The sequence below is a fragment of the Macrobrachium nipponense genome, chromosome 15 (genome assembly GCF_015104395.2).
Source record: "Macrobrachium nipponense isolate FS-2020 chromosome 15, ASM1510439v2, whole genome shotgun sequence".
NCBI lineage: Eukaryota > Metazoa > Arthropoda > Malacostraca > Decapoda > Palaemonidae > Macrobrachium > Macrobrachium nipponense.
Window position 1 is genome coordinate 71,370,280 of NC_087208.1, and position 144,179 is coordinate 71,514,458.

The 144,179-nt window shown below is 40.3% G+C and overlaps 2 protein-coding genes across 11 annotated transcripts in view; both read right to left on the bottom strand.

Moving 5' to 3' along the window:
- Positions 1-3,779: 3,779 nt before the first annotated feature.
- On the bottom strand, positions 3,780-107,664 carry LOC135195045 (delta(14)-sterol reductase TM7SF2-like). Of its 6 annotated transcripts, none has more exons than XM_064221372.1 (11): positions 105,024-105,048; positions 69,840-70,000; positions 60,763-61,056; positions 60,410-60,655; positions 59,958-60,129; positions 52,189-52,484; positions 50,868-50,957; positions 41,915-42,066; positions 16,116-16,243; positions 15,726-15,848; positions 3,780-4,924 (listed from the first exon to the last, which is right to left on the bottom strand). In XM_064221372.1, exons 1-11 carry the CDS (start codon positions 105,031-105,033, stop codon positions 4,764-4,766), a joined length of 1,833 nt encoding a protein of 610 aa, XP_064077442.1. In that variant the 5' UTR covers positions 105,034-105,048; the 3' UTR covers positions 3,780-4,763. The 6 variants fall into 6 exon arrangements, with proteins under 6 accessions (XP_064077442.1, XP_064077441.1, XP_064077447.1 ...); XM_064221371.1 differs by lacking the exon at positions 105,024-105,048 and adding an exon at positions 91,694-91,826; XM_064221374.1 differs by lacking the exon at positions 105,024-105,048 and adding an exon at positions 107,543-107,664 and having other exon boundaries at positions 3,781-4,924.
- Positions 107,665-126,370: 18,706 nt separating this feature from the next.
- The window catches only part of LOC135195047 (uncharacterized), a 190,636-nt gene continuing 172,827 nt past the window's right edge, over positions 126,371-144,179 (bottom strand). For 2 of the 5 annotated variants that reach the window (XR_010310054.1, XM_064221380.1), the window contains 2 exons: positions 131,811-131,836; positions 129,387-129,417 (listed from right to left, as the gene is read on the bottom strand). Coding sequence is in view for 3 of the 5 variants with exons in the window: in XM_064221380.1 (XP_064077450.1) it covers positions 131,811-131,836 (26 nt within the window). In the remaining 2 variants the exon portion in view is untranslated. Of the gene's footprint in view, positions 129,418-131,810; positions 131,837-144,179 lie in introns of all 5 variants that reach the window. The other 3 variants (XM_064221378.1, XM_064221379.1, XR_010310053.1) reach the window with 2 other exon arrangements.

A 144,179-nucleotide genomic window follows, 5' to 3' on the forward strand; every position in this document is an offset into this window, starting at 1 on the left:
AGCATCCTGCTACGATGACTTCTTTTTCCTATTTCTTGGTGGAAAGGCGTACACATGTTCAGGCGACGTTTGCCTTCTTACTTCTTACTGCAACGCATGACGAGAGAGAGAGAGAGGACGTGAAGCGTCCTCTTCTATAAAGCTTCTGTTTAGAGGGCGCGAGTCCTTCCGAAAGCTCCAACCCCTGTGCGGGGAGGACGCTTCGGAGGACGAGAAGCAATCCTTCAGGATTCGTGCACGTGCACGATCTTTGGCAGCCTGGGAAGCGTCTTCAGGTCTGCCGAAGGGACGCCAGATCGGTGGGGGTTCCCGGTAACTCTCCTTCGGGTTTTGACATGCCCTCTCCCTGTGGTCCTGGGAGTCCGACAGAGGTCCAGGCCTAGAGGCATTATAGGGCCTATCTGACACCCCCTCCACAACACTTGGGGCACTACACTTCACAACAGTGATTGGAGAGCGAGCACTTTAGATTCCAAGATACGGAAGGAATCCACAATAACAGAAAGGGCATTACCTCTCGCAGACATAACCTAATGGCTCGTAGGCCATACTACAGGGTTAGGCAAAACAAAGTCTACAGGAAGGTTAGCAGGTTCACTACCCTGACTTCTGTTTACTGATGCAGTCTATGAGGAAGACCACCTGATTCAATCACGCTCTAATTTGCGTACATACGAACCGTACGTCTTCCTTACGGAATCAGACAAAGTCTCACACTCCTTACATGACATATCTCAACAAAGAAGCAAGACCCGTACCCCTCGTGCATACCAAGTGCGGATCTACCGAAGCTTTCGGTAGCCCCACCCTATCTTTGCAGACAACACCCTCTGAAACTAGCCTAACTAGATTCAGATATCTTATGCAAAAATGAATCAAATTCAAATCAATTTATCATAGCGTATGCCTAGCCACAAATCCAAGTAAATAAATCAAAAGACAATTAGGATACTTAGCGGCAATGAAGTTTCAAAATCCTAAGACGGAGGTATGTACTGAAAACAGTTGTTTACAGTACCGGCGACAGAAAAAATATGAATAGAAAATGGGAATGGTTCCTGATACCCGCCTCCCAGCGGTGGGAATGGGTACTAACCACCTGACTCCCACTACGTGTGTCATAAGTTTTTTAAAATTCTGTCGGACTTTGGAAAATACAGCTATATATATATATCTGACAGGTAAGTTTCATGAACAAATTATAATTTCATATCAAAATTTTGAATTTTCATCAGTTTTTTTTTTTATTGTAGAATAAATTTATATGAAAACGATTACTTGGTGAACGTGCCAGACAAAGAAACTGAGACAGGTGCTTGTAACCAAGTTTGTTAGGCCTAACAGGAGTGAAGACACTTATGATCCACCTGTCCCTGAAACCTCAAAGCCTTCCTTCAGCTGAAGAACTCTTCACGGAGGATGAGATAGAGGAGTTTGAAGGGTTTTTGCCGGAGGATAGGTAGAGGAAATTCCATCCAAAAGGGTTTTTTAAAGGAAATGGCTGTATCGTATAGTACACTTGCACCCAATGGTGGCATTGTTTACATGGAGTTTTCACCATCCTGTGTGTAATTTAAAACTTTTTCAAGTTATTAAAACCTTTTTAATGTGTTATTTATCCATAAGAACAATTTCATATTAGAAAAAATTACAGTATAGTACATTGAAAGTATTGAAAATGGGTAGTATAAAAGTTTGACTGGGTAAGTTGCCGTTTGCCTTGGCCCAAATGGAATTATTCCCATAAGGTAGGTGTCTTGAAATATATGAATTTCCAATTCTGCGAGGCCGTGGATCGACCAAATTCTCACATAATTAGGGACCATACTGTACTTGATTTATGGGTGCATTTTGATTACAAAAATTCTTGACTCGTTCTTCCTTTCAGTTGTAAATTAACTTCCATATTGTAAGCTCTAAGTATGAAATATTTATTGCTATTAGCATCTGGTATGAAATTTCTTGCTTGTATCATAGTCATCATTTTAAAGTGTACAGTCGCAACTAGCCCAATGATCTGTGTTTTGATCATTAAGCTTCATTGTTTTTTACTATGTTTATGTCACACTCTTGAAGTACAGTTTGATACTATTTATATTTAAATTGCGGTATCAAAATGGATTACAGTTGTAAATGAAAATTACAAGTGTATTTCAGATGAAACTACTAAAAAATAATGCATGCGTTTGTGCACGCGTGCGTAGATTGTACCAAGTGTTGTTCACATCCATCTCTTCAGGTCTCCCACATTCGTGAATATGATGGCTAGCACGAGCAAGACTAAACGGGCCCTGTGAAGACTATACGTATTCAATATGGATTTACTTTATTTTCTGATAGGGGCGTTGTGGAGAAGCAGTGTGTTCTGTCTGAATGTGCTCGAGAATGATTCCTTAGGGCATCAAAGGTGAAAAATCACCTTGAAACGATTCATCCAGAACATAAGACAAAAGATGTGAATTTGTGAATTTCTTCACACCATCTTGGACACCACCATAAAGATTGCAAATTATGTAAAGTCTATGCCTGTTAATTCATGACTTTTCAATGAACTCTGTAAAGACTTGGATTCAGAGCATCGGGTCCTACTATTCTACACTAAAGTTCAGTGGCTGTCAAAAGGAAATGTTCTCAGCTGAGTTTTTGAACTTAAAGAAGAGCTAAAGATATATTTAGACATGCAGGGCCAGGAATCTATTTTTCAGTGACCCCCTGTGGAAACCACGTTTGGCATATTTGATCAACTTAAACTTAATCTGGAACTTCAGGGTAAAGACAAAACTGTAATTCATTTTGTTGACTCATTGCGTGCCTTCATTGCTAAGATCCAGAACTGGGTTAGGAAAATTAAGTACCTGGTATCATATGTTTTATTATGAACATAATTAATATGCTAAATCTGAAGGGCAGTAGGGCATGAATATTTGGAAATGCCTAAAGTGGGCCATAGTCTTAAAAAGTTTGAAGACCACTGGCCTAAAATCTATAAATCAATCAATATTTCAGGGTCAGAGAAGAAGGGTGCAAGACTGTATTAAAGCTGGCTCTAATAGTATATGTTGCAAGGTGCTTTTAGCCCAATTAAGAAATTGCAGTACAGTTCCATTACTGAAGAGTCTAGAAGTGTAATGACTGCAACATCCCATATTTGCAAACAATCTACATGGTGTTGTAGGCTCATCCTTCCTCTACTCCTGAAGGGATTAGGAAGATATTAGTACATAGTCAGCAAACCTACTGGTCGGTTTAGAGAGGACAGAAGTTACTTTCCACCAATGGGAAGTGTCTTGTGTAAAGAATGGTTTGTATTTGTTTAACATAAAACTCAGGTTCTTTACAAAAATGGCCCATTTCAGTTGCCTCACTCAAAATCCATAGGGTTGGCAGGACTTTCTTACCCGTCGATAATAAGTTTGAATAGCCATTACCAGCTTGCACTTGACACAAGATCCATATGTAGTTTTAGGCATGTGTTAAGAAAAATAAAATAACTTAAAATTTTATATATAGTTGGTGTAAATTATCATTATATAAAAAAAAAGTGTATCCTTCAGTATTTTGAAATTACCATTGTCAATTCTTGTGTTAACCTTGGTACGTAATAGGTAACTTAATCCATTCTTTATTTATGCCAATTTTTTCACATGCTGAGAAAGTGCTGTGTTTAGCATATGCAATGTAGACGATGATCTGTCTGTTGCACTTAAGAAAGTACATAAACAAACTAGGGTAAAAAAAATTGTGGCAGATATTAGGGTGCTACTCAGATCATTTTGGTAGGATGAATGAACAAGTTCTTGTGGCATAGGTTTTAATACAAAAATCTCAAAACTTACTCTTGTCACTTGCATATTACTGTACAAGTCACTTAAAACTATACAGAATTAAGATCTAATATTAATTACTTATATATACAAAAGAAATTGATACAAATTTGACCTTTACAACACTTAAATATAGAATACTAAAAATTTACATTCAAATCCTACAGAATGCAAAATATATAAATGCTAAAATTTCAATATTGTAATCCAATAATTGGTGAGCATCTAAAACTTTGAATTGATCGTTGTCAGTAAATTTAAAATGTGTTAGCAAAAATTACTTTTTATGGAAATTAATCCAAATCTGAGATCACTGGAAACTTAAGTGTCATTTGTCAGAAGAGATAAAAAGATCATTGCACAGCCAGTTTATATAATAGAGAGAAACTAAATAGAAACTCCTTCCTCAGATAAACTGTTTGGAAACTGAAGTTTTAAGCATTATTGTTGAGGCTCTTGTGTTACACTTTAAAATCTTAAAATATAATATGTACATTTTGTACTTAGGGCTAAAATCATAAATGATTCCCATCTGGCATCATCTGATAAATCTTGGGATTAATCTCTGTACATTTAAGTCCACAATCTATTAATAAGGCTATTGCCTAGCATAATGGGGTAAGGTTGTGGTTGTCATGGTTGCTTACTATCTTAACTATATTGCCATTTGTTACAAAATCTAAAAATTTTATATATTTTAAAATTTGTGTACATATTATTTAAAACCATATCCCATTAAAACTACATACATTGCAACTTTTCATGATTTCAATATTTTGTCAGTGTTTCAACATTTGAATCAAATGACCATTTTAAAGACCTTGAAAATTAAATAAAACGCATGGGCAGCATAATTTTCAGTACATCAACTAAAAATTTCTGGACATTTGAGATTAGATATTTAGGTGGCTGTAACACCACATTCACGATGCTGGATCATTAAAATACTTTGGGTATGAGTCTGTTTTTGACTCTTTGTGTATAACTATCCCAGGCAGTTCCATACTTTCGTTTGCAATCCCTTTCCACTTCATAAATCCGCTGTATGTAAGCACTGCAGGTCAAAGCGAGGATAACCCAAGGGAGAGCAAAGTTGAACCCTGTAAAGAAGTTAATTGCAAATTATTTTGTGAAATATAAAATGGTAAGGACTGTAATGTTTGCTTGGCTATGAATATTGTAAGTAATAAAATTTACATAATGTATAAAAAAAAAAATTACTAGTAAAGTCAGTCCCCGGTTATTGGTGAGGGTTTCGTTCCTAAGGCTTGATATTAAGTGAAAATCACCGATAACCAAAAATAAGTTTTTTTCAGCACCAGACAAGTGCCATAAAACCAACTGTCAATAACCAGGAACTGCCTGTATTGGGAATGTACAGGCAGTCCCCTGCTAATGGCAGGGGTTCCGTTCTTGGCGGGATGCTTATACGCGAAAACTGCCATCAACCGAAACTCTGAGATTTATGTTGCTTATGGCGCCTCTGTTAGGTATGTTATGGCACCATAACTATTATTGGCACCATATGGCGCTGATGACCGAAACTTGACCCATCATGGTGTCACGAATCACCAATTTTATGGCGAAAACTGGATCGTCATTAACTGAGTCTGCTAATAACTGGAGCTGGGTTACGACGGGGTTCCGTTCTTGAGACGCGTTGTAAGCCAAAAATCGGTGCATTAAAAACTATGTAAACTTCATTCTTATTGAATTCTTCATCATAAAATCCTTCAAATATTGATTATTTTGCATTTTTGGAGTCATATTTCTTCTGCCAGATCAGTGTTGTAGGCGCCGTAACCCTGGAACATGCGTCATAAACCTGGAAATAATTTCTGATAAATACAATAGAAAAGCGTTGTAGCCTCGGAACATCGTAAACCAGGGACTGCCTGTACTAGCATAAAGAAAGAAGACCAGACTACCAAAATTTATCAGCCCCTCAAGTGCCCAGACAATCCACCTCAATATAACTAAAACCTTAATGTATTTAACCAGATACTATTAAAACCATATTCAATCAGAGTCCATTGGTCTCTTATAATTATCAGGAAGTTGCTTTATAACTGAATTTCCCTTGGTTACTTGAGAAACAGATTAATAAATCCCGTCTTTTAAAAAATATATCCTATATGACAGAAAAATGTTAGGAAAAATAAATTAAGATGCAGATGAATGAATTCCATAAAGAATACAGGATACAAAATGTAGTTGAATGCACTCGATAACTGAAAGCAAAAGGGGTTAGAATTGTCAAAACTGTCATATGTACACCTAGGGAAGATAATATTCAGTTTAACTTTAAAATTATTACCTTTCAGTTGTTTATTTCACTTTTAGGGACTTTCCCAAGAAAATATCAAGTAACTGTCACTTCGTAAAACTACCTTGTAAGACGCCCATTGGCCAGTTAATATACCTATAACTAGTGGTTGAGAGTCAATAGGTGTAGGTGCTTGTGTTACATGACTGCAACAAAATTCATTAGTCGAGTCTTATGTAATCAGATTCAACCCATCTAGGGTTGAAATGACTCGTAAAGTTAGAAGCTATATTATATATTTTCCCCATTTGGCCACTCAGTAACATAAAATTGAAATTTGAACAAGCACAAAAGAATCTCTCTCTCTCGCGCATTTCTCTCTTCATTTGTCTGCCGCTCACCGTCTTTACAGAGACAGTTGGCGTCGGATACCAAAAGCCAAGAATTAAGGCCAGAAAAACTGCCAGAGGGCAGAACGAAGCTAGTAAAGGAGGTCAGCAAGAGAGAGAGGAGTCTCTCTCTCTGCTTGCCCAACTCTCACCCAGTTTGGAACTCCGCGTACCTGCCCCCTGCCTTTGTGCCGCACGCTGCCAGCCTTGGACATTACCTGATGACCCTGGAGTGGATTTAATTTTCCCTTCCTTTGCCTGCACCTTTTCTGATATGGAGTCCAACGACAAAAGATGGTAAAGTGTGGGTGTAGTTAGCAGTCACTTTTGTATCTTTCCCCTGAATTTTTCCACCTTTATACTTGTGCGATTGTTCATAGCTAACACCCATGTTATCAACCCCCAAAGCCGTGCTTCCCTGTTCTATAAAGCTAATCTAATTGAAGTGCTGCGGTTCCTTTGTCTGTGACTAAATAGTGCTCATTGGTTGAATGAACTCCCAATATTAACAGTGTGAAAAAACCTTACTAAGGGCGATAACGTAATTCAGTGTCTGTTTCACACCCTCCCATTCGATACAATAAAGTTCTTTGAAATAATTTAGTAATTCTTTGCACTTCGGGGGAATTCTGAGAATGTAAGATTTATGTTAAGCAAGTCAGAACACTCTGGCAGCAACTGCACTTGATCAGATCTTTTGTGTGTCGTACACCTGTTTTTAGAGAAATACCTTGTTTGTTCATGAAACTTACCTGACAGATATATATATAGCTGTATTTTCTGAAGTCCGACAGAATTTAAAAATTCGCGGCACACGCAGTGGGCGGCCAGGTGGTAGTACCCATTCCCGCCGCTGGGAGGCGGATATCAGGAAACTATTCCCATTTTCTATTCATATTTTTTTCTGTCGCCGGTCGGTAAAACAACTGTTTACAGACCTCCGCCTAGGATTTTGAAACTTCATTAGCCACTTAAGTATCCTAATTATTCTTTCGATTATTAACTTGGATTTGTGGCTAGGCATACGCTATCGTAAATTTTTCATTGCATTTGATGTCTGAAGCTAGTTAGCCTAGTTTCAGACTTTGTTGTCTGCATGGTAAGGTGAGGCTACCGTAACTTTCGGTAGACACTCGCTTAGTATATATGACGTTTACATGTTTTCTTTGCATAGGTAATTAGTGTAATGTGTGACTGATTACGGAAGAAGGAGGATTCATTTACGCATTTTAGAGCGTGTTTAGAATCAGGAGTTTTCCTCCACAGTAAACAGAAGTTAGAAATAATGAACCTTCTAACCTCCTGTAGATTTTATTTTGCCTAACCCTGTGGTATGGCTTACGAGCCTAGAATAAGTGTCTGCTAAAGGATTACATCAAGTAATCTTAGACTAAAGTGCTCGCTCTCCAATCAGTGTTGTGAAGTGTAGTGCCCCTTGTGTTGTGGAGGGGGCGTCAGATCGGCCCCATAATGCCTCTAGGCCTGGACCTCTGTCGGACTCCAGGACTCAGGGAGAGGGCATGTCAAAAGCCGCAAGAGGGTTACGGGGGCTCCCCACCGATCTGGCGTCCCTTCGGCAGAACCTGTTGACTCTTCCCAGGCTGCTAAAGATCGTGCACGTGCACGAATCTTGAAGGATTGCTTCTCGTCCTCCGAGGCGTCCTCCCCACACAGGGTTGGAGTTCTCGGAAGGACTCGCGCCCCCTAAAGAAGCTTTAGAGAAGAGGACGCTTCACGTCCTCTCTCTCGTCACGAGAGGATGAAAGAGTAAAGAGACCACATTTTCCCTTTAGAAGAATGCACTGGCTCTTTTCCTAAGGGACATTTAAGGAGGCTCATTCATCTTGCCAGAAGAGTGATTTGAGCCTCCTGCGAGAACGCTCATGTATATATCATTTATACATTATTAAGGAGGCTCATTCATCTTGCCAGAAGAGTGATTTGAGCCTCCTGCGAGTGACCGCTCATGTATACATCATGTATACATTATTAAGGAGGCTCATTCATCTTGCCAGAAGAGTGATTTGAGCCTCCTGCGACCCTGTGAACGCTCATGTATATGAACGCTCATGTATATATCACTTATACATTATTAAGGAGGTTCATTCATCTTGCCAGAAGAGTGATTTGAGCCTCCTGCGAGTGAACGCTCATGAAGTTAGAGCTGTTTCAACCTCGCTAGCATTCCAAAAGAATTTGGTAATCAAGGACATTCTTGATTCCACCTTTTGGAGGAGCAACTCAGTATTCGTCTCCTCTCCTCATTGCGCTCCGTATACGTTATGTAACGTTCGCTTTACTTCGATAAAGCAAGCTGATAAGTTTGACGGCCGGCAAGCTGCTTTGCACAGTCAAACAACTTATGTCTCTGGTCGCATAAGAAGGGCAATTTAGACGTGAGGAAGCTTTTGGAGGTGCTCGACGTCCTATAAGTAGAGACATTCTCCAGGACGCTCGGCAAGCACCTTGCGGAAGACGAAAGCCATACGTCTTCCTTTAGTGTTCACACTCTTCAGGAGCAGCGTGCGGCTCTCCATGGAGACTCGCATGAGGACGTCCCTTAAAAATATTCAATGTCATACGCAAAACGCGGTTCGTCATAACATGAGATGTTGGCAAGGTCGCTCGCCAGGACGCCTCTTGGCGGGCCTTGCATGCATCAAGGCGCTCAACGAGTCCTCTCTGAAACGTCGTTAGAAGACTTGGGTGTTTCTGCTGCCAAGACACGCTTGTAGCTAAGGCTAAGCAGGACGCTCGGCAGGACGCTCAGCAGGACGCTCAGCAGGACGCTTTTGTGGACATTCGCCAGGACGCTTCGGTGGAAGCTCGGCAGGACGCTTTGCGAGAGAAAAGACTTGTTGAAGGCGTCTTATTTGCTGTTGAGGACATTTCTTTACAGAAATTTTTAAAAGGATTCGGAGTTAGCGGAGAGACATACCCGAATTTTTTCTTCGATCCCTCTTTCCTCTTCATCGATTTCTTTGAGAATCGGGAAGATTATATACTCGGATTCCTGGGTGACTTTCGGTCATGTTAAAGGGTTTTCCCCTATTAGCAAAGTGCTAATAGTTTTGTCAAGTCAGGACGTTTTCCCCATTGTCATTTAAGTGGGGGACCCCTCATAAATGGGGTAGTTCTCATTGACATAGATTTTAACGTTTTTATCGTTTAAGCGGATAAACTCATTAACAAATTTCGGAAGAGCTCTCATTCATTTTCAGAGGCTCATCCGGGGTTAAGAGAAAGACTTGTAGACTATCCAGGAAGTCTTTTGTCCAATATCATAAGAACATTGAACGGTCTTTTTCGATCCACGGTTCTCTCTTGATGATCTCTATTCGAATGTTACTCCCTTTTCTTGGAAAAGTCTTGGCAAAGAGTCAAGGAGTTCTTTTAAAAGTCTCGTTCATTAGAACGTGGACAGTCGTTTTCCTTTCTTTCTCTCTCCTCGTCCAGGAAAGAGATGTAGTAGAGAATTCGATGTTCAAATTACTACAAATACTTACGTAGTTTATCTTTGCGTCATTTTGCTAACGCATGGGTCGAGTCATATACGCATATCGTATTTACCTCTGCGGATAGAAGCCGAAAGAACTGTTGTTCTAATGTATTTATTTGACACTCCCTTCAACCTTCCAAGAGTTTTCGGAGTAAGAACAACTCTTCAGGTATTGTTACGACAACACCAACTCAGCTTCTGTATTTAGCGAATTCTGTTTCGTTTAAATAGGCCTGCTTGAGAGTTTCCTTTTGTTTCTCGATAATATCATACCTATTCCTTCGTAAAGGGAGTAGCTGGCAACTCAGGCAGATAGTATTCTGTTCACCATTGAAGCTTTCCTTCGAGGAAGACTTCTCCTTCACTCTTTTTGATAGAGATCGAAGGTGGTCGATCTCCAATCCTTATTTGTTTTCTTGAAGGAAAGAATTTAGGATGGAGATCGTTGTTCAGAATACTATAAATATACTACGTATATTAACCTCGCGACATGATTCTACTAAGCAGTTGAATTGTCCGAGGGGTAGGCGCATATCCTAGTTATTCTACGGATTGCGACTTAGACGAGAAGTATTCTAATTGAACTGCAACATCAACTCAGCTCCTGTATTTAGCGAATTTGTTTCTTTTAAAATATGCCTGCTTGAGAGTTTCCTTTGGCTCGATAATTTCATACCTATCCCTTCGTAAAAGGAGTAGCTGGCAACTCAGGCACATAGTGCGAGACGATGATCAAGGCTGCTGTTACTGTGATCTACGCAGTACCGGCTAGCTCGGTGTCATGCGCGGTTGGTTACGTCTCTCTCCCTTCCGGGAATGGCTGAATAAACGTCTCTCTCCTACAATCATGGATTTTAGCCTCGGGTTGAGGAAATTTCTAGTAATCTTGAATGATCATACCTGCCGTTTACTTAGAAAATTTCAACAAGATATCTCTTATACTTGTTAGGTGCGGGTTTACCGCACGGTAACATTCTGTACGAATCTACCGCGGCATAGCACTATAATAATGCTCTCCTGCTTATGCAAAACGCAGCCTTATTTAGGGAAGGAAGCAGCTGAGTGAGGGAATGGATGAGTTTGCTGGGGTCCATTTCCTCGCTGGAGAAGCTTGTTTTCCCTGAATAAACAGCAATTCAGACCTCTACAAATTTTCCTCACGAAGAAATTGGAATAACATCAAAGATCTTGTAATTCTAATTTTCTCTCAACGGCTCGAGGATCACCTCGGGTGATAGCGAGATGGTGCCAGACATCCGAACAGAGAACAGATGTTCTGGCACATTGTCTGAAAGAATTGGAAGCCAAATTGGTCGGCTCTCCAGTTCCTCGAAGGGTGAGTTTGGATCGAGTGGCCCAAATCATCTCGGATAATTTCTCAGCTCTCTCATAGCTCGAGAAGAGAGTATTGGTTATGGGCTTGGGCACGGAACGTAACGATCCTCAAGAGGTTCGTTAAACTAGTGCACGTCCGTGCGGGTCTTCTCGATCGAAGGCAACAACTACTGACGTCTGAGTAATCCTCACTTAGAAGTATGTCGAAAGTGAGGAGAGACTGAGGGCGTCCTTTCGTTAAGTTTTTCGTAATATTGAAGACGAAGGAGCTTCCTCTTAAGTTGTTCCCTTATTCATGATCCTAGAGGATTAGCTTTAGTCGCCACATGTTGGCCTCTAAGAGGTTGGATCACAGAGGTCAGGTAATTCAGAGAATTGTCCAAAGACCCTTCCCGAGAGAATCGGTGTAATCTAACATCGTCACTTAGTGAAGTATCTAATATCTCTCCTCTCTGACTCTGAAGGCGTTCAGACTATCGAGAAGCGATAAGAGCTTCAAGATTAATGGCAGTCTCTTGGCCAAGGCAAAGCAGTGCTGCCTATTTTCAGTTTTCAATCGGAGGGGGCCGTTTCTGGAGATAGTGAAGGGAAATGACTGTTCCTCCACCTCGACCTCTGTGAATTTCGTTATGGTTCTATCTTTCCGTATGAAGTATGAGATAAGATAGAAGTCCTAACTGTTGTAGAATATGCAAAAATGTTGTTGACGGCCTCTAGGCTCAGAGATTCGGTTCTGTCAAACAACAAAGCTTCACGATCTTTGAGGTCTGTGGAGATCTTGAAATTCTCTGGATCAAAGGTTCCGGCATGGAACTTAGACGTAGTCTGAGTTTCTGATGCCAAAAGCATTTCGAACCTATCCTTTCTGCGAACTTAATACACGTGACCAGAAAGGCTAATATTCTAACCGCTCTAGCCACGGCAAGGAGGGTTAGTGAGGTTTTAGCCATCATCAGAGGTTTTGGCTTTAAAGGACATAATGCGGTCTGTCCGCTAAGCCTTCCGTTCTTGATAAGAACGAAAACCTGTCTAACCATGACCCGAAGGCTTGGAGACCAAGGGTATGGCACAAATTATTGGGCAAGGGGCATTAGAGAGTCCTGTGCCCTGTAGGGTCTCTCAAGTTTTATCTTGATAAAACTATAGAAAGTCAAGGTCAACAGACAATCTGCGGTGTTCCGTAAAAAGACCAGACTAGTTCATGTCCAAGAACACCCTGGCATGATAGCCAAGGAGTTCTTTTAAGAGGTCTCATTCATTATGTTTGCATAAGATTTGAGATTTTTTCTTAATATCAATGCTCAAGAGGTGAGGGCGCGGCCTCGGAAGCATTTCAACAGAGCATGACACTCAGTAACATCCTGAGTGCCACGCTTTTGCGAAGCAACTCTGGGTTCGCTTCACACTCCCGACAATCGCGGTGTTCGTAAAAAGACCAGACTGGTTCATGTCCAAGAACACCCTGGCATTATAGCCAAGGAGTTCTTTTAAGAGGTCTCATTCATTATGTTTGCATAAAGATTTGAGATTTTTTCTTAATATGAATGCTCAAGAGGTGAGGGCGCGGCCTCGGAAGCATTTCAACAGAGCATGACACTCAGTAACATCCTGAGTGCCACGCTTTAGCGAAGCAACTCTGTGTTCGCTTCACACTCCCGACGGGATGTGAAGACGACATTTCAGATCCGTAAGTCGCTAGGACCATACATATCCGTAGATATATTATTGGGTGCAAGAAGCAACACGAATCCTATCCTATAGAAAAGGGATAGGTGTGCTTTTAACTTTGAAGGGTTGGTCGCTTGAGGCGCGTTCCTTTTCTTTAGCCTAGAAGTTATGGAACTAACTTTGATAGGTTAGGTCAGGTGGTGGTTTTAGCTTCGGTGCCCTCAGAAGTATGGTCATATGGTCTAGTCACATTGTGGTCACGCCCCCGTTGACAGATCATCTAGAGCGCACCAGCATTACAGGTCTCTACCTCGCTGGCAACTCTAGTAACGCAGAAGCAGACTTTGGTGACAGTAATCACGAAGTCGGCTATGCTAACAGGTCAGGAACCAAGATGTATATCATCTACTTAATTTAGTTTCCCAAAAATCCTATTCTGTCTCTTCCCACCATCCGAAGGTGGGATTCAGCTATATATATATCTGTCAGGTAAGTTTCATGAACAAAATGTTATTGTTATAATACAATTAAGTTTGTTCATACTTACCTGGCAGATATATATAATTAAAGTGCCCACCCACCTCCCCTCAGGAGACAGTGGCACTGATAAAATATGAATAGAAAATGGGAATAGTTCCTGATATCCGCCTCCCAGCGGCGGGAATGGGTACTACCACCTGGACCGCCCACTGCGTGTGCCGCGAATTTTTAAATTCTGTCGGACTTCAGAAAATACAGCTATATATATATCTGCCAGGTAAGTATGAACAAACTTAATTGTATTATAACAATAACATTTTCATGAATCCCATCGCCTTCATTCCTGTGAGAAGTGGCTCTTCTCTATCCTATGTAAGCTTGGGCATACCTCCATATTCGCGCTCAAAGTCCGGCACACGTTGGACCCAAACACGTGTTTCCAGTGCTACAGGCAACTGTTCTTTCAGTGATAAGTCGGACCTTGAGAGTCTTAAATGTCTAGTAATTACTTTGTAAATACTTCCCCTGTAATTTTGATCCTTGGAGTTTTTCTTACATTTTCCCTTGAAAACTAATCGTGGCCCTAAGCCAAACATTTCTGTTCGTAGACCTCATAAGGCTTTCTATTGATCACGTCAGATGCGTTTTAACTATACCTTCAGCCCGAGGTCCAGATTTATGAAAACAGTCAACTATGTACTAGAAACGTCATGGACATTCACTGCTGCATGGTCATTACCAGAAGACACTTTAACCCAGGATCTCTTGCCTGGGGCGTTGACATCCTTCCTCCGAACTTTAATGGACCAAATAGATGAAACAGATACTACTTCAGTATGGAACTTGAAGCCATCCCAACATTGTCCACAGCAGTAACATCATGATCCAGAGATAAAGAGGTCGTACTACATCCGTTGCCTTCTGAGGACGAACGAACGTGGACAAACCATGTCCGTGAGTAACTGACGACTTCAGAGCCACTGCCGATACCGGAACACATCTTTTGACTGGGATGTGACTGTCCCAGCTCGAAGACAAAGAAGAAATAGTCCTTCTTTTCTTGGCACTAAGATTAGACACGAAGTCCCTGATTCTCCAACACTTAACAGGACATACAGGGGAAATGGATGACTGCAATACTGACCATGACAAAGAGGAAGAAGACAACGACTGTGCAAAAGATACATCTGTTCTATTTATAAGCACAAATACACTTCTCTTCAATCACCAAATCCAGCCTTTCCAACACTTCCTTGACTGGGAAATCCACAGACAGGGTAGAAGACTTCGTAGTGGCAGGCTGACGTCACTAACGTAGGCAAAGCTGACGGTGATGTCACAGAGAGATCTGGTTGTGACGTCACAACAGAGGACGAATCATATGCAGAGGATGTTAGTACTACTGTCGGCAGAACAAGGGCCGACCCAAAATGATGCACTGTTTGTACCATGTGCCTCCTGCTAGACATCGCAGTGTGAGAACCCGTGTAGTGGAGACCCGGGGGAGAGGGAAAAGCCATGGTAGATAGTACTAGGTAACAGGAAGCCAAGTAGTGGGACAATAGGCCATCAGGGTTGGTACTCCTGAGAAGCCTAGCAATGCCCAAACACCCGCCATCTCCTGCATATCAGAGGCTGGAAAAAAAAGAGAGAAAGGATTAGTGATATTACATACATTTGCTCCGCACCAACTGCACGTTGAATGAGGATCTGTATTCATGGAGGCTAGGAAGCTTGAACAAAGAAAACCACCTACACAGAGGCATAACCTCTGAGGTTTCCTGGATTTAGTAGTAGAGCTAGCACAAGGGTTAAGGGAATCCATGATAACTCAAATCTTTGTCACAAGCACCCAAAACCCTCACACAAAACATGGAAAGAAATGCAGGCAAACAAAGAACCAGCTTTAGGGAGGAGAGAGAAAGATAACAATAAGTCCTCACTCAAAGTCGGTAAGAAGAAAGCTGAGATGTCACAAGGCCCAACTTGGGTCAGTGGCTGTTCCACCTAATTCATGACAGAAGACAGATGCCACCAGTTCCTTGCATATAATTGTATTGAATTTTTTACCAGTTTCCAGCTGGCACTAGAAGATTTATCCTAATGTTGAGACCCCATGTTTGTTCCGTATATGAACAATTATCCTTTTTTTTTTTTTTTTTTTTTTTTTTTTTTTTTTTTGCATTTTCCTAGGCAAGTGACCTACCAAGTAGCTGATCTAGGAAATGTTAATTTATGTGACCACAAAACATTCAATCACTTACCACACAAGAACGTCCAGGAAGTGAAAGATATAATGTTTCCAAGGTAGTTTGGATGCCTCACAACACCCCACCATCCAGACACCAACAACCTTCTTCCCGCAGATGTTGGAAGGCTTTCAAGATCTAAAGGGGGGAAATTATCTTGTTAAATACTATAATGTATGATTGTTTACTTACTCACTAGTTGAGGCACATAAACTTAGAGAGATGTAATTTACACACATGTTTAGTCTTTTACATATGAGTACTGTATTTGGGATTGTAGTGTAAACAAAAGTTTTTTTTAATAATTTCCAATGCTCAAAATTTTTTTATCATTAGTCACTATATATTACTTGAAAACCCTAGAAAATATAATCCTAACTTGAATAACTTTTTAGAGAAACTTACGAGCTACAGCAGGATCAGAAGGGTTTTTCCGGAAAGCATGAATCTGGGAATACGAGCCACGGGATAAGGTGTAGCCAATAAGGTTGACAGCAGCAATAAGTGATAGGAAATACCATTCCAGCTCAGTCCTGTAAAATTATCATCAGTAAAATATTCACATAACAAAACAACTGCACTCTAAAGATTGGGGGTGAGATATTAAGGGTACTGAGGAATGATAAAGAGAAGAAGGAAAACTAAAGATAAGGTCTACTAGGTTAATCAAGTGTTGTCAAAGATAAAAGGAAATATCTTGCATACAGGTGATAACATTAAACAACAATGGTTAGATCATTAAATGAATCCCTTATATGTAAAATGAAAGAGGGGCTGCGGGATGAAGAAGATAGAGACTACAGATATAAAGGTTTTAAGTACAGTCGACCCTCGTTAAAACGGACCCCATTAATCTGGCTATCGGATAAGACAGACACTAAAGAGAGTCTGCCGACTTAATTAAAATACAGGAAGTCTCCATTTATCTCTGGACTAGGTTAATGGCAATCTGGTTTTATGGTGCTTGAAAAATAGGCAATTGTTCCGATACGTAAGCTTCGAACAAGGGGAGAACGGTAGTTAACTGCTTGTCCGATCGTGCGCGCGCCCGGGCGGTGAAGAATCACTTTTGCTTTCGGCCGTGGTGTGACAGGACGTGTTCGTCATCGCTCTGCCCGCTATTTTCGTCGTGTGCTTTGGATGTTTACAATTTCTTCTGACTGGTTTGTTTGTGGTCTTGATTGAAATTGTAAGTACTCTTTTTTCATTTTTCATTGAAAGTGAATTTAATTATGGATCAAGAAGAGCTTTCGCCGCGCCCACCAGCTGCCCGTAGAGTGTGTCCCGGGCTGGAGGGGCGTAAATGCGGCGGATTTCGCTCTTATCCAGACATTGATCCACATGAATTGTGTTATCGGTGTCGGGGGCGAGAATGCTCCCGAGCCGAACCTTGTAATGTGTGTGTGAATTGGTCCGAGGCGCAGTGGGTGCTGTACGAGGGTAGGAAGAGGCGTAGACCGACCAAGGAGTCGTCGGAAAGCTCTCAGTGACTCCTTTGGTGAAGATACCTCGTCATCCTTCCTGCCTCCAGCTCAGCCCCCACGATTTGCGCCTTCCCCTGCGGGGGGGGTTTCGGAGTCCTTCTCCTCACTCGATCCGTCGAGTGTGGAGGAGGGCGCCCGATACCCGGATGTTCAATTGTACTCGGGGTCTTCCGTCCGCTCTGGGTGGGGTTCGTCCTCCCCCGGGCGCGAGGGTGCCCCTCTAACTGACCCGACTGTTTCCTCCCTCAGTGTGCCTTCTGTGAGTGACGACCTTGGACAGGTGTGGGGCGTTGGGTTGGGACTGCAAGGGCGCCCCTAGTATCCAGGGCTTGATTCAACGTTCTGGCGGGGTCGGCAGTTGTAACTCATGGTGTAGTCACAACAACGACAAACACAATGTCCACACCAGCGTACGCCGCCCACCCCTCCTCATGTAGTGTATACGCAAACACATTGCGTCGGTGACACCACGGCATCAATCCAGAAACCGATTGCTGCCGTACCTAAGAGGGGCGTGCCGCCGCCACCTGGATTTTATGTGCTGCCGACTCCCGACTTTCGCTGTCCCAAAAGTTCGCCCCTGGATCGGCCGCCCGTCCCAATGATGAGTTGTTCCGATACGTAATACAAACCCTCGGTCCTTTAACAATAGGAAGGTAACTAGCGGCAGCTGGGACGGTCGTAAGCTTCGAACAAGGGAGAACGGTAGTTAACTGCTTGTCCGATCGTGCGCGCGCCCGAGAGGTGAAGAATCACTTTTGCTTTCGGCCGCGGGTGTGAAGGACGTGTTCGTCATCGCTCTCTGCCCGCTTCATCGTCGTATGCTTTGTTTATATGTGTTTTCTACTAATGGTTGGTTTTGACTTGAAAATGAAAAACTGTAAGTACACTGTTTTCATTTTCATTACTTTAATTATGAATCAACATGGAGCTATCGCCGTAGAGACGGCGATTTCCGCTCTTTTCATGAATTGAACCCTTGAATTATGTCTCGGTGCCGAGGGCGGGCGCACTCGCGCCGAGTCATGTATTTTGGGCGAAAGTGTGTAATTGAAAGATGTAAGTACTCTTTTTCATTATATTTTTGCCCTGTGCGTTCGTTGCCGAGAGCTTGATTGCGCTCGGCAAGAGCCTCTTATTTTGTATGATAGAATGCAATGAAAGTGGATTCGCAATGCAGTTTTCTTTTCATTTTCATTTATTAATTGCATCAAATTTAATTTTGGATCAATTTCCGCTCTTACCCGGGAATTAATCCTTACGATTTATTGCTGTGAAAGTGAAAATAGCAAGTGCAGTATTGTTCATTTTCATATATATTTATGATAGCATCATATTATTATGGATCAAGTTTCCGCTCTTACCGGGAATTGATTTTTCCCTCTTTAAGTTCTATGAAGTGAATTGCAAGTGCAGTATTCTGTTTCATTTTCATATTACTTTTCACTGCTGTGCGGGGGTAGGGGAAGCGAAGGTCTGCCAGGAAGTCGTCGGAAAGCTCTCCCGCGACTCCCTTGGTATCCGATTCTTCGTCTTCTTTCCTGCCCCCCCGCTCAGCTTCCTCGTATTTTGTTTTTGGGGGTCTTCCTTCCGTTCGGGGTGGGGCATGTCTCCCCCCCCGTGCGTGAGGGAACCCCTCTTACTAATCTGTCTGTGCTACCGCATGTGTACAGCCGTGGGAGAGACCTTGGACAGGTATGGACCACTGCGGCTGCAGGGCGTGCCTAGCATCCACGATCTGCTGCAGAGTCTAGCGAGGTCTGGGGCGGTGACCTTGGAGTGGGTCTCCACTACAACCTTCACGGTCCGCTTATGCTGCTTCCCCCCGCTGGTCTACACTCCCCTGCGTGTCGGTGACGCCGTCTGCCGCTTCTAGGGCCGGTCGCCGCCGTACCGAGGAGGGGTATGCCGCCGCGCCTGTGTTTTCTTCGTGTTGCCTGCCCCAGACTTCCGCTGTTCCAGCAGCCTCGCCCCTGGACCGGCCGCCAGTACCACGCTGGCTGCGATGATTCTACGAGGCGATGGCTGGGCCTGCCGTACCTGTCGCTGATGTGGTTCCCGCTACTGGCTTGGCTGTCCCTTCTGTGTTTACCGCTACCGCTGTTCCTGCCGCTCCTGAGCTGGTTGCTGTTCCTGTCGCTCCTGGTTCCTGCGCCTGTCCATGCTGGTTACCTGCCCATGGTGTGTCTTCCCCAGTCCCAGGTCCTTCCGGACAGGTGCAGTCGGGCCGTGTTGCTTCGGCAATAGGCCCGACTCCGGCCTGGATGGAGGACCTGACGACTGTCCTGCGTGAGCTGACGAAGAAGAGGAAGGTGTCATCTTCGTCTGTTGCTGCCTCTTCCCCTTCGACTTCTAAGGCCCATAAGCCGAAGAAGAAGAAGGCTGCCTCCCCCCCCTAAGAAGTCTCCTTCGGGAACTTCTAAGGGCCCGTCCCACCTCGGTGGGACGGGGGGTCCTTCTGCTGGTCCTCCTGCTCCTTCGGGAGCGGGGCCCGTCTCCCCTTCCGTAAGGAAGAGATAGACGGGGACCAGAGGAGTATCGGTTAGCTCTGGTACTTCCTCGCCTGGTGCTAGCGGCGATGCCGCTACGCCAGGTTCCGGCTCGGTCTCTCGTTCGCGGGAGATCCCGAGTGTACGCTCTCCCTCGGGAGAGACCGTGCAGCCAAAGTTTCGGCGCCAAGACCACGGCACGGAGCAGAAGGCTGGCGAGAACCGCTCAGGTGACTCTGCCAGGCCAGCGGCCGCTCTCGCAGCGACCAGCTGGTAAACCGGGTTTTTGTTAGTTCCCCCTAAGAAGACTCCTTCGGGAACTTCGAAGGGCTCGTCACATTCCGGTGTGACGGGGGGGTTCTTCTGCTGGTCCTCCTGTTCCTTCGGGAACGGGGGCCCGTCTCCCCTTCTGAGAAGAAGAGAAGACGGGGACCAAGGGTGTGCTGGCTACCGCTGGTACACCCTCGCCTGGTCTTGGCAGCTCTGCTGCTAAGCCAGGTACCGGCTCGGTTTCTCGTCGCGAGAAGTTCCGAGTGTACGATCTCCTTCTGGGTGACCGTGCAGCCAAAGTTAAGACGCCTGAGTTCGCTCAGCGTCATGACCGAGGCACGGAGCAGAAGACTGTCGAGAGCCGCTCAGGTGACTCTCGCCAGGCCAGCGGCCGCTCTCGCAGCGACCAGCCGGTACCTCGGGTGGTGGACGTGACGGTCTCTGACCGGCCACGGTTTAAGGCTGGGAAGAGGTCCCCCAGGTCCCCTCGGACCGACGGTACCAGCCCTCGGCTGGTACCAGCGGTTTGACGTGCCGCAGAGGACGCTCACCCCGGTCTCACGGCGAAAGCGAGCTCTGCAGGTCACCTGACCGCCGCTCCCACAGGGACCGGGCGAATACGGTGACCAGCAGCAGCTCGTCTGACGCACGGGACCGGGGTCGACGTGCTCAGTCGAGCCGCTCGCCACAGGTGAGCGGCACGGCCAGGCCTGCAGATCGATCCCCACCCCGCGGTGGTTGATCGGCTGCAGCCCCCCCACGTACGTGGTCCTGCCAGCGAGCGGGGGGGGGAGTTCTTCAGGTCTGTCTCTCCACTACCTTCAACTTCCTCGGGCTACACCGGGAAGAGCGAGGTAGCTAGGAGAGTGATCGTGAGAGGTGCGCCGCTCACGATCCCGTCACGACGACGCACGTGCCACGTATGGTCTTAGGACCAAACCAGGAGTACGCGCTAGTGATTGGAGGCGACCGTCAGGGGGAGAGGGGGTAGCGTCAGTTCTGTCTCTCCGATACCTTCAACTTCCTCGGCATACGCCAGGAAGAGCGAGGTATATAGGAGTGATCGTGAGAGATGCGCCGCTCACGATCCCGTCACGACGCCGCACGTGCCAGGTTGGTCTTAGGACCAACCAGGACGTACGCGCAAGTGATTGGAGGCAACCGTCAGGGATCTGTTGCTGGTCCTTCTTCTGAAGGAGGAGGGTCCTGGGAGCTGCTCTTGTTGGAGGGACTGGACGGTCCTACTCCTCAAGACGCTGTTAACTTCCGAGATTCAGAGTAACTTTACCCAGGTTATTGGACTGATTCGTCAGCACAACGACCGGGGGGAAGGATCGCCGCTCCCACCAGCAGAGCCCATGTCTCTGCTCGAGTCGTTTTGGGGCCCGAGAGGGAACCCAAACCGACGGTGTGGGTTTTATGCCGCGATCGGAGCTTGCCGATTCTGTCTTGAACCAGAGTCTCTCGTCTCCGGACAAGAAGGCTCTCTCAGTTCTGGCGGTCGATCAAGCTACTTCCACCTCCTCTACTGCGACAGCGGCGTTTCTACGTGTCTTCGGACACCGTATTTAAATACTCCTTCGGTCCTCCTGAGAGGTTTCGACCTCGACGAGGACTGGAATGAGTCGGAGGACGGTATCGGCTCTCTCCTGTCAGGTGTCGATCAGCCCCACCCAGACGACGTTCACAGTGGCGGCAGACCCTTACCTACAGTGAGAGTTCGTAACCCTCCTCGGGGAAAACGTTTTCTCCTGACGATACGTTTTCCCAGACTCTTCTCCAACTGCTAGTTCCACTGGGAAGGCGAGCGAGTATCCAATTCCTCCCCCATTCCCTCTCTCCTTACGGCTACGAGGGAAAGGGGAAGGATCCTACAGAGATTTCTCTGTAGGATCCCACGTTGGGGACTGCGCTACCAGGGGGACCTTCGGTTCCTACCTGACGTAAGCCCCGGTCGTTGAGGAGGGATCCTGCCCCATTCTCGATTTCTACGGGAATCGAGACCGGACCACCAGCCGATATCGTTTGACGAATTATTCGGTGGGGTTTCGCAGACTGCTTAGAATCTACGGAAATTTCTAGCGCATTCAGAGTGTTAGAGTTTTCTTACGATCTCCAACACTTAGGCGAGACCACGGTCCAAAGTGAGCGAGACGAGAATCCCCGATATGTTACACGATAATCGGGAACCTCGCCTAGCTCGAATTCCTGGAATTTCTAGCATTAGGAAGAAGACTGCTGCTGAAAGAAGACTATCTCACAGTAGGCGACCAACCTGGAATAGAGAAGAACGGACGGGGAATATCCAGTTTGGCTGGAACTATTGTCTTAGTATTCTGTTCACCATTGAAGCTTTCCTTCGAGGAAGACTTCTCCTTCACTCTCTTTAATAGAGAACGAAGGTGGTCGATCTCCAATCCTTATTTTGTTTTCTTGAAGGAAAGAATTTAGGATGGAGATCGTTGTTCAGAATCCTACAAATATACTACGTATTATTAACCTCGCGACATGATTCTGCTAAGCAGTTGAATGGTCCGAGGGTAGGCGCATATCCTGGTTTATTCTACGGATTGCGACTTAGACGAAAAGTATTCTAATTGAACTGCAACCCGGGTTGCCTGCAACCTCCCAGGAGTTTCCAGTTTCAATTTTATATACTAGGTGTTGTCACAACAACACCATTTAAGCTTTTATATTTACCGAAATTCGTTTCGCTTAAATATAATTGCTCGAGCATATCTTTTTATGCTCGTTGGTTCTAGCCGAACGCATTCCTTCGTGGAAAGGATTACTTGGCAACTCAGGATGACGAGTCAGCGACAGCTACTGCGTATTGAATTGCCCGAGGCATTTCAGTATCAGCTGCCGCTTTGATATAACGGTTGTTTATGTCTTTCTCACCTGCTTTGATTGAATAACAACCGTATCTCTGCCCAACAATCACGGACTTAAGTCTCTGATTAACGGGGATTCTCGCATACATGAATGACCATCTACTGCTGAGAGACGCTAGATATCGTCTTCGGTATTGCGAGAATTTTAAACAGAGATATCTATTCGACTCTCATTTTCTGTTTACCGCACGGTAAAAGAATTCTGTAATAGTCTCTTGCTGCATCGATATCCCGATAATGCTAATGATTTTTGCGGAATCTGAGTTTGTCCTCAAAATATCTTGTTTCGGAGGTGTACAATTGTTCATTGTTCACCCCGGATTAGCAGATGATTGAAAAGACATCGCCTACTCCCACACCTGCCAGCTCTACTTCCAAACGTTCAGCCCATGAGAAGCAGTTCTTCAAGCGGCCTCCCCTGTGTTTCATTACTGAAGAACGCCCCGCTTTCATTGCACAACGGACAGCAATGAAATGGCGGTTAGCGTTTTCAGTCATTTGTAAGCACAGGTTTAGAATCTTGAGATTCCTTCTCTCGATTCAGTTGGAAGACGTAGGTTGCATTCATTGCCTACCTTCGTCTTCAACGTCACATAGTGTTGTTTCTCCTTAAGCTGAGATTCAACGTCTATGAGATTTTCTTGCCATCAGGGACCTCGGTCTTTTGAAGGCAATTGACTTTCGCCTTTTGAGTTTATGCATTAAGATCATCGCCGCGCCGTCCGGCATCGGTGACTAACAAATATTTTATTTGTTTGGTCTCTCAGCATAACTCTTAAAGGGCGAAGGTCACGTGACTTACCCGGATGCTTGGACAACTTGCCTCTACTGATTCCGAACCAGTCAGTCGGCAGCTGTCAGAGCGCCCGAGTCAGTTACGAACTATGCTGTGGACTTAGTTCGGTTGTTCCAGAGCAATCATTACTTCGTCTTAATAGCTTGTCAGTATGAGTACTGTACATAACCAAAGTCGAGAAGAGGGATAGGTCATACGACCTCTATTCCCTTCTTTTCGTCTTAGGTAAACTGCATGACTTCTCTTGAGAAGTCAAGCACAAAGGGATGGGATTTGTGACGCTCGATTTTCGTACCGATCTTCGTAGCGAAGACTCGGAACCCTTCGGTAACTGACGATTGGTTCGAGTCCTTCACAATACCCTCCCTAATGGACGTCACCGCCTCCGATACGAAGGCTATGCTGCTTTGTCCTGTGAAGGTGCGACGGAGCTGTCTGAAGAAAACTCGACACCCAGGATGAGTGCGGACGCCTCTTCATCATTCTCTCGCGTTCCGCAAGAACTTCTCCGTGGCGCAGGTAATGAAGGCAGGCGCCATGGTCCAACCGGACCGCATGACACCTCCTTCTACCTTCAGGATATTGCCCACAGTTCCTTGGATCTTTTTCCTTGGGAAAAACCGTGGTGGTTTGCTCAAACACGTTGTGTAGTTAACCCAGACCCTCGCAGGCTGAACAGCATCGAGTCCTGGTGTGACCGTAAGAATGGATGAGGAATGAGTGTGTGACTGGCTCCTCTTCCCATCTTTTCTTCCCTCTACCTTTGGGTAGAGGGACACGGTCGTCACCCTGCTGGGTAAGGACGAGATGCAGGTGAGCTACTCAATAGAGCACCATCCTATCCCTTTCAGTAGGGATAGGAGTAAATATCCACCACTTCCTCCAACAAGGGGGAGGAAGTGGATGCCAAATTGAGACAAACCCATCATTTTATGATTGTCTCTTGCAAACAGGAACAAGTTCTTGTGCTTGCTGGTACGAAGAGATACGCTTGCCTCTCTCTTAGTACTTGGCCCAGAGGTCGACCATTGATCCTGCGGTGCACACCCCGATCAATCGGACAGAGGTTTGGATCCCTCCCTTGCTCTTACGACCAGGGAGGCACTCCAGGTTGGACGAACACCAGTCTGTTCACCAAAAAGACTCAGATTCCTCCCACCAAGAATGAGTCTTCCTATTGTTAAAGGACCGAGGGTTTGTATTACGTATCGGAACAAATGACAATTTGTCGAAAATTGCATTTTTCCTAACTATACAAACCTGAGGTCCTTTACATATAGTCCCACCTCATGCCACCCCTCACTCTGCAACTTTTTGCATGGGCCTAAAGCAAAAGTGATTCTTACCTCTCGGGCGCGCGCACGATCGGACAAGCAGTTAACTACCGTTCTCCCCTTGTTCGAAGCTTACGACCGTCCCAGCTGCCGCTAGTTACCTTCCTATTGTTAAAGGACCTCAGGTTTGTATAGTTAGGAAAAATGCAATTTTCGACAAATTGTCATTTTGGCTGTATCGGAGATGCCTGTGACGCCGGACTATGCTGCCGTACCTGCAGCTAATGTTGCTGGCCCAGCCGCTTGCGCCGCTCCTACGAAGCGCGCAGTGCGGGACGCTCATGCCGATGTTGCTGCTGGAGCTGGTCCTGCTGGCTGTCTGGTGCTGCTGGTCCTGCTGCTGCTGGTCCTGCTGTGCTGGTCCTGCTGGTGCTGGTCCTGCTGGGTGCTGGTCCTGCTGGTGCTGGTCTGCTGTTGATGTCCCTGCCGCTCCTGCCGTGCCTGCCCCTGCCCACGTCGCTTCTCGTCATGGAGGTGCTGCCACCGGTCTCAGGTCCTTCCGGACAGGATCAGTCGGGCGTGTTGCTTCGGCAATTGGCCCGACTTTTCCGTGGATGGAAGACCTGACGTCCGTCCTGAGAGAGCTGACGAAGAAGAAGAAGAGGAAGGTGTCGTCGTCGTCTTCATCGTCTTCTTCGTCGTCTGTTGCCGCCTCTCCCCCTTCGACTTCTAAGGCTTCCAAGCCGAAGAAGAAGAAGGCTGCCTCCTCCCCCCCTAAGAAGGCTCCTGCGGGACCTTCGAAGGGCCCGTCTCGCTCTGGCGTGACGGGGGGTGCTTCTGCTGGTCCTCCTGTTCCCTCGGGAACGGGAGGGTCCGTCTCTTCTTCTGAGAAGAAGAAGAAGACGGGGACCAAGGATGTGCTGGCTACTGCTGGTACATCCGCGCCTGGTCTTGGTAGCACTGCTGCTAAGCCAGGTACCGGCTCGACTTTCTCGTTCGCGAGAAGGTCCGAGTGTACGGTCTCCTTCGGGCGACCGTGCAGCTAAGTCAAGACGCCTGAGCTCGCTCACCGTCATGACAGAGGCACGGAGCAGAAGACTGTCGAGAATCGCGCAAGTGACTCTCGCCAGGCCAGCGGCCGCTCTCCGTAGCGACCAGCCGTACCCCTCGGGGCTGACGTGACGGTCTCTGACCGGCCACGGGTTGAGGCTGGGAAGAGGTCCCCTCGACCAACGGCACCAGATCGGCTGGTACCAGCGGTTTGACGTGCCGTGAGGACGCTCACCGGTCTCACCGCGAAAGCGAACTCTGCAGATCACCTGACCGTCGCTCCCACAGGGACCGGACGGAGACGGTGGGCCAGCAGCAGCTCGTCTGACGCACGGGATCGGGGTCGACGTACTCAGTCGAGCCGCTCGCCAACTGGTGAGCGGCACGGCCAGGCCTGCAGATAGATCCCCACCGCGGGTTGGTGATCGGCTGCAGCCCCACGCACGCTGGTCCTAGCCACAGCGAGCGGGGGGGGGGAGCGTCAGGTCTGTCTCTCCTATACCTTCAACTTCCTCGGGCTACACCGGGAAGAGCGAGGTATCTAGGAGTGATCGTGAGAGGTGCGCCGCTCACGATCCCGTCACGATGCCGCACGCACCAGGCATGGTCTTAGGACCAGCCAGGTCATACGCGCAAGTGGCTGGAGGCGACCGTCAGGGGTCTGTTGCTGTTCCTCCTTCTGAAGGAGGAGGGTCTCGAGAGCTCGCTCCTGTTGGAGGGATGGACGGTCCTACTCCTCAGGACGCTTGTGACTCCCGAGATCCAGAGGAACTTTGCCCAGGTTATGCGCTGATTCGTCAGCACAACGACCTGGGGGAAGGATCGCCGCTACCACCATCTGAGCCCACGTCCCGGCTCGAGTCATTTTGGGGCCCGAAGAGGGAACCCAAAATGACGGTGGGACTGCCGCGATCAGAGCTTGCAGACTCAGTCCTTGACCAGGTGGAGAATTTCGTCTCAGGACGAGAGGATCACTTAAGTCAGGACGGTCTTCCAAGCTACTTCCTCCTCCTCTGCAGCGACAGCGGAAGTTCTACGTGCCATCAGTGGATCCAATACCGCCCAAACAGGTTAACCCGGAGCTAGCTAGGCTAACTCCAGGTGTGTCCCTGCAGCAGCTCCTGTCGGAGAACTTGTGGTTCTCGCAGACAGGAGGCACTGGGCCTGGAAGCTACCGCTATGGCGGCTTTCCAGGCAGTCTCTTGGTTGGATCTGTGGTCCCTACAGTATCCAAGGTCGCGGCCGACTCCGGGGGTGCTGCCCTCGAAGAAAGACCCCGACTTCAGGAGACTGTGCCAGTCTGGAGGTAGGGCCATCTCCTACCTCGCCCATCAGACGGCCAAACCTGTGGGCCAACTTGGTTCTCCGTCGTAGGGACGCTGTCCTTACACGAGTAGCCAAGGGGGCCGGGCGTGAGGCGGTAAATGGACTCCGTAACGGACCAATGAAGAGTTCCTCCGCTCTTTCCCGGAGAGATGGTGGACGCTGCGGTGGAAAGACGGCGCACTGATGACAGTGACCGTCTGGTTCACCAGGCAGTTACGAAGGTTTCTGGGCAACCTAGTACAACTGCGGCTAAGCCTAAGAGTTTAGCTAGCGCTTCCTCGGCTGCTAAGGACGGCCTGCTCCATCGAAGCCCCGAGGAAAGACTCTTCCTGCTTCAACTTCTGTAAAGGAGGCCGTAACCAGCCCTCCTCCCAGCCCTCCTTTCCCCGAGGAGGTGCTGCAAGAAGTCGAAGCAAGGTGGGAAACGCTAGGACGGCGTTTCCCCCTCACCAGCTGCCGGAAGTGGGGGGGTGCCTAGCGAGCCATTGGGCAACTTGGCAGCGCTACGGTGCCGAGACCTGGATAGTAGACGTCCTTCGGGAGGGATATCTACTACCCTTCGAATCTCGACACCCCTCACCTCCAACCCGGTCCATCTTCAGACTTATGTTGCTGGGATCCTCAAAGGACGACGCTCTTTGGCAGGAGATCAAGACCATGCTGACCAAACGAGCTTGTAGAAGTCGTACTAGATCGGTCACCGGCTTTACAGCCGCCTTTTCTTAGTGGAAAAGGCATCGGGGGGCTGGCGCCCGGTGATAGATCTCTCTCCCCTGAACCGATTTGTTCGCCAGACTCGGTTCAAGATGGAGAACGGCACGTTCCGTGCTGGACTCCATCAGGAGAACGACCTTCATGCTTTCGGTGGACCCTGAAGGATGCGTATTTTCAAATACCCATCCATCAGTCCTCCAGAAAGTACCTCCGCTTCATCTTCGACGGGACCGGTGTACCAATTCAGGGCACTTTGTTTCGGTCTCTCAACCGCCCCACAGGTGTTCACGAGAGTGTTCACGCTGGTGTCTGCTTGGGCCCATTCGCACGGGATACGTCTTCTGAGGTATCTCGACGATTGGCTGTCCTGGCGAGCTCCCGCTCGCAGTTGCTGCAGGACAGGGTCGACTTCTAAAGTTTTGTCGCGATCTGGGGATCGTGATAAACTACGAGAGTCCGATCTCGAACCCAAGCAGAAGATGAAGTACCTGGGTATGCTGATCGATACGGTAGCAGCTCAAGTCCGCCCCGCAGACTTGAGGATCAGCAAATTCAGGGAAGCAGCCGGCCGGTTCCTGTCTCGGCAGGAACAGGCAGCTCAGCAATGGCAAGTCGTGATCGGCCACCTGTCGTCACTCGAGAAGTTAGTTCCTCACGGACGTCTTCACCTGCGGTCTCTCCATGGAGACTAAGGGAGAGTTGGTCACAGGTAAAGGATCCACCTTACTTCCCCGTGTCCATCACGGAGAAGGTGAGGCAGGACCTAGCCTGGTGGCTCGACGACAGGAACCTCTTAAGAGGAGTGCCCCTACGCACTCCCCCCCCGGAGATGCTGCTGTTCTCAGACGCATCGACCGAGGGATGGGGCGCACACCTGGAGGAGTTGCTGGCTGCAGGTGTGTGGGACCATCACGACAAGCACCTTCACATCAATGTCCTGGAACTCAAGGCGGCGTTTTACGCTCTCCAAGAATTCCAAGACCGCTTGATGGGACACTCGGTGGTGTTGATGTGCGACAACACCACAGTAGTGGCATACGTCAACAAGCAGGGGGGCCTAGTGTCTCTCCCGCTACACCAGTTGACTGTGCAGGTGCACGAGTGGGCCCCCAACGGCTCACTCGATAGAGCTGTCAGCACGCTACATCTTCCAGGCAAGAGGAATGTAGTAGCGGACAAGCTCAGCCGATCGGGAATCAGGTAATAGGGACCGAGTGGTCCCTACACCCAGAAGTGGCGGAAAGGCTCTTCAAACCGTGTGGGGGCGTCCGGTCATAGACCTGTTCGCCACCCGGCACAACAAAAAACTTCAAGTTTTTGCTCAGCCGTGCCGGACCCATGGCAGCTGCAGAGGACGCTCTTCAACACCCCTGGGACAACCTCTTCGTCTACGCCTTTCCTCCCTTTTGTCTGATTCGGAAAGTGATCAGCCGAGCGCTGGTCACTCCCAATCTCAGGATGATCCTGGTGGCTCCCAAACGACCTCAAGCCGTTTGGTATCCGGACCTGCTGGCTCTTCTTGCAGAAGAACCGAGAGAGATGCCCCACTGGCACAAACCTTCTAGCCCAGCCACACGTAGAGCGGTACCACCGAGCAGTCCAGTCCCTACAACTTCACGGCTGGCTGTTATCCACCATCTCTTGCGAACGAGAGGCTTTTCTCGCAGCGCAGCAACAGAGATGGCTGGACACGTCAGACAGTCCTCTGCAGCTGTGTACCAGGGGAAGTGGGCCGTCTTCTGTGGTTGGTGTCGTAGACGGGGTCTATCTCCTCTCAGAGCCACTCTTCAGCAGGTAGCGGATTTTCCTCGTGTTTCTTCGCCGAGAGAAGCTCCTCTCAGTACCCACAGTTAAAGATATAGAGCTGCACTGGCACTCGTCCTAAAACTGAGGGGACTGGACATCCTCGAACTCAGTTCGAGATCTGTTTCTAATGAGGAGCTTCGAATGGTGGTTCCCACCCAGGGAGCTCAGGCCCCCTGAGTGGGATGTGACTTTCGTCCTTAGGAGTTTGACTCGAAGACCATTCGAGCCACTCCGAGAGTCGTCAGACAGGGATCTGACCCTCAAGACCCTCTTCTTGCTGGCCCTGGCATCGGCGAAGAGAGTAGGGGAACTTCATGGTCTGTCCTTCAATGTTAAACATTCCAGGGGGGCTGGGGATCTGTGACGCTCGATTTCGTCCCGAATTTCGTAGCTAAGACTCAGAAATCCGTCGATCCATGACGGATCAGGTTCCGAGTCTTTCACAATCCCCTCCCTAATGGATTTCACCGACAACGATACGGATGAGATGCTGCTTTGTCCTGTGAGGGCGCTACGGCGCTATCTTAAGAAGAAAACTCGACAACTCAGGCCTGAGTGTCGACGCCTCTTCGTTAGCACTGGGGTTACCAAGAAAGAAGTATCCAAGAACACTTTGCTTTCTTTATGGCTGCGTGAGGTGATCAGGAGAGCGTACGAGGCTGATGGATAGTGACGACATCCGTACGCTCCGACCGAGAGCCCACGAAGTCAGAGGTATTGGACCTCTTTGGCGTTCCGCAAGAACTTCTCCGTGGCGCAGGTCCTGAAGGCAGGTGTCTGGGCCAACCAGACTACCTTCACGTCCTTCTACCTTCGGGATATTGCCCACAAGTCCTTGGATACTTTTTCCTTTGGGACCTGTGGTGGCTGCTCAACACGTTGTGTAAGCTTACCCAGCACCCGAGCAGGCAGAACAGCATCGATTCCTGGTGTGACTGTAGGAATAATGAATGGTTGAATGAGAGTGCGACTGGCTTCTCTTCTCCATCTTTCTCTCTCTCTACCTGTGGGCAGAGGGTCCACGGTCGTCACCATGCTGGAAAGGAATCCGATGCAGGTAAGCTACTAACCGAGCCCCAAATCTATCCCTTTAGTTAGGGATAGAAGCAAATATCCTCCACTCCCTCCAACAAGGGGGGAAGGAAGTGGATGCCTACTTGAGACAAACCCATAACTTTATGTTGGCTCCTGTACAGGAAACAAGTTCTTGCAATGCTGGTACGAAGAGATATGCTTTGCCTCTCTCTTAGTACTTGGCTCAGAGGTCTGACCATTGATGCTGCGGTGCACACCCCGATCAATCGGACAGAGGTTTGGATCCCTCCCTTGCTCTTACGACCAGGGAGGCATTCCAAGGTTGGACGAACACCAGTCTGTTCACCAAAAAGACTCAGATTCCACCCACCAAGAAGTGAGTCTTCCTATTGTTAAAGGACGAGGGTTTGTATTACGTATCGGAACAAATGACAATTTGTCGAAAATTGCTTTTTTCCTAACTATACAAACCTGAGGTCCTTTACATATAGTCCCACCTCATACCACCCCTCACTCTGCAACTTTTTGCATGGGCCTAAAGCAAAATTGATTCTTCACCGCCCGGGCGCGCGGCGCGCGCACGATCGGACAAGCAGTTAACTACCGTTCTCCCCTTGTTCGAAGCTTACGACCGTCCCAGCTGCCGCTAGTTACCTTCCTATTGTTAAAGGACCTCAGGTTTGTATAGTTAGGAAAAATGCAATTTTCGACAAATTGTCATTTTATGGTACCCTAACTCTCCAAGGATGGTTATTGGCGCAGATTGTTCTGTTTGTTTGTTTGCACGGTTTTTACGTTGCATGGAACCAGTGGTTATTCAGCGACAAGACCAATGGCTTTACATGACTTCTGAACCATGTTGAGAGAGAACTTCTATCACCAGAAATATACACCTCTAACCTCTTGGTGGAATGCCCGAGAATCGAACTCGCAGCCACCAAGGTGGCAGGACAAGACCATACCGATCACACCACTGAGGCGCATGTTATTAGTGCCAATAGCTTGGTATCGGCGCCATAAATCTTCGAGTTTCGGTTAATGGCAGTTTTCACTTGTCAGCACCCTGCCGATAACTGGGGACTGCCTGTAATTATGTTCGTCCTCGATTAAGTTACAATAGGTCATCCCTTAGTTGCGGGATCAGTTAGCCACAGGTTTTTCCTTGGACCACTTCCCAGTTTATATCGATGGTATGAATCGCAGCATCGTGGGCTTGTCCTGTTATTACATGATGTTTAGCCATAAGCTAAGCCTCGGCCACGGTCCAATAACCACCAACATACATTATGATATTAACTGACAATATAAAGGTAATAAAACCATTCTCATCTTATATATTATTGGCATATCTTCATAATAGACAGCCTATTCATGGAATAATTCCACATCATTAACATCAACTTATACATACTTCGAGTGGCCAGCTCCAAAATGCAAACATAGTTACAATACATTGCGTTCACATCAACCTATATCATTTGTTAACCTTTTAGAAATATTAATAGTAGTAGTGTAATTATGGTAGTAATAACATTTAGCAAAACATTAATTTTTAATTTGAACTTCATTATTGTTTTGGTAGTATGTAATTAACTTCTCCGAACAATGCAGTCATACAAACAATAATGTCATAGATTATGGTGTTGTATGTGATCGGCGATGAAGCGTAAACGTAATAAAACCATATTTACTTTATATATTAATTGCATATTTTCATAATAAAATGCATATCTTTTATATCAATGGCATATCTTCATAATAAAAAGCCTATGTGATTACATTAATATTACAATATAGTATTGTAATCAGTACAGTGACTAATTTTTTATCATAAATGTATGTTCATTCATGAAATAGGAAAAAAAAAGTATGAAAATCACCGTGACATCAACAAACCTACAATCTCGTTGGTATGTGTACACTATTATACACAACTTAATAGTGGTTACACTGTTCTACAAACTACCCACATATTTTACATATGTATGCTCTAAACTCATCAGAAAACACTTCACTTGCTTTTTTTTGTGGAACTTATCTCCAAATAGTACTCGGAGAAAATTAAATCAAATTTTTTCATAGAGCAAGATTCACTAATTACAGTATTTTCATTTTTCATGGCTAAATATATTTTTATGATAAAAAATGATTTACTAATATGAATGTAAATAGTAATATATCAATAAAATGCTTAATTAAAATCCCAACTGCTTTCTCTCTCCCTCTCTCTCTAAGTATATATATCTCTTAATGAAATAAAACTGCAACATTTAAAAATAAACCTTATTTCACTTAAAGAATAAACTATAATAGATCTATTATTATCATAATATATATAAAAGCAGATTGTCCCTGACATTTACTGTAGGTACGTGTTGCCCTATTTTTCTTCTTTCACTGATCTACTGAACTGTCCTTCAATACAAGTGTAATTAGTTGACTCAATGATTATCACAAATTATAACAGTATACAAGAGAATATTTGATCACTATTGATGTTTCATCTCTCATCACCGTAAAAATATTTAAAAATGAAATATGAATTACTGTATCATAAACTTTTATGTAGTTTTAAGTTGCATTACGACATGTGTGTTATTACCAGCATAGGCTAGGCTGCATCAATCAATAATGAGTACCCATATGATAGTTTAAGGTATATTTGGTGCTTGAACTACATAGTATTAAAATTGGCAGTTAGCCTCTAAGAATTTTTATAGGTAGGACATCTTGGTATTTCAATTAGGGTATAGCCTGGGCATTTTTAAGGGGTGTGATAACGCAAATATTTGCTTAACACAGGTGGTTGTGATCCCCTTCCCCTGTGATTATCAGGGCCCCACTGTAGTTACTGTTCGTCTGCTCATCGCGTAATGTTTTCCTATTTATTTACCAAACGTAAACAAATTTTTCATTTATAATTTTTATATACAGTTCTGTATTTATACTGTACTAAACTAGAATGCTATTAACTTGTAACTGATTTAACTTGTGTGCTGTACGTACCGGTCATTACATCATGATAGTGTCTGAATGGGTATGAAGTACCATAGCCTACAGTTTTACCTATCTGCTGCTTGACTGGTAGCTACAGTGCAATGCTTGGTATATTTTCAGGAAAGAAAGATATGACAGGTAAACTTTACAAAGACAAAAGCTGTGTAACTGAACAATAATTATTTACATTGCAAATGACTTGAGAGAGAGAAACTGCCGGTTCCTCTACGCGGCTTAATTTTATCATCATTTTTATCATCTTTCATATTTCAACAATTTTGAAGGAAGGAATTAATTCTTATTTATTCTTCATAAAATCAGTAAAATACATACACTATTAAAAACTATGTATTGTATTCAAAACACATGCACTTACAGACAGAATACTACAGCTAAAACCTGATTGGCCAGCTGGTTGCCATAGTGATCTGTTAGCCAATGACAGACCTCTACCGGAAGTAAGGAAAGCCACTCAAGAAGTAGTAGGATGAGTCTTAGTAAGAAGTTAAGGAGGAGCTAAATTTGTGAGTTAGGTTCAGACTTCACTTCAGCTCCCAGAGATACTCAGTTAGGATCTAAGCCTTATACGGGAGGCTATGTCCATTTCTCCCTATGTTCCTGTGTAGTGTTGTGTAAAGTGAATTTGTAGACTAATACTCTAATTATAAGTAAGATTAATTAAGTGGTGTTTAACTTGCCATGAATCTACGGAAACTTATCCATGCAAAGTCCTCCTGAGAGACATGGAAAATGAAAGAATTAAATCTACAATGTTCCTAAGAGAAGGGAAACTCATCGCAAGTGATAATTGAAGGTTATCCCATATAACAGATAACCTTCCAAACATTACCAATAAGCTACGAAGAAGACTTATAAAGAGAAGAAAGAGAATAAAAGAAACCCGTAAGTGCTCAAACACAAAAAAGAAGAAAGTAAAACAGAGACGTAACAAAGTGGTGCTCAGCGATAGTGGATTCTAAGTGCAAAACACCGATAGAGAACACACACACACACACACACAGTGGAAAAATTAAACAGAGTGGAAAATATAAAGTACTGACCAACTGCTAGTAAAAGAGCACTAATCCTTAAACGCTAGAAACATAAAGAAAATCAACAAATAACAAAAATAAGAAATTTCCGAGTTCAATAACTCGAAGAACGAAGAAAAAGAAAAAGGTGACGAAGAACAACGAAACATAGCTCCGAAACTGGGTATCCGCTGACGATAACATAACACTTCAATTCAGCTGAGAAGGCGAACGAAACTAGAGCAATGAAATGCAGTGAATTTCTACGAAGAATACTGAACTAGGATCGCCGCATTACTAAGCCATATTAACTCGATAATGCGTTAAAGGGAAACGCATAAGAGCAGACAGAAGAAAATTAAATTCAGCGCAGCGAAACTACTTGGAAAGGCGATTGACGGCGGAATTCTTCAATCAAACTACGAGCGCTAAACTATCATAAATATTGAGATAGCGCCCATTTCTTCATACATCGCTACGATTTCCCCAAACGGACGACGCCGCCACCAGTGTTAAACAACGGCAGCGCACGGACGACAACGCAGAAGTGTTCGGCAACCAGAAGCAGAAGAAAGAGGAAAAGTTTGAAGTATCCTAATAAATTAATGTCTGACAATAAATCAAAATAGAAAATTCTTACACACTGCAATAAAGTAAAAATGCTTTTATAAAATAGTTCAAAACAAGCAGCTTTGAGATAAAAAATTTTTTGTTTGTTTGCCGTAAAAATTGTAAGATGAAATAATTTTCTTTCTTCCTTCATTGTTGCGATAAATCTAAACCATAAAGGTATTGTCATTCAGTTCATAAAGTGCAGTGGTGTGAATAAGGAATAACGGCATACACTAATGTTAATGTTTTTCCAGATTGAAGGAAGGAAACACTAGGAAATAAGAAAATTAGATAGGACAGATAGGGACCGCAAAAAGGAAGACAGACTCCAATCATGAAGATAATGTAAGTAGAACAATGCATCTATTTTTTTAAAAATTGTATCCAGTCTAAGCTGTTGGTATGCCATGAATAAGAATTTTAATGAAATTATTACCAGGTTACAAAGAAGCAGAACTCCCGACTCAAACCACTATAGCCTACGTCCAACCCCTGACAGACGCTCGAGACTAAATAATCAGACGAATTTTCCCCCACGACGATCGCATAGCGAAAGTCCACCCAGAATACTGCGCTCAACAGTAGCAAATAGACCCACAACTAGTGTGATTGTTGCTAACAATAACAACATTCCTAACCCATTGCAAGCACAAACTAGGTACTCTAGAATGGCACAGGCCGCTGTAATAACACAGGCGACACGCTTTTGCGGTAATGTAGAAAGGGGTCATCCTGACAAAATTAAGTTAGAAGCGTATACGGTAGCTCAGTGGATAACAGAGACCGAAAGTCGGATTTCAGCCAGTGGAATTACCGATGAATGCAAGAAAATAGATGAAGCGCTACTTTATGTTAGTTCAGAACGGGAGATGCGCATCGCACTCAAGTCATTTAAGTTTAAGGAGACCCAAACTTTTGCAGAATTCAAAAAGGTGTGTTTTGAGCTCTGGGAACCAATTAATCAACAGGATAAATGGTACAATCTAAGTAAGTTTTTACACCTGAAATATGATGGTGACAGTATCGCAAACCTACATACTGATGTAGAAAATGCTATCTGTAATTTAACTACAGATTTAAAAAGAACCGGAGTAGTTATTGGCGATGGTGATGCTTTTATTCGTGATATAAAGGATTTAGTCAGTATGAAAGAGATTTTGAACTACATAGTCCATGGTATAGTATATGACGCCATCGGGGAGGAAGAAAAACGAGTCTTTAAAAAACAGGATCCTGATCCTAAGCAGGATAGTTTAGCAGCTTTAAGATTTATGAAAAAGGAACTGTGCAAAAAGGGACTGCATCTTGGCCAAAAGATTTTACAGGTTTTTGTAATAATGGAAACCCTGGTAGAAATAGGAATAATTTCCAAGGAAAGACAGATAGTGTTCCAGACAGATCTAGAAATTTCAAGCATAGACAACAGGGGAAACAAGATCCTAGGAATAATCCAAGGAATAGTAATGGAAAATTTTTCCAAGCAAACAAAAATAGTAAATATAGACCTCAACAGCATAGAGGAAATCCAAACAATAATAATCCAATTTCGTTCAGCCCAACCCACAGCCAGAGTCCCAGAGACAACAAAACACAAAATAACAAACAGGAATAAAATTGTGCCAATTGTGGTTATTCCAACTCAGAATTGTAGGCGACCAAGGTATTGTTCTCATTGTAATAGGACAGGTCACCTAACACAAAATTGCTGGTTCAAAAATAACAATACCAACCATAATGCCCAAAGTAGTGCACCCCAAAATAATAATCAGACTCAGTGACAATTACAGAAAGGGGTAATACAAAAGAGAGCTTCCTTACCAGTAGAAAATGAGAATGAAATAGTTACGGTAGGTCAGGAAGATAATTTCAAGTTGCCTTTTGAAGTAAATAGAGATAGTATTCTCAATGAAGGATAAAGAAATATGCCAAGAAGATTTACCTATCATCCAAACAAGAATTAATAATAAACCATGCTCAATCCTTTTAGATACAGGCAGTACAGTAAATATTATAGATAAACAAACATTAACAAAACATTCAGGCTTTGCAGATACAGAAATACAAGTCTACCAGGAGAGGTAGAAAAGGGAGTAGATGTGTGGCAGTATCAGACTGCAAAAATAGCAGTTTCAAAAAAGATACAAAACACAGGCCGCAGTGTGCCAAAACAGTAAATTGCAAACTCCAGTGGAAAATCTGAACTTTGACACCTTCAGTGGGTGGTTACCGTAGATTAACAGAACCAATAAGACTAATCTAGGGGTGGCACCAGAAGTAAGGAAAGCCACTCAAGAAGTAGTAGGATGTGCCTTAGTAAGAAGTTAAGGAGGAGCTAAATTTGTGAGTTAGGTTCAGACTTCAATTCAGCTCCCAGAGAAACTCAGTTAGGATCTAAGCCTTATACGGGGAGGCTTTGTCCATTTCTCCCTCTGTTCCTGTGTAGTGTTGTGTAAAGTGAATTTGTAGACTAATATTCTAATTATAAGTAAGATTGATTAAGTGGTGTTTAAGCTACGAAGAAGACTTATAAAGAGAAGAGAGAAAGAGAATAAAAGAAACCCGTAAGTACTCAAACACAACAACGAAGTAAGTAAAACAGAGACGTCGGAACTAATAATAATATAACTGTCATTACAAAATTTGTATTCGGTTGTATTTTAGAGATAAAAATAACCTTTTCACTTCACTTACGTAAGGATAACTCTTCTCGTATTTGTTAGTATTTTAAAGAGATAGAAATAACCTTTTCATTTCACCTACGTAAGGATAACTCCTCTCTTAGTGAGATGAGATAAATTTTATAGTAGATGTATGTTTATTAGTATTTTCAAATAATAATATAATTAATTTCAAATGAAAATTCTTCCCTTCCTCTTTCTTTGTAGTATCCATTTCCCCACCTTCTCTCAACTCCAGAAAAGCTCAACTTGGGAAGCTGTCAAATATGTCAAGTATTGTGACGGGAGGGGAGCAGTGCCATATAATGGTCAACATTTTTAATGGTTTTTATGCAATTTCTCTCTCTCTCTCTTAATAATACTATAACTGTAATTACAACATTCATATGCTAGTATTTTAAATACAATAATCTTTCTATTTCACATTTTTAAATACTGTAAGGACAACTCTCTCTATCTCTCTCTCTCTCAGCAAAAGAACTGATAGACAGAAAAATAGATACTTGCTCAGCCCTCTCTTTCTCTCTTCTCTGGAAAAGATACGTATATGTATTTATGAGAGGAGAAGAAGTGTTGCCTATAGAAGTTCATTTATATCTTTTGATATCGTAAGGAGTTATTCTCTCTCTCTCTCTCTCTCTCTCTGTTTATATATTTCTAATGGTAAAATGTTTTAGATGACTTTGAAATGATATTATTAATACCAGTTCAATGGTATATTTGATGTAGGATGACACTAAGTGTGCATTTGGTATTTGAACTTTCAAAATAGGCAGATATAAGCATTTTTAGAGGGTAGTTCTAACTATTCGCGGGGGGGGGGGGGGGGGGGGGGGGGGGGGGGTGGGGGGGGGGGGGGGGGTGTGTCTGGTACCCATCCCCTGCGAATACGGGGAGGAACACAAAATATATACATATATATTATATATATATATAATATATATATATATATATATATATAATATATATATATACTATATAAAATCCCTTTAATGATTTGGTGTTTAAGGAAAATTAAAAGTCCCAGAAAAGTTGGTTAGGCTGGTCGAGATGATACATAGAAGAACAAGCACAAAAGTGATAACAGCAGTTAGGGAAACAGAAAACTTTGAAGTCAGTGTTGGATTACACCAGAGTTCAGCATTAAGCCCATTTTTATTTGTGCTGATCATGGATGTGTTGAGTGAAGAGATCAGGAATGAAGTGCTGTGGGAGTTGTTGTATGCTGGATGATCTGGTGATTACTGCTGAAAATGAGGATCTACAGAGAAGAATTGGAGAGTGGCAGGAGTCTTTAGAGAGGGGTGGCTTAAAGGTGAATGTGAATAAAACAGAGGTTTTGCTGAGCAGTACTACGGAAAGATAGAGACAGAATAGTAATACAAGAAAGAAGAGGCTTAATTATAATACTGGCATTAAAGTTTAATAAACCAAGAGGGAGGATGTGAGGCTGAAGTTGACAGTAGGATAAAAGCTGCATGGGGGAAGTGGAGAGAGGTAGCTGGAGTGGTATGTGATAAGAAAATGCCAATCAAGCTAAAAGTCAAGATATATAACACCGTGATAAGACCAGTGGTAATGTATGTTGCAGTAGCATGGACTCTAAGAAGAAAAGAGGAAGTAAAGCTTGAGAGAACAGAGATGAGAATGCTGAGGTGGATTATGGGAATATTGCACTTGAGAGATTGGAAAATGTTGAAATAAGAAGGGCAGGCTTAGTAAAGATTACAGAGGTGACAAGTGTCACAATTGAGATGGTATGGGCATGTGTTGAGGATGGATAACGAGGAGAGAGTGAAGAGGGCTGGGAGGAACCTGTTACAGGAGGAAGATCAAGAGAGAGACAAAGAATTAGATGGCAAGGTAAAGTGAAGGAAGAAATGGAGAGAAGAGGTTTGGTGGAGGAGGATGCCTTTGGGAGAAGGCACATCAGGCAACCAACCCTTAATGTAGGGATAACAGTGGGAAAGAAGATATCCTTTAACGAAAAAAAGCAAAATATCAGTGAAACATTATTTCACTTACAGAATCCATTTATACTGTGGTTAGACTTGATGTAAAAACTAGTTTTTTTTCTCTCTCTCTCTCTCTCTCAAACAGTATACATATCCTTTAATCCTTAAATGAAAAAACAACAGCAAAACATCAATGAAACATTATTTTTTACTTACAGAATCCATTTATACTGTGCTTAGACTTGGATGTAAAAGCCACAGTTCTCTCTCTCTCTCTCTCTCTCTCTCTCTCTCTCTCTCTCTCTCTCTCTCTCTCTCTCTCTCTCTCTCTCTCTCTCTCATTTTAAAAAATACAGTAATAAGTGCAGTGTTGCTCAAGGAAAAAAAGGATTAGTGATAATTTTAGAGATATTGGCCAAAGAAAAATCTGCAAATTAGTGAAAGTGATCAGGTGTGCCAAACCTCCAGTTGGTTCAGGATTCCCTTACCTCCCTCCAAGTATAAGTCTATCCAATTGTAAAGACCGAAGGTTTGTTCTGCACACGAACAAATGACAAATTTTTTTTTTTATCAATTTGTATTTTTCATAACTAACAAACCTGAGGTCTTAACTTTGACAACCCACCTCTAGCCACTCCTCTGATAATCCCGGGTTGGAAGAAAGACTAAATGCATCACGGTTCAAGCATGGTCGCTGACCACTCTTCACCTCATCTACGCTTTTATTATTTTTATCCAGTTTCCATCTGGCACCAGAAGATTTATCCTATTGTTAAGACCTCAGGTTTGTTAACTATGAAAAATACAAATTGATAAAAAATTTGTCATTTTGTAGAAGACAAATTGGCCTAGATTTAAAACAGGTAGAGAATTTAATATACGTACTTAGGCTCTACTTTAAACCAAGATGGAGTGTAAAGTTGCTTAAAGATGATAAGCTGTCTGACAAAAATGAAGGGGGTGGCATGGATAATGTGTGATACTGTATCCAACTCGTATGCAATACAGACCTACTACACTGAACAAGACCAGTGACAAAATATGGTTCAGAAACATGGGCAATACAAAGGAAGGAGGGACAGAAGCTGAAGTGAACAGAAATGGGAATGCTCAGGTTGGTTTTGCAATCTTGCTATGGAAGAGGCTGGAAAATGAAGAAATCAATAGAAGTGCCAGGGTGGTAATGTTTAAAGATATGACAACAGTCGAGGTTGAGATGGTATAGCCATGTGATAGGGATGAGTGAGGAGGAAGAATAAAGAGGGCTTCGATGGAACCTGTTAGGAATGGAAGGTCACAAAGTAGTTGAAGGATTAGATGAAATGATAAAGTGGAGGATGATTTGGAGAAGGGTTTAATGGAGGAAGATGCATGAAAGCAATCAACCACTTAGCTTACAGATGTTGGTGGGGATGCTCATGATTGTAAACTTACAGTTAAAAAAATTATTTTTTTTTTATCATTTCTCTACCTTATATTACTGTTAACAAAAACTGTCATTACTCCATTTTAAGGTTGATTCACATTTACAAATATAAATTTCAGCACTTTAAGATAAGTTTGCTTACCATGAACAAGTAGTGAAAGAATAATTTATGTACCGCATATGGATTTAATTCAATGTTGTATGTGGATAATATATGTAGAAAATAAGTTTTAAATATGGATAGATAACTTATATTAAGTCAAAAGCACAGAAATATTTGTCAAATTCAATTTTATCAAAATTACTCAGAATTCCTCATAATTTAACATAAAAACATTCAGGTAAACCTAGTAATAAAAGTACGTACCTGTGATTTAAAACAACTCTGGAGTATATCACTAGGTAAAAAGGAGCCATCAGATATGAAATTAAGGTGAATAGGCCACAACCAACACGGTTGTACTCGTACATTGTAGAAATTGATTCTTCAAACCATATAGTGTCAACAGCAACAAATATCTGAAACAAAACCATTAAATAAAGTAACCTCTCCCAGGTTATTTTATTATACAACATATTAATATTTATTATACAACATATTAATATGCCGCAGTTCTTTTTATTCAGTAAAAAAAAAAAAAAAAAAAAGTAAAATTTTCAAGATTCACATTACTGATTTCATTTATATATATCACAATTTTGAAGTAAATTTTATTTTTCCTAACTATACAAACCTGAGGTCCTTTACATAGGGATTTACTTACAGCGTCAGCTGGACCAGTCGTAAGCTTTCTAACAAGGTAGTTCGATAGTAACTGCTTGTCCGATGGTCGGGAGTCCTGCCCGACTGGAGGGTAAACATTCACTTTGCTTTAGGCCCAGGAACAGAGTGAGGGGTGGCATGAGGTGGGACTATGTGTAAAGGACCTCAGGTTTGTATAATTAGGAAAAATACAATTTACTTCAAAATTGTGATTTGTTCTGATGCGTAATACAAACCCTCGGTCCTTTACATAGGGAAGACTCACTTCTTGGTGGGTGGAATCTGAGTCTTTTGAACAGACAGGTGTTCGTCCGACCTTGGTTCCCTCCGTGGTCATAAGAGCAGAGGGAGGGATCCTAGCCTCTGTCCAACTGATCGGAGTGTGCACTGCGGGATCAGTGGTCAGACCTCTGGACCAAATTCATAAGAGGGAGGCAAGCGTGCCTCTTATGAATAACAAACAAGAACTAGTTCCTATGCAAGAGCCAATATAAACTCTTGGGTTTGTCTCGCTGGCGTCCACTCCCCCCCTTGTTAGGGAAGAGGTGGATAGACGCTTCCATCCCTAGTGAAAGGGATGGAATGGAGCTCGGTAACGTAGCTTACCTGCATCGATCATCCTGTCCAGCATGGCGACAACCGCTACCCTCTGCCTGCAGGGAGAGGGAAGAAAAGCCAGTCACACACTCATTCACTCTTCCATTCATGCAGTCTCACAAGGATGAGATGCTATCTTGTCCAGTCAGGGAGCTGGGTAAGCTACACTACTTGTTGAGCAGCCACCACGGGTCCCAAGAAAAAGGTGTCCAAGGACTTGTGGGCAATATCCCGAAGGTAGGTGGTGAAGGTGGTCTGGTTGGCCCAAACCCCTGCCTTCAGTACCTGTGCCACAGACTAATACCTCTCTGACTTCATGGGCTCTCGGACGAAGGGCACTGGTGTCAGCACTCCCATCTGAAGCGTACGCCTTCTGGATTAACTCGTGAATCCAGAAAGAAATAGTGTTCTTGGACACTTCTTTCTTGGTAACCCTGGTGCTAACGAAGAGGCATCGACATTCAGGCCTGAGGTGGCGAGTTCTCTTCAGATAGCGCCGTAGGGCCCTCACAGGACAAAGCAGCATCTCATCCACATCATTGTTGGTGAAGTCTTTCAGGGAGGGGATCGTGAAGGACTCAAATCTGTCGTCAGGGACCGAAGGGTTCTGAGTCTTCGCTATGAAGTCCGGGACGAAATAGAGCGTCACTGATCCCCATCCCCTCGAGTGCTTAACATCGAAGGAAAGACCGTGAAGTTCTCCCGCTCTCTTCACCAATGCCAGGGCCAACAAGAAGATGGTCTTGAGGGTCAGATCCCTGTCTGACGACTCTCGGAGGGGCTTGAAGGGTCTGCGAGTCAAACTCCTAAGTACGAGAGTCATATCCCACCCCGGGGGCCTGAGTTCCCTGGATGGGCAAAACCTCTCGAAGCTCTTCATTAGGAGCGAAATTTCCATTGAGGAAGGATCGACTCCTCGCAGTTTAAGGACTAGGGCCCGGGGGGCTCTGTAGCCTTTAACTGCGGAGACGGAGAGGAGCTTCTCTTGGCGAATAAGATGAGGAAATCCGCTACCTGCTGAAGAGTGGCTCTGAGTGGAGAGAGACCCCATCCACAAAACCAACCACAGAAGACGGACCACTTCCCCTGGTACATGGTACACTGCTGCAGAGGACTGTCTGAGGTACCTTGCCATCTCTGTTGCTGCTTGGCGAGAAAAGCCTCTCGCTCACAAGAGATGGTGGATAACCGCCACCTGTGAAGACACAGGGACTGAACTGCTCGGTGGTACCATTCCACGTGTGGTTGGCACAGGAGGTTGTGCCAGAGGGGGAATCTCTCGCGGTTCCTCGGAGAGAAGAGCCAACAGGTCCCGATATCAAATGGCGGTGCCACCAGAATCATCCGAAGATTGCTGGTGACCAGCACTCTGCTGATCACCTAGCGAATCAGACAGAACGGGGGAAAGGTGTAGACTAGGAGATTGTCCCACGGGTGCTGGAACGCGTCCTCTGCAGCTGCCAATGAGTCCGGCACGAAGAAAACCTCGTGTTTCCTGTTGTGCCGGGTGGCGAACAGATCCACAACTGGATGCCCCCACAGGTCAAAGAGCCTTTCCACCACATCTGGGTGAAGCGACCATTTGGTCCCAATCACCTGATTCTGGCGGCTGAGCTTGTCTGCCACTACATTCCTCTTGCCTTGAATGTATCTGGCCGACAGCTCTACCGACTCGTGCACCTGCATCGTCAACTGGTTCAACGGGAGGGACACTAAGCCCCCTGCTTGTTGACGTATGCCACTACCGTGGTGTTGTCGCTCATCAACACCACTGAGTGTCCCATCACCCATTCCCAGAAATTTTGGAGTGCGAGGAACGCAGCCTTGAGTTCCAGGACGTTAATGTGAAGGTGCTTGTCGTGATGGTTCCACACGCCTGCAACCAGCAACTCTTCCAGGTGTGCGCCCCAACCCTCGGTAGTTGCGTCTGAGAACAGCAACATCTCCGGAGGGGGAGTGCGCAGGGGCACTCCTGTTACGAGGTTTCTGTCGTCTAGCCACCAAGCCAAGTCCTCCCTCCCTTCCTCCGAGAAAGGAACAAGGAAGGACTGCAGATCTCGTGCCTGTGACCAACACTTCTTTAGTCTCCACTGGAGAGACCGCAGGTGAAGATGCCCATGAGGGACTAACTTCTCCAGTGACGACAGGTGACCAATCATGACTTGCCACTGCTGAGCTGGCTGTTCCTGTTGAGACAGATGCTGGTCCGCGAGCCTGCGGGGAAGACTCGTGCTGCTACAGTGTCAATCAGCATGCCCAGGTACTTCATCCTCTGCTTGGGCTCGAGATCTGACTTCTCGAACTTCACCAAGATCCCCAGATCGTGGCAGAAGTCGAGGAGTCGATCCCTGTCCTGCAGCAACTGCGAGCGAGAGCTCGCCAGGACTAGCCAATTGTCAAGATACCTCAAGAGATATATCCCGACCAAATGGGCCCAAGCCGACACCAGAGTGAACACTCGTCTGAACGCCTGTGGGGCGGTAGAGACCGAAAAAAGTGACCTGAATTGGTACACCATCTCGTCTAGGATGAAGCGGAAGTACTTCCTGGAGGACTGATGGATGGGTATTTGGAAATATGCATCCTTCAAGTCTACCGAAAGGATAAAGTCGTTCTCCCTGATGGAGTCGAGCACTGAGCATACCGTCTCCATCATGAACAGAGTCTGGCGAACGAATCGGTTCAAGGAAGAGAGATCTATCACCGGTCGCCAGTCCCCCGATGACTTCTCCACTAGGAAGAGTCGGCTGTAAAAGCCCGGCGACTGATCTCGTACAACCTCCACAGCTCCCTTGCTCAGCATGGACTTGACCTCTTCCCGAAGCGCTACGTCCCTGGCAGAACCGGGAACGTACGTCTGAAGGTGGACCGGGTTTGAAGTGAGGGGTGGCCGCGACTCGAAGGGTAGTAGATATCCCTCCCAAAGGACATCCACTTAGCGCTGCCAAGTTGCCCAATGACTCGCAAGACACCCCCCCCCCCCCCCCCCCCCCCCCCCCCCCCCCCACCAAACCTTCCGGCAGCAGGTGAGGGGGAACGCCGTCCCTAGCGTTTCCCCTTCTTCGACTTCCACTTGGCAGAACCCCCATGGGAGTGGGAGGTCTGGGAGGAGGGCTGACGCTCACTCCTCGAAGCAGAAGTCGAAGGCTGGGTCTTTCCTCTAGACCTCGACACAGATGATGTATTGGCAAAGGAAGAGCTAGCCAAGCTCCAAGGCTTGGCCGCAGTTGCTCGAGGCTGCCCAGAAGCCTTCGAGACTGCCTGGTGAACCAAGTGGTCACTGTCCTCAGTGTGCCGCTGTTCCACCACAGCATCCACCATCCCTCCAGGGAAGAGGCGGAACGCAGCAACGGTCCGTTCCGCAGACCCATCGTTACCTCACGACCGGCCACCCTGGTCACCTGAGCGAGGAATGCATCCCAACGTCTCAGGACCAGGTTGGCCGTCTGGTGGGCGAGATAGGAAATGGCCCTACCTCCAGACTGACACAGTCTCCCGAACACCGAGTCTCCATCGGGAGAGATGGGTCCCGAGGAGGCTGCGACTCTGGACACCATGAGGGACCACAGGTCCAGCCAGGAGACTGTTTGGAAGGGTGCCATGGCAGTCGCTTCCAGGGCCGATGCCTTTTGCTGTGAGAACCAGAGGTTCTCAGCCAGCAGGTGATGGAGAGGCACCCCCGGAGTTAGTCTAGCTATCTCCGGGTTAACCTGCTTGGTCGGCAATGGGTCCTCCGAAGGCACGTAGAAGTGCCGCTGACAAGGTAGAGGAGGGGGGAAGCAGCTTGTCCGACCTGCTGGCCCTAAGCGAGCCCTCCTGTCCGGAGACGAGAGTGTTCACCTGGCCCAGCACACCATCAGCCAAGGAAGATTGGGGCAAACCTACCGTGATCCTGGGTTGCTTCTTAGGACCCAAGAATGACTCTTACCTCGAAGGAGATTCGGAGGGCGGAAGCACCGATCCTTCCCCGAGGTCGTTGTGCTGACGAATATGCGCAATGACCTCTGCAAACGACCTCTGGATCGCGGGAGTGATTGCGTCCTGAGGCAAGGGACTGTCAAATCTATCCAAGCCAGACCGCTCCCGAGACCCTCCTTCGACAAGAGGAAACCCGTCAGACTCCTTGTGGCCTCCTCCAACCACTTGAGCGTACGATCTGCTTGATCCCAAGACCATGCCAGGCTCGTAGGCTCTGGTGGTGGGACTGTGTGGAGCGCGCTCCTCACGGTCACTCCTAATCGCCTCGCTACTCCCGGTGTAGCCCGAGGAGGTTGAAGGGATAGGAGAGGAAGACCTGACGCTCCCGGCCCCCCTACCAGCAGAGCCGGTGGGCTGGGAGGACTGCCGGCGATCACCAACCCGCGGTGGCAACCGAGCTGCAGGTCTAGTCGCGCGGTCTCCTTAGGGAGACCCTCTGGACCGAGAACGGTAGCAACAGTCCCAAGCGTCAGGAGAGCTGCTACCAGTCAAGTGAGCCGTCCGGTCCCGGTGGGAGCAATGGTCGGGAGACCGGTAGAGTCCACTGGCGTGGTGGGAGCGTGCACCGTCCTCTCGACGCGTCACAGTACCTGACCCAGCGGAGACTGGATCTGGTGACCGGGGGGGCCTCTTCCTGGCCTATGCAAGTGATCGGTCTGGTGGGACCATCACGTCAGCCCTGGGAACCGGGGGATCACTGTGAGAGTGATCGCTGGCCTGGCGAGAGTCACCTGAGCAACTCCCACCAGTCCTGGGTCCTGGCGGCAAGCAGGCTCAGCTGTCTTGACCCTGGCTGCACAGTCACCAGCAGGTGACCATACACTCGGTGACGCCCACGAGCAAGCGGCCGAGACGGTTCCTGGTGCAGAGGTAGAACCTCTGGAACCAAGAGACAAGGTACCAGCAGTAGCTGGTGCCCCTGCGGTCCCCGTCTTCTTCTTCCCTGGGGAAGGAGAGACAGGCCCCATTCCCAAAGGAACAAGAGGACCAGCGGAAGATCCGGTGGGACAGACCCTTAGAAATCTCTGTGCGAAACTTCTGGTGGGGGGGGGGGGGGTGGGTTAGGCCACCTTCTTCTTCCTCGGCTGTGGGGCCTTGGAAGTCAAAGGGGAAGAGGCGGCAGCAGAAGACGACGACACCTTCCTCTTCTTGGACCTCTTCTTCGTCAGCTTCCTCAGGACCACCATCAGATCCTCCATCCAGGACAGAGCTGGGGCAGTTGCAGTAGCAACACGGCCCAGCTGCACCTGTCCAGAAGGACCTGCAGCAGGAGCAGCAACACCACGGGCAGGAACAGAGACGGCAGGATCTGGTACTGGGACAGCGACGGCAGGAACTGGTGGCTGGTCGAGCGGTGAGCTCTTCGGGCACTCAAAGTCAGGGTTTGGGGCTAGGACAGCAAACCCAGGTGGTGGTGGGGCCAAATCCTCTCGCAGCACTAACGACAGCGTGGCCTGCACAGCGGCTGATGGTGTCACCGTCATCATGTGCTGCGTGTACACCAGGTGTGGAGATGGTCGTCATTGTACACTTCACCGGGCCATGGGTTACAGGAGCTGCCAGGTGGTGGTACAGCAGCCCCTGAATGCTAGGAGTGCCAGACCTGCTCGAGGTCTCCACCCGTGGCGGCAGTCACACCTAAGGAGGCAAGAGTCAGGTTAGTGGGGGGGGCGGTTTCCCCGCTCGCCCAGGGGGGTAAAGTTCCCACCCCAAGCGGACAGAAGACCCTGAGTACAACTCCAAGTCGGGGTGCCGCGGCCCTTCCTCTGCGCTCGACAGGTCGAACGACAAGGCGGATCACGACACGTCCCCCGTAGGGAAAGAGCCATACGAGGGAGCTGACTAGGAGGGAGGAATGAAGAAGACATGTCCGTAACCAGAGGTGTTGCTGGAGAGCTTTCAGACGACCCCTTGGCCGGCTTGTGCCTTCTTCCTCCTCTCGTAGTGCTCCCACTGCTCTTCCGACCACGACATACACACATTACAAGGCTCGGCCCGAGAGCACTCACGCCCTCGGCACCAAGTGCACAATAAATGAGGGTCCACATGTTCGGTGGACCTAAAGGCCCCCACAATGACGGCCCTTCACACCAGGGCATACTCTCTGGTTGATAGGGGGGCTTCTCGGTCTCGGGGGCTTACATGTTGTCTGACACAATGCAAACCCAAGTTAATCAAGAAAAAACAAAAAGAATTATTAAGTACTTACGTATGATTCACACTACAAGTACTACCAGTTAGAGAAAAAGTGATAAAAGGTTCAATCCTTTGTAAAGAAGTATTGAAAAGCTCATGACGATGGCGAGCAGAGAGGTGAACACATGTCCTCATCCGACAGCGGGCGAAAGCAAAGTGAATGTTTACCCTCCAGTCGGGTGGGACTCCCAACCATCAGACAAGCAGTTACTATCGAACTACCTTGTTAAAAAGCTTACGACCGGTCTAGCTGGCGCTGTAAGTAAATCCCTATGTAAAGGACCGAGGGTTTGTATTACGTGTCAGAACAATCTGAAATTCCATGCTTCACATAACAACGATAAAAACACTGTCTGAAGATGTGGACTTGACACAAATGCTGTAGCTGTCTAAGTCATGTAATTTAGAAAAGTTAAATGAGAACACCACCCTAGCCTTCTTGACCTTATTATCTTAGACTTAAACCCTGAATATCACACTTCCATTAATTAACAAAAACCTTCTCTGAATTAATTTCCACCCCCATCAGCAGGATCACATCCACGTCACGTGATGCTAAGGGCCTATGTAAAATTCCACAGCTACATTTCCATAGCTGTATCTTCCACAAATCTCCCTATCCTAGCTGACACTATCACATATTATGCAAATGACATTTTGAAGCCACCTCCCTCTCCCTTTTATCAATCTCATATCTACAGGGTATCCTTTTTAGTTACTATCTAGACTTCCGACTCATATTCTTGAAACTTTAATGTCAAATCATCAAAATCTTTTAAGGTATTGCTTCACTCTCATACCACATGATTCATGTCCCTATAGCATAATTTCTTCATTAATACATGCTCATTGAAGGTCTGCAACTCTTAATATATACTTGTAAGCAAACACAGTAAGAGAAAATTTCAAAAAGCAGACAAGAGTTCAAAGCATTATACTTTCTATGTCTCGAGAGTGGTGGAGGAAGCAACTTGGAAGAACCCCTTGGCCGAAGAGACCTGTCCCAATCTGACACAGAACCGTTAAGTTTTGCTCACAGCACGATTTGTATACAATTATGTATGACATTTTTTTTTGCGTTGTCATATATTCCAATATTTATATATGATAATGATATTTGTTTTCATTTCTGATGGTTGCATACTAAACTTCAGGCAATGACAAAAAAGAAACCAAAAATGAAGTCTTAATCTTGAAAACTAAGCATGCTGTGATTTTTTTTAAAAAACTTTTTCTCCGCTTCGGCACTCACTCCCAAGCCCCGCCGGCATACAGGAGACGATTTCTGAAATACCGCTTAGGCATTTAAGGGTTAACACAAGCACACCCAGACAATCAAAATAGCAAAAATGGGCAAACAACTGGGTAAAAGGCTGAGAGAGGGCAACGGCGACTGTCACCCAGGTGGTTAAGAAAAAGACTAAATGCGGTAGCATAGGTGCGTGGTCTTTGACCAGTTTTCACCTGATATATGCACGCATTGCCAGATCTCACAAGATTCCTTGCTTTTTTATCTTCCATTTTTAACCGGATCCAGCTAGGCGCTAGAAGATTATCATATTGTTAAGACCGAAGGTTTGTTCGCGTATGAACAACAATTTTTTACCTTCAAACTTTCTTCCATTTATAACTAAACTACAATATAAATAATTTATTACACTAGATCCAGTTTACCAGACTCATCCACATTCCCTTCCTATGCATCTGTTAGGTAAGCAAATTACACTTGATAAAATCATATACTACAGGTAGGTAATAATAAGGTATTAATGCAAACTATACTAACCTGAAAAGTACAGGCCACCAGAAGTGTGGGACTATACTGGCCTTTGTTAGCATCAAGGTCCTTTATCACTACTATCACATTGAACAGCAGCTGAAAGATTTAAAATAGTTTTAAATAGAATTAATAACTTACCATAGTACATATATTAATGTATCGTGCTGCCTTTAAGAAAAATTTCTAATAAACTTTAATTTGGATTTTCAAGTATAATGTTCCTCACCCTAAAATGAAAAATCCTATGAACATATCAACAGCTCCTGAATAATTACCTTGGAGTATTAATGCCATGTTCTTTTTACAAATTCTATGATACTACTGTAGGTTTCATATCATTTTATCCAATTATATCATAACATTTCAATCCCCGTGATACATTACAACACTGCCATTTCAATTAGAATTTCTTTCTATTTTCAAATGATAATGGCAGCAGCTTTTATCTTTAATGGTTTATTTACTATCTACTTTTATCTTTAATGGTTTATTTACTATCTATATAAGCAAAACTAGCTCAATATCTATATCGACAATCTTACTACAGATAAAATTAACTTTGTTATGTTCAATCACATTTTAAGGGTAATCTACACATGCAATTTTAGAACTTACACAGCTTTATCACTGGAGATGTATCTTGGCTATCTCAATTAGTAGATTGGCAACACTATGGATTTCAAACTTATGCAAAAAACTTATACAATCAAACCATTTTTTTAAAAGCAGAATTTGAGAAGCCAGTAAGTTGTTAGAAATAGCCCAAAGTGCCATGTAAACAGAGCTAAAACTTATCATCAAAAGTAGTTACAGGAGACAGAAATTTACAATTGACAGCTAAAGTATGTAGTGGGATTATATTACAAACTAAGAAAATGCAGAAAATGATTTTAACAGCTGGAAAGTACATAGAAAGAACTTAAAAAAAAAAAAACAATTTGGAAACATACGGGATTGGTTACTATTTGTCAAAATATTAGATATGCATACTATAGACTGCTGAAAACAGTAGAAAGGTCCATAAATCATGAAAAAAGGGCAGAGTAAAAGCTGTTTAAGAGGGACTGCAGATAAAGCATAAAAATGATTTAAAAAAATGGAGAGTACTTATTTCTCACCTACCCTAAGAAAGGGAAAATATGATGCAGAAACTAATTAAGAGGAGAATATCTTTACAACACAATAACATGAGCGTAAAGGTAATCCATGCATTATTTCAGGTTTCATAGAGATTATGTTGTCAATCTACCAAGAAGTTGCAAGCTACTGTGAAACACTAATCAATTAAAACTTGAAAAAGCTTGAACAAGAAAATATGGTTACTTACTAACATTAGAGCCATAGCTCTAAAAATTAAGAACTTGACATCCAAACCCAGAATAACTGGGCTAAGTTCTCGTCCAGTAGATAAATCTGGCAAGAATAGTCCTGTGTTTCCCAAGGGATTCTTGGCATCCTTGGGTATATTACGGGCTTTAATATAAAGCAACAGTGCCAATACAACACTTAAAACTGTAACTGTGGCCAATAGATGCTGATACAGTTTGTATACTACTAAGACATCCACTCCAAAGTACATCAGAGCTGGAACTAAGGCAAGAGCTACAAGCATTGGTATGTAACCTGCAAAGAAAGAAAAAAATATATTTTTTTTTCAGTGCATAAGGCAGCAATTTGCACAAAGCCAAGTCTGGAATCCCAAAGACATCATGTGAACACAAGACAAAAAGGAATGAAAAGAGCAGTTAAGTCAGAAAACCAGAGATATGGAAGTAGCAGAAAAAGTGCAGTAGAAGGTCCATACATTCATGGAAAAAGACATGGGAATTCATGAAGAAAGAGAACATAACCGATATAACTCAATCCAAACTACTTCCAAAAAGGGGAAATCCAATGTAAAAATTATCTGAAATTCAATATCTCACATTACTTAAATCACTTTGCTGCACAGGCTAACCTGCCTACACACTTGAAGAGCAAATTTAAATTTCACAGTACATAAAGTACTTTTTTCCAAGGGCTAACCTGCTTACAGAATAGAGCCAAATGTAAATTACTACCATATTACCCAATGCCACATTAAGAAGCTATCTAATACCAAAAGTACTGGGAGTAAAGCACCTTTCACATCAAGCCATTATAAAGGGGAAGTGCCACTGATGCAATTTAGGCAATACTGAGGATTTTTAATGCATCCCTTCAACCCCTGGATGCACCCACTTTTTAAAGCCTTTTACTTTACTTCCATTCCTTCTGCCTTTCTTTTACGTTGGTGTCTAACCTCTAGTAACTATTACTTGTTACAGCAATTTAGGATTATTTTCCCATCTTACCTTTCACCCTTTTCTGTAATTCCACTTAATTACTGGAGCTCTTAATGTTCAACAATTACTTGTAATCCTCTTTTCACTACCTGAAGTGCTAACTGGTTAAACCTGCCATTGTGATTGGCTTTAGTACAACTAAATTTCATGATTCATTCATTCTACATAAAGCAACAGCCCTTACTGAGATTTATATACTAAATTTAATTTTGCTTCTATTGCAAGATGTAGCTTTGATAACTAAATACATCGTGTTAACTCCTGTCACCAACAGGAAACAGATGCACAAGGCCTAATTCAGCTTCTTTTTTTTAAGGCTAGCCAAATTACCAGAGGTAAAATTATCATGCCCAGTTTAATAAAAGGATGAGCAAAAACTATTCTAACAAAACTTGATTAACCAATTATTTTACAAAATTTTACAATTTTTGCCTGTTGAAATAAATTATATTATTAGGTGTTGACCTTAATTCTCTACATACTAGTACTTATACTGGATCGTGAAGGATACTCATAAAAAGACTATGGAATGGTAAATTCAGAGACAAATCAAACACATGACTGGATAATAAAATGGTGATCCTTGAAGGAAAAAGAACATCACCCTGAAGTAAATATATTTTTGAACTGGTCACACACTAATAATTCTTGGATGCTTGATGAGTACCCCACAGTAATGAAACTTGTAAAAATCATGTTCACTGTATTTTTTTTTACCACAGCCACTTCTTATAGTTGTAGAAACTAACACAACTGCTGAAATTGTAAGGGTTGCCAAAGGCGAGATAAAAAAAAATGCTGTAGATACCATCTGGTTGTAAGTCTTTTTGCTCCCACTTTGAAACAAATCCACTGAACTAGCCAATACGTCAAAATGCTTTGTTTACATAAACAATTAATTTGAATGCTGTAACTCTTCTTATTTCATATTATATAAGATCTGTATTTTTAATTTTCTCCTGTATTCCTCTCTGAGACTTATGCCTACACTGTATAAGTTTCCACTAATTTTGTAGTTTAATGTGTTAACTTTAAGTCAGTTCTTATACCTTGTTTCTCCTCTACTAGATAAACAGTAATGTTCTTGGTTACATAAAGCACACTCGGACACCAATGAATTCAAGTAATCTTTCACAATATTTTTTTGCAGCCAACCCTACATGTGTATTCTCTAAACTGCATATCTCTATGACACCACAGTTACAAATAGGGACCTGCCATGTTATCATCATCATCTTCATCTTCATCTACAACTACAGTGCCACTAGTATTAGTGGTATATATTGTACCAAAGAAGGAATACAGTATTAATAAACAACAATACACACAGATAAACTTTTTTATGATTCAATTATGTCAATTTTTCCCCCCTAATGTTTATGAATTATCTTTCCCCAGTGGCTACAGTAGAACCTCAGATTACGTACATAATCCGTTCCAGAACCTCCAATGAAAACCATAACAATAATTCCCATAAGGAATAATGTAAATACAATTAATGCGTTCCAGACACCCAAAAATATTTGTTAAAAATACATTTTATAGGGAATAAACACAGTTTTACATATAGAAAACAATGAGAAATGCAATATAAATGATTAATGAAATGAATAAATGAACATTTAACATCACTCTTACGTTTATGGAAAACACCTGTTAGCGTATGGAAGACGGCGAGGAGGGGAGAGGGAGGAGAGGTGAGTGTTTGGAAGGGGTCTCTCCCTCCAAAAGGACTTCAGGTATCAAGGACCTATCTGGGGTTACTTCTCTTCGTTTTTTACTGGCACTAGGACCAGCTTGAGAGTTACTAGACCCTTGTTGCACAACAAAACTGTCCAGAGACATTTGTTTCTGCCATTTCTTTAAAATTTGCCTAAAGTTAAACATGTCATTGTCATTAAACATGTTAAGAGACATGGAGTACAACTTATTTGTTGGGATGATAATTCTCCACAGAATTTTTTACATCATTCCACTTTGCAAACATGTCCTTAATCCCTGAAGTAGGAACATTATGTATGCCCACTCATTTTCTGAATTTTTCAAACCAGCCTCTGCTGGCCTTAAATTCAACTAACAGCAGCGCTTGTAGGCATTTTCTCACCAAGACCGGCATGCAACTTCCTCCAACACTTTGCTATGAGTTCTTTCTTAAATTCTATAGTTCCTCGCCTTTTTTACACAAGGGCTAGCACTTAGAACTTTCTTTGGCCCCATGATAATTTATTTAGCAGTTGCACTTGAATAAAAAAAAGAACAAAAACAATGAACACAAAAGCAGAATGGGGCATGAAGAAGAAGGGATGCTTTGTTTTGGCACTCGATACAGGGCCGGTTTCCGAGTGTGCAAAAACTGAGGAAACGTACGATAACCAAGACAAAATTTCATCGAAAAAAAAGTCTAAGAAAACCGAAACGTATGAAAAGAGAGGTGTATGCAAACAAAGGTTTGACTGCATATCGATATCTACTACATATTTGATGTTACTAATCCAACCATAATTTTTTCCCCTTCAGAGCCAGGCTAAAAAATCAATATGCAGTACCTCATGCCAGGTAAACTTGGAGTTCAACCAATTTAAGAAAAAAAAAAACGTCAGCTAATTTAAGAAAATACGCATCAATTTAAAGTGGAAGATAAGCAAATGCACAAGGTGTAAGAAAAAAATTCTAAAACTTTTCCCTACCTTCTACGAGAAATTGAATATGACTATTCACAAGTTGAAAATAACTATTTACAACCCTTTGTGTGGCCTCTTTTACAAGGCAATAGTAAATTTTACCAAATTATACATGTTTTTTTCTAATAAATAAATGTATTTTATTGTCAAATTGTAATTACAGCTCATACAATGTCAAAACAGATAAGAACTAAAATAAGTAACAAATTCTGAGTATATTTGTTGTAAAATATTTATGTAAATTTACTAAGATCAAAAATGTACTAGTAACTTTTTTGGATAATACATGTCTTTTAATATTTCTTTACACTTTTCTTCACAAAGTTACAATTATAACTGACATACTATCATAAAATACAAGAACTAAAAACCAACAGCAACCCCGGTATATTTATGAGCAAATATATAATAAAACGTCATATGAGAGATAGGCAGTACTTGTGTCCTTGAAGTCAAGATCACAACTAGTTTGTGAGTCGCCTGCTTCTTGACCTTAGTCAGTCTAAAAGTTGCCATTAGTGAACTTATGGGCTATAGAAGTATTTTGTTATCTACTACATATACATATTTGATGTTACTAACATAACCTTTTGTCAAAGTTAAATATTTGTCTTACAGGCAGAACCCGCTTATCGATGGCATCAGTTAAGGACGATCCAATTTTACGGTACTTGTCTAGCAATGCCGTTAACTGAATTTTCAGCAACAGTAAGTGATTTTCGGCGGTGGTAAATTGTTTATCTGTGTTGGTAAGCGGTTTATTGGCACGGATCTCCTGTTGGCAACCCTATTAAACAGGTTATTATTGGTATTATCATCGATTTTCAGTTAGTGGCGATCAGCCAGGAATGGAACCCCCTCCATTAACCAGGGACTGCCTGTATATTCCTTCATAATTTTTACTCGGTGGTCTGGTTAAACAACGTAATAGTACTCCTTTATTAGTTTTCCTAAATTCTTCTGAATTAAATTTCTTGTTTGATTATTAGGATTACATATTTATGAGGTCCCCTTCCCAAGTATTCAAAGCATGAGGCAGGGAGGATTTGTAAATAACTTGCACCTTCTTACACTTCGAGATGTAGTCCAACACAAATGCTGCTTTTACTGGCATGCTCCCTGTTAGTTTGTTTATGTTAAAAGCTAACCCAAATCCTTCTCTATTTTAGGTCATCATGCATACATGATGCTTTTGACAAATGTAACTTCCACTTATTTAAGTTTTAACTTTACATGTTTGGTAGTATTTTCTAGATATAATAAACTATTTCGATATAGTTCTTGCTTTTTGATTTCCCCTAAACTTGTCTTATGTTAAACAGAAATTAGGTTTCTAGATTATGCTATTCATTAATCAAATCAGATTTTCATCTACTGAGTAACCTGAAATTTATATTTATGCCTAAAAAAAATTATACCTAAAAATGATAATAAGGGTCCCTAAAACATATTCAAATGACTTAAGCTGATGTTAAGACACCCTTTCTTTCGATTTCAAACCTAACAAGTCCAAATTAATTATAAAATCAAGGTCTTCTACTCTATCTCTTACTTTTAACCTATTTCCTTAGGTTTTAAATGACCTATCTGTGGCAGTGTCTCCCAGAACTTATGTTTTGCTTCAATTTTCACTTTTTCTTACAGAAAAAACACCATTCAGACTACATATATGTCTTAAAATTACACCATAGTTTGGTTAAACTACTAAGAGGTAACAGGCAACAATAAAGTAAAAAGGTTATATGCCCACTTGTAAAACAACATTTTCAAAACTGACGACAAGCAAGGAACAAGAACTTTTTACTATCTCAATCACCAATCTTCTGTTTACCAGTTCTATACCGGGAAGCGACAATTGGGTGCTGCCAACTCGACACCACTGACTCACCACCAACCAACTCAGCGCCAGGACAACTCACCACAAGCTAAGTCAGTGCGAATGAGCGGTTTGGAACAATAATTAGTTTGTCAACTGCTTTTGTCAAACGTATTTACAGTGGACCACTCATATTTGCGTTCTCGAGATTCGTGGACTTATATTCACAGATTATCTACAGACTATATCTACCCATTATTCGCAAGAAATTCACATATTTCCGGTACTATTCTATGAGAAATATCCACAAATTACTGTATTTTCATATTTCATAATTAAATGCACTTTTTGTGATAGAACTTTAAAAAACCAGGTATAATTTCTGGTGAGTTTTTCTTGAGTTTGAACAAAATGGGTAGTTCTTAGTCTTAGCATTGTTATGGGGGTTCTAAGTATTCATGGATTCTAGCTATTCATGGGAGGTCTGGAATGCATCCCCCGCAAAGATGGCGGTCCTCTGTAGATCACGTCAAACAGATCATAGAAGGAATTCTCAATATACCGAGAATTCATAGCTTCATAAATGTGTTTGCTGTCATCGTATGCAAATCTCTTCAATTGGCTTTAAGACTCGGATTTTCAAAGTTGGTTTGTGAAAAGATTTCACTGTTCTTCACTCCCAAAATGGTATTAAAGCAAATTCTTAGTGAGAGAATAAAACAACGCAAAGGCCATGTATCTGCAGTTGATATATAAGTATAATAAAAGTGGACAGCAAGATAACATTTTTGGCATTGTGACCAAGATTCTAGGTGCAATGCAAGGATTCATACAAAATTTGAAGCAGCTATCATGGCAGAAAACAAGCATTCCCATAATTCATCAGAAGCCAATGTAGAAGTGGTTAAAGTGCACACAGCCTTGAAACATCATACCAAAGACACCTTTGAAAAGCCAAATGCAGTAACAAGTGACGTACAAACAAATGTATCTCAGGTTACACTGGGATCACTGGCAGATGATTCAGTCATGAGGAAAACAATTAACAAAAAAAAGGAAAGCCATAAGCGCTCCCCCTGCGAACCCTGTAGAAGTTCAAGAGTTAAGTTGCCACAACAGTTGCAAAATTTACATTATACAAGAAGGAAGAAACAAAAATTTCATGGTCAGCAATAGTGGCCCTGGATTACACAGAATTTTGCTTTTTTGGAAGAGAAAATTGGCTGCAACATTTACATTTATCTGATACTTGGTATGGCAATGGAACTTTTAAAATAGCACCAAAATTATTTTTGCAGGTTTACATTATTCTTGCAAAGAAATTTGATGGCGTTGTTGAAATTAAAGTTTTTTTTCATTTACCACAAACTATGCACAAAAAGATAACTGCCATAGGCTATATTTCTATGTAAAACCAGCTTTGCACTGAGAGCCAAGATGATATTAAGTTTAGTATCTGTTCTTCTTCCACACATTGATAATTACACTGACACCACCTCTGCAAACATACCTAAAGAACTGGCAGCATTGCTGAGTTGGTTAGAAAATAATTACATTGGAAGACCAAATAGATGTGGAACCAGTATAAGACCTCCTCTCTTCCCCCCTGAAATATGGAATTATTTACAAGAGACTGTTGCACAAGGAAGATTGTACAAATAACCATGCTGAAGCAGCAAATATTAGACTGCAAACAGCACACCCCACAATATGGAGATTCATCACAGAACTGCAGAAGGTGCAGAGGAACCGAGGTACATTTTTGAGCAGTTAACTGGAGGTCATCCCCCTCCTCCTAAATTGAAGTACATGAAGGAAGATGATAGAATTTTGCAGATTTTTCTTTTTTTCACAATCTCCCATTGAATATTAGAGAAGAATTGCGTACAATTTTCAATAAATGTTTTAATTAAAATTTAAGTCCTAATAAAAATAGATCCTTAATAAATTATTTTTATTGTTTTAAAAAGAAATTATAAAACGATCATTAAGTAACTCGTTTTTTTTTTAACCAATGAAAAAGTCAGAATTGTCCTGGCACTGAGTTGGTGGTGGTTAGCAGGCGGTGATAAGCTGTCCTACACCCAGTCTGTACATCTTAATTGTCTATGACAAGCTTTCACAGTCATTTGATATTGGTGTTTATGAACCCTCCAATAATGCTGAAAAAATTGAAATCTTTATACAACTAAGGCTTGTATTTGAGGATCTTAAAATAAATGCACATTCGTTTTAAGTAAAGTACTACTATACTAACATATTAGTTCATACTCACCATTGCAGCGTAAAACAGACCCATTTGGAAGATCTACTTTCCGTCCTAATGGAATTAAGCTCAGTAGCAGCAATGATACCAAGAATCCAGCAGCAATTGCAACAGCTCTCAAGTCATAATAATGATGCAGCTTTGTTGGAATGTCTGGAATTTCCATTACAGTACATTTGTTCTGGAATGATGAAGTGCCATTTGAAATACCTTTATACTTTGCAGTTATTTCCAATACTAAACAATCAAAAACTTACTTAATCCTACTACGTACTAGACAATTATTTCCAGTAATATACAATAAGCAAAATCTTAACTAATCCTACAGCTAAAAAAGGAAAAACATTAGGTAAACAATTATAAAATCATTGATAAATTACAATATCTAAACTGTTTTAATAAAATTACAGTGGTACCTTGACATACGAAAGGCTCAACTTAATTTCAAACAATTTACAAACCTTAGTACACATCCGATTCAAAACCAATGGTAGAGCCAGTAAGACCAAAAGAATTACAGCAACTTTAACCGTTGCAAAAGAAGGAACCAGCATGAAAAATCCTCTTTTGATGGAAGATCCAATAAAAGATGCCCCAGAACAAATGCGTGCCCCTATGCCAGGCTGAGCAGGAGGTTCCTCAACTGAAGTAGTTTTCTTTGTAGCATTGACATTGTTCATCTGAGTTGCCTGGCCATCAACTTCATTCTATGAAAAAAGAAAAACATATTGACACCACATTAACAGAACCAGCATCTTATTTTTAATATTTAATTCACAATCCAGTATATACCTTAGCAGTTCAATGACCATACCTTTTCTACAGTCATAGCAGCAACTCTCAATGACTGCCTCATGGGAGTGGAAGTGCGCACACCTACTACATCTTCTGTTACAGGTGATGTCGATACAGGCTTGGGAGATTCTTTTTTTGGTTCTGGCTCTGGTACAGCATTGACAATTTCCACTTGGTTAACAACTTGAACCATATCTTCTACCTCATTTTCATATTCATATGGTAGCTGTGCTTTCCTTGTTCCCCGACCCCTGCTTTTGCTTCTTGACCTCCCACGACTTCTAGAACGTGATCTATGGAAAGCTGTAAATAGCTGCAAAGGAAAATGTTATCATATTCAAGTTCTCTTGACAAAATTACAATAAAAAGACTCAAAATTACTTATCCATTCTTCTTAACCAATTGTAACCTCAATAACTCATTATTACATAACCATTCTTCTTTACCAATGGTAACATCAACAACTCAATATTTTTGTTGTGCAACATCAAACCAGTTAACAGTACAAGTAATACTGTTTTAACCTTATTACTGTGGTTTGCAGATCATTCAACATTTTATGATACACTACAAAATTATTCTTTAGGCAAAGGCTGAGTGCCCATGCTTTATTCAGGCCCACTTTAATACACTACTATAATTGACTATTCCATAATTTACCTTTCTAACACAATATACAGAAGCTACAGTTTAAAAAACAATCTTTCTGTCCTTTTATACAAAAGTTGAAAGGATGGTTTCTTTCCTGCATATCATGTTAGATTTCAGCACTTATTGTTTGTGCATCTTAATTAACTAAGATTAAATGGTGTAAATTTGATTTACGAAGAAATCTGAATAAGCACAGAACCTTGCACTAAAGGTCTAGGCAAGAATAATCCCCTAAACCATACTAAAACTGATTTAAAGTTTCTTCTAATACCTCTATCTCTACATGGCACACCACTTTCTGTGTAAGTGACTGGTATGGAAAAAATTTACCCTTATTAAAACCTAATACATTCTCAGCATTGTGTGAAAATCATATACTCAATTAAAACTGTAAAACTGAAATTTCAATGGAAATACAGAACACAGTAAAATTATTTACTATTTTATTCATAATCAGTTTAGTTCACATGGTTCTGGCGTAATGGAAAAGTTGTGTACATTAAGTTAGGCCTGATGACAGACATGCCAAACTTCCAAACATACTGTTGATGCAATCCACTGGACTATGAAAAAAAGCACATTCATTATAGTTTTCCCATGCATAAAACCAGAGCCCTTTATGTAAGTGTTCCTAATCACTACTCCTACTTGGTAACATGGCAGTTAACTGTTGGCTAAGGGAGGTGAGTGAAGTAATACCCTCAGTCACCTGCTATCACCATGCACTTTTTCCTTCAGTACCAGGGACAAGTAGGGTGGTTGTGGTAGGTAATATTTGATTTAATAAAAATCTCTTTTGTATATTTAGGAAATATATGAATTCCTTAAAAAATTTATTTGTTCCTACAAAAACACAAACCGTTGCCTTTTATGTTGGAGACTTACTCCATAGGTGGGGTTGTTTCTCTCAAATGACAAGCTGAAACCCTCCAAGAAAAGTCACATTCCCAGTCACAATTGTGAGCAGGAAAGAGATGACTTTTCGAAACTACTACTCAACCTGGCACATGGATAGCATCAAGGAAGGAAATCCTCAAAGAACCAAGTGTGACTTCCATATAGGTTACACAAGGGGGAGGGTAGCTATATTTGGCCGTTACAAATTATGGATTGCGAATATAGTTCCAACACCCTAACCCCCAGTTACAAGGAAGAGAGGGAGTCGCATACTGTCTGCCAAAGCTCTAAGAATGGTTACTTGATTGAGAGGTCACCTGCATGCGCTCCCAGTCCAGTCCAGGGAAGAAGGAAGAATTGAGAATCCAGTCACTCACCCATTCAACCTCAGACTTTTTCTTTCCTGAACAAAAGTAACTGATTTTACACAACCTGCTGAACTGCCTTAATAGGTCCCAGGGAGGAGGAGTCTGGGAAACCTATAGGAGACATCCTTGGGTTAAATGAGGTGAAGGTGGCCTGATGTTTTGGACACCTGCCCCCGGGAATCAATTACCAGAAAGTTATTACAAATGGCAGGGATAATCCATACCTCATGATTCATGAGTTTTTGCTCTAACTGTGTCACTGTCAATTTGCAAGAATCATCATAACCTAACCTGATTTACCACACACCCAGAAAGAAAAGGGTGTTCTTAGACACCCATTTTTGCCAGAGCCAAAAGGTCGGACCTAACTTAGGTAGCATCTTAAACTGCTCCTGACATAAAAGCCTCTTGTGCAAACCACCAGCAAAGGTTCCAGAGAGGGAAAATGCTATCCTATCTCTTGTCAGACCTAACATCCTTGATTTCCACCACAAACACAAGAGAGGTTCCAAGCAACTGCTGGATAAGAAATTAGGTTACTCATCAATATGCTTCATCAAGGAAAGTCTTGAAAATGTTTGTTTGTTTGTATGGTATTTTTACGTTGCATGGAACCAGTGGTTATTCAGCAACGGAACCAACAGCTTTACGTGAAAGTCTCTTGAAAATGGGATCTCAGATTAAGACCTCCATCAAGGGCTCTTACAAACCCGAGTCAGGCTGTGTAGGGTGAAAACTAGGGATGCAAAGATACCAAATTTTTTACTGATACCAATACTGATACCGATACCTGTTACCTCCATATTACTGTTATTTAGGAGAATATATATATATATTGTTACTAAAATCACTGCTGATAGAGATAGACATAACCATAGTTAATTAAAATTAGAATTACAATAATAAATTGTTAAATATACTGTGCAGTATAAAGATACCATCTGTTTTTAAAAGATAAACAATGAACCTATATACAATGATATGACTATATATAGTTTGTTTGGTGGGCTTTGTAAATATATAGCACATTTTAGGAAGCCTAGAAGTGTTTTCAATTCCTACACTAATGACAAAAGTATCGGCCACAAATTCACCGATACTGATACCACAAAAACTAGCCGATACTGACACTGAGACTTCAGGAGGTCAAGATTGCTTGACGCTCCCTCTAGCATAGGCAACTCAACCCAAAGCTGAGAGACCTATGCCCTTCAGTCTGCAGGCGTGGCTCAAGGGAGCTACCCCTACACAATGCTGACTGAGCAGAGCTTGATTCAATTTTAAAGGCAGACAAGGAGGTCCATGATCCACAAAACCTAGTTAAAGAAAAAGGTCCACTTCCCTTGTTGGGAGTGGATCAAAAGCCAGCAGAGCAGGAAACCACCTAACACAGGATCCAGAAGGAGCTACCTGAGTATCTGAACCCTGTTATGACAAACACATGGTTAATCTCTTCGTGGGCAGAATGTGCCAGTTAAGATGGAAAGCATCCTCCAGGACTGCGGAAGCCATTCATTGGTCATTCTGATTCATGAAATTTGTAATGTAAATTACTGTCAATTTTTACATTGAATATTACAGTTTTTCATATCAGTCATTGTCCTCTCTTCATGATTACTAATAGTAACCATTACTTTTACTCCACACTTAACACTGTTCCTGAGAGAGGAAAGTAAAGCCACAACAAGATCATCCAGAGATTGGCAGCAGATAACAAACACCCACAGCTCACAGTTTAATTACACAATAAAGATGTTGATCACTGGTATTTCTAAGTGCTCAAATAGCTTTCTCCCTGTGAAGATGTAAGGACTACAGTAGTTGTAATTGTCCCTACTACCTGTCCTTAGAATGTAACTGATTGTTGCTCTACATCACAGCAAACCATCTGCTCATGCATCTGCTTCACCAACAGATCATCTCTGCACCTGTAAGCACTGTACCAAGTTCTGTCCTTTGCAAACCCTTTGTCTGTGCACAAACAGTCTGGGGACCATGAATGCACCAAGCATGAGGATAGCAATAGCTCAACTGGGGTTGTTTCAAGTGAAAGATATGAAAGAGTATAGTCGATGGAACACCCAGAGATGTCCAATATCACCGCTCCCAGGGCCTGTAAATGCCTCTCACTCAAAGTCATATGGGATTTATGTGGTATTTTCTTGGGCTTCATCTTATACAAGAGGAAGATGAAGGAGAAGGCTAAGTGGAAGATGGGAAAGACATCAATGAGGAGAAATAGCAAGGAATATTCTAGTGAATTCTTTCCTGCTCCTGACTTGATTGGAATGGAATATGAAATTTAGGCTTGAAGCCAAGCACTGGAATCCATAGGGATTATTCAACGCTCCTGACTTGAGTCTTGCTTTCCCCTGTCTAGACTAGGTGTATCAACACTTCTAGTCAAAGCACTGTGGTTATGCTAGCAAAGGGGGGTCCTTTGGTAGAATAGAAAGTACAGCCTGCTTGATAGCAAGGAACCCTCTGATGAACAGAACAGACTGTTACTCTGACCAAGGCACCAAAAGCAAGCAGCAACCTCAGTAGCTGGAACAACTACCTCAGCTCCAGAGTGAACACAAAAGAATGCTCCAGTGAAAGAGGGATAATTCTTCTAGTTCTAGCTGGAAACCGGGTAAAAACAATCAAAGATTGTAAAGCAAGGAATCTGTGGCATCTGGCAACTCATGCGTACATGAGGTGGATGTTGGTCACTGACCAGGCTTGGAACCTTGTGACGCACCAGTCTTTCTTCAACAGCCTTGGAGAGTAGTGTATTGCTTTGCTCTCCTTTCCCCAAGTCGGTTTTTTGATCGGCGCCTATTTTGTTTAGTTTTTCTCAGCCAAGAAGTTCTGGGGGTGCCAAGTGTTTTTACGCGGCCTTCCTTGTTCTGTGATGATCTGCCTTGGGACAGATGCAGTAAATGTGCCATTTTCTTCTGCTTCATCATTGCTTGTTTTATGAGTATGCTTGCCTGTTTCCCAAGGAAAGGGTAACGCTGACTATCCTGTGAGCTTGTGAGAGAAGCAGATAACCCGTTCCTGGAATGGAGTTCTGAGGCATGGCCATCTGTCCTATGAAGCTGCCTGCATTTGGTGAAAGTCAAACATTGTTGAGGCCATGGGAGAGTGGGCAAGGCACTATTGTTTAAATGCAACTCCAGGGTCTTTAGTGAACCAATAATAGACCAGTCTGCAAATAACTTTCAAGAAAGTGTCCTGGTAGCTGTTAACACAGTACAGTGGAGCAGAGCAATCCACATTCAAACCTCACCTGTCAGCACACAGTCTAAGGACCATACATGTACCAAGTGAGAGGTTGGCTATAAAGCTATGACACTACCATACATGCTCCAGATGCACATTTGGAGAGCACGCCACATGTCCAAGAAATGTGGGTCAATGTGAAGTACAGAGCTCACTTGGTGAGACCTGACAATTCAACTTTCTACAAATGTACCACCCAGAGGTGGGCGAACACTATCACCTCCCTGAACTGGAGAAAGCCAGTCACTTGAAATCCTACAGGACTTCTTGTGAGAGGCCTTTCATGACTTTTTTACTATGGGAGATAATGAAGATGACAAATAGGAGGATGAGGAAGAGTTTCAGGAGGAAGAGGAAGGAAAGCACTTGAGCATCTTTACTCGTGTCTTACTCTCCTATGCAGGTTTTAATGCACCCATTGACCATGTCCATCATAAATCATTTATCTACAAGTGAAGGTTTCTGGGAATGGGTGGATATTTTACCAATATTTTAAATGAATTGTTAATGAGAAGAACCCAAAGGGTCTCCATTGTTAGCCAGTAAATTTGAATCAGAAATGGCAATTTAGGAGTTTCTCAAGGTAATGTTCTTGGATCTTAACTAGTTTATCTAAACTACTGATGTAGCAAAGTCTCGAGATAAAACTGATTGCATATGCTCATGGCACTACTCTTCTAGCTGTTGTTCTTGCTCCATGCCTTAGGTCTGTGGTTGCACAATCCTTGAAGAGATCCCTCACTTATTCATTTGTGGAGTAACCTTTGAAGCATGAAGCTTAACCCTTCTAACTTCAAGAGTATGACAGTTGAGTTGATCCAGGTTTGCTTTTGCATCCTGAAATGGTACAGTTTTAAATGTCAAGTGACTCTTATAGGATTTTAGGTGTTACTTTTGATAAGAAACTGACTTTCTGAAGGATATGCATAATATTTTTTTCTGTTTCTCAGAAAGTTGGTATCATGGAAATTTTCTTGAAAATTTAAGAATGAAATTATTATAGCTAAGTGTTTTAACCTTTTTCCCTGTTTGGAATAGTGTTTTCCAGCTGCTAACCTATCTCAAACTCCAGGAGTGAGTTAAGTCATCAGCACTAAGTTTATTTTGCCAACTCTTAATGTTGACTTGTGGCATAGATGCAAAGTGAGCTCATTATTTTTGATGCACAGGCAGCTGCTACTGCAATGTGTTGCTTTCTAATATCAGGCTGAATTCTCAATTTACTAGGAGTTTTATTTTGGCTACTACTATCATATGGTACATTTTGACTATTGCAGTTGTCTTCTGATTTCTAAATGAGGTGCAAATCCATCTCCTGAATTCAGATGCATCAGTTTTATTTTCTATTCCCTTACATTTATTTATTTATCACCTTTTCTTAAAACTTTTCCTCTATGCAGACTGATTTCCCTTTGGATCCCACTTGGGTTTGTAGTTTGTTGACTCTGTTCATACAGGTTTCCAGCTAAAGATTTAAAGAAAAAAAAAAGAAAGAACAACTCCTACTGGAAGATAGATCAACAGTGCTGAACTACTTGCAAGTGCAACCACGCAGATGTTAACGCCAATGTGTATGAGTAGGCATATGGATCACTCACCTTCCTGGATATAAAACCCCTCTCAGCTGAAAGAATTACATACATATGAAGGGTTGGGGAAGGAGGGGGTAGTAGGCTAATACTACTCACCTTCTTCCTCTACCAAACCTTTCCAATGGCTGCAGAGCCTAACCTGACAGAGAAGTAATGGTAGGAATCAACCTAATCAGAAGGAATGCAGGGCAGGCAACTTACACTTGCTCATGTCCTTATCCTCTACATTATGCAAAATATTTTTCCATAAAGTGAACAAAGCAGTATGCAAGAGTTCAGCAAGATTTCCTCACTTAATGGCACCAACCAACAATCCCCCCCCCCCCAAAAAAAAAAAAATAAATAAATAAATAAATAAAAAAGTGCTTGGTGACAGCAGGTGAATGAGGGCATTCCCAACTCACCCTTTTAACCAACTAAGTGCCTTATCAAGTTTCAGCAAATGCTTCCAGCTTGTGCTGAGGAATAAAAGGCGATGGTTTTGTATTTCTATGGAACAAACAAAATTACAAGGCAGAGAGACTACATTCCAGGTTCATTACCAACTACTTATAACCTGTGATACCTAAGCTATTTAAGGGATGCTGAATGTGGATTTTTAAAGTACCCTAAGACTACCATAAAAGCCATGATCCCCTCAAATTTTTTTCTAAGTTCTCCCTTTAAAGTGTGAGAACTACAAGCCGATTCTAACACTATTCTTCTATCTTGCTGACTTCGTATGAACTTTGTGAGAAAAGGGTATAAATAATTATGTACCTTTACTGACAATGTAACACAATACTACAATATTAACACATTTAAGGAAAAATCATATCATATAAATGGCTGGGAGGTCCAATGCTGAAAATATGAACAATTTGAGGTTTGATGCAGCTTACAACATTATATAGGTCATGAGCAATATATACTAACTACCAAGTAACCTATATATACTAGAGTGAGTTTACTTTTCTAAGATTGCTCTGGTTGGGCCAGGTAGAAAAGGCAGAGTTGTCATATCTATGGGTATGTCAGTCCCATTAATTGCTTCCCGCAGATATAATCCTTCTTAGGAAGATTCACTTTAGACCTTGGGAGTCAAGGAAAAGGGTTTACTTCTTCCCTGTTAACTTTTTTTAAATTTTATTTTCATTCCGATTTTATTTAGCGATTCCTTCTTTCTCTCTCTATAATTATAGATGCGCTGAATGGCCTGTTGGCTCCAGTTTTTGGACTTGAGACAATATCATAGGTCAATAGATCTATTATGCCCTTAGAAAAGACAACCACTCATTCCTTCTTTACATAATGTTTTTATCAAAATCATCCAAGTCAGTCACAGGACTCACTTTCTCTTTTCTTTTTTGAAATACTGGAGATTCCACTATATTTCCCGTCTCTCTTGCTTCTTTGTTAATACTACGAATAGTCAATTCTGACACTTTTGTTGCTTCAGATGTTCTCTGGATAGCCTTCGAAACATCAGTTACAGGACATCATGATGTTTTTATAAAATGGAAGTATTTCAGGAAATTATAGAATATTTCCTTGGTCTCAGGTGGTGGGTGAAGGCGTTTGCATGTCACTTGGGCAGTCCATTCATACTTATTGCAGTGGGTGATCAAGAGCGAGTATCCTTCAATGATATTGACCATGAACTTTTGAATCCTCTGAAAAATCTTAGGTCCCCTAAACTCAGATCTGGCATCGCTGGGAAAAAATATGCCATATCTTCATTTTCATTAATGAAACTGAGGTTTTAACGAAGAATATACAAAATAAGATATATTCAAAATATCTGATGGAAACAAAGAAGCACATTTCAAGAAATAAAAACTATTTAAATAGACTCCATGATAATAATATAATAACCATGACATGAAAATTGGCAACGTATGGTATCTGTACAAGCCATACCACAACGATCTTAGAAAAGTGAACGCACTGTAAATGCCATACATTTAACTATGTATATATACATGTAGTAGATGTACACATAGCTTATAAAATATTGAAAAAGTTCAGTACATAGAGCCATATGCTTCATGCTTGTATCCTGAATGTTGCCTATTAATGCACAGTATCACCTAATTAGTGCTGAAGATTATATTAAATATACTATATAATATTTCGTAATCTTGAGAAACAACATTTGAGTAAAAGGCAACAAAATCACATATGCTGCACAATACATAACTGCATCTGGCATGCAAAGCTAATATTTGTAGCACAGAGATACAGCATGTAAGGTTGCTGGCTTAAGGTTAGTTTTTTTGAGTGCACAGGGTGCTTTACACATAAACAAAATTAAAAACCACAATGTAGATTTCTCATCTTACCTTGACATCTCTATGTTTCAATACATATTCAGAATTTCCCTCATCGTTAAACTGCACTAGATATTCAATATCATTAAAATCCATTATTTTTCCCTCAAACCACAAGGACGAACCAGGCCATTTTGCCATAACACGGTCATTGACTTTGAGTAATACCATCTCTGAAAAATAAAAACATATATTACAGTATAAAGATGCATTAAAGTACAAAAAATAAAAACATTAAGTAAACAATGCATCAATCAAAATCTGTCACAACTCCTATTTGTTGCTTCGTTATTTCTTTTTTAAAGTTTCCAAACAAATGCACTACCTACACTTTAGGGCTAGTATATATACTAGTATATATAATATATATATATATATATATCTATACTATAACTATATATATATAGTGTATATATATATATATATATATAGATATATATATATATATATATATAATATATATTACACACACACACACACACACACGTACACACCCACACTTACCGGCACAGGGGAAGCATGGACACTACGTATTATATACATATTAAACAATTAAAGGGTCAAGTACACAAGTACACAAGATGTCAAACAAGGCCCTCTGTCTCATACGCTGCCAGGGAATATTTATCTCAAAAGTATCTTTAGTGTTGTGACTCCTGAGATCTTCTGTCGGTAGACCTTGCGGTCTTTGCCACCTCAAATATTCATAGATGGTTGAGTTTATGCGACAAATTATTATTATTGTTATTATTATTATTACTGGAAAAGCAGAAATATGTTCAAACTTGTCCTCTGCATTTTTATAACTCCCTGCCTCCGCACTCAGTGAAGTTAGACATTGTCACCCATTTTGTCTGAAAACGAGATTTTCAAGCAATCCAGCAGGATATCAGGACATCTTGAAATTTTCTTTACAATCTTTTCAAAAGCAATGACTGAAGATTCTCTGCAATAAATTTTCAGACACTGAAGATACTCTGCAATAAACTCCATTACATTTTCTGTTGTTGTACAGTCAGGGAACAATTTCCAGTTTGTTCAAGCTGTGTCTGACCTGTCGGTGGCATGGATATGCGCTATTTCGGTGCTTAATATTATTATTAGTACAGTACCTAATTTTAACTCAAATGATGGTAACTATAAGTTTGACGGTTTGTTTTCCTAAAATGTAATTCCAGCAACCACCAGGCCGTTGAATATTTAACAATTGTTGTTAATAGTGGCAGTTCGGCAATGACCAAAGGTGGCTATTTATATTTTTTTCTTTCTTAACCTTTGTAACTTTCCCTTTATAATTTTATTAATATACTGTAATCACCTGAAGAGGATACCAGTTGGTCTTACAACTGTAGTGAATTTTAAAATTTTTAATATATTTCCTAAATACAACAGGCTATTATTATTATTTTTTTTTTTTTTTTTTTTTTTTTTTTTTTTTTTTTTTTTTTTTTTTTTTTTTTTTTTTTTTTTTTGTTTTTTTTTTTTTTTTTGCTCTATCACAGTCCTCCAATTCGACTGGGTGGTATTTTATAGTGTGGGGTTCCAGGTTGCATCCTGCCTCCTTAGGAGTCCATCACTTTCTTACTATGTGTGCCGTTTCTAGGATGACACTCTTCTGCATGAGTCCTGGAGCTACTTCAGCCTCTAGTTTTTCTAGATTCCTTTTCAGGGATCTTGGGATCGTGCTAGTGCTCCTATGATTATGGGTACGATTTCCACTGGCATATCCCATATCCTTCTTATTTCTATTTTCAGATCTTGATACTTATCCATTTTTTCCCTCTCTTCTCTTCAACTCGGTGTCCCATGGTATTGCGACATCAATGAGTGATACTTTCTTCTTGACTTTGTCAATCAACGTCACGTCTGGTCTGTTTGCACGTATCACCCTATCCGTTCTGATACCATAGTCCCAGAGGATCTTTGCCTGATCGTTTTCTATCACTCCTTCAGGTTGGTGCTCGTACACTTATTACTGCAAGGTAGCTGATGTTTCTTGCACAGGCTCCAGTGGAGGGCTTTTGCTACTGAATCATGCCTCTTTTTGTACTGGTTCTGTGCAAGTGCTGGGCATTCACTTGCTATGTGGTTTATGGTTTCATTTTTCGTATTGCACTTCCTACATATGGGAGAGATGTTATTTCCGTCTATCGTTCTTTGAACATACCTGGTTCTTAGGGCCTGATCTTGTGCCGCTGTTATCATTCCTTCAGTTTCCTTCTTTAGCTCTCCCCTCTGTAGCCATTGCCAATTGTCATCGCTGGCTAGTTCTTTAGTCTGTCTCATGTATTGTCCGTGCATTGGTTTGTTGTGCCAGTCCTCTGTTCTGTCTGTCTTTCTCCTGTCTCTGTATATTTCTGGGTCTTCGTCTACTTTTATCAGTCCTTCTTCCCATGCACTCTTTAGCCACTCGTCTTCACTGGTTTTCAGATATTGCCCCAGTGCTCTGTTCTCGATGTTTACGCAGTCCTCTATACTTAGTAGTCCTCTCCCTCCTTCCTTTCGTGTTATGTATAGTCTGTCCGTATTTGCTCTTGGGTGTAGTGCTTTGTGTATTGTCATATGTTTCCTGGTTTTCTGATCTATGCTGCGGAGTTCTGCCTTCGTCCATTCCACTATTATCCTGCGCTGTATCTGATTACTGGCACTGCCCCATGTGTTTAAATGGCTTTTTATCATATTTCCGGCGTTGAGTTTTGACTTGAGTATCGCCTTGAGTCTCTGCATATATTCTTTCCTGATCGTGTCCTTCATCTCTTGGTGTTTTATATCCCCTCCTTCCATTATTCCCAGGTATTTGTTATCCTGTCTCATCTATGTGTTTGATGTTGCTCCCATCTGGTAGCTTTATCCCTTCAGTTCTCGTTACTTTGCCTTATTATTTTATTATTATTATTATTATTATTATTATTATTATTATTATTATTATTATTATCATGCTAAGCCCAGAAATCTATTAGTGTTGTGAGAAGTAAAGAAGTAAAGAAAAGAATGCCTTTCTTTAAAAAGGGGGAAGAACATAAATTGATAATTTATTGCCAGATAAGTTACTCAATTTCCTGTTTTTAAACTTATGCTCTTCAATTTGAGGACGTACATGTCACAGACAATGTCTGGTCTTGAGCCTACATCTGCCAACTTATCACAAATACCCTGTTGCAGAAAACCTTAAGAATGGTATCATCCCAGTTTGTTCACGATGACCTCGTCTAGGCCTTGACAATCCAATGGTAGCACACACACACTTTTGGAGAAGCACATTTTTTATTGCATAAGTCAACTAATGAGTACTAGACTTGAGGGATTGCCCCGCTGTCCCTCCTCGACCGGTTTGAGATTCGAACAACGTCCAACTGTGTATAATGCCTGCACTACTGCTAAGCTAAAGACGAGAGAGAGAAGAGAGAGAGAGAGAGAGAGAGAGAGAGAGAGAGAGAGAGAGAGAGAGCATTCATAGTTTAATACAGCATGTTTTCTGTAAGCTTCCCCATATTACGGGGGATATTGCTTGGGAAAGAAATGATACAAGGACTGACGACAAACAAATTGGCAATGATTTTGCTATCATCATTATATAGCAACGTACGTAACTGCGTTGTCACCAACTCCTAACCCCCAACCCCGGTTCAAAAGCGAGTTACTAAAAAATGGGACTAAAAGCACAAAGCAAAGAGAAAGGCGCGGCCTTACTTTACTGTACCTATTAGGGTTCACGTCAAATTGCCACAAATTGCCATGCAACAACTTTTGCAATACAGTACAGAATACACTTCAAGATGAGATAGTAATAGTAAGTACTTTGAGTCATAAATGACAAAAATCAAGATTTTATGTAAAGCTGCATACAGATGTATATTTGTATGTATGCATGCATTATGTATATGTATGTATACGTGTATATATATATCTATATATATATATATATATATATATATATATATTATATATATATATGTGTGTGTGTGTATATGTATAGTGTATATATATGTATGTATGTATGTATATATATATATATATATATATATATATATATATATATATATATATATATGATAGTGAATGAGTCTCATATACTATGCCAAACTCTGTAAAAATGTGGTAACGCATCAAAATGCAAAAGGGTGAAAAAGCAGCCATCAGTAAGAAAAGAGGCTATGGAAATTGCAGCCTAATGGCAACGAATAACAGTCTGACAGGACGAAGATTAGTTTCTTGCCCCGAGCTCTGGACTTCAAGACCATGAATTAGGAAGTTGGAGATGCTGAAAATTCTGTTCACTTAAAGAACTGAGCCACTGGCCCTGACTAAATTACCCTTAATGACTCTATCGGTTACACACTTGAAAAAAATTTACATGTTGAACTATTTGTAGTACTGAGAGTTCTATGGTCATGTCTGTAACTATTATCTTCAGAACTGTGGATTTCTCAGCCTTCCTGTGTATTTCTACGGATTAAACCAACCCAGTGTGTTAAATTTCTTTCGTCAGTCATGATTACATCTTGGAATAATAGTAAACACTTCTATTTCTATCAAAATTTCAAATAATTTACACTCATTTATAGCCTAGTGGACATCCTGACCTCAGTGTAAGTACCACTGGAAGTTACACGAGCTCATGAATTCTCAGCTGCGACTGCGTTGTTCAAATGGTTTGTAGAAGGAAGTCCCGCAATGCAACTCTTATAATAATTACCACCGACCTCAAAACAATCGGACGTACATACAACTTATGGACGAATCGACAACGCAATAAATTATTAACACCACCATATTGTCCTTAGTTTAAGCGTGATTTCTTACACAAGTATAATTTTTAATAACTTCAAAACCAACCCCAATTTGAAAACTCGAAAAATCTATCAAGTGGATAGTCTTCCTCGAAAAAGCCATGCGATGTTCCTTCGCATACTTTGGCCAAAAATCGTCAATCTTCATAGATATCCAACAACAAACAAAAAGGTCGCGTAAAACTTCTACCTTTCCTCACCTTCGCTGGTGAAGATACTGAACCTATTATTAACTAAAACAAACGAGCAACACCTCGTGAATAATGAATTAGTCCCAACTCTGATACTGACTTGGAATCTGTATCTGTGAATCTATGACCCTTCAATTTGAGAACCTCAACAAAGCCATCACAACAACGATGGTGATCAAAGGAAAAATAAATAAAAACTCGTCCATTTGTAAGATCATACGAGTATTAAGTGGCCAACTACTTCTGCCTCAAGTGGTCTCGTCTCAACAGAAACACTTGAAACATAACAACTCCGGGTCATTCATTTGAACATAATACATTGCATGAAATAAACTCAGGCTGCAGATGTACGTAGCAAGCTTTCAGTTTCATTCATTTTTATACTTACATTCACCTAAAGCATTCTTTCTAATTTCAATGCCAATTGTATATGAAGTTCATAATTCTTCACACGTTCAGTTCTAAGTGAATTAAATAAAGGAATGCAATTGAAATGTTTAAAAATCACATGAGACACACTCAAACTGACCTATTTCATAAAACTGCCTTCATTTTGTTCATAAATAACCGTAAATTGTCTTCCCAAAAAGGACGAATTCTTAATTATAATTACAACCAATAGTTTTATTAAAGGAACAAGAAATGTATTCAGCAACTGTTTGCTCGTTAATTTAAACCAAAATATTTTCACGGCTTAGCTTGTCCCTCCCTTAAAAAAATAAATAAATAACGAGAAATTCAGTCAAGGCAGGCCAAATTAAAATACTCAATCTTTCAACACGAAGACTGATGTTAACCAAATACATACGAACAATACAAAACATGGTTCCAGGGTATGAGACCATACCCATATTCTCCATAACGGAACATATGCCATTAGCAGGTCAGCTCATCTGCATAAGATTTACCAAATATTTGCATATACAAGAGCAAATACCTTCATCTCTGACTCCAAAGACTCTGTGATGAGAAGTTACTGGTAATTACATTAATTACCCTACAACACCTACTGTTACAGAACATAAGCAATCTTTCTCTCTCCTCACTTTCACTTCACTTCGGTTTCATGTACAGCCCTCCACAGGGATGATTCCCACTCTGCCGGGCCCTTGTACGTTTTCAAAATACGATACTTCTTCTATTTTATAATTGTCTTTCAGTGTTTTCTCGTCAGTATCGTAGCTCCTGCAGAATAGGTCTTTAGTTTTTTTTTTTAATTTGCTTTCTTATTGTATGATCTTCACTTCAGGCGGTATTTTGTTGTACGTACATATATAGTCTTGGTGCACAATGTACAAATACTCTCTCGCCTGACTTACAATTTGTTCTAGGCTCAAATAGCCTATATGTTTCACTTGGATGTCTCATTACAATACTCATTTCGGGTCTAAAGAAGATTAAGCAATTTCTCGGGTATGTTGGTTCACAATATTTTAGTTCTTTAAAGACTGTACGAAGTATTTTATACTCTATTCTTGCTTTTACTGGGAGCCAATGTAGCTCAATTAGTGCTGGGGTTATTCTTTCACGGGAACAGGGAACATAGTCCTTTTATTAATATGTTCCCATTGCATTTTTGTTCTTATAGGTAGTTGGGGAGACCGTAGTATATAACGTTGCAGTAGTCAAGCCTGGAAAGTATTTGATGGCAAATTACTGTTTTCAGAGTATCTTCGTTTAGGTATCTTCTAATAAATGCAATGTTTCTAATGTAATAGTTACAGGTTTTTACAATATGCAATATATGGGTCTTCATTGACAATTTATTATCACCAAGCACTCCTAAGTTCCTCATTGTTGCTATTATATCTATTGTTGACGAACCAATCGTTATTCTTTTAAAGTGTTCATATTTTCGTAGTGCTTTGTCATATCCAATAACATGCACTCAGTTTTGTCTTCATTAAGTTTCAATTTCTTCGCCGACATTGTACCCTTTAAACAAATGAAAATGTGGATAAACCACACTTTACACTACTCTTACTAATACTTAACTTTCTAAACTATTCCCTACCATGGTTAGCTAGCTAACTGCCCTCACTCTTCTTTTATCCATCTTACCTATCAGGTAAACAAATAAATGTTAAATCCATTTTTTATATCTTTCATTATTGCATCAATTTTACTAATGTCTTCTACCGTTTCGACAGCATACATTTAGGGCAAGATTGGTCATTTCTATAATTTGTTGCGCTATGACCAAGTTCCCGACATTAAAGGTAGGGCTTGTAACAGTCGTATATTCTGCATCGGCTATACAGTGTACACAATTTGTCACCTCTATCATAGATAGCCTTTCGTATTTGTGGTGTGCATTTGATGATATAGAGCTTATATTTGTCATCTTTTGCTTCCATTTCCTTTACAATCTTCAGGTCGTCCTCTTCATGAATGAAATTACATCTCCAGGGATTTTTCTTTACTATGTTATTGACAATGTCATCTTCATTCTTCGGGACATATACTACTTTTATTTTGGGTTCAAGTTTACCCTCTCTTTGTTCAGGCCTTTTGCAACTGTCACAGATGTCAAGTAGCTGACTCTCTCTCTCTCTCTCGACTTGGATTGACTCATCCTTATCCAGCATTCTCTCTATTGTTCCATCTTTGCGAGCTGCTTCAACGCTTGTGAGATAATGTTCGTACGATAGTTTTATCTTCCATCTACTTGATCTAATCTCTACAGTATTTTTATCTTTTTTCCTCCCTCTTCTTCGTACTCGTTTTGAACATAGCGCAACCTCGGCACTTTTCACGGAAGACTCTACAGACACGTTCTACTCACAAGACCGTAGCAGATACTGGGATAGTATAAAAAAAATAGGAGTAATAACTAATAACAATCACACAACATGACAGCCAAAGCCAATCATCCACAAGTATTTAAAGATCACTACTGAAATTTACGCAACTCGCATTTAAGACGTGTTTACCATGCAACATACAAGGAACGAGTCTTAAAACAAGGTAGTTAAAATTTCAGCACAAAACAAATGATCACTTCTTGAAATGTCTTTGTAATCCGATCACAGTTCTATCTTTAAGATGGCATCGGTTGCGTGCGCGCGTGTGTGTGTGTGGTAAAGTTGACTTTTTTCATACGACAATAAAATATTTTCGTAAATGTAATTTTAAAACAAACAAATTTTCAATATATATACATACATAATCACAAAAGCTAAACTATTTAGTAATTTTTAAAAAATTCAGTTGCCCATCAACTTAAAATAGTTCAACAAAACATCCCAGAAACGTCGTAACTGATAATAATAATAATAAAAAAATGGACATCCGCATGATACGATTTCCGGAAAGCGATAATAACACTACGCCAAAGAGAAACACTTCAGCACCAAAGCAATTAAACATCACGTAGTAAGTTTAGTAACAAATAATTTCAAGTAACTCCCAATGTGGGCAAGGGTTGTTACTGTTACTACCAACAGTTACTACTGTACATTGAGTAGTTAAGAAATGAAATTAACTTTTCAATTATTTCCCTTAAAAGCAAATACGTTCGTATAACTCGTTTATGTACGTATATAAATACATATATTCACGACAACGTACAAAAGGATGGCCTTTGGCTTAATGGATGAAAAGGCCGAGTGGAAAAGCCATGAGGAATAGGGAGAATATGCGTGGTATATTAGAGTTTTTTTAGCTGATGTAAATTGAAGATAGATTATTATGTTTACAATACCTGATTCCACTTAACCACCGACAGCTATGTTACTCTCTCGGTAGATAATGGTCTACACTTAAGCATATAAACATCACACGCATATTACACGCTTATGTTTAGACCATATCTACCCAGGAGGTAACAAAGCTGTCGGTCGGTGGTCAAGTGGAATCGAATTTGACAGTGGCTTAAAAAAAAAAAAAAAACTCCACTACACCACGCGTATTCTCCTAACCCCTCATTTCTTTTCCACTCGGCTTTTCATCCATCAAACCAAAGACCACCCTTCAGTACGCTGTCATAAATCAACAACCCTCCGTCTTGTGTTTACCAAACACTTAGCACGAGGCTGGGGTGTTGATACGATGCCTTAATAAGATGTGTTAATATGGCGTTTTGCCTGCTGACGGCCGTGTACTCAAGCGAGAAAATTAAATGATCAGAAGCTAGACGGAACTCTGGCCCGAGAATGTTTGCACTCTTGAGTTCCTATGCCCTCCTTTGTCACATCCACGCTGTCAAAGCACTAGGGGGAAAAAGGACTTCATATTTTCAGTCCTACTGATATCAAACGGGAGCTTATTGTATTCTTGGAAAGGCAAATTTATAGATTCTAAAGCCTACTTCGAACTGCATTTTCGCTAACTTGAGACATCTCTAGCCATTCTTTGTGTTGACTCCATCCCATGGCCGTATCATGCGAAGCGTCTTTCAAATGTTTTGGACACCCAGGATCGAGTTGCAATGGTCTATTCTATGACTTTTTTTTCTGTAAAAAATTCAGATATTAAAAACTGTAAATTGGTATGTTGATCATCCACCCTACAGTCAAACACACCAAATTGCAGCATTCTAGCCTCAGTTTTTATTTTATTTAAAGTTAAATTTGGCCGTGATCGTGCGTCTGGCACCGCAATAGGACAGGTCACCATCGGGCGTGGCTGGAAAGTTCATGAGCCACGGCTCATACATCATTATACACTGTACATAAAACTCGATTGCGTCGAAGAAATATCGGCGCATAATTTATTTTTTTTTTTTAATAGAGCAGCCATCGAGTTATTTCGTAACAAACTCGATATCCAGGGTGATGGTCAGCAATCCTTACAACACTATTTGAGCGCCGAGACAAATTACCGTCCAGTATTACAGCTAAGTCACGTGCTCGTACTTTGTCGGCAATCGGAATTACATTTCAATGTTTATTTCAATATATTTAGTGGAACTTGATGCTTACTCTGGCAATAGATAACAGCGGTGGTGGGTTGCAGTGGAGACCGAAAGTCAAAATAACAGGGTTACATAATTATCGTGGGTGATTAATAGAAAATTAATCAATACGTCCAGAATCAACTTTCTACCAACATATTTTCTTAACGACAATTGCTTCGTTTCTTCTTCTTTTATTAGAGAAAATATACAATATTTTACCATTTTAACAGTATTACATGCAGAATTTTATCGAAGTTGACTTCAATATATACTAGAATTTTTAAAAACATTTATCTTGTACATTTTACAATTAATCTATGTACTTTAATGTTATTTTTCTGTAGTTACCCATATAAGATTTTATCAGTGTACCTATTTTTTTATTATCCTTGATTTTATAAACAACTTTATACCTTCTTTTTCATCTTTTATTCCTGTTTTGTGGGCTAGCTAGATACCAACAACATATTCACAAATTAAAATTACAGCAGTGTTCCTGTCCTTTTTTTTTTAAGTCCTTCAAAATCCAATTTTAAAATTTTCAATAAACTTTTTGTCTTAATATTACACAATTCATTTAATAATTCACAAAACCAATTAACCAGTTTCTTGCTACAGAATTTCATGAACATATTTGTACAAAATTTGTCTATCACAACTGTTAATAAATTTACTGTTAACATTTTCTCAAATAGTTTTCCATTCAAATAAAGGGCATTTCTCTTCAATATTTGGGCTGAACTTCTCATCTCTCGATAAAAACCCATAAATACTCTTAGCGTACTTTTCTTTCTTTATTGCTTTGTTTCTTTAATGTTTAATGTCTTGTGTGAGAGAGAGAGAGAGAGAGAGAGAGAGAGAGAGAGAGAGAGAGAGAGAGAGAGAGAGAGAGAGAGAAATTATATCATTATGTGTAACATTGAAATTCGTCAGTACATTGGTCCTCTCGGTGCTATTTCGTCAAGACAGGCTCCTCAGCGATTAGAGCGCGGTCCGGATATCTGGATCGTGGATTAAAGGTAAACGAACTGTGCATCTGAGTAGGAGTGAGCTTAAGCCGCAAGTCTAGAAGCGCCACTACATTGCACGGTTTGCAGTGCTCATTGACGGATATATCCGAATAGAACAAGCGTTGGGATTTATTTATTTTTTTTTTTTTTAATTCGGGGCGCTTGAAAATAGGCAATCCCCTGTCCTAGGTGGGGACGTGCGTGCCTATTAACTAAATGATGGTAATAGTACTCATGTTTAATAATTAAAGGAATGCTTCCAAGAATGCCAAAAACAAAATAATTTACACAAATACCCTCGATAAAAATATTGACATTTCAATATCGTTCGATACCAGATGACCTTTGAAAACCGTATCATCATCATTATTATTTTTATTATTATTTACATTTCAAACAAATTTCTGCAGTCAAAATTCACACAAGTAAAATCATATTAATACTTGTACCAGTTTTTTTTCTTTTATCTTAATATCACGGTGGCAACGCGTTTAAGCCCGAGGAAGTAATTGCAATCTCGTACCAAAACGGGGCACTGACCTACTCCAGGTTCAAAATTTCAGTCACACGCGTTATTAGAATAGATATTATAAGAACTCTTGGCTTTTCTATTTTCGGCGATGACGATGATAGGAAAAAATACTCTGATGGTTCTCGTGATTCCCTCTTTAGACTCGAAAATATCTAAATAAATGCACGCAAATTAGCGCATGTATGAAAATTGGGCCTTTCCAAAAATGAACACTATACATCCTTAACCAGGAAAAAATAGCTTCCGTCAAATCTCTCGCCTTCATCATTAGTACACATATCAACCGAGAATCAGCACGATGCCGTATTTCTGCCACGGAAATCCTCATAGTTATCGGGATCTCTTGTGTAGCAATGGGCCACAGTGAGGTCCAAGAGAGTCAACGAACCATTCATTTTGTTAAAGCAAAACCTTCTTCTCTATTACAGCCGTTACAGGCGATATGAGTATTTAGCCAGCTGGCTATAAAAGCCGTAATAGCCTAACGACCCTTTTCGGCAGATGCACTGACGATTAGTAGCAGCAGATGTCACGAACGCATTCCCAAACAGTTCAGCAATAGAAAATCCTCAGTAACTTTGAAATAATTTATATCTTGCGCGGGATTAAAAATACAATAAAGTATTAGTATCGTTTCTTGGTGATATATATACTATATAAATATATATACGTATATATATATAATATATATATATATATATATAGATATATAGATACACACACATTGGTGAAAAGCCAATGTTACAGGAATTGGAATGACAGTGAGAGACAACGGTCGCCATAGAAAATGCTGTAACACAGTCCAGGAATGGAAATTAATTAGTGAAACTTTGTTTACATGATAGTCTAACTATATGTCTGGCTGGGTCTGGACATATCCGAAGGGTGGTGGTGCTAAGTGATTTAATGCAATGGTGGGTTCAATAGTAATGTTGGCAGTCAAGGATTACCTAGAGTAAATCAGACTTTTTTTGGATATGTTCTAGAATAGGGCTCTTTGTGAGTGAAAATATTAATTAGGGAGAGGCTTAAATGTTTCCACTCACTGCTGGTGATGCAGGGAGGGGATGGAATAATAATAGTTAAAGGCGCTGTTGTGCCCAGTTAGATACCATGCATATCCATAATCATATCTTTATGCTCTCCACAGCTGTGTCGACTAGACATTTGACTTGCTGTTTCACTGGTCGACATAGACAAAGGCAAGGGGGAAGAACAGAGTGAGTTCTGACACAGAAGTGTGTGCATATTGGAATTAGCAAATGTGTGAGTGAGTCAACCTTTGACATAAGTATGGGTCTGAGGCAAAACAAGGGTTTGTGCTGTCTGCGCGGGAGTTTAAGCTCTAAATGGGTGGAGAGATGCGAGAAGTCAGAGAAAGTAATTTAGAAACGGTTCAAGTTGTACAATAAGAATATAAATCGCGAATGGCACATGGAAAGGTTGAAGTTGCAATTGAAACGTTGAGATAATAAGGAAATATTGCAAAATCTAGCGAGTTTGTATGAAAGAAGTCGAGTCAATTCGAACCAGAAGATGAAGTACTAAATGTTAATAAGGATGTGGAAGAATGGTAGCAGTCGATGCCATTTGTCACCAAATATAACAGACGATGGTATAAGAGAAAAGCATACCATAATCTCTCCGAATTTGTTCAAGTAAGGATGATTGCACTGTTTGTACATGTGGATATTTAAGATGAATAAAAAAAGACTATCGAACCTGTCAAGTTTAATTATTTGCACAGCAAATGTATAAGATTCAAAGGGTGAGATATGGAGATCCCTAAGTTTGTTTGTTTGTTTGTATGGTGTTTTTACGTTGCATGGAACCAGTGGTTATTCAGCAACGGGACCAACGGCTTTACGTGACTTCCGAACCACGTCGAGAGTGAACTTCTATCACCAGAAATACACATCTCTCACTCCTCAATGGAATGGCCGAGAATCGAACCCGCGACCACCGAGGTGAGAAGCAAACACCAAACCAACCACGCCACTGAGGCGCTTTTAGAGATCCCTAAGTGGTATAAGGTTCGCACACGTGAAAGGAAAAGTGTTTTTAGAATCTGTTTGGTCGTGTAAAGAGATGGGGGGAGGGGGGGGGGGAGGGGGTTGGCAACAGGTGTGTATGAAGTGGTTGGTGATGAGGTTTTCCATTCGGAGTTTATCAACGATTCCGTTTATAGCTGGATAACGCATGACCGTTTTGCGCGCGAACACTTCTCAGGAGCCAGTCAGGGATAACGGGTATGTTGTAAATGATGTAAAACTAAATGCATATACATTGAACAGTTTCCAATGCCCTTACCTAGAAAAATAACGAATGACCAAATAAAACAACTACAATCTGGTGTCAGAAACAGCCACCAACGGCTGCATACCGGGGCAAGATTCAAATTGAACAGTTCCCAAGGTCCTTCAGAGTTACGGCTCAGTGCAGTCCCCTCCCCTACCCTCACCACCAATCCCACGAACACAACGAACCCACACCAGCATACATACCCAACTGTCGTCTTTTTATCACAAAAATGTCGGACTAGATAATTGCAACTCACTCGTAATTCTCGTCGTTTTCATCTTAACCTTTTCTCTACATTAATCTGTACTATGTTCCACTCACAATCTGCGAGGCAAATTTTGCAAACTGTATTCAGCAGTCATACGCCTACAATTCTCTATTTTTCTACATAATAGCAACATTTAAAATCTAACTACTATAATTGTCAACCTTTAATATGAGAAGCAGTACAACGACTTCAATATACCAACAGTCGTAAAAATAAGCTGAACCTTGCAAGGGTATCTACCATCTCGAGAGATCAGTGCTGGGTTGCCGCACTCTCAAACTCTCAAGGACAAAGGGCGTTCTTCTCGTTTCAATTAGCCTACACTAACGTGAAGCATCAACAGTGAACTTAAGATTCATCCTTGATTTAACAATTTCAAGAGTGAGCGTGGCTGCTTATTTTTCCCTCTTTGCTTACTCACTGATATGCTGAAAGGCTCACACATACACAAACATTATATATGTATGAGAAAGAGAGAGAGAGAGAGACTAGGAACGTTAATATTCCCAAGCACTGTTGATTTGGTCCCTACCGTTTAACATCTAGTTTCAAGGACAGTTCAATTTAAAGTTCCTTAATGCTTCGAATCCCCGAGCTTTGGCTGGACGACATTCGCAGAGAAAACAAGTTAAATGGTGCCGAAATTTGAAAGAATTCCGAAAACACACTCTGGCATACGATGAAGATACAAGGTCAGTCAATTACCGACTCTGCAAACTTACAAAATTTCTTTGTAAAATAAAACAGCTATGATGGATCATGCCCCATGGGTATCTAGTTACTGTACCATTAAATATGAAAGGAAAAAATTCTGGCTAACATCTGAGAATAGTTATTGGGATTGTGTTAACAATCAAGAATAAAATTAACGAATTCACGACAAGTTTCTAGGATTTCCAGATTTAAGCATATATAGTATCTTAAAACGTGAGCGAGCTTTAAAAAAAATACAAGACCAGTTAAGCTTAAGAGTAAGGCAAAGAACGTCAAACTTGTGATGGCTACAACAAGAGAGCCAAGACTGAACAATTAAAAAAAAAACTAAAAGTGGCGTGGCAAGGCAACAAGTTATTGCGGTGTCATGCAAACACTTGCCTCTCGCCTACCAAGGTCTTTTCGGGAACATGACAATTTGCTTGCCGGAATTGTAGACCGTTATATATCGCAGTTTTATTTTTTATCATTATTTTTTTTTTTACAATTTCATATTCGTCTTAAATCTGAATATACTGTATTAAGAAAAGTATTGACAAAGATTTTATTAAACTACTGATTTAAAAAACCTTTTACCTTTAAAATGTATCCATAAAGGACTACGCAGATCTATAAAAAAAATGGTCAATTTATAATGCAAACAGTATTAACCAGGAACTGGCCGCTGAAGAGATTATCACATACCCAAGTATATAGTACGTACAACTGGTCTAGTTTCCCCACATATTCCTGCCCATACTGTTTCTATTTATTGTTTTTTAAGATTGCATCCAACTTAATAGTGTTTCTGCCCCGTCCCCAGGAATGATAGCTTGGTAATAATAGCCACATAATAGAGCAATAAACTAAATATTTGGGAGCACAGAAATAAATACCTGTAAACAAAGCAAAGGACTTTTCACATCAAAAACTCCAAAAAGCATCAACCCCCAGGGAGTGGCTCTGTGCCAAGGCCATGCTCTTTTTTTTAAGTATACTGATCCTCTCCACAACAATCAAAATATGTACAGTACTTTACAACCATTTTGAACAGAGGACGCCTGAGAGAGAGAGAGAGAGAGAGAGAGAGAGAGAGAGAGAGAGAGAGAGAGAGAGAGAGCGCCAATACTTGGTTTGGGATTTGAGATTTACGTGTATAAAAGCGAAAATAATCTTTATTTTCCCAATATAGCTAATTGCGCTGTCAAGTATTTTATAAAATGGGAAGATAACTGTTAGCTCTTGATAAACTGGACAACAAAAATTTTCTTTGCATAATAAATCTTCGGTTACATGGAAACCAGTAACGCCGAAAATTAAACCCTTAAGATAGAAACCTAAAAAAAAAAACTTCTTAATCTGTATTACCCAGTAATATTTCATTTTATCGATCCGACATGACACTCAGCCGCCAGTTACTACGTTTATTACCGTTAATGAATAAGCTGTCATCACTTATTCTCAAAATTTGCATAACATCCCACCCTCGACAATTCTAATTTCGTGTTCAGCAGACTAACATTTCGAGTACTCTCTCATGATTTAAACATTCGCGCCAATCTCCAGCCAAAGTAAAAGGAGGCTTGTGTGTAATAAACACTCCTGCCAGTGTCAGTGAACTTGCAACAAACTTTACAATCTAGTGCAAGTGGGAAAGGGTCATAAAGAAACCAGAATGACAAGTTTATTGAAAAATTCGTGGCGACATCAAGTAGCTAAAGTAGTACTGTAACATGATAGATAAACTCTAAGATACAATGCTTCAACAAATATTGCATTAAAAAGCAGTTTTCATTTAAGTCCGCCAGGGGATTTCCAATAATATGAGGGGGCGGAGGAGAGAGAGAAAAGAAAAGAGAGAGAGAGAGAGAGAGAGAGAGAGAGAGAGAGGTATAATTACGGAAATGAAAATAAAAAAACACATCCTGTTGACTCACCTTAGTGACAACAACCGACTCACTCACTCACTCCTCAAAGCCCCATACAGAAATAGCTTCATCGACCGTATTCACAATCCACCCAAATCTTTCACTTGCTCTCTCACCATCTTTGAAGAGCTTTTTGAACAGCGCCAGGAGGAGGAAGGAGGGAAAGGAGAAGGGCACCAAACAATGGAGGTAAGCAAAACACCAGGAGAGAGAGAGAGAGAGAGAGAGAGAGAGAGAGAGAGAGAGAGATACAAAACTTAGCATGTGCGTCTTTTACGCAGGCTTTCGCCGATTCTTGGCAACCCTCAAAAAGTTAAAACGGAACACGAGTGGCGTTGTATAATGTATGTTCTGGAAGAATCACTTGTTTACTGCGGGTATCCTTCAAGGTGTGGCTAGCCTCTGGCGGCTCCTCCTCTGTAGAGTGAAAATCGTCCTTATGGCTAATCTGGTAGTGTCAGTTTGTATATTAAGCCTTCTTTTGACTATGTTGTTCTTTGTAAAATCAGTTTGCCTCAGTAAAGGGTCCGAACAGGACCGAAAGTACTTGCCTATCTCGCTTTTTCATTTTTTCCTTCGTGGCAAAAACCTTTATTTATACATAGCATCACGTTTTATATACTTCGTGATCAAGTTATTCATATATATATATATATATTATATATATATATATATGTATATATATATATATTGCGATCATTACAGTTTAACGTCAAAACCTCCTAGCTAATGTCCCCTAAAATGGCCAGGAAATACAAATTTTCGCTTGCAAGAAACATTAAACCATTTTCAACTATGAAAAAGTGCACTTCTGATCTTTAAAAAAAAGACCTCAACCACATCAATGAAAAGTTCACAGTTATTAAATGAATGCCTCGTTACATTCGTACGAGAGAGAGAGAGAGAGAGAGAGAGATTGGGGAGATAGAGAGAGACAACTGGAGAGGGGGGGTTGTGGGGGGTGGGTGGGGTGGGGGGGGAGGGGGGGGGGGGGGGGGGGGGGGGGGGGGGGAAAAAAAGGGGGGGGGGGGGGGGGGGGGGTGGTGGTGGGGGGGGGGGGGGGGGGGGGTGGGGGGGGGGGGGGGGGGGGGGAGAGAGAGATGACGAGAGAGACGAGGAGAGAGGAGAGAGAGGAGAGATGCTCGGATGAGAGGAGAGAGAGATGAGAGAGGACATTAGGATTTCAGTCCAAGAAAATCAGTCTGGATTATCTAATACATAGGCATGAGAATATCAGGGCATCAAGAAGTTAATGGCCTTTATTTCGCCTAATATAGCTTTGAAAATTAATAATAATACAAGCTGTGCAATCGTCGAAACAAACCACGGAGAAACCTTATCATATCATTCGGAATTAAACAAAAAAAAAAACATTCGGAATTAAACAAAAAAAAAAAAAAAGTCCATAATTATTCACAGAGGAAGAGTTCACATCACTAAATACCATCTGGTAAAATATTTAAGTACGGTTAACTAATGAAAATAAGCAAATGTGACCTCATTGTCAAAAAAATCGATGAAGCAATACTAGGCAATTTTACAGTAGCTGTACAGGACCTCAAACTTGCGAGTTCAACCCTAACGTTAAAACTGCTACCAGGAAGACGGTCCCGCTGATAATCAACACCTGCAATCTATTCCAACGAAAGAATCCTTTTCACCACTGAGACCTCGACCAAGAAGCGTCTGCCTATAAAGGTCTTTATGTAACGTCTGTCGCCTCTCCGGTAAACGGGAATGTTCCCTAAAAAAAATGGAGAGCCTGAGCCAGGTAAACCAATATCACGCTACAAAAATATTTTACTTTACTAGCGTTATAGTATACACAAATCAAAATCTTAATCTACTTTACCTCAAACCAGTTGGCTATATTAGAAAGAAAAACCTTTTTCTTGCACCTGCAAGATTCCTATATAACAAGGGGGGAGTGGTCAGGCAAGTCTACCATAGCACCCTGAAGGTTAGGTTCAACATTCCGGCGTCCGCCTGAATAACTAATAAACCGAAGGCCTTGGCTCTACGACCAAGAACTGTGTGGTGGTGTCGTTCTGCCAGGACCCGCCGGGTTAAGTGATAGGGCCAGGCACGAAGCCAGATGACCGTGGATGGATGGATTAAACCACCCGATATGACATCGGAAACATGGGACGTGCTAGACGTCTGGGTATAAATCACAGGAAAGAATGCGGTAGTAAGACTCGACGTATAAAATTGGCTCCCCGAGCAGATACCAAAATGTACTTTTAAACGACACGGAAGGTTGTCTTTTATCTTTCTTTCTTTCTTTTTAAGGTGGTGTACCAATGAGCATGTAATCACACTCCTGCTCCAGTACCTAACATGAAGACTGTACACGGAATTTTGGAGATGGCTGTTATGAACGATTGGGTGTTAATTACATATTATTTAACATTTCCCACACACCCCACTCTTTCCGATTTAAACGGTGATAGTTAAAAGTCTTTTTATTACTTTCTATTAAAATGAATCAATTAATAAAACACCAACTGAACTTGTTACGACAAATATTAAATATCAGTTAGCACGGCAGCCAACAGAGGAATAATGACTTGAAAAATATCTATTCTGTTGGCCTTCTAATCAACAGGTAAACATCATATAAACGTTAACTGTATTCAACTGACGAATGCGAATGTGAGAGAGAGAGAGAGAGAGAGAGAGAGAGAGAGAGAGATGAGAGAGAGAGAGGAGAGGAGAGAGACGAGAGAGAGAGAGAGAGAGAGAGAGAGAGAGAGAGAGAGAGAGAGAGAGAGAGAGAGAGAGAGAGAGAATTTCCAGCAGACAAAATTTCAAATAATAATCAGTAGGCAATGAAACAAAAATGATGTTACATTGCCCAGTGCCTGGCAATTATGTTGAAAGATAGACCAGATAGACGGGATTTAAGCAACAGGTTGACAGACAGGTAAGACTCGTGAAGGAAATTTACCTAAAAATATATAGGATATGTTGCAGCACATACGACTACCATCACGGTATTATAAGCACTGGAGAATATATATATATATATATATATATATATAATATATATATATATATATATATATATGCACATAGACCACCAATAAAGCCATTATGGATAGAAACTTGCTGATTTGAAATTCACCTGGAAATGGAACAGGATGTATTTATAAGATTGTGTAAAAATTGTAATAAAACCTACGTAGGTGGAAAGACATTGGCAGTTTGATTAAAACAACACAAATATTTTGTAAGGACTGGTAATATCTCAAATGCATTATTTGTACACATGAATAATAGTAATCATGGTATTAACTTGACAGACTCCAAGGAAATTATGTTTTGCAAAGATTTAGTGAAACGAAATTTAATAGAATCCTGTATAATTAAACAAGACTGTGATAAATCATTGAATATCAGCCTAGGTTTGTACAAAGTTGATGAGATTTTAACGAAGGGTGTTTTAAAGCAAGTAGGCTATTAATTATTAGGATCGTCCGGTAGTTGTTAGCGTTGTTTGTTTTTTAGCATCATTTGTCTTGTCACGAAGTCTTCTTGTGACTGTATTTGTTTCTTGGAACTTGTACCTGAACCCTGATGAGGTGTAGAAATACATGAAAGCGCTCGGTTCAAGTCATTTCTTTTCACCCTTCTCCTGGCTCTATGCCTATATGATCATCACACGTCTACAGTGATTTGTTGATTATATATTTTAATAATTTTTTATTCCTACACTCGTCATTTTCCTGGATCCGAATTCAATCTCTACGCGCCCCAAGGGCAGCGTAGCTTGGACGTGAATCCTTTAAAAGAGCTGGCAGCGTATCTCAAAATCTGTGCCACGTTTAAGGAAATCCACAATGTTTACATCGTTACCCAGTGAAATATGTTACGAACGGTTTATTATGATAAAATGCATAGCTGGCAAGGATTATTTTAACATGTTTTTAGTCTGTAGTGCTTTCAAATACTACATAAATTGATTGAGAAAGTTTGATTTGGCAGAGCCACTTCCCACCCTTGCCCTGGCCAAACGACAAGTCTGGAAATACTATAGTAGTGGTTTACAGTTCCGACAGCTTAAGGAATGAATGAATAAAAACTAAGTTAAAGACGTCTGAGAAGTAATTTCCTTCAAAGCCTTTGATAGACTGGAAAGGAAAACATGTAAGGAATACTTTAATCAAAAGGGAAAAACAACGGAGAAAAATGAGATCGAAATGGAGGTGTAGAAGAGAGAATTACAATGGAAAGAATAACTGGGGATCAAAATATATGACTGAGGACATTACATGAGGTCATAGAAATCTTTCAAGTATTGTAACCAACAGTAGAAAATTTGCTTACACGTCAGTGGAGCATTCTGCTAATCAAACTCCGTGAAAATAGAAAAGTCTTTAGTAGGAAATAAAACAGTTCAGAGATAACCATATGTATACAAGGAACGCGCAAATAGACTATCATTGGAAATACGACGATAGATGTGCTATCTGTATAGGAACAAATGCTCACGACAATTCCCAATTGGTGTGTTTTTATATGCCAACACTTCCAATTTATACATTCATGCCATTGCAAACTCTGATAAAAGGGGAAGGTTGAGAATTCGCTAATGGCTCTGACTTTGAATTGAGCTATTTAGTATAAGGATGGTTTCAGTCAGTATCTTAGTATATTCAGAGGCCCGTAGGCAAACACAATCGTTTGAATTTAACTGGGTTTTTAGTGGTTGGGGTTTTCGGAAACAACAGCCAAGACGGCTCTTTCTCTTGTTCCTTCTCTCAAAACAGAAATAAAAAATTAAGTTACGTAACTATAGATAACATATTAGGGCGCACACTGTATTCAAATAAAAAATAATTAAACCTTTCAAATTTAATCTTAAGGTAATTCATTATCAATGTTTTTATATAAAGAATCGAAATGAATATAGAATATAGGTCAAATGCCAAGCACTGGGACCTTGAGGTCATTCAGCGCTGGAACGGAAATCGACAGTAAATGGTTTGACAGGTGTAACATGAGGAGAACCTCACAGTTACACTATCAATCAGTGGTTTGGGAGAGATTTTAGTCTATTCGCACAGCTTCAAAGACAGATATTGGTTGCTCAAGACATATAATGCATATTATATTATATACACCTTAATTTTTCTTGACATAACGCTCACAGTTAATGAATTTATAAATCTTTTTTATATGGATATTCTAATCTGTGACTTACTTTCATAGATAACTGCCTATAATAATAATAATAATAATAATAATAGTTACCAGTGAACAAAGCACCACAAACGATAGATTCCTTCGCTAGGTTGACACGGCTACTTGAGTACGTCTTTTCCGTGGGCTGAAGAGAAAATGGTAAACAGACTACACCCAGAAGTATCATTAACTGGGAGAAAACGGAAAAGAAAATGTCCATGAATTTACGGCACCCCTCGGTTCCCTTAATGTAAAACAGCCGGCCACAAACTAAGACCCACAACATTCAACCCTCAACTATCACACAAAACTGCTTCCAGAAGCAACAGTCATATTTTGAAGGGGTTTTGCAGTTTTTAAACCTTGCTTAATGTATTTAATGTGTGAGTGAGCTACAAACTGCATTTGTACTATATGTGTGAGGGAGAGAAACTTCATCAGTAATGACAGGTACAGATAACTCTCTTAAAAGCCAGATCATGAAAGACAAATTGGAACGAAAGGAGAGCAGAGAGAGGTAGAGATGGTCCGGGCTTTTCCTCCCCGGGGCTTTGCCAGATATTCTATGACCCTTTAGCAGAATGGCTACGGAACCAAGACGATAATTGGTCTCTAATGCTACTGCTCCAGGGATTGAACAGCCACAACGCGAAGAAATGCCGCGAGAGAAAACCATCGGAGGAGGAAAAGTAGAGCGTAAAGGAAAAGACTTGGTTAGTAGTGACTTTTCATCCACTCCCTTCAAAAATAAATACTATAATGCGGACTTATTTGTATTAGTTTAAACGGACACGGACACAACCCTGCCAAAACCTTAAAACACTTCAAGTTTTATGCTTCATAATTTTGCTTATGTCCATAAGGAACATCGAAATCTTCTGCAATGTAGCCACATCCACTTGCAGTATACAATAAAGCTGCGTAAGAACGAATGATTAAGACGCGTGGGGGGGTTTGATGCCTGTCCTACAGGGGTAGTGGGAGGTTTGGGAGACAGGGGGCCAGCTCTGGTATGCGAGTCTGGGTCAGGCATGCGTCTGCTCAGGAGATTGTGAGCAGGAGTTTGAGCTGCCATTAAGATTCCAAAACATTTTATGACCGAATATGACACCCAGGAAAGCTGCTGTTGGCCAACTGCTACAATGACTAACGTCCCGTACACATTGCAAGGGGATGAGTGCTTTTTCTCTAGCTTTAACGCTTCAATTGCACGTGTCCTCAAAATTCAAGTGTCTCGGCCAGACGTTACTATCGATCAGACGAAGAAACGCAACATGGCAACCCATCCATCCCGGCGGCAATGCCGGCCCGGCTGCCTGTAACCTGTCAGCCAAAATCCAGTCCATTCATGAAGACTGTTTCAACGGCTGCTCCACGGAATCTACTCCATACCACCATCCATTCCCACTCGTCCTCATAGCACTGTTGTCCTCAGATAAGTCAAGACTGGAGCTCTGCATATTTCAGACTTGCCGTTGGTGAAAACGTCTAAACTGAGCTACCCCCCCAAAAAAATTGTTTCCTTGGCGTTACGGAATATACGTTTGAGCGTCATAGTAATCATCTATTGTTTTACATTGAAAATTGTAACACCTTAACCATGCTAACCTGTTGGAAAGAAGGGTCCTCCAGTATCTGATTATGATTCTCACTTCTTTACTCAACAAACGCCCACTCCGCTGCTAAGTTAATATTTACACTTCATGCCGCAAACACTGACCCACAGGCTGGTACTTGATAATCGATACCCTGGGGTTGATGCTGGTTATTCAATATACTAAACAGTTACGCGATTCAACTTTAGCCTTCTCTGAAATATGAAAGCTTCAGTGCATAATTTATGGCTGACCACACGAACTGGCAGAAATATTGATTTATTTGTCATTTCAGATCATGAGAATAACACTAATACAGAGCCATTTTCTGGATTAAAGCATTGTTTCGACTGTGCATCAGTTTCAGATATAATTTATACGAACTGAGAACGCCTGTTTACAATTACAAATTCAAACTGTGTGGGCCCATATTTTAAAAGTTAATTATTCTTTGATGCGAGTCTACTGATACGTCATCCGTTAGTAGCAGTTTAGTCCAGGAAATCTGATACGATAAAATCATGCCACTTGAATTAAAACCTTAAATTACTGTCTCATTAGTTACTTGACATTATGTAATAAAAGACCGTTCCCAAAATAACGTGACAACCATTGCACACCGCTATCCTGAACAGATGAACATTAACCTAAATCCCGTCTGACAAAAACCTTCGAAGTTAAAGCAGTCATGCGTTAATGTTGGGAGATTTCGACACAACAACCTTATATAAAGTATTTTTGAAAAGGTATTACATGCCGAATGATACCAGGGCTATTAACTGACTGAAACTTATTCAAATACCTGGCTCTCCTTAAGGGAATTCAATACGACATCATCTTCCCGTGACAGCCATGGGTATTCGATACACCTGTCGACTCCACACTATGGCTGAAATGAACTTCCCGTTCAGCCCACCCTGACTCCCGGCCTCTTTAATGAGAGCCTCGTCTACGTTTTATTCTGTAACATTACAGAAACCATGCAGGATATATATATTATATATATTCTGCTAACTTCAATACTCACTCATAAGAAGCACGCTCAAGGTACTTGATTTACAACAAAATCCACTAGTCTTCTCGTCGCTGTAATCTCTAAATCCTGACGGCTGACAATTTCTACGTCAAAAAGCACCAACATACATCCGTTGTAACGCAATGAACAAACACAGACGAACCGTGTTTTACCCCGCACTGCACTTTCCCCGATACACCGACACACTCCCCAACAAGCTCTACCAGCACTAGACGTTCAGCGCATAAACACCACACGTGAACCTGACTGACTTGTATCTACCGCGCGTACAAACTAACGGACAAACATCTGTATACTCACGTACACACAGAACATAGTTGGCGCACTTACGCCACACCGCATAAACAAACTCAAATATATGTTTAAAAATCGGTGATTAAACGCTTGCGTATTTCTAAATTTTGTTGCGCTAGAAGTCATTCGTACTCTTCGATAACCGTTCCACTGATGTCATTAGCAGCCAAGTCACAGTATTTTTAAATACAAGCCATATACTACGCTGGAATGTTCAGTAATGTGGTCATTTTCATGTGGTTCTTCAAAATTTAGACTGCGAAATGCAATGCTTGCACAAAAAGCACATAATCAGGACATGTTTTGATGTACACAATCAAAGGAATTTTACATTTCATCAACCTTATAAACAGTCATAGAAAATTAGCCATTCATGATATGTCGCTAATTAAAGACGGGAGAGCGTGAAGGTTTTGCAAATAAAATTAAATGTGTAGCATATTCATAAGGAAACAAAACAATAAAGAACAAATTGGGGAGGAATGCCCCGCATCATTAGTTGGACTGAGGGTTTATGTGCAAGGCCACGACTTAAAAGTATATATGGCACGAAATCCCTCACAGCTGCGTCGAGAGTTTGATAATATCGAAGTTCAACTTTCCAAGGCAAAGAATTTGCATCTCTATTCCCGGGACACCTTGGCAATGAGTAGCAACCGTGCAGGTAGGACGTGTCTGAGAAGTGCTCTGTGTAAAGTGCAAGGCTAGCAACATGTTCAAAGTGAATACGAGGAAGAGAGAGGAAAAAGAGAAAAAGTATGTAGAATTTAAAACAAAAGGTGGAAAGCTCATATTAACATATAAACTTTATAAAGAAATTACCAGAACAGCACATAAAGATGGAACACTAAGGAAGATACTGGAGGAAGATCAGTCAACCCAAATCGAGAGCGAGTCAGGAACTTGTGAACGTTGCTCCGATGAAGTTACTTGCTGCAAAATGTGTGATACATGGTTCTACTACGAATGTGCGGGAATTGAGATATACACACGTCCATACTTTCGAGTGGTAGCATATTGTACATTTGTAACAATTGCAAGAGCCTTGAACAAAGAACACAAAAAATTCATTGAAGAAGAACTTGAAAAAGAAGCAAACACAGACACGTTAGCAGAGTTGATTCGGTTTTCGGCTCAAAGGACTAGAGACGTAATGACTTACATAGATGAAATTTACAGCAAAATTGGCATGTTGATAAAGATGGACAAAACTTAAGCAGAATCATTCAAGACAAAAAAAATGTTTTTGATCAAATCTACAAACGTAGAGAGCACAGCAGCAAATTATGAGCAAAATAACGGCGCCAGTTGAACAAGTTAAAACAACAAGGGATTGAATCTTATTTGTAAGATCTGCAGATAGGAAAAATTTAGAGAAGGCAAAAATGGATATTCAAGAAATCACCAATATATCAGTAAATGAGAAGGGTAAACTAAAACCCAAAATAAAAGTAGTATATGTTCCGAAAGAGGAAAATGACATTGTCACTAAAACTGTAAAGAAAACTCCATGGATAGGTACGTACTCTCATTTCAGAAAATGACGATCTGAAAATTCCAAAGGAAATGAAAGCTGAAGATGACAAATATATAAAGCACTACATCATCAAATGCACATCACAAATACGAAACGCTATCTATGATGGAGGTGACAAGTTGTGTACACTGTATAATAGCCGTTGCGGTGTGTGATTGTTACATGCCTTATGTCAGGAATTTTGGTCATAGCGCAACAAATTGTAAAAATGATCAAGTTTGCCCTAAATGTGGTGAAAATTACAAATCAAATGAATGTACTACCACCACCACCTTAAAGGGTATAAAAATTGTGAAAAGAAAGGCCATAAAGATACTAAACATAAAACATAGTATATAAAGAACAAACATCAAAGGTGAAAAATAACACGAATCATGGCTTTGACTAACAATCTTCTATGCAATTTAATAAGCATACAGTCAGTAGGAAATAAAACCAACACTATTAAAAATCTTATAAATGATCACAATCTTGATATATGCATGCTAACGAAGACTTGGGTAAGCAATAATGTAGGTGATTATTATAAAATAAAAGAAATGACGTCAGGGACTCACAACTTTTATCATGTACCGAGAGAAAACAAAAAAGGTGGAGTGAGAACCTTGGTGTAAAAAAAAATAATATATAATTACAATAATAATATAATAAAAAGAGTATACTAGTGTCTATAATGAACCAAAATGTTCTAACATTCGAATATATCAACACTAAAATTACACACATAAATACACAAACAGATTACAACAGTTTACAAACCACCAGGCACAAGTAAGAGATCGTTTCTAGACGAATTCAGTGACTTCCTAAACTTGTTAACTGATAACAAAAATACTCTGATTTGTGGTGACTTCAACCTGCGTTTAGAAAATAATTTTGACAATTAAGTCAAAGAATTTATAGTTACTTGAAAGCCACGATAATGTAAATGTTGCGAAGAAATCGACATCAGTATTGAACCAGACCATCGACTTGGTGATACAAAACAAAATCAATGAGATTGTGAGTGACATACTTATGGTTGAGCCTGAATGCGTGATATCGCCAATACATCAACAACCTAGTTACATTTAGTATAAATATATGGAAAGGCTATACAACGCTAAAAACTATCACTTACAGAAACAAACCAACTTTTAAATCTGATAAATTTAATGTTGACATCATAAAGAAAATCAGAGAAACAAGCCACTGTAACTTCAGAAATGCACTGACAGGTGACCAGGTATGCGTAAGCTGATGACAGTCAAGAAAAGGCCAAATGGTTTAACAGTGAATTAAGTGAAGCTAAGAGAAAAAGAAAAATGGAAGATCTATGGAAAAGATCGAAGGATCAAGAAGTATGAAAATGGATCACTATAAAACAGCCAGAAATAAGTACGACGACTTGATTATGAAATTCAAGACAATGTCATATCACAATAAAATGTTTATGAAGAGAAAATTCCTTAAAATATCCACTAAAATTTAGCGGGAATATTAGAACTAAAAAGAGAAATAGTTCTACCTTGTGTAACCAGTGACCAGGAGAACCTGGCTGATAACGTTGTGAAAGAATCGGTCATATTTAGAAAAGAAGGTCCCTAATGATTTCCCAGTGATCATAATGAGAAATAGCAAATTCAGCAAGTTTGAAGAACTGAACATGAATGACTTTGAAAAAACGAAGAGAAAAGTAAAAAACGCCTACGGTGAAAATAAACCATTTCCCATAAGTAAAAAACACCTACGGTGAAAAGAACCTATTTCCCATAAGTGACTTAAAAGATGCAAAACACTTTAATTTTGATAGTGTCAAAATGAGTTTAGCACAGATATCCTTCCCAATTAGTGAAACGCTTGTATAAAGTCGGCTTGCAAGGGGAAAGATGATAAAGAAAATCTTAACTTCTGTAGGCCAATATCGAACCTACCATACCCATCAGAACTTATAGAAACAATAGTTCGCGAACAAACGTGGACACCGTATTGTTTTTGTAAGGCATCTGTAGAACCCGAAGCTGAGGCTTAACACAGCCTCCACCTTTTGTATAATAGAATGCGTTATGGTGTATTCAATTAAGATGTTTAAACAGCACAATAAGGGAATGGTATTTCTTATCAATTCTTATTGATTAATCTAGCTTATTCTTGTTTATGAAAGATAGATAGATTCATGTTGTTAGTTGTAATTTTGAGTAATTGAAAACTGCTCTGACAGCCACAGCAGTTGCTGATCGACACGCTTTTACACAAAATTCAAATTTTTTTATTGTATTTAAGTATCTATATAAATCACAATTATAAATTCAAACTTCTTCTTTCCCACCGTTACCCCTACATAAAGAGGTCAGTTGCTTGATGCGCCTTCTCCAGTGCCTTCTATCAAAGGCATCATCCTCCACCAAACCTCTTCTCTCCACATCTTCCTTCACTTTTATCTCAACATCTAATTCACTCTCTCCTCGTCATACATCCTCAACACATGTCCATACCATCTCAATCGTGCATCTCTTATCACCTCTGTAATCTTTACTAAGCCTGCCCTTCTTATTTCGTCATTTTCCAATCTCTCAGGCATCAATATTCCCATAATCCAACTCAGCCTTCTCATCTCTGTTCTCTCAAGCTTTACTTCCACTTTTCTTCTTAGAGCCCGTGTTTCCGATCCATGCATTAACACCAATCTTATCACTGTGCTGTAGATCTTGACTTTTAGCTTGACTGATATTTTCTTATCACATACCACTCCAGTTACCTCTCTCCACTTCCCCCATGCAGCCGTCTATCCTACTGTCAACTCAGTCTCATATCCTCCCTCTTGCTTTCAAGTAGATCCTAAGTATTTAAACTTTTCTACCTTTATGATCGAGCCTCTTCCTTTTTGTATTACTATTCTGCCTCTATCTTCCCTACTGCTCACCAAAACCTCTGTTTTATTCACATTCACCTTTAAGCCACCCTCTCTCAAAAGACTCCTGCCACTCTCCAACCATTCTCTGTAGGTCTTCCTCATTTTATGACATAATCACCTGATCATCCGGCGTACAACAACTCCCACAGCTCTTCATTCCTGTGATCACTTCACTTAACACATCCATGACCAGCACAAACCAAAACGGGCTTCATGCTGACCGCTGCGCTGGTGTAATCCAACAGTCCACAACTAACTTCAAAGTTTTTTGTTTTCCCAACTGGTTATTACTTTTGTGCTCATTTGATAAGTCATCTCGACCAGCCTAACCAACTTTTTGGAACTTTCCTCTTCCTCACACAAAAATGTCACTTCTCTTGGGATTCTATCGCATGCTTTCTCTAGGTTTATAAACGCACAACAGAACTCCTGGTTTCCCCCTTGCCTCTCTTTCCTGTAGCTATCTTACTATGAAGATGGCATCCACCGTCCCTACCCTCTCACGCAAACTATTTGGGTCCATATCTCATGCAAAGTTAACAACAATAATTACAAATAGAGTCGTAATTAAATCAAGATTAAATTGCGTACGGCGACTACAAACGTGGGGCAACGCTAAGGACTGAAAATCTTCCCCAAGATAAGAAACATTATTGGTCACTGCTACACTATAAATAAAAAGGTACAGCCCGATACTTCTTGGGGGGGCATGGGACAAGAATAAAACAAACAAGTGAAGCCAGTGAATAGGTCCTTTGTCCAGATGCGAGATCTCCAAAATCTGCTGGTCTCGAAGCCCACCTCCAGACAAGTTTTCGTAAAAAAAATTCAAGGCATAATTTTTTTTTTTTTTTTTTTTTTTTTTTTTTTTTTTTTTGCTTTTGTTATTTGTTAATCCTACTAAACGACTGGAAAATAAACCTAACCAAAAGACAGCACATACACATACTCGGACATTACAACGACACTCAGACTAAGCCCCAAACACTCGTCAACATTCCACAAGTGTCTCTACAGAAGAAAACCGATAGTGTAGGGCTCGGACTGGCAGATGGTACATAGGGGAGACCTCAAACCTAAGCTATAAAAAAAATAATGAGGGAGAAAGAAGGATTCAAGTATGTGAGACACGCGTAACGTTCAAACGGAGGATAGTCTTCGACGAAGCCAGTAGATAGAAGAACTTTAGAATCCCCGTTGGTCTTCCTTTGGCTTTCCGAAATCTAAATTCCAAACTACCATCTCACCTCTAAATTTCTTGGATAACACGACCCCTCAATTGCGGAGGTACCAAATACCCCTGCCTCATCAAGTTCATCGCTTGGGTGTTAAGATTGGTATTACTGAGTTATTTTCACGAAATTACGATAGCACGTACTTCAGGTTAGACAACTGCAAAAATTATACGTAAATAAGAATGATACTATTTTGGTATAATTTAGAAAATCAAGCACAAAGCCAAGACACTAAAAAAATACAAGCAAACAAACTGAGGCAAAATATAGGGATCTCGCTTTGTCTGTCATTGTTTAGTTGCACGCAACAAAATGCAGTCCCAATACCCTTTGAGAAATAGCAATAGCTATTTCCTACGGTTATGAGTGTTAAGGGAGCTGTGCCGACGAAGAAGCGGTGTAAAATGAGATTCGTACAGGCAAATGCCCTCTTTAAACACTTGGAAAATAGAATACGTGGCTTTCGTGCAAGAGTTGAATTCATCTTCACAACTCGAGTCCTTTCCAATTCATAATTTTGGTACGCCGTAAGGAGTTGCATTTTGCTGAAACTTGCACACCTAAGTTACAGGTCTTTTTTTGGCTTGTTCCTCTGCATTGCTGTAATGACGGAAACATCATATCTAGCGTCTGTTTTACCTACTGAACAGATGTTTTACCAAAATATGCCTTGTACCGTATGTCACGCTCTAGAACTGAAAGGAATAAATGGGCCCAAAACTTTCATATATGAGAGAGAGAGAGAGAGAGAATAGAGAGAGAGAGAGAGAGAGAGAGAGAGAGAGAGAGAGAGAGAGAGAGAGAGAGAGAGCGAGCTGTTTATTAACTAGCGCACAAAGTTTACAGTACATTCAAAGTAAAATATAAGAAACAAAATAAAAATAAGCAGTTAGACAAACGTTGATTACTGAATTACAGGAGTCAGTTACTGTAACAACCTATTTAAAATAAAGGCTGAAACTGTTGAGCTAGAAGGAATTTCTGCTTTTCTTTTCCAATGTGGACTACAACCTCATATGCTATCTATCTTCGTGAAAAAGAAAGACTAAAGCTTCATATATATATATATATATAATTAATATATAATATATATCTATATATATATATATATATATATATATAATATATATAGACGTATTTTGATGAACCTAATAAAAGCAAAAAGTATTCAAATATATTCAAAAGACAAATAACAAAGAACACGGCATTAACAGAATCTAGTGCACACTTTACGAAATTAAATAAGACCAATATATAGAAATGCCTTAGTTTCGAAGAACACTATTATATGAACCGAATAAGAAAGATAACAGAGACCTATTTATGTTCACCTAATTGAGTATTTTCTTACATCATTGTATTTCGATTAATAAAACTCCTATAAAGATGATTTAAAGCGCCAAACTCAAACAAACCTAAGAGAAACACATCTTCCTGATCTTCGAATTATGTTCTCGGGGTAACTTACTGAACGATTCTCCCCATAAAGTACATAATTATAAAGGGTCAGAAGATCAAGATTTTTTATTGAGATTCTCGTCTTTAATTCTTCTGGACAAGACAACTCCGGGACGTGCCCTCAAGGAATCTGAAGGATGAACTTGAAAGGAATACTTTGCACTCATCGTTTACTGACTGACAACCAAATTCTTCGAAGAGCTAGTCGAATAAAACCATGTTAAACCGTCTAAATCAAAGACGCAATCTAATTAAAACTATTCTAAAATAAAATTATAACTTCCGTCTTATTCTGAACGCATAATCTTACCGAAATTAAGTTTAATCGGGCCTGGCGCAAGGCCAACTTAATCTACAGCCAGGCGGATATGGGGCCTCTAGAAAGGCTCTGGCCGAAATTCCTATAATCTAAAATTTTTAAGTACGCAGAAGACATTGAATAATAATAATAATAATAATAATTATCCTGAATCCGTAATAACATTATCTTTGACTTGAAAATATAAAACATTAAAACCTATAAAAGTAATAATTAGTCCAATAATAATAATATAAAAAAACCACTGGTCAACACTGAAAAGGCATTGACCACAATAAACCTTCTTCTACAGTAGCAATACAACATATTCCATTAAAAAAAACGAAAACTAGAAACAATAACCTATACTATATACCGTGCAAATTACGCCAGATAAGTAAGTCAATCAAATCATCAAAAAGGAATTACCAAGACATCCAAGCGTTGTCTTAGCAGAGAAGTGAAGTCTGCCGCTAACTGAAGGACTACGAAAGTTGCCAGCAGACAGGAGCGCGGTCATTACGCTACCGGTAGGCCTACCGGTGTAGTCATAAAACTGCTAAAATTGCTCTTCTTACCACGCGACATTCTCTATGGGTTCTTTGTCTTTTACTAACCAGAACATAAATGGTTATCTACATGGCCTGACTGTTCACCTTCAATGATTAAATTACCGCTTGTGTTTAAGTAAACTAACGTTATATACTTTTTGTGAATAATCATTTCTTCATAATGCAAAGTTGATCGAGCATCAGAACAAAAAATCACAAGTTTTGTCGCTATATTCACATTGAAAACGTCACCTATCGTCCCCGTGCATTTTACGCCGATGAGCACCCCTGGCAAAACTTATGCAAAATCACTCAAGATAAAAAAAAAAAGGGGGGGGGGGGGGGGGGGGGGGCGGCTTTTGATCCAATCTGCAAAGAGAGCACAGCAGCAGATGGAAAGAAGCAAATTATGAGTAAAATAACAGCGCCGGTTGAACAGGTTCAAACAAAAGATGGACACTTATTCGCAAAATTTCCAGATAGGAAAAACTTAGAAAAGACAAAAACAGCGAATCAGGCAATCAAAAATACATCAGTAAATGAGAAGGGTAAACTTTAACCCAAAATAAAAGTAGTATATGTTCCGAAGGACGAAGATGACAGTCAATAAAATAAAATAAAAAAATATATAAAAATTTAAAAAAAATCCATGGATAAGTACCCTCGTTTCTGAAGGCGACCACCAAAAAACTGTAAAATAAATGAAAGCCAAAGATGACAAATACAAGCACTATACTATCAAATGCACACCACGAATACGAAAGGCTACCTTTGATGGAGGTGACAAATTGTACGAGTATACGCTGTATAGCCGGTGCAGAGTATACGACGGTTCATGCCCTATCAATGCTATAAATGTCGGGAATTTGGTCATGGTGCTACAAATTGTACAAATAACCAAGTTTGCCCTAAATTCGGCGAAAATCACGCATATGAAGGGAATTAGTGCACAAAGAACAAGTATCAAGGGTGAAAAATAATACAGTTTGTAGAAAATAAAACCAACATAATTAGAAATCTTATAAATTATCAGTCTAGATATACGTTTGCTAGCGGAGACTTGGCTTAATAATGTAAGTGATTATTCTAAAATAAACGAGATGACGCCAAGGACTCACAACTTTTACCATGTACAGAGAGAAAACAAAAAAGGTGGTGGAGTGGTTATCTTTGTTAAAAAGTATACAAAGTATCTATAATGAACCAAAATGATTTCAATACGTTTGTATGTATAAAACACTAAAATTACACACATAAATAAAAACATAACACCTTACAAACCACCAGACATAAGAGATCATTACTAGACGAATTCAGTGACTTCCTAAACTTGTTGGCTGATAACAAAAATACACTGATTTGTGGTGACTTCAACCTGCGTTTAGAAAATAATTATGACAATTATATCAAAGAATTTTTAGTTACTTGAAAGCCACGATAATGTAAATGTTGCGAAGAAATCGATATCAGTATTGAACCAGACCATCGACTTGGTGGTACAAAACAAAATCAATGAGATTGTGAGTGACATACTCATAGTTGAGCCTGAATGCAGGGTATCTCCAATGGATACAGTATACTCTGTAGACGCTAGCTAAGAGAGGTTGAGACTTTCCTACAATTAGCGGCGTTGATACATTTCCCATCATGCCAAAGGAAGTATTTAATCCTAATACAAAAAGGTAATTTTCAGGATTAACCCCGAGGTTAAGGTTAATCCTGAGTGTGGACATATACAAGCACAAGCGTAATATCCAGCTATTATATATATATATATATATATATATATATATATATATATGTATGTATGTATATAATTTGTAACCATAATTAATTTTTGCATTAAGCAATTTGAAAAATGTGCAGCAAGGTCCAAGTAGTATAATGTTTTGATCTCTGTTTTGCTTTTCATCCATACACGAGGAAACTTCAGCGCCGCTCAAAAAATCTGCTAAATCTACCAAATTGTTACCCTTTTTCCTGAGAAGTTTGAACGAGTTAAGAAAATATGGCAGAAGTGCTAATCACCCTCCAGAGTACAGTTACATTTAGCATAAATATATGGAAAGACTATGTAATGAATAAAAGGATAACGTTACCGTGACAGATTAACCCCGCCACTAATCTAGCTATACTGGATCCCAGTAAAAGCAAGAAGAGGATACAAAATACTTCTTACAGTCTTTGAAGCACTAAAATATTGGGAACCAACATATCTAAGAAACTGCTATGGTTTCTTTAGTTCTGAAATTAATATTGTGATCAGACAAGCAAGTGAAGCATATAGGCTATTTGAAACCGCAACAAATTGTAAGTCAGGTGAAAGAGCATTTGAACATTGCACACCAAACTATATACAACAAATTACTACCTAAAGTAAGGCTCATACAAAGAGAAAGCAAATTTAAAAAAAAGAACCGAAGACTATCCTAATTCTGCAAGAGCTACGATACCGATAAGAAAACACTAGAAGACAATTATAAAATATAAGAAGCAACTTACTTCGAATCATCCCTGTGGAGGTCTGTAGATAAAACCAAACAAATGAATGAGTCATTCATGCACCAACCAACTGCTCTGACGCGCACACCCTTCAACAGGTGAAATTTCTATACGCATCAGTGATTCGCTACTCGTGCATTTGATTGAATCTGGACACACACACAATAGAGATGTCAGCTTCAGTTCTTAGAGACGATACCGGGGAGAGAATTTTATTGTTCAAATATATCCGAGATCACAATGGAGTCATACATAAAATGTAAAAATGAAATGGGGAAAATAAAAATCCGAAGCCCCTTACACAGTATTCATGAGCTAAAGCAATCTCAAGCTCAACCAACCACTCTTTCAAACGGAGATTTATACCAACCACACCCAGTACGCATAAATTTGAACTTCCGGGTCAATCAAACAAACGTTTCAACCACTTTTGATATAAGTTAGATGATTTTATACATCTTTGAAAACAAGATTTTCCCAATTGTTCGTAATGTTAAGCGTGCTTGACTAAGTGGAAGCTATTTTTAGGGAAAATAATTTCTAAAACTCGCACATTGTATCCATTTTTACAGCAAAAATAAAGCTGTCGTTAACTTAACAGTCTATAGAATACACTACTCAACAAAAATGCTCTCGAACTGCCCTAAGTAATAAGGTGACCATTACCTTAATTATATTCACATTAGGGCTTTTCTAGCCGTCAAAAAATTACTTCTACACTGCCATTTCGTCCCTGGCAGAATAAACTAAACAATTATAACACAAAAAACAAAAGCGAAATTTCCCATAAAAATGTGAGATTCTTTTTAAATTATACAAAAGCTCAAAGTTGGGTATGGAACATAAAATGTAGGCAACAGCACAACGCACTGGAACCTATGAGGAAACAGTTTTTTTTTATTGTAAATTTATACATCCATATATATACATATTTTTTACATAGTAATCTCATGTACAATATAGTCTTTGAAACAGAGTAGAGGTTTTAAAGGCATTACAAAGGGGAAACCTGCAGTTACTCGATGAAAGGGAATATGGACGTGGGTACATTCAAAAGCTAGGAAAGGGAGTCGAAGGGACTGCAAAGAGACGCTGACGGGCACTGGCAGCGATACCCCACCACGGAACAAAGAGGTATGAAGTATGATAATCCTTAAATCGCAAATGAATTTTTATGTGGCAAACATAAAGTACAATATTGCTCTTGTAAAGCCTTCAAACAATTATCACGCAATTTAACAAATATGATTTCATTCAAGCGTGGCATGTAGTGTGTAAGTTTGCATGCAAAGTGTTTATTATCCAGATCATATTAGTCATCTTGACTTGCTGAAACAAAGTAACAATAATTACTTAACACTGTATAATTGATTTGTTTAGGAACCGATTCCTCATGACAACTTACTCTGGCATTTTCTTACTACACTAGCATTCTCTTTCAGGAAGATCTCTTTGCAAAATTGAAGTCATTGGAACTTTTATAAGCGTACTGCAAAGTATGTTGATTGACATAAGTAGCCGTAATACCAATAATTACAAAGAAAAGGACTATATATTAAAATAAAAATTTCCTATTAATATGAGCAACCCAACACAACTAGTATAAATGAACAAATGTTTTTCCGGATGGGTTTCAAAACCACATAATTTAGTGCTTTACAACCCGAACACTGCTATGCAAATATTTCCGCAAAGCTAACGCCGATATCAGAAAACTGGGATTGGATAAAATGAGATTGCTCTTATTTTCTTCTCCAATTCACTCCTCATCTCTCAGGTTACCAACATCGAAACGAAATCCCATTAAAATATGAATAGGAACAATTCATGAAATCCATTCTGAGGGATTGAATGCATGAAATTGGCTAAAGCACTACTACGCATGCGCAGAACGCCTCTTGCATGGCATGTCTGCCATAGAACAACCGCCACACACCGACCCCTAGAGACCTTGGGTTCATGTGGGCCACTCTAACATTGATCTGACATGCATCAATCATTACCCATGATACAAGAACTATAACAATAAGTTACTGAGAAGCCCAACGGTGCATCTTCCGTCCTAAAGTCACTGGGTAATGACATTCATTAGAAAAGTGTTACGGGCGCAGCCGTGTTGACAGTTGCCATTTTTCTAGAAATTTGGGACATCGTGAACAAATAAACATCACCATTGCCAATATTATGGGCCACCTCAAATTTTTCGCCCTCGTTTCCTATACCTACTAATGGACTTTAAACTATCGAAATCTCTCTCATGGTGGGAATGATAAGCTAAATATGAATTTTGCGAAATTGAAGCGAGAGCGTGGTCGGGTGACGCTTCGCAGTGGTAGCCGTGTCTTCTTCTCCAATCCCGCCAACTTTTGAACGCTTGTGACCAGATTTTCTTTTGCCATTTTCCTGAGCACTTTTCATTCGTGTCCGCCATCTGAATGGCTCAGGAAAATCAGCGGAAATTCACAAACATGGTGGAATATATTTCTCTGCCTCTGAATCTTTAATTTTAGTGTACTTACCGAATTATTGAGGAAAAACACCGATCGGAATATATGTTTGACACTCACACGAACACTAACGGACGCTTTGGCGCGCTGTCTCATCTCCCGTTGATTGGTTCGGGCAGTATGAAAGCCGTGACGTGATTGGTCCGTTGTCGATATAAAAGGCGCTCCCATTCGTCCAGACATGACGCTTCCATTGCCGCAGTTTTGATTGGTCGCCGCCGACAAGATTTGAAATAACAAAGATCATTGGCTGCATAAGGGTTTGAGCGGCATCTGTACAGAGAAATTGCCTACGACGCTCACCACCTTTATCGACCCCCTTAATACAGTCGAAAACTCAAATTCAGCGACAATAAGTTTCATTCGGGATAACTATAGCCAAAGTTTGTATGTCTAAATCTCTCAAAAATATTTTGATTTTCCAGCAGTGACATCAAACGCAGTAAAGTACGACGAAAACGGAATATTAAGGGCAAACTTTAATGAAATTTACTGCATACTTAACATCAAATTTCCGAAGCAAAATAATTTCCAATTTTATTTCTCGGGGTAACTACAACGTAGTGTGGACGAGATAAAGAGAAATGATTGCACAAGAACATAAGTTCAAAATTACCTCTGTCGGGGCTCAAGCAATTCTTGATTTAAGAATGACAAACGCAACAAAAATAAAGATATTTTGCGAAGTTCTGTAAATTGCATATTCTGTGTATATATCAATTAACGTAAAAAAAAAAATCTTGTCAATACCTGGTCCAAGTTTTTTCTTGCACAAAAGAAAAATAGCTGAACTAGATATACAGAGAGCAGTTAACACAAGTGAAAGACTAAAAATAATCTAAGACGTTGACAAGCTATACAGGGGGAGGGGGGGAAGCTATGAAACCCGTGTCTAACTACTACCTCTCTCTCTCTCTCTCTCTCTCTCTCTCTCTCTCTCTCTCTCTGAACATAGAAAACTTTCGGGCACAAACAAGCCACCAACCCATTCTCTAAATATACATCACGAACACTACCAGCAACGCATATCTCTCTCCCAAGTCCACCCAAAAGTCAACGAAAGAAACCTACTACTGTCAAATTTCATTCTAACTTAGGCCTATAATCATCAACATAATTTTGCGTGACTCAACGTTTAACTTTAGAGGTTCTCGACAAAATGGGTTCGACCTTCATTTTGCTGCAGAAAGATACCTACTGTCGTCGGAGTGGTGTGTAAACAGTTTTCCTTTGTACCCTAAAACTGGAAACGTTGTGTAATATATATATATATATATATATAATATATGTATATATATATAATATATATATATATTTACTATATAAGTATGTATATATATATGTGATATATTATATATATATAGGTATATATATATATATATATATATATATGATATATATATATATATATATATATATTATATATATTATATATATATATATATGTATATGTATATATATATATATATAATAATATATATATTTAAGAAGGGCTTGGACCATTTAATTAAACAGTTTACACCGCAATGCTCCTCCGTACCTTATATGTATGGTTTAGTAAAGACATAAAATCAATAACCCTATCAGACCAATCATTAGTTCAGTGGGCTCAGTTACGTATAATTTATCTAAATGGCTTGTAAAAATTCTTACTCCTTTGGTAGGAAACATTTCTAACACAAATGTTAAAAACAATGTTGAGTTTATAAACAAATTGAATAGTTTAAATTTGAATTTTGATTTTAATATGGTTAGTTTTGATGTTGTCTCTTTATTTACAAAAGTGCCTGTAGATGACTTACTTGAATATTTGGAGGACGAATTAGAACGTCATGACATTCCCTTAAGTGTGGCAAACCTCATTAGTCTCATAAGGTTATGTATCAAAGATAGTAAATTTTGTTTTAATGGGAAATTTTTTGTACAAGAGTTTGGCATGGCTATGGTAATCCCTTATCTCCTGTCCTTAGCAATATTTACATGGAATTTTTTTAGACAAAACTCTTACAAGAATTTTGCCCCAAAAAGTTATTTGGTTTAGATATGTGGATGATATCTTCTGTATTTGGCCAGTTCACGAAAATCTCCAGGAATTCCTTAATAATCTCAATAATTTAGTCCCTTCTATAAAATTTACCATAGAGGAAGAAAGAAGTTGTAATTTGAATTTTCGTGATGTAACTTCCATAGAAATGATAGAAATTTCACCTTTTCAGTCTTTCGAAAATCAACTAACATTGCCTCTTTTGTTCATTACTACTCCAATCACCATCAAAATGTTAAATTCTCTGTTTTTTCTGGGATGTTTCTAAGGGCTTTACGTGTCTGTAGCCCGCAGTTTATTGACGCTGAAATTAAAACTATTTATGATATTGCAATGAAACTTAAATACCCAAGAACTTTTGTAGATGTGGCATGGAAAAGAGCTAAAAAACATTTTATTCAACTAATGACAAACTTGAATTTAGTAAGAATAACATTCTAAAATTACCCTATGATGAAAGGTTTTTAGATATTCCTAGAATTTTAAAGCTGTTTAACATAAATGTTTTCAGTAATATTAATGTCAAGAGTTTAATAATAAAAAATTCTCCTAAAGATCTTCCAGGCTGCATATATGAAATTCCTTGCAAAAAGCGTGATAAAGTCTATTACGGACAAACAGGTAAATCTCTTTCACAACGTCTCAAACAGCATCAGTATTCTGTGAGAACTGGGCAAATATCGAATGCATTATTCGTACATATAGACCATCCTATTAACTGGAGTCAAGCAAGAGCCTTAACCCATGTAATGACACAGTTAAAAGGAATATCATTGAATCTTGTTTCATCAAGTCAAATAATAGAAATGTTCTAAATTTAAGTCTTGGTTTATTTAAACTTGATTCTTTCATAATGAAAAAGTTGTAGATAAATATAAGCAACAAAATTGATATATTTAGTTTTTACATGTTTTGGACTGTAAAGAAACTTTGTTATTTCGGTTAGGGTCAATCTGTTTAGATTTGTGACCGTGTGATATCCGATAATCCTGGATTATCTCTTTTAATTTTTACCCTTTTGACAATTAACCATCTGGTATTCTTGATCTTGTTGTGTACCTGAGACCTTTCTCTCCAATTGTACCTCATTAACTCCTTGACAATGTCTGAGTAAAGACGAAAGCGCTTGGATTTCTGATATCATTTTCCTGTGGAATTCGCTTATTTATGAAGTCACGTGCATCTACTGTGATTTTTTAAGAATATATATATATATATATATATATATATATGTATACATATAATCATATATATATATATATATATATATATACATACTATATATATATATTATATATCTATATATATATATATATAAGAGAAAGACTGCCAGAAACAAGTTATATATATATATATATATATATATATATATATATATATATATATATATATATATATGAATATATATAATAATAGATATATATATATTAGATATTAATATATATAATATTATATATATATATCTATAGTATATATATATATATATATATATAACTTGTTTCTGGTAGTCTTTCTCTTATGGAGTTTTAACTGATTGCCAATGCACGACGTGTGGCGTGTAATGAGAAAACTCAATTTCCTTTAACCCCTCTCATCTACCAGGGTCAAACTCGAGGATAATACACAGGGAATAGCTTCAAATTGTAATTTTCATCTTTCCCGTCAAAATCTTACCCAACTAAAGATAAAATCGAGGAGGGTGTCGGCGGGATCGAACGAACACCCCCCCCACCCCCCCCAATTAAATTTCTGGAAGTCCAAAATTGAAGAAATATCTTTGAATTTCAGTGCAAACTTACAACATTGTAAGTAAAATTCTGTTAACCAAAGCCATTACTTTGAATAACATCTAATCGGGTAGAAGGGTATAGACCGCATGCCCAATTTTTCTTCTTAATGATATAACTAAAATAACATTTTCAAGTATTTCATCTTCTTTATACCAATATAAGCAATAAGATTTATAGAAGAAAAGGTCCAGTTTGGGAAAAAAAAGAAAAAAAAAAAAAAAAAATAAAAAAAGACCCCATAAAAAAAAAAATAATAATAATAATAAACTCTGGGTACGGGCCTGAAAAAGTTACATTAAATTCGAAGAGGGTCGTCTTAAGTAGCAAATACCTCATAGGTATTGGCATTCCTTGACACATCACACACACACACACACACAAACACACACATATATATATATTGTATATATATATATATATATGTATATTATATATATATATATATATATATATATATATATGTATAACTGAATCACGAAAGTTAGGAACGTGATAAATCCATAAATAAAGATATATGCCACGAAGGAAAAATAAACGAATGAGGATCTGCAAGATCTTTCGACGTTAAACGTCCTTTACTAGAGCAGAGACTGACATAGATACGGGAAAAGACAATTACAAGAAGATTCGTACAACTGACAGATACGAATCTTCTTGTATTGTCTTTTACCCGTATCTATGTCAGTCTCTGCTCAGTAAAGGACGTTTAACGTCGAAAGATCTTGCAGATCCTCATTCGTTTATTTTCCTTCGTGGCATATATCTTTATTTGATATATATATATATACAGTAGACCCTTGACTCAACGAACGCATTGACCCACGTACAACTCGATCCCCGACCAAAATTATAGGTAAAATTTCACCCTTGACCTACGAACTAACTTTGAGATACGAACAAAAAAAAATGCGGAAAATAAAAATTCTGTTTGGGGGGGTCATGAACTAATTTTGAGACATGAACATTTGAAAAATGCTGCTGGAAATTTCTGGAAAATAACAATTCACTTTGTTTCACAAACTAATTTTAGACACAAACATTTGAAAAATGCGCGAAATCGACCCAGCACACGTGAGAGCGTTTGAGTTGCCATGGGAACAGCCATCCTCCAGCCGCCCACGACGGCGTCACCCACGCATCGCTCTTTGTCTAATCTCATTGTGTACAAGACGTTCGTCAATTCGCTTAGCATTTTTTGCGCTAAAACTTGTGATTTTTCTTCATAATGGGCCCTAAGAAAGTGAAGAGTGGTGGTGAAAGTAAGAAAGTGAAGAGTGATGGTGAGAAGAGGGTGCGAGGAGGATAACCATTGAAATAAAGAAAGAAATTATAGAAAAGTTTGACGTGGTGTTCGCGTGACCGATATCGCAAGTGAGTACAAGATGGCCAAGTCGACAATTTCGACAATTTTGAAAAACAAGGATGCCATTAAAGAAGCAAATGTTGCGAAGGGAGTGACAGTACTAACCAAGATGAGATCGCAAACCCTCGAAGAGGCAGAAAAAATAATTTTGAAGTGGGTACATGAGAAACAGAATGGCAGGTGATAGTGTAAACGAGCCGATCATCTGCGAGAAAGCTCGGCAAGTGTATCAGAGTTTGCTGAAGGAAACTCCTTCTACTAGTGCCACGCCAGATGATTTTAAGGCTAGTAAAGGGTGGTTTGATAACTTCAAGAAAAGAACTGGAATTCACTCTGTAATTAGGCATGGTGAGGCTGCTAGCGCAGACAAGGCTGCTGCTGAGGCATTCGTGACTGAGTTTGCCGAGTTCGTGGAGGCCGAAGGATACGTTGCTCAACAGATTTTCAATTGTGATGAAACGGGCCTCTTCTGGAAGAAGATGCCCAACAGGACATTTATCACCCAAGAAGAGAAGGCGCTCCCAGGCCACAAGCCAATGAAGGATAGGCTTACGCTTTTGTTATGCTCAAACGCAAGTGGCGACTTGAAACTTAAAGCCGCTACTTGTCTACCATTCAAATAACCCGCGTGCCTTTAAGCAGCACAACGTAAATAAGGCCAGACTGCCTGTAATGTGGAGGGCCAATACAAAAGCATGGGTGACACGGAAATTGTTTATGGAGTGGATTGATGAAGTGTTTGCGCCGACCGTGAGTCAGTACCTAACATAGAACAAGCTACCCCTGCGGTGCCTTCTGATCATGGATAATGCCCCGGCACACCCTTCGTACTTGGCTGACTGCAGTGAACATGACTTCATTCAGTTTTCAAGTTCCTTCCACCCAACACGACCTCTGTTCTCCAGCCCATGGACCAACAAGTCATTAGCAATTTTAAGAAATTATATACGAAGGCGCTCTTCTCCAGATGCTTCCGTGTAACTGAAGAGACAAAATTAACCTTAAAAGAATTTTGGAAGAAGCACTTTAATGTTTTTCACTGCATAACCCTCATTGATAACGCATGGACTGAAGTTACGTACCGCACATTAAATTCTGCGTGGCGGAAACTTTGGCCCCAGTGCGTAACTGTCCGTGACTTTGAGGGCTTCGATGCAGAGATTGTGCAAGAAATTGTGTCCATGGGCAACAGTATGGGATCTACAAGTCAACGACGAAGATGTTGAAGAATTGGTCGCTGAACATTCAGAAGATTTGACTGCGGACGAACTTGTTCAACTCCACAAAGAGCAGCAGGAGCAACTTGCTCGGGAGCAATCAACTGACGAAGAGGAGGCTGGGAGGAAGTTACAGATGTCAGCAGTGATGTGATAAAAGCCGCATTGGAAAAGTGGAATGATGTCCAGTGCTTCCTTGAATTGTATCATCCGGACAAAATTGTTACGAACAGGATCGTGAATATGCTCAATGAAAATTTAATGAGCCATTTCAGAAAAGTTATGCAAGGAAGGAAAAGGCAACAGACATTGGATAAGTTTGTGATTAAACGTTCACCAAAAAAAACTAGAAGAGTTGAATCTCCGGAACGAGATCTCCCCGACCTGGATGGGGGAGGGTCTCCTTCCGCACAATAACCTCCTCCCCACCCACCACCCTCCTCTCTTGTCCGTCAAGCCAGAAGTCTCGCCAGTCATAGTAAAAGTGTTCACTTTACAAACGTTTTTATAGTGTTAGTTTACCATTTTAAATTATATTATTAGATATATTAAGGTTTTTTACACTGACTTTTACATTATCTTTGTGTGAAAATAAGGCAAAATATACATAATATATATTGGTTCGTAGGGTCGAGAACCAATTAATATTATTCCCATTAAACCTTTATGGGGAAATTAGCTCCGAGTCACGAACAATTTGGAACACGACCAAGGTCTAGGAACGGATTGTGTTCGTGAGTCAAGGGTCTACTGTATATATATATATATATATATATAATATATATATATATATATATATATATATATATATATATATATATATATATAATATATATATATATATATATATAATATATATATATATACAATACTTATACATATACATACATACTTTAAATTCTCCCATCTATGTCCAACTGAGATGTTTACAAAATATCTATTAAAAGGCTGATGGTATGGGGAAACAGTAATATAGTTACCTCCCAAGTATGGTCTAGCACAACAATAATGAAAGAAGGGGAAAAAATGGAGCATAACAAGAAATTTTGCATTTCTGCACAGACAACCTTTTCAGTTATACAAAATATACTTCCCCATCCCCACACCTTTCTTTAGTTTACGAATGATTTTAATTAAAATTGCAGTACCTAATTTCCTCACTAAATTCAATATTTTACTTCAAATCATGGTTATCATTATTAGCTCTAAAGCATGGCGATGAAAACGGTCTCCGTATAATCCACCGCTCACGCCTTTCCTGCCTTATCTACAACCATTTCGTTCATTGCTGGGCATTCTATCTACTTTCTCCACCCTGAAAGAGCATGCATACCATATGATAGTATTTCATCATCTATACCCATAATATGTCACTATTAGTCTTTGTTACTTTTGTTACATCAAGTTCCAGATTTGGTTTCCTCATTCCATATCCGGCAACACGAAGTTAGTACAATACACAATTTCCTAATTCTCCCATCTATTTCTAGTTTTGGAACTTGAACTATTTTTTAGATCTTCAGCCATATAACATGGCAGCAAGTCTGTGATGCAACAGATTTTTAATCACTCAATTTCTCCCAATATTTTGCCCATTCAATACTGCAACTAATAGTGAACGCACTTCACTGTCAGGCTTTCTAGTATTACTGCTGGATTGATTTACACATCTTAGGCATAAAGCCAAGCACCGGGGCAACTAAGGCCATTCGGCGCTGAAACGGAAATTGTCAGTAAAAGGTTTGAAAGGCGTAGGTGTTTAATATAAATGAAAATCATGATGCCTGCAAAATGACGCAAAGATAGACATTCTTCCTTCATGCACATTTACGCATTGTGATCTATTTTACAACCAAGGAACACACAAGAGACACAATTTTAAGATATAAGGACGAACCAACTAAAGAAAATGTTACGCCACCCCAACTTTATTAGCAGAGGATTAACAACATATTTGCATTGTGGGTTACCTGCTTACAGATGTATGCTTTGCAAAAAAAAAAAAAAAAAAAAAAAAAAAAAAAAAAAAAAAAACTTTCCAAAGTAAAATAACTAATACTACAACCTTGTTTTGACAAAATCACCCAAACTGTAATTGGCACACCATGTAGAATATGGAGGACGATAAAATACCATTGTTAATGGAAGGCAAGCAGAAGTAACTGTGGATAGTTCAAGCCCTCAAGGAGACGACGAATAAGCAAGCTCCATATAGTCTGCAAGCAGTGTGACCCAAAGACTGTCGCGAATGGATTTAGATGAAGTAAAACTGATGTGGATGGGTTTGGTATGAGCAGCAATGGATCACAGTAAGGTGCAACAGGTAATTCTGTAAACAACTCTTGGCCGTGTTACTGGATCCTCTAAAATGAGGTCAAATAACTAATGAAATCATGGTAGATAAAGGTGGCCATCATCAGCTGTCATCATAAATGATACTCTGGACAAAGCACTTGAATTTTTCATATGAATTAGTAAGTCTTCCCAATATTTCACAGAGTCAAACCTTTAAGAATAAATGAGAGCGTTAGACATCCTGTTACACATACGAAAAATACTTTTTTTCACTTTTAATCGAATAACAGTAGATGTTTTCAACTGTTTGCAAGACGATACTGTTGAAACAATCAGTAATCTATGAGCCTACTTACTAATATGCTGTAATTGCAAGTCATGTGAATAGAGAAAACATATATACTGCTAACAAGGCATTTATCTGACAAGCACAAAATTATGGGCAAACAATTTCAGTATGCTTTACTTACCTGTAAAATATTATGCCATTTTCTCTGGAACTCTGGCCGCCATGTCTGCACATCATACCATTATGATGTCTGAAACCAAAATAAATAAGAATCACAGTACACTCTAAGGGCCTGCTTCATTTCCCCAGTTCCTGGGTTGTTAAGATGATTATTTTTATAGGGAGGAGGGTGCAAAAAATATGACCATCAACAACCATCAGATGGGAAGTGGAGATATCCATCAGAATAATTCACTATCCTTTCAAGGTGGTGTGTGTAAATAAGCGTGGCACAGTACTAAATTTCACAGATCTCACGTATATAAATGTAACTAAGCAATTGAAGTTGTGGCTAGTGCTTCACGAGAAATGATAGTCCTTGTGTAGCATAAACCTTAGTCCTCAGAGCTCTTGACTGCCCTCGGCCCTGTAACACTGATGTAGCTGTGTAACGTTTGGGCAAAGACAATAGTCTTTGGTTTGGGGCAATGAGATCCACAAGCACTCACGACAATTTCAAAACATTTTTACTTTGGCCAGGCTGCTGCTCTGCCCAAATACCATATCCAATTGTCTGAAGGAGATAATCATATTGTCTTCTCCATTGGGGTACTAACAACCTCTCCAGCCACATTCCTATCTAGACTAAAAGTTTATCAAAACTCAAAACTTCTCGTACCTCAAGTAAAAAAACCCAAGTAATAAAACACTCAGAAAATTATGATACTAATGACCTGTCGAGTAGTATGCCAATCATACGACCGATAATGATACTTGTACTATGTAGTAAAAAAAATCACTAGGATAACACTTTCAGACATCACAGCGAATAATATATAGCGTTTACATTATGCCAAATTCCAAATAGTGTCTAGCACGTACTTACAACTGTGGACCTTTGCAATAACACCATTTTCCCGCTGGTTAAACTGCTGAACTGAAGTCACTCCCAGCCTCCAACTGCATCGCAAGTTTTACAAACGATCAGAATAGCCCACTCGACATTGGTCGTTACGTAATGCATTATTTCTATAAAACTCATTGTGGAATATGATAACGGATGAATGAAGGAGTACTTAAAGAACACAACAAAACATGTACTAAAAAAACAACAGGACCCTTTCCAAAAAATTCTTGAGACAAAACATTATAGAAATAAATGTTGATCATAGCTTGTAATGCCAACTCTGGTAGATAAATATATAGGGTTCTGTTTAGTTATAAAAATATTCATCTAGACCAATGAACAAAATATCCCAGCTCTCAGATGCTATTGGGATGTATTCTCAGGAATGGAATATAGTTAATTAGATTTTATTCAAAGGTTACCAATTTACGATCTTTAATTGTAAGAACTGAATTAATTATTAGTGGAATGCTAAATAGCGAAAAGTGGCAATAAAGCCATGACGCCAGGCAATTTGAACTTCAAGATAAAGAGATCCAGAACATTAGAGATGGAGTACAAGGACCTAAAAGAGAAACTATGAGAAAACCCTGTAGTTGCATTAGCAATAATTACGAACATTAGACAGAAAGCTGAAGAAAAGGCACAGGAATGAAGGTAAAGTATAATGCTAAAAGTGGGGCCGGGTAAGGACCCACGAGAGCTGGTGAAGATTGTGACAAGATTTCTTTGAGGGATTTATGTCCAATGTGTAATTCACTTTCACTTATAATCTGGACATTCTAATAAAACGTTTTCTTGTTAGTGTTGTAATGTATTATATGCAGACAATAAGTACGCTGTTCTCAGAATGGTTAACACCACATCAACATTTTTCATATTCTAGGTGCCTACCAATGACTACCATAACACCAGAGCATGTATGCTACGTTAGTTGATTTGGCTTCATAATTCTACAAATATCAACACTGTTTTTATAACAACTGATTCATCATTATATAATGGCCTAGAGTCACGCCAAAACATGGGACTTTTTATGTGCGATCTGGCCATATTGTTGAAGACTTGGCTAGCTTATCTGCACTTTGCATTTTCTTCAATACCAACACAGACTTCATCTTTTATGACTCCGTGTACAGAAAAATAGGCAACAGACTTGATCAGGAAAACTCATCTTTCAAGATATCAAGGTGGTCACGGTATGGGGTTATTCATTGGAAACGGTCTGTTTCGGCAATGCTGACCTGCCCAACTTAGTGCAAGTTGCCTCAACAAGCAATTGGGTCATTCTATGATGATGTAATAACATTTGGAAACCAAATAAAGCAATAGTGTACATGTTTTCGATTTCTTCCCAGCGTTTCTTCGTAGAGAAGCAGAAGACAAGGAATAGGTAATGTAATTTCCTGAAGAGAATAGGTAAACAAAAGTGAGGAGACACACCTGCCTTTATAACAGAAGATACGAGCCAGGGAAAACATTCCTTTCAAATTGAGAAATATACTGTAGTGTGCATTCCTTACACAGAGCACTTCCAAGATAAGAAAGACTTTGACATCTCATAACTTTACCCTTACTGAGTTGTTCAAGGTACAGCAACACTGGAAAGCAGCAGTCGAAAGGAACACATTTCAAACAAGCTGTTGAGCTGGCCAGAAGGGTTTGCTTTTAATGAATATATTGCAACTGGAAATGTTGCAGCTTCTGACAATATGTCTCAAGGACTTACTCCTGATACTAGATGTGTTTTGCTGGTTGAACAAGGAATGGGTGAATCTTGAATTTTGGACTACAAATCCAACCACTAGCGCCTTTTCAACTATTCAGAGCTTAAGAGTGAAAAGGAGTTAAAAGTGACTGGACAGTAAGAAAAAGAAAATAAACGAGATAAGTACAAGGCTCTAAATGGGAAACTGGGAGGAAAAACCAGCTGCACAAGACGAAAGAGTTCAAGAGGTTGGACAGCAAGACAAAGCAAATAAGGCAGGAATGGAAATATAATGTAAAACTAAAATTAAGTGCAAGTAGCGGCTGAGGGGACGTTGCAAACACTTTTAACATTGTCAATATCTCCCCCTTACAGGGAATGAAAATTAAGGCAATCACTTACAAGTTATTTTGAATTAGGGGACTGGACCTTGAGTTGTGTTAAATAACCAATGATCAGACAACTGTGACCAGTTCAGTCTGGATATTATAAGAAGTGAAAAGCAGTCCAACAATTGGTTTAGTGTTTAAATATGCTATTGTCGGTTTCATCATCAAACAATACCTGTTAAGAAAAGCTTTAAGAATTCATATCAAGTCAATAACGAGAACTGGTATTTGCTTTAGCCATAGTAACCTTATTTATTTTGACATTGACACCAGATTCATGTAACTTGCGCAATGTACTCAATTTTTGACCAAGGGTTTTAGGACAATTTTGCTTTATGACATTATAATGCAGTAGATCCTACACCTGCGTAAAAGTAATGAAAGGGGTTGTAGCTAGGGGCCGAAGGGACGCTGCAAAGACCCATAATTAATGCCTAGACGCGAAGTGCGCTGACGGCACTAATCCCTTTCGGGGCCAAGGTCTTCTATATCTGACCATATTAATTGGCTCCCTTCGTCAAATCAATTACTTTTTTTAATCACATTTTTCATATAAATTCATGAATCATAATGGCCTTTTCAAGTGCTAAAGGCGAGTCTCCAGTCATAGACCCTAGAGAGATCTTCAAAGACAAATACTGTAAAGACCTCACTGTACATGACATACTTTGTTATATTTTTTGTTCATTACAAACCTATTAATCAGAAACAGCGCTTTGTAAATAATGAGGGAGGATAATAATAAAGGCAGTTGCATTTTTGTTTGGACACTATACATAAAGTCATAAATTGTAATCTTCAATCCCATGAAAATACTCGCCAATCACATCACGTATGAAGATTTATCCTCGAGAACACCCAAAATATGAAAGATGTTCATGAAGAAGAGGATTAATAGCTCTCAGCCTCAACCATCACATTTACGATTACCATCTCAAACATAGGAAATGTATCATAATGATGACATACCAACTCTACACATGGTAGAGCTCCATATTAACCTGAAAGACCAATGAAAATGAAAGAGCAAAGACTTCATGGACGTCGATCTTGGGTTGGGATACAATGAAACAAGCTTGGAAGATAACTTGACGAAGCCAGCAAGAATTTTTTTCTCCAAGACAGGACAGAGAGACCAATATGGTCAGTTGAAGGAAAATTCAAGACATTTTTTGAAGTCATCTGTTTGCTGAAGATATATCCTGATTGATATTATTATAGAAAAGAAACTGTCCTCATCCAAACAACACAGTAAACACCTATGGAACGAATAAGACTTCTTGAAGGCCATGAAACTCACGGGCATGTTCTGAGGTAATATATCATAAAACTGGTCTTGGGTTAATGGACAATATCTCATAAAATTGGTCTTGAAGTTACATACTGCAGTACAGCCTATCCTGGTATTTGAATGGAATGGAATATATAGTTTAGGCCAAAGAGTGTGCATTAGAACCTATGAGGTCATTTAGCGCTGGAAGGGAAACTGAGAGTGGGTACTCTTAACAGTAGAGGGCCAGGTGAATAGCAGGCAAGGAATCCCTACCCTGGGTGACAGGGCTAACCTCCTGGAATGGAACTCTCAATGTGGGAATTCTTTATTATTAAATTAAAAAAAAAAAAAAGATATTATGAGAGAAGAGGGACTAAACTCGCTACGAATGACACATTTGGCATGTAGAGTCATCAAGGTTGTGGAAGCCATGTCAAAAGTTACCCCAGGTGTTGACCAGCACATCTGCAACCTGCCCGTTGTTTGAAAGCTCTTCTCTGGACACTCATCAATGGACTAGTTTACACAAAATGCAATCAACTTTAATACGAAAGGCGTTGTAATCAAGATCTTATCCGACGGAACATAAGTTGCACACACACACAAATCACTCATAATCTTACACAGAAATAATGAAATGCTGAAATAGTGAAAACACCCAATACACACTTTGGGTGTTTTGGGGAAGACAATCATAAATACTATAGTAAGACTTAAACCATGAACTGAAAGTAGCCGGTTATTGTGAAAGTAGCAAAAAAAAAATAATAAATAAATAAAAATAAATAAATAAAATAAATAAAAAAAAATAAATAAAGATAAAATAAAATAAAATATACCACTGAAAACGTGGTCCAAAAGTTCCACCCACGAAAATTCCTCCCAGAAAATTCCACCCTTCGAAAATTTTATCTAATAAAATCTTTTCCTCAGTCTCTATTTTCCCCCCTTTCTGTTTAATCAAATTAAACAACCATCATCGTTAAACAACCATCATCATTAACAACCAACATCTTTACATAATGGTAAAAACCATCTTCATTAAACAACCACTATATTTACAGAAGTGTGTTTATTTTATTTTTTTTACTTAATTTAAATAGTTGTCTTCTTTAAGGTTTTCCTTGGTGAGACCTTCATAAAATAATTAGAGGCATTTCTTGTTAAGTATATTTATTTATTAAACCATTTTATGTTTTGAATATTTACAATAGCCTTAAAGTTATTACAAGTGCAAAGAGAAAGAAGAAATTGTGTGACGAGGAAAACTGTGTATACGAGAAGCACCGAGATTACCCCGCACAAACGAAAACATATTGGTTGCAAGGCTCGTATTAACACGCCTTGCAGTTGTAATGAGCCTACATTGCTGTATAGTTCGGGTAAACATACTCACATGTCGCTTCACAAGCAGCTATTGAAGCACACAAGCAGCTATGAAGCACAGTGCAATGCGTGATACAGTTTATGGAGGATGTGGATCATCGACCAAAGATATAATTGCAGGCGCCACTTATCCACCAGACGAGAGTGGAAAATCACGGCTACAAAATGTGTACTGCCTTTCCCGTAATATTCAGAACTGGAGACGAACCACTTTAAGGATTCCTGCTCTTCCGACATCTCGCACAGGATATGAAATGGATCACTTTTCTTAGCGTATGATAGTGGTATAGAGGAATCGTACCGTATTTTAATATTTGCAACGGAAGCTGGATTAGATGATCTATCAGCAAATAACATATGGTCCTGTGATGGAACGTTTAAAGCTTCTCCAAATCCCTGGACCCAGCTATTCACGATCCATTTCGTTGTTGAAGGAGGTTGTTTCCCACGAGTTTTTGCGCTGCTGCCTAATAAACAAGAGGCCACCTACAGAAGACTTTTTTTTTTTTTTTTAACTATCTTTGAATTACGGGTAAACAGTCAACCAATGCAATATATCATGGATTTTGAATTATCTTTGCACAACGCCTTCACATCAGTGTTTGCAAGTGCTGATATATCAGGGTGTTTATTTCAGAGGTCAGTGGGTAAGAAGGTTCAGTATAATACTGAATCTTCGTTTGGATTGAAAGTGAAATGTTTTATGCTTTGGCATTTTTGCCCACCACGACATTGTTGACGGTTTTGAACTACTTTCCGATGATGAGGATATACCTACATATTTTATTTCTTATTCTGAACACTTATATTGTGTTCAGCGTGGAAGAAGGGAAGGAGACGAAGAGTTGAACCTCTTCTCCCTATCGAAATGTGGAATGTATATGAACGTACTCTAAATGCCGTTCAGAGGGGGTAGTTGCGGGTAGCAAATACCTTGGGTGCAAGGTAGTATTGGGTATTACCGTATTAGGCCTGTAAGTGTCAATGTCCATTTCACTCTGTTATCTTGTATACGTTTGGTGTTCTTTTGAATTCATATAGATCACTGTACACATACAAAATCGTGGATTGATAATGTTTGGCTTTCTAATATATATTAGAAACCTTAAATCAATATGCTTCATAGGACTAAAAAATCGATTAGTATTTGACCTGACAGTTATTTACAAAGGCTTATTTATAATAAATTATTTAATAAACTAACATATAGATAGAAAACAGTATCTGGCTTTATAATAGAAATGAAAAATACTTAGCAAAAAGGAAAAAAACTTTTAGAATTGCTACGGCATAATTTATCTATTTATTTATTTTGCCTACTCGATACAATTTGGGCATTCAGAACTCTCATCCTAAACAACATCCATGAAAAAAAAAAAAAAAAAACGTTAAAAGGCAAGGATACACAATTTTCAATATGGCGTGCCATGTCCATTGCCTGGTTTGAGTGTATTTTCTCCATTGTATGTTTTATTGCATAAGCATGCCAAGTTTTTTCTGTCATAAGGTACTCTTGAATTGAACACATCAAACCAGGAATGAGCAAGCTTTATTAAGTCACTTGTACTTTCCCAGAACATACTCTTCAAAAGTCCCTCACTTCCATAAAAACTAAAGCTTTAAATGTTGTTTCTGAAGAAGCTGCACTGCTTTCTTCACATAAATACGTTCCGTACTACCTGTTAAATGTGTTTTTCTCTGTTGTTAAGCGACATGTCGTCGGTTTCAAGTCACTTCACTTCTTTCGACAATTTCCCGAACACTTCCCCTTAGAACAATATATCCATTTTGCAATTCAAAACCAGAATCAAGAAGATTGCTCTCACTAACTTGATTAAATGAGGGGCATCGGCAAAGACTCGAAGTATCTGCTGCAGGTCTCTTTTTATATGCACCGTCTGCAAAAAGTTCACTGGATATGCGATGAGTAGTGGTGTTAAAGTTGTCCTTTCTCTTACAACGATGAACCCATTTCTGTCTTGTTTCCTCATCACGAGGGAATCGGGAAAAGGATACCTCCTTTTTTTCTACTATTTGAATAACCACCAACAACGGCGCAGCTGTTTGGCATTATTTAAATAATTCAGATATAAAAAAATCAAAACTTTGGTTGTATTCGTAGAAAATAAAACTAAATCACTGCAGAGGTGACTGAAGTGTCCTGTGAGCTACATTGGAATGAAACGGCAGCCGGGTAACTTCTCGCCCTGAGCTGTCCTCCAGGAGGTGCGGCTCTTTTGGGGGTATAAGCCGCAACCCCTACAAATGACTATCTTACCAGACTCCCTTATTCTATATAACTTGGGTTTATCAGTGCTCTAAGAGCGTCACTAACAAGTCTCCATCCAATTTTGTGGGCACTTTGTTCTTCCATCCAAAAAGCAAAGCGTCTCTTAACCTAACTAAAATTATTTCTTATATTTATATATATATATATATATATATATATATATATAAGTATATATATAACGTATATACTATATATATATCTCATATATATATATATATATATATATATATATAGATATATAATATATATATCTACATTATTATAACAATCTATTATATATATACACACATATATATATATATATAATATTTATATAATATATTATATATATATATTAATATAGAATATAATCATATATATACATATATATATATATTACAAATATATATTTATATATATATATAATATATTATTATATATAATAATATAATATTATATATAATATAAAACGGTCTGTAAATGAAAGATCGATACATCTGGTAGAAAATTATGAACCATCACGCATTCTTATTTTTAAAAGGTATAGCATATAACTTGCATGAATAAAATTTTGTTTTGTTTCTGGTATAAGCTGAATAAGAACTGATGTTAACTAATTAAAATTCATTAAAATGTTTAAATATAATTTTGTTTTTATATTTTCAACTCAGATTAAAAATGTTTTTTACATTGTTTTTTTTTGTAAACTGTTTCAAAGATATTTTTTTACATTGTTTCTATTCCCTATTTATAAAATACTTTTTGGGGTGGAAATTTTGCATGGGTGAAGTTTTCGAGGGTCGAACTTTCTGGGAGAAATTTTCGTGGGTGGAATTTATACATGGCATCACTGAAAAAAGTACATTTACAGACCACCCATATCTGCTCTAAAGGTGTAACATGGCTGGCTACACAACACACCACACATATTCACCAAGACTTCAAAACATCAAAGACAAATTAATAAAAATGAATGCCTCAAACAAAAACACAAAAGATGCTAATTCTGCAGAGCAGCTTAACAATAAGAACAAGGCCTGGCAGGATGACTCAGTGGTCTAGGGATGTGAAATGAGGTTCGTTTTTTCAAGTACTATAAATTTGAAGCAACTGCAGAGCTGTTTGCAGTGAGGAAGGTATTTTTACAATTAACAGGTTGGTATGTACAAACCAAGTACGTACTGTATAATGGCACTTTATAATTCAAGTTGGGTTGTTAGCATAGAGGTAAAAAAAAAATGAGTATTGTATAAAGTACATCAAGACGTGGAAGTTATGAAACAGGCAAATAAATTTCCTAAAATTATTCAGCACCTTGACAACTTTACAGCCTACATAAATAACTTGGCTACATTCGGAGGATAGCAGTCTAGCAGTACAGTAAGCTACATACTGAGAAGGCTACGATTCTAGTTTCACTTTTGTATGCAGCAATGTTAAAAAAATTCAAGGAAAATTATACTCATTCTAGTACAATAATATTTACTTATGAAAACAGATCAGATGGCACATTGCTACAATGTGACCTACTTATGTTAAAATATTTAATGGTCTCTTGGGTATCAGGAGAAATCAACAGTGTTGAGTGTGGATTACTTTGACTGCAGCAATATTCCTCTTCCAATATGTCATGGCTACAGACTGATGTACAAAAAAAAAAAATAAATAAAAATAAACAAATTGGTATTAGATTATACAGTGAGATGACCTTTTTGTGATCATAGAAAGGTAGAGGATGCATTGAATCATCATTGACGACATAAACTTTATTGAGCCTTGGTTGCTGATGGTTCTTCAGAGTTCACTAACAGTAATAATACCATCAGTACTTTTTACAATTTCATTACAAGATACATCAAGCATCCTTCACCAAACAAACAAGACATTTTTCTTTTAATGAAGGATATCATCCTCGAATGGAGAAGCAATAAGACTCAACTCTGGCTGATCTCGTCACAAGGCAAAGAACAACTAAATCCCTATTGCTGTTATTCATTCTTAAAAGGACTTGCCATTACATATATATGTATATATGTACATAAAAATTTTGTGAAAAATTTTCTCAATATACCAGTAAGAAAAAATAATGTTATAATAAATCTATTTTTAAATGAACAGCTGAAACAACTGCAATTCATAATATTCGTTCCCACATTCCCAAACTGACCACATTCTGGTTTTCCTTGACCAATTGACAATCCAGAATATCTTTATATTCAAAGGAAACAGTTGGAAATAAGTGTTGCATCTGACTGGAAACAGTTTTCCTTGTACATGCAAACTGCTCAACTTTCCATAGTGAGCAAAAAGGAGAAAATTTTGACATCTTTATGGCATAAAAAGATTTCAGCTCCTCAAAACTAAACAAAAATAATAATAAAAAACTGGAAGTTTAATGTATATTGCACTTAGAAATAAAAACAGAAACTCATGGGAATCAGTTATCATACACAGATAACGTAATTTCTCGTTTTTCTGTATAAAATAGATCCAATGCCCTAAAAAGGAAGTTGATAAAAAGAATGTTTGCCACAACTATGACTTCAAAATAAGTATCAAAGAACATGTATTCTCCTGGATTTACATCTATTGCTTCTAATCTTAAAATACCAATGAGAAACACTTACAAATTTACCTGTATCACTATATTAAGGAGTGCTATGATTGTGGCAATGAACAGCTCAGATCACGTGTAGGTTTAATATTTAGCCTTACTTAATCCACACCAAAACACTGAAAGAATGCAAAGGTGCGGAACCTGCCAGCTAACACGATCTGTACCTAAACACTCGTCATTTTTCTCCACCTTAACCCAGATATGCCTCAAAGACCGAAATTCACGAACACGACTTGACTATCATCAATTAATTCTCATGACAATAAAATGTTAACTATTTACTCTTATGGACGCAAGCAAGCCATATGGAATAGCAAAGAGAAACTCCCCATCAAGACAAAGTCAAACCTCCGTGGAGGGGTTCCCATTGGTGATGATTATATTGATGCTTCTTTTATTTTGAATATATATATATATGTATATATCTGAATATATAAACTATATCAAGTCTTCTCAAGAATTTTGGTCCAATACAATTCAACATGAACAGCATTCATAAGTCACACCTACAGTCAAGACGATACATCAATGTTACAGGTCAGTTATTGATATATTTACAAGTTCATTTGTCTTGGCCTCCACTCCATACAACAGTCATCAGTTGCTAAGAATCATGGGAACCACCGTTTGCTAATCCTTGAAGTAGGAGGTGGAGGCAAGGCTAAGCTAGTTACTGCTTCCTATTACAGTATAACCAAAAGGTCTCTATCCACAAACGTGCAAGTCATAATCGTGCAGTGACAGTAGCAAAATATTAATATGAAAAATATACAATATCAATTTGCTTTTACACAAAATGTGAAAGCAGCCGCAGGATCATAACTTTTTTCGTATATTTTTTGACAAATAAACAGAATGTAAATGAACAGGAAAAAAATATTAACAAAATTCATGAATACTTTTGAGTTATTTCTTATTCTTAGTATGATTTTATAACAACTACTGTAATTTTAATTCATATACTATACAATGGGTGGATGCAATCTGAAGGTTTGAGTTCATTGAGCACAAAAACTTTTTTTGTCAAAAAAATGTTCAACTCGGATGACACTTTTAAACAGATGGGATCAAAACAAAACTGAGAGAATTAGGACTCAGGGAGGGACGTAATATGCAAAAATTACACTAACTATGATAACTAATTTACTCAATTCATTTACCAGTCAGATTCCATACTTAGTACTCGCTCAGTATTTGTACACACACATTCATACAGTGTTCATCTATCACTCACGTCCACAAAATATAAGAGAGAGAGAGAGAGAGAGAGAGAGAGAGAGAGAGAGAGAGAGAGAGAGAGAGAGAGAGAGAGAGAGAGACTGTGGACATAACAGGCATATTGATTTAAAAAGAAAAATTGAGAGGTAGGGGTTAATATCTACGTAACTGAGAAAAAATAATTCATCCAAACAGTATAAAAGATTGAAGCCAATATACCCTGAAATAATGACGAGGCAGGACTCCTTAAATCCAACAAAATTTCTTGGTTAATACTAAAAACAATTATGCAATGACACAGCAAATACAGTACAAAGACCGAACCATTTTGCATCATCATCTCACATCAAAACTGGTCAGGTTCCAAAGCCTATTGTCACATATGCACAGGGAAATAAAAATTATTAAATAAAGGACAATTTTAAAAATCCCCTTCAAATGATTTCAAACGTTTACAAACAATGGATAAAACTAAAATTAAACGGCACAGGATTACGAAATGAGAAGGATTGGTCTAGTTTGTGTGTGGGGAGGTGAGCAACAATCGAGCTGTGATCACATCTCCCATCAAAACAGTAAAAGTTGTTTCTCACGACTATCCTCTAGTTAAACAGGATAACAATTCTTATCCTATTTTAGTCTCTGAAACAATGATAAAAGAAAAAACAAACTGAAAAATGCAATTTTTTAAACTCCCACTAATTTACTTCCGAGCTGATCGTCTAGCAGACTTAGGAGTTGCATTAATTGCTGTGCTTTTAGGGGTTGAATCTACAGCAGGGGTTTTGCTGACTGGCTTTCTTGCAGCCTTTGCACTGCTGATGATGTTACTGCCTACTTTTGGTGTAGTCTTCTTGGGGTTAAATTTAGGCGTGCCTGAAGGGGCTGCCTTTGAATTTGGAGCTGTAGTTTTCGAAGCAGCAGGGGTGCTCTTCAGGGGTGGTTTCCGTACTGATCTGGGAGCTAATGCAGCAACAAAGAAAAAAAAGTTAATCAATAACTATCACATTTCACAGCTAATCATAACTTACAAGATGAGTTTATATATCCTATACAACATAATATTTTACAAACAATTATCTAAGATCATTTGACATGCACATAATAAAAGAACTCACGATAATACTAACTTGTATGCAAATATGAATGCTACATTCTTAACAAAAATAAAAACTAGAAAACCATGGAGTTACATTACTAACCAATGTTTTTATACTCTATGTAAAAATTGAACATCAATAATGAATTAAAAGTTTCAAGGCAAGGGCATTAAGTCCAATAGTGAAAATGAAGAATAACCTTGCTTTGACCATTTATATATATATATATGAGAGAGAGAGAGAGAGAGAGAGAGGAGAGAGAGAGAGAGAGAGAGAGAGAATTTTCGCTTGAGATGTTGCATCTATGAATACAAAATCATGCATAAATTTCCACATGCATACAACCTACTCAACAACAGGCATTTTCATAAAACTTTGGTAGAATATGAGTACCAGTATCAATAACACTTCAGTGGATGTAAAATGCATTAACTTTTTTCTTTTTACAGCTAATATGCTAACACTTAAATTAAACATCTAGCAAAGGAAATGTTTCTGTTTCAAAATTCTGTTAACCTGTGAAGTTTATGCTAGTTTGAAGATGGTAAACATTCTGTCAAGTGAACAAAATTATGGCAACAATGATATCACTTTAGACAGCAAAAAATGTCTTCAGGCATCACTTCCATACATGTTGAGGTGGTTAAACCATCCTCCGCCTTATATACAGAACATAGGCTCGTCAAAAGAAAATTTGCATTTCCATCCTACAACAAGAAGCAAGGTAAAAGTTTTGCTCGTCATGAAAACTAAACCAACATTAGGATTGCAGATTTCATTTCAATGGAAATAATTGCTGAAGAAATCACTTAAAATATAAGTCCCAATAAAAGAATTGCAGAATTCATTTCAATGGAAACAATAATTGCTGAAGAAATCACTTTAAACCTAAGACCAGGCTTATCAGTTCTATACCCGAGGTGATCTAAGTGATCTTGTGCAAAATAATAAAATAAGAATGCAACATTATTCTAAATAATACGTTATTGACACCTCACTCACACTTCTCAAGATACGAAATACAAACTAAAGAATGTGAAAGTAGTCTGATAAACCTATAGGTGGAGAAAAAGTAAATTAAGTAGAAGGCAAAGACCTATGCAGCTAGATGATGTAGGATCACAACATAAGCTCCTCAGTAATAGGGGGTAACCGCCTACAAGGAAAACAAAAATCCGTAGTTCCATTACCGATAGGCTTTAAAAACCTCCAACTACTATACAACCAATACCTTTACCAGTGCATGCAATCCTTCTCTAAAAACAAAAGGTGCTTTCAGCTAAATAGGTATCACTAGAACACCGTATGGCGACAATTTTTTTTCAATTGTATTATTGACAACATACCTTACTTCTGTATTGTAAAGCAATCAAAACCTCATGGATGCAAAACCAACTACCATGCAAGACTAAGAGACCCAATTTACATGCAAATACATACAGTACTAGTTTCAAGATAGAATCAAACAGGAAAAATAGTTTGTTAAATAAAGGGATAAAGCATCTACGGCTGCCACTTCTGAAACGTCAATGCAATTACTGAAAATTCACCAGAGAAGACAGAAGGAATATTTGTGCATTATTGCAATCTTTTCTTTGTCTCTTCCAATTCTGTCAGCACAGAATACATGGCCTGACAAATGCTTTCAAAAAGTGGAATGAAATTTTAAAGACTGGAACTATCAGTGGGGGAGTCAAGGCCACTCAGCAGCAAGCAAATATCTGACAAAATGGGACAGCTCAGCCTCCAATTAAATCATTACTTTTACACTTGATAGAATAGAAAAAATGACAGAGCTACAATGGGGGAGAAAAACATTTATTTATAAATCTGATCACACTATACCATACAAGATTTGTTCTTAATGGCAGGTAATACACTTTTGGAGTGGAGAAGTGAAACAAAAGTCTTGAGTTAATAAAAGAAACTTGTGACTGAGATAAAATAACCTGTTAGGCATAAAATAACTGAAATATGTCATAGCAATAATTGTGCAACTGTATTCCAAGATAACGAACAATACATTAATAAACAAAACAGCAGGAAGAGGGATGCACCAATGAAGCCACTTACAAAGGGATAAAGCCACTTAAAAAAAAAAAAAAAAAAAAAAAATAAATAAATAAATTAATTAATTATAATGGGCGTTATTAACAAAGGCAATAGCACTGGTACTTGACTAGTTGCAACTAGGATCACAAACAACAAACAAAACTTCACACACGAACATGTACGCAATCAAAAATATGCCCCCACCTAATTATTTCTTGTCCGTTGATGCCCTGAAAAGCGAGATATACAAACTTTAAGGAAAAAATATTATTCAAAAGGTACCCTAACTGTTTAGCAGTTATCAAACATGTATTAATTCTCATTAACACCCTAGAAGAAAAATGTATTTTGCCATAGAATCTAATTTGTATATCTCTGAAAACTTGAATACTCTAATATTAATTTTCTGTTTTACGATTCAACAAGAAAAACCTCTCACATGCCTATCAACTACAACTATTGAGAACATTTACCCATTCAGTGTACAGTTTCCAAAGACCAGTCCAAGAAACACTTCAAAGACCAAGTCTGTATTTTACCAAATCATTTACTTTCACTGATGAATTGAAAGACACAACTTTTGCAGCAAATCAACACTTAAAACAAGAAAATGGACACCCACCAAGATGACAATGCTAAAACGATAATTTGTATTCCATACTATGACTGTCTAGTATTACTGTACTTCACTGGCACATACAGTAAAATTGTATAATTTATACATTACAAGATCAAGTTGCCTTCGATCATCAGATAGAAAGAAAAAGGAATAAAATATACTTAAACAAACAAAAATTATGTTTAGTAGGATACTGCCCACCAAAACAATAAAGTAAAAAAGATATAAGAAACATCAAAATGAACAATACCTCATGGAACACAAGTAAGTCTGTAGTACCTTTGGTTACTGAGCATGTGCTTTCAAAATTTATGACAAATTTTTCAATAAAATCATATTCACCCTATTATAAATTTGCAGAGAACTGAATTTATTGTAATGGATGTTGAAATAATCACTTGTTCTCTTCCAAAACTATCTGTATTCTACGCAATAAATAAACATTAAACAACTTTTCCAAGGTTAATTTTCTTGACAAATACATTAATAGGAAGCCTTTGAATTCCAGCAACCAATTTTCGAATGAGAAGCTACTTGAGCACAACCAACAGCTGGAGAGCAACACAAGACCACAATACAAAGAATTGGGACTCCCTACAAACATTACTCGATCACATATTAGAATGGAAAAATACTAGCATTCCTGCAAAGCTAATTCTGCAATGCTACTAAACACAATTCATATAACAAACTATCCCTGAAATTAACTTTTGGCATTGGTAACATAACTGAAAAGGGTTTAATATTACAGGAAAAATATTTTTTCGACTGACACATACCTTACACTTAGGGTTTCCTTCCCTCAAATCCCCTCCCTCCAGATTTTTCATAAAACCTCGGTATTTCCCAGAAATTTCATTTACAATTTTTAGAAATAATAATCATAGATTAATGAACTAGTATGTCTCCATGATAGTAAAAGTTGGCAGTTTCCTAAAACATCTAAATAGTTAGTCACAAGCAATGTAACATCTAATTATATGTTAACCGTTACAAATGGAATAAAATCTGCACAGGAAATGGTTCACTGATTATAGTATACTTTCTTCATTTTTCTTCACATGTATATGTCAATAGATTTAATATCTCTCTGGTAAAACAACTACATCTTTGTTCATTTACAAATTGCAATAAGTACCGAACAGGAAAAACAAGATTTTTTTTAGTTGAAGAGACGTATGAATAATTTATTGACTATGGAGACCTGCTGTTGCACAAGTTCACAAAGGTTATGCCTTAAACTCTCTAATGCCTGTTCAGTACATCAGTTTTTCACTCATTTGACATGAGTAACAAGTTATGAAATATGCATTTAGACTAAAAACTTGTCACACTTATGTTTCCTTTCCGTACATCACATTAATTACCTGTTTTATAACTACTGTTCTTGGGTATTCAGTTGATTATGGCCAAGGTTCTTATGTAACTGCAAACGTCTGCAAGATTCTACAAACAAATTGTCAGACTTACGCCAAAAGTTATTTTGCCAATGCAACTCATTTCAAGTTATATTCTTGATATTCTTACCATTAAAAACCAATAAATATTAATGCTGTTTGTTTTATTATCCTTATTACTAACCCTTATTGGATGGACATGCTCACATGAGTAGCAATAATAGGTTTTGGGTGGACCACAGACTGACTCTTGGTGAGTAACAAACAATATTACATGCCATCGATTTGGGGGAATCGAGTGGGAAAGAGATGCCATTACTTCTACAGCCCATAAATTCACTCATGGCAACTTTTAGACTGGCTAAGATGAGAGACTGGGTGGCTCAGAACTTAATTGTGGTCTTGACTTCAAGGGAGGATGTACAGCTCTGTCTCACATGAAGTCTTTTTATAAATTTGCTCATAAATATACCAAGGGGTTGATGTTGGTTTTAGTTCCTATCTTTTATGATAGTATGTCAGTTATAAATGTAAATTGGCAAAGAAAAGTGCAAAAAAGTTAGAAAAAACATGTATAAATACAAAAGTTACCGAATCGAAAAAACATGTATAAATATGTTATTGTTATTATACAATTAAGTTTGTTCATACTTACCTGGCAGATATATATATAGCTGTATTTTCTGACGTCCGACAGAAATTTCAAAACTCGCGGCACACGCAGTGGGCGGCCAGGTGGTAGTACCCATTCCCGCCGCTGGGAGGCGGATATCAGGAACCATTCCCATTTTCTATTCATATTTTATTAATGCCTCTGTCTCCTGAGGGGAGGAGGGCGGGCACTTTAATTATATATATCTGCCAGGTAAGTATGAACAAACTTAATTGTATAATAACAATAACATTTTGTTCATGCCACTTACCTGACAGATATATATATAGCTGAATCCCACCTTCGGATGGTGGGAAGAGACAGAATAGGATTTTTTAGGAAACTTAAATTAAGTAGATGATATACATCTTGGTTCCTCACCTGTTTGCAAAGTAGACTATGTGATTACTGTCACGTAAGGCTGCTTTTGCTTAAATCAGAGTTGCCAGCCAGGTGGAGACCTGTAGTGCTGGTGCGCTCTGGATGATCTGTCAACGGGTACGAGACCTCAACGTGACAAGATCATCGAGGCCATACAAATGAGGGCAACGAAGCAACTGACCACAACCTGACCAACTACGTATTCACAAAAAAACCCTTAAAACTAACTAAAGGATGGGAGATCTTCACATAAGACTCACCACAACCTAAAAACACAACAACAAACTAACCCAATCCTAACTAAGGGATAGGGAAAGAGCTACTTCCGGACCCCAATACTGTGTCCGCAGAAACGTATGGCCCCAGTGCATTACAATCGTCATAAATCGTTCTCACATCCCTTAGGTAATGTGAGGCGAAGACGGAGTTACTCCTCCAAAAAGGTGCAATCAAGGATGTCCTTGATTGACATGTTCTTTTGGAAGGCAAGAGAGTAGCGACGGCTCGAACTTCGTGCGCTTTCACTCGTAAGAGGCTCAAATCAGTCTTCTGGAAAGATGAATGAGCCTCCCGAATGATTCCCTTAGAAAGAAAGCAACAGCATTCTTCGATAAAGGTAACTCTGGTCTCTTCACAGAGCACCAGAGATTACCTGAGGGACCTCTTACCTCTTTCGTTCTATGCACGTAGAACTTGAGAGCCCTGACCGGGCACAGGACTCTCTGGTTCTTGGCCCACCAGACTTGACATACCCTTGATCTCGAAAGTCTTCGGCCAAGGGTTCGAAGGATTTTCATTCTTCGCCAAGAAAGTTGGGTTCAACGAGCAGACAGCATTGTCTCCTTTGAATCCCATTAACTTGTTAAACGCTTGAATTTCACTAACTCTCTTAGCCGTCGCAAGAGAAGTTAGGAAAAGAGCCTTCCTCGTCAGGTTTCGAAGAGACGCTGCCTGAAGCGGTTCGAAAGGGCTTGACATAAGGAATTTAAGGACTACGTCAAGGTTCCATGATGGAGGTCTCATTTGAGGAACCTTCGAGGTCTCGAAAGACTTTAAAAGGTCATGAATGTCTTTGTTGTCAGACAGGTCAAGGCCTCTGTGCCTAAAAACCGCTGACAACATGCTTTTATATCCCTTGATGGTAGGACCGCTAATTTTTGCACATTCCTAAGGAAGAGCAGAAAATCAGCTATTTGGTTCACAGAGGTCGAGGAAGAGGAAACTCCCTCTTTTTTACACCATGCCCTGAAGGAAGCCCACTTCGATTGGTAAACAGCTCTTGTGGAAGCACGTCTTGCATGTGAGATTGCCCTCGCAGCTGCTTTCGAAAAACCTCTCGCTCTGGCCAACTTTTCGATAGTCTGAACGCAGTCAGACCCAGAGCGGAGAGGTTTTGGTGAAACCTTTCGAAGTGGGGCTGTTTGAGTAGATCTTTCCTCCAGGGCAATGTCCTTCCGGAAAGTCTACAAGGAAAGACATGACCTCTGTGAACCATTCTCTCGCTGGCCACATCGGAGCGATCAGGGTTAACCTCGTCCCGTCTGAGGCCGCAAACTTCCTCATGACTTCCCCCAAAATCTTGAATGGTGGGAAGGCGTACAAGTCTAGACCCGTCCAATTCCAAAGCAAAGCGTCTACCGCGATTGCTTCTGGATCCAGGACCGGGGAGCAGTAAAGAGGAAGTCTCTTGGTCCTTGACGTCGCGAATAAGTCGACCAGTGGACGTCCCCACAACGTCCAAAGGTCTCGACAAACGTCTTCGTTCAAGGTCCATTCCGTCGGTAGGACTTGTTCCCGACGACTGAGAAGATCTGCCCTGACGTTTTGCACTCTGCAATGAATCTCGTCAGGATAGTCACATTTTTTCTCTTTGCCCACAGCAGAATCTCTCTCGCTAGGGAAAACAACGTTCTGGAGTGTGTTCCTCCCTGGTTTTTTAAATAAGCGAGTGCTGTGGTATTGTCCGAGTTTATCTGAACAATCTTGTTCTCCAAACTCCTTTCGAAGAACTGCAGGGACAGAAATACTGCTGCCAGTTCTTTGACATTTATATGCCAGGCTACCTGTTCCCCTCTCCAGGAGCCTGACACTTCCTTCCCTCCTAGTGTTGCTCCCCAGCCCGTGATGGAAGCGTCGGAGAACAACACTAGGTCGGGCTCAGAAGACTTAGGGACACGCCCTCCTGAAGCTTCTGAGGGTCCAACCACCATCTTAGATGGTTCTTGATCGGAAGCGATATTCTCAATATGGCATTGAGATCGTCCTTGGCCTTCCACTCGTCCGCAAGGAAAAATTGGAGAGGCCTGATGTGCAGTCTTCCCAAGGAAACAAACCTTTCCAGCGAGGAAATGGTCCCCAGCAGACTCATCCATTCCCTCGCCGAGCAAGTCTCTTTCCTTAGAAAGGCTGAGATCTTTTCTAAGCCTAGCCGCTGACGTTCCTGGGACGGAAACGCTCGAAAAGCCACTGAATCCATCTGAATCCCCAGATACACGATGGACTGTGTTGGGGTCAGATGCGACTTTTCGAGTGACCAGAAGTCCCAGGGACTTCGCTAGGGCTAAAGTGAACTGCAAGTCCTTCAGACACTTCTCTCTCGACGACGCTCTGATCAGCCAGTCGTCGAGGTACAGGGAAACTCTTATTCCCGAAGAGTGTAGCCACCTCGCTCCGTTCTTCATTACTACAGTGAACACCATTGGAGCCGTGGTCAGTCCGAAACACATAGCTCTGAACTGCCACACTTTTTTGTCTAAGACAAACCTTAGATACTTTCTTGAAAGAGGGTGGATCGGGATGTGGAAGTACGCGTCCTGCAAGTCTAAGGACACCATCCAGTCGCCCGGTCTCAAGGCTCCCAGAACCGAATGAGGCGTCTCCATCGTGAATTTGGTCTTTTGCACGAACAGATTGAGCCTGCTTACATCTAGAACTGGACGCCAACCTGACGACTGCTTCGGTACTAGGAAGATTCTGTTGTAAAAACCTGGGGAACCCAGGTCCGCGACTTGTTCCACCGCTCTTTTGTCGATCATCTGCTGAAGGAGATCGAATAATACTTTCTTCTTTTCTCCCTGATAGGATGGAGAAAGGTCTCTGGGAGTCGTAGAAGAGAGGAAGATCTAAAAAGGGGATCTTGTACCCCTGCTCCACGATCTTGAGGGACCAAGAGTCCGTGTCTCTCTCTCTCCACGCTCCCGCAAAAAACTTCAGTCTGGCTCCGACTGGTGTCTGAAGGACATGCTTCTCACTTGGAAGGCTTTGGCTTAAAGGAAGCTCTTCCTCGTGAAAACCCTCTCCCTCGAGGAGCTGCTCTCGAGGGGGGAGCCCCACGAAAGGGCTTAACTTTCTTCGGCGGTCAAACCGCGGCTGAAGAGGTTGAAGGTACGGCTGACCGTCTTGTAGACTGGGCCAAAAGGTCCTGAGTTGCCTTCTCTTGCAAACTGTTCGTCAGGTCCTTTACTAAAGTTTGGGAAAGAGATGGTTCGAAAGAGGCGAAAACAGCAAATCCGCTTTCTGAGCTGGAGTTACCGAACGAGCTGTGAAGTTGCACAGCAAAGCTCTCTTTTTTTAATAAAGCCGTTCCAAAATGAGATACGATCTCCTCCGAACCATCCCTGACGGCTTTGTCCATACATGCTAACACGCTGGACAGCTCCCCCAGACTGAGAGATTCTGGGCTTCTCGCTTGCAGATCCAGAACTCCCAAACACCAGTCAAGGAAGTTGAACACTTCCAGCGTCCTGAGCAGACCCTTCAAATGATGGTCAGTCTCCGTAGAGGTCCAGGTTACTTTAGCAGAGGGTATAAGAGACCTCCTCTGCGCATCCACTAGGCTGGAGAAATCTCCTTGAGCCGAAGAAGGGATACGAACTCCTACTTCATCTTTGGTTCTATACCAAATGCCCCCTTTTCCGCTAAGTCTAGCTGGAGGCAAGGCGAAGGTCGTCTTGCCTTGATCTCTCCTTCGTATCATCCAATCTTGGAGTTTCTTAAAGGCACGTTTTGTGGAGAGAGAAGTTTTCATCTCTACAAACTCCGGGGTTTTTCCAGTTTTAGATGAAGAAAACTGCGAAGGAGGAGACTTGGGAGCTGCGGGCTGAAACTTGTCTTCGAAAGAAGCACGCAAGAGCCGCACTAGGACTTTATAGTCCGAGATTGAAGAGGCCGCAGAAGGTTCCTCTTCAACCGAGTCAGCCGAACTACTCAGCTCTCCTTCTTCTCTAAACGGAAGAGGAGACCGTCTGTCCGGAGAGGGCGTCCTAATGTCGGGTCTTGGCTTGATCAAAGGACCCCTATCCTTGCTAGAGGCAGCCTTATTTCGGCTGTCTTCTCTATGACGCTTACTACTTGATGAAGGTAGAGCGTCCTGACGAGGACGAGCGTCCTTATCGCCATCCGCGGCCGTCTCACTTGCCAGAGAAGCGTCCTTACTTTTCTCAAATGAAAGGGAAGACCTTTTCGCTGGAATACGTGCCTGTGCGCGTAAACTAGCGTCTGGGGGTACGACTTCTTGGTCGGAATCCCCAAAAACGTCTTGAAAAGAGCCTTGAACGTCCTGGCGTCTTCCTGCCAAGCGTCCTGGCGAGCGTCCTGGCGACGTCCTGGTTCTAGCGTCCTGGCGAGCGTCCCTGACGAACGTCCTGCCTAGCTCCTGCCAAGCGTCCTGACGAGCGTCCTGACGAGCGTCCTGCCGAACGTCCTGCCAAGCAGCCTGCCAAGCGTCCCGCCTAGCGTCCTGACGAGCGTCCTGTCGAACGTCGTGCAGAGCGTCCTCCTCCAAAGCGTCCTGACGTAACGTCCTTCTAGAGGACGAACGAGATCGGCGAATCGCCGAAGGAGAAGCGATCGGCGAACGAGACGAAGTAGGAGAGGGAGAAGGAGACTGCTTCGTCCTCTTGACAGGCAGTCTAAGGTCCTTCCTCCGCTTAGGCTCGACTGCTGCTGGGCGAGTCCTCTGAGCCATAAGCGAGGATAGCTGGTCCTGAAGGGACAAAAGAATATTCTTCGTCGGGGAAGAACGAACAGAGGAAGCAGGACTGATCCTGCGAGAAGACGAGGGGCGAGGGGACGCCTCCTTCCTTCTCACAGGCACAGCTCCCTGCTTCTCAGGTATACGCGCCTGTGCACGCAACCCAGCGTCCTCATCGGAGGAGATCTTACCCCTTTTCTGAGGCGGAAAAGCGTCATACGCATCCTCCGACGAAAGTGGCGAAAGAGGACGTGAAGCGTCCTCCGCACGAAACGTCCTTTTCAGAGGACGAGAGTCTCTCCGAGCGCTCCACCCCTTGCGCGGGGAGGACGCTTCGGAGGACGAAAAACACTCTTTCAGGACGCGCGCTCGTGCGCGCTCCTTGGCAGCCTGGGACTTTGCTACAAGGCCTGCCGAAGGGACGCCAGATCGGTGGGAAGCCCCCGTAACCCTCTTGCGGCTTTCGACATACCTACTCCCTGAGTCTTGGGAGTCTGATAGAGGTCTAGGCCTAGAGGCATTATGGGGCCGATCTGACGCCCCCTCCACAACACTAGGGGCACGATCACACACTTGCACCGAGCCAGTTTCTAAGGCTTTCACTTTGGTCTCCAGAGTGCGAAGAGACTCCAAAATCAGAGAGAGAGCATTCGCTTCTCCTGACACAGAATCAGAGCCCGAAGGCAACACAGGTTTAGGGGTTGCAAATTTTACAGGTGTTAATGTAGGAGAGATGTTAGCCTTACCTTTGGTCGAACCACTCCTGGAGGAAGACCTCCTGATCCTATCGCGCTCCAATTTAAGGCGATAGGACTCATATACTCTCCAATCATCATCGGCCAATTTCTCACATTCATTGCACCGATTATCAATCAAACAATTATGCCCCCTACAACTCATACATACTGTGTGGGGGTCTACCGATGCTTTCGGTAGCCTCACCTTACAATCAGCCCTCACACACACTCTGAAACTCACAGCACTTGATCCAGACATATCTTATATAGAAAAGTCAATCCAAAATCAAAAAACGGTCCACTATCGCGCATGCCAATTCAACAATCCAATTCAATACCAAAAAACCAATCAGATACTTAAAAGCGAGTCAAATTCCAAAAAATCCTGAGCAGAGGTCTGTAAACAGTTGTTTACCGACGGCGACAGAAAAAAATATGAATAGAAAATGGGAATGGTTCCTGATATCCGCCTCCCAGCGGCGGGAATGGGTACTACCACCTGGCCGCCCACTGCGTGTGCCGCGAGTTTTGAAATTTCTGTCGGACGTCAGAAAATACAGCTATATATATATCTGTCAGGTAAGTGGCATGAACAAAACAAAAGTTACTGAATCTTCATTTTCGGTAAATTTAGGTAAATATTTTACAACAAATATGCTGAGAATTTGTTACTGATATTACTTGTTTTGATGTGTGAACTGTAATTATAATCTGACAAAATAAAAAAAATTTATTTACTAGAAAAAACATGTATAACTTGGTCAAATTTACAATTGCCTTGTAAAGGAGGCCCCAATTTTCAACTTCTCGTAGAAGGTAGGGAAATTTTTTTATTTCCACACCCCCTTACAGCATCTGCATATTTTCCTTTTTCCACCGAGGTGTTTTTTTTCTTAAATTGGCAAATTTCAAAGTTTCAATTTTTTGTACCGGCTCTTAAGGGTTAAGATTTTATCTATTGATCCTTGTAAAACAGATCTACTTTGAATGGTTAACAATGAAAATGTTATTGTTATAATACAATTAAGTTTGTTCATACTTACCTGGCAGATATATATATAGCTGTATTCTCCGAAGTCCGACAGAATTTCAAAACTCGCGGCACACGCAGTGGGCGGCCAGTGGTAGTACCCATTCCCGCCGCTGGGAGGCGGATATAAGGAACTATTCCCATTTTCTATCATATTTATCAGTGCCACTGTCTCCTGAGGGAGGTGGGTGGGCACTTTAATTATATATATCTGCCAGGTAAGTATGAACAAACTTAATTGTATTATAACAATAACATTTTGTTCATGAAACTTACCTGTCAGATATATATATAGCTGAATCCCACCTTCGGATGGTGGGAAGAGACAGAATAGGATTTTTTTGGGAAACTAAATTAAGTCGATGATATACATCTTGGTTCCTCACCTGTTAGCATAGCCGACTTCGTGATTACTGTCACCAAAGTCTGCTTCTGCGTTACTAGAGTTGCCAGTGAGGTAGAGACCTGTAATGCTGGTGCGCTCTAGATGATCTGTCAACGGGGGCGTGACCACAATGTGACTAGACCATATGACCATACTTCTGAGGGCAACGAAGCTAAAAACCACCACCTGACCTAACCTATCAAAGTTAGTTCCATAACTTCTAGGCTAAAGAAAAGGAACGCGCCTCAAGCGACCAACCCTTCAAAGTTAAAAGCACACCTATCCCTTTTCTATAGGATAGGATTCGTGTTGCTTGCTGCCCCCAATAATATATCTACGGATATGTATGGTCCTAGCGACTTACAGATCTCAAATGTCGTCTTCACATCCCGTCGGGAGTGTGAAGCGAACACAGAGTTGCTTCGCTAAAGCGTGGCACTCAGGATGTTACTGAGTGCCATGCCCTGTTGAAATGCTTCCGAGGCCGCGCCCTCACCTCTTGAGCATTCATATTAAGAAAAAATCTCAAATCTTTATGCAAACATAATGAATGAGACTTCTTAAAAGAACTCCTTGACTATAATGCCAGGGTGTTCTTGGACATGAACTAGTCTGGTCTTTTACGGAACACCGCAGATTGTCCGTTGACCTCGACTTACTATAGTTTTATCAAGATAAAACTTGAGAGACCCGACTGGGCACAGGACTCTCTAATGCCCTTGCCCAATAATTTGTGCCATACCCTTGGTCTCCAAGCCTTCGGGTCAAGGGTTAGACAGGTTTTTCGTTCTTATCAAGAACGGAAGGCTTAGAGGACAGACCGCATTATGTCCTTTAAAGCTAAAACCTCTGATGATGGCTAAAAGCTCACTAACCCTCTTTGCCGTGGCTAGAGCGGTTAGAATGTTAGCCTTTCTGGTCACGTGTATTAAGTTCGCAGAAAGGATAGGTTCGAAATGCTTTTGGCATCACAAACTCAGACTACGTCTAAGTTCCATGCCGGAACCTGCGATCCAGAGAATTTCAAGATCTCCCCAGACCTCAAAGATCGTGAAGCTTTGTTGTTTGACAGAACCGAATCTCTGAGCCTAGAGGCCGTCAACAACATATTTGCATATTCTACAATAGTTAGGACTTCTATCTTATCTCATACTTCATACGGAAAGATAGAACCATAAAGAAATTCACAGAGGTCGAGTTGGAGGAACAGTCATTTCCCTTCACTATCTCCAGAAACGGCCCGCTCCGACTGAACACTGAAAATAGGCAGCACTGCTTTGCCTTGGCCAAGAGACTGCCATAATCTTGAAGATCTTATCGCTTCTCGATAGTCTGAACGCCTTCAGACTCAGAGAGGAGAGATATTAGATACTTCACTAAGTGACGATGTTAGATTACACCGATTCTCTCGGGAAGGGTCTTTGGACAATTCTCTGAATTACCTGACCTCTGTGAATCCAACCTCTTAAGAGGCCAACATGTGGCGACTAAAGCTAATCCTCTAGGATCATGAATAAGGGAACAACTTAAGAGGAAGCTCCTTCGTCTTCAATATTACGAAAAACTTAACGAAAGGACGCCCTCAGTCTCTCCTCACTTTCGACATACTTCTAAAGTGAGGATTACTCAGACGTCAGTAGTTGTTGCCTTCGATCGAGAAGACCCGCACGGACGTGCACTAGTTTAACGAACCTCTTGAGGATCGTTACGTTCCGTGCCCAAGCCCATAACCAATTCTCTCTTCTTGAGCTATGAGAGAGCTGAGAAATTATCCGAGATGATTTGGGCCACTCGATCCACACTCACCCTTCGAGGAACTGGAGAGCCGACCAATTTGGCTTCCAATTCTTTCAGACAATGTGCCAGAACATCTGTTCCTCTGTTCGGATGTCTGGCACCCTCTAGCTATCACCCGAGGTGATCCTCAAGCCGTTGAGAGAAAATTAGAATTATTACAAGATCTTTGATGTTATTCCAATTTCTTCGTGAGGAAAAATTGTAGAGGTCTGAATTGCTGTTTATTCAGGGAAAACAAGCTTCTCCAGCGAGGAAATGGTCCCCAGCAAACTCATCCATTCCCTCACTCAGCCTGCTTCCTTCCCTAAATAAGGCTGCGCTTTGCATAAGCAGGAGAGCATTATTATAGTGCTATGCCGCGGTAGATTCATACAGAATTCTGTTACCGTGTGGTAAACCCGCACCGAACAAGTATAAGAGATATCTTGTTGAAATTTCTAAGTAAACGGAAGGCATGTTCATTCATGATTACTAGAAATTTCCTCAACCCGAGGCTAAAAATCCATGATTGTAGGGCAGAGAGACGCAACCAACCGCGCATGACACCGAGCTAGCCGGTACTGCGTAGATCACAGTAACAGCAGCCTTGTTCATCGTCTCGCA

What these genes read in the sequence shown, in the direction of transcription:
- LOC135195045 (XM_064221371.1), bottom strand. Translation starts at nt 91,811, where the DNA reads ATGATACTTCTGGGTGTAGTCTGTTTACCATTTTCTCTTCAGCCCACG. An exon ending in TTGTGGTGCTTTGTTCACTG is followed by an intron (nt 70,001 to 91,693) that starts GTAACTATTATT and finishes TTTATTTTTCAG; the next exon opens with AGATGGTATTACTCAAAGTC. An exon ending in TTCCTGGACGTTCTTGTGTG is followed by an intron (nt 4,925 to 15,725) that starts GTAAGTGATTGA and finishes ACTTCTTTACAG; the next exon opens with GGTTCAACTTTGCTCTCCCT.